The sequence below is a fragment of the Vipera berus genome (assembly GCF_964194415.1).
Source record: "Vipera berus genome assembly, chromosome: 8".
Lineage (NCBI taxonomy): Eukaryota > Metazoa > Chordata > Lepidosauria > Squamata > Viperidae > Vipera > Vipera berus.
In genome coordinates, this window is record NC_138211.1 from 23,992,982 (window position 1) to 24,114,877 (window position 121,896).

A 121,896-nucleotide genomic window follows, 5' to 3' on the forward strand; every position below is an offset into this window, starting at 1 on the left:
GCCACCGCATCAGGCAGTAGTGGGATTCAAATACGTGAACAACCGTTCTGTGTGTGGATGCCGCTTCCAGAAGTCCATTCTGGGCCTGGGCAACAAAAAATTAGCTACCAGTTCTGCCAAAGTGGTGCGAACTGGCTGAATCCCCCCACTGCTTTCAGGCCCCCCCACTGCACTCAGTTGAAGGAAGTCTTCATCAGGGTTCAGTCCAAGCCCAGAATAAACAATATGGCGACTGCTTTAGAAAGGTTGCAGTTTATTGAAGAGGAGAGGCAGACAGAAAGATGGCTCTGGAAGAAAAGAGCGAGCACATGTAGGGAGTGGGTTTTTATACCTTCTTGAGCCTTTTGTTTGGAGTTGTTCCTGTGGCATGAACTTTGACCTGAGTCTGTGTGGCTTTCTGGTATTCTGATGGTGGTGGGTTAACCCTATTATGTCCCAAAGGTCATATTCCCTGGGGCTGTGACCGATGACTCTTTAAGATTTTTGGTGTTGATTCTAGGAATCTTTCTTCCTAATCCGTTTCCTGACTCCAGTCGTTCTGACAAGATTATCACATCTGCAATTCTGCAGACTTGGTTTCTATTTGGGACAGAGAGACATGGGGGCGGGGTTGGTTCCTGCTTTTAAAATCCTTTAGGGAAATATATTCTGCCTTTTAAATATTTCCAAAAATATTTCTTTCGGGGGGGGGCTGACTTCCCAAACCCCCAGCCCAGCCCAATCTGCAGTCAAGGAGATGGGTTAGCACTGGGGAAGCCCTTTGCTTGCCCAGGCTTTACACTGGCAGGGTGGCACTGATGGCGGGCCTTGTGACTATGGCAAAATAGAGTGCAGTCCTTGGTGCAGGCGGCTGCAAGCCAGCAATCCATCCTTTCTGCCAGCTCAAGGGCAGAGGCTGGTGCTGAGCTGGCCTGAAAGGCCTAAACTCAAACCTTTCAAGGAAGGGGGGGCTGCAGCAAAACCCTTGGTTTGTTTTGTAACGAATAAATCAGAACTATAAACATTGAATACATATGATTTAAACAGTATTAGTAAAAGGAAGAAAACGATGACATGTTATTTCTTATTATAGGAAAATGTATTTCTTTAATAAGCTCCAGCTAACCCTTTCAACTCTCTGGGGGCCAGCTTTGTCCAACCATTATTTGTCTTACGGTTTCTACCTCCCAAACTTAACGGATCTTCTTAAACTGATGCTTGGCGTGACAGCCATTGTAGGCGACGGCCCTTCCGCGCTTGGGAGGGATCCCGAGGACGACGGGATCGCCTGGCAGCCGGGGGGGGGGGCAGGCTGCGCCTCGGGGCCAGCCTCAGGAAGGCGGCCGCCGGAGACGGGCAGGCAGAAGGCGACCAGCTTCCGCTGCTGCTACCGCCGCGTACGGGGAAGCCTCCTGCGCGTGTCGGGCGCCGGAGAGCGAGGCTGGCGGGGCCCCGCCCGTCTGGCAGAGGGCTGCGGGGGGCTCAGCCAGCGCGCCCGGCGGAGGCGGCCTCCAGGCGCTGCTGCAGGAAACGCGCGCCGGGCTGCTCTCGGGTCCCTCTGATGGCCATTCATTTTCCTCCAGCCCTGGCCGAGGAGCGGGCGGGAGAGGCTTCCTTCGGGCAGGCGCGAGCGGAGCCGCCGTCCTCGGGGGAGGAAGGCAGAAATCTCCCACCGCGGCTTCGGATGGCCTCCGGCTGGATTCCCGCCTGAAGCAGCAGGTTGAACGGAGCAGCCTAAATGCTCCCCCCGCCGTGTCCCCCCCCGCGCACGCCAGGAACGATGCGTGCTGTGAGCCGGGTCGCTGCCGTGAGCGAGCCTCGAAAGGGCTCCGAAGGCGGCCTGAAAACTCGCAAAAGGGAGCTTTGCAACAAGCGCCCCTTCGGTCGGAGGCCGCCCCCTCGCGAGCAGTCGGGCCCTCCGGGGCTCTTCCCGAAACAGCCGCTTAGGGCCCCGGGCGAAGCCGAAGGAGGCCGCGACGCGCCAGCCCGAAGCCGAGGCGGCTAAGAAGGGTGGCCGAAGAGGCCAAAGAGCGCGGGGGCCTTTTTCTTCCCCGCCTTTCTTGCCATTTTTCTCTCGAGCTCGATCGACGCAACCTCCTGGCGCCATTTTGCCTTCCAGGGTCGAGGCAAGGGGGGAGGTCCAGCTCCCCTCTGCATTTCTTTCGGGGGGGCAGCTGGGAATTCGGCTGCAGCATCTGTTGATCTAAAGGCGGGGCCCCTCCCCCACCAGGCCAGGCAAACGTGTCGGGGTCCAACCAGAGAGGCAGCCGCCCCCCCCAGCAAGCGCCGGCCCCGCCTGGGGAGGGGCTGCATTCGTCACCCCCGAGGCTTCGGGACGAATGTCGCGGCGCCGCTCCCTGAGGCTCGTGTGCTTCGCAGCTGCGAGGGTGGCGCCTGGGCCGGTGTGGGAAAGGAGGGAAGCCTAGTCTGACATGACAGCAAGGCAGGGAGGGCTACGCTCAGGCGAGAGGGGGGTCTTCCTCCCCCACATCTCCTCCTGCCTCCGTGTAGCATCGCCCGAGGGGAGGGGAGGCCCTGAGCCCCCCAGGAGCAGCACTTCTGAGAAGCCTCTCGAGCCCCTTTGCCCACGGGATTTTCACAGCCCCCCTTGTCCCCAGGGCAGGGCCACCCTTGGGCCAGCGGAACACTGGCGAGCGCATTCGTGCAAAGAGCAAGTGTGCAAGAGCTGGCGTCCAGCCCTGAAGTGGATGCAGCTTCCTTCTCCGGGTCCTGGCTGAATAAATAAGGGGAAACTAGGAATGTTAAAGACAAAGCTCGGGAAGAGAAATGACTATGGAGATTACCAATCATCCAGGTCATGGTTGTCCCAAAGGTGCTTTTTCAAAAGGCAACTGAACTGTCCTACTTTTTTTCTTGAACTTGTTTAGCTTCTCATCCAAGACGCTTCTTAAGTTCTAAAACCTGTCTGAAGTTCAGGGAGCCATGTCAGGTTTGTCAGCCAATCCAAACAAAGTCTTTTAACCAAGATTCACATGACCTGCCATAGCAGGTAATATATAAATATAATACAAATACACATTGTTTTCCTTTCCCCCCATTCTGTAGCAAGTGCTTCAGGCTGCAAATTGTCCACAGGAGCTGTGATCCTCCTTGTTCACCTACACTCGGGTGGCAAACCTATGGCATGCATGCCACAGGTGGCACGCAGAGCCCTCTGTGGACACATGTGCCATCACCCCAGTCCTAGGCCTTCAGCTGGGTTTTATAAAGCCTTTTCACTTTAGGCCTCTGCCACTGTGTGCAAAAAAAAAAGGTTCAATCAATTTCAACTTTAACGGGAAAAAAGATCTCGCAAAGTTGGAATTGATTGAACTTTTTAGTCCCACCCAGTTTGCTGGTACCACCGTAGCCACGCCTACCCAATGGGCCACGCCCACCCATCGTCCAACGACGCATAAGTGGGTTTTGGGTTGCAGTTTGGGCACTCAGTCTCTAAAAGTTTCACCATCACTGATCTACCCTTTCCTGGGGTTGCTTCCTTTTCCCAAGAAGCAGCTGTGCTGGATCTCTGTCCTGATTAGCCAAGCCCCAAATACATTACTCAGTATAACCCAATCAGGGCAGCTCAAATCTCTAATCAGATTACCTTTGTTTGCTGAGGGCAGCTGGTGTCTCTGTGGAGCTGTTTCATAGCCAGACGGCGCGTCTCCTTGGAGGCCTGCTCACCAGAAGTGGATGTAAAAGAGGCAAAATTGGGAAGGGAGGTTGCATTATGTCAAGTCTATGGAATTCTTCCTTCCCAGGAAGAACTTCCATTTCCTCTGCGAATGTAAGTGGAACATGGGCTCGTGGGAGAGTGGATCCCTTCAGCCACGCTGCTGTTTCTATGGTGTGGGAGGCACTCAAGGAAAACGGTAAGGGCCACCAATTAATAACAGCCCAGACTGATGGCTGCAAAAATCCTGGCAACTACACTTGGTATGAATTCAACATTCTAATGCCCGTCCTCTTCCCTACAGTCATGTGATTGCATTTTGGGGACTTGGCAACTGGTCTGTATTTACGGCCGTTTCCAGCTTCCCATGGTCACATGACTGCAATTTGCAATGTTTTTTGCTGGAACATTTCTGGTTGCTGGCAAAAAAATGCCCATTGTAGACAATGGGTTCTCTTAGCAACCATGGTGATTCACTTAACAACCGTCTGTCAGACCTGCCCCAATCTGATCCCTTAGGAAAGAAAGACCCTTGGCTCCATTTGGTCAAAGCGAAAGGTTCTTTTACTGAAAGAAGTTAGCTAGTCAGGCTAGTTCTGGGTTTCCCACGCTCAAAAGATACAGAAAAGTTTCCCCTCATCCCAGCCCCCCCACCCCCCACCAGTCTGTCTTCAGCCAATTGGAACTCCCTGAGGTGTTTTGAGAATGCTGAGGTGTTTGGGGGCAATTCACGTTCTTCCTCGGGATGTCTGTCCTTGGATGCTGGTGCCAACTGGTTCCCAGCCTCTGGCCTTTATTGCCTGTCATTCCCCCCTCCCTACTTCCCATCACATACACACACAGCCTTATTGCCCCTCTATTCTCCCCTCTTCCCCTTCTAGCCTTTGATGGCAGAATGTCTATGAGGCACCGAGCCGAGCCTGGCAGATCTGACACCACCACAAAAAATTTTCATAAAATCAGATCTGTCCTGTGATGATCTAACTGGCAAGATCTACAATCGTAATTTTGGTCTCAATTGTGGTTATAATTCAAGGATGACCTGCATTAGCAACCAGTTTTGGAGAGGAATCCTCTGCAATCTGTCTCGGGGTTACGTGAATTTTTGCACCCAGACCCAGATATTGTAACCGTGATGGGAGAAAACTCTAGATCAGGGTTTCTCAGCCAGGGTTCCACAGGCCTGTAGGGTTTCATGAGAAGTCTCTAGGGGCTCCCAAGAAGATGAGTCATTCTGAAAAAGCAGACTGAGTTGGCCCACCCAGAGCACATGTGGACTCCAGGCTGGGGGCTGCACACACAGGGCTGCGAGTGGAGCAGCAGGTGAGAGCGTGAGAGAGAGCACGCATGTATGTGAGGAAGGCACTGCAGTCTCCAGCTTCTTACATGTGCGAGCAAGCTTCTTCTTACTTCGCAAGCATCAGAACCAAAGACAGAAATCACAGCGATTCAGTTGAAGATGAAATCCATGTGTGCTTCTCTCAAATTCGTCTCAGGATTGAGTACTCGTGCAGCAAAAGACAAGCACCAGTTTCCCATTAAAGAGGTAATTTTCCTGCCTTATTTTTACTTCCAGAGCACTTAGCAGATATATGCAGGCCCTGACATGGAATAAATGTAATAATTTTGTAACTTCTGGCCTATATTTGTAGGGTTTTTCTGAGGCCTGAAAAATATTTCAAGGGGTCCTCGAGGGTCAGAGAAAGGCTGCCCTGGATGGTTATCTTCAGTTGGGCCTGTGGCTATTTTTACATAGTACCTTTTGGTTGGTTGATTGATTGATTGGTTGGGATTGTTTTTATTTTAATTGTTTAAATTGTGTTGAGTAATTTAAAAGGGTTAGAAGGTGATTGCTGTCATTACTGATTTAGTGTCAGAGTGTGGGTCACCCTCAACTAGGCTTTGATTTGCTTAATGAACTCAAAAGGCAGGAGAAACTATGCCCCTTTCTCCTTGTAGTAGCCTATTAACAAGGGATGCAGGCTTTCCTTTGGGTTGTCGGATCTGGGCTGAAAAAATCTGGGTGGTTCCTGATGGCAGCAAAGAGATGTTGCCTTCTTAGTCATGGTCTGCATTTTGGCCACCCAGATCTTATTTTTCCAGGCCTGACAAACCTCGAGCAGATCTTATTTACAGAGAGGTGCCAAATGCCTCTTGCCCTCTCCTCACCAGGCATTCCTGGAACCCAGAGGCAGTGGCCAGCACCTCTCAGCCCTAGCCTGTCAAAGAACCTGGGAGTTAGTTTGCATGGGTTATCCCTGTTGCTGTAGAAACATAATGATGGAAATGAAGCCCGGGACTTCCTTTCCAGGCACACAAATGGGGAAGCTTGGCCTGCAGGACTCACACTATTGCAAGGACTCTAAGTTTGGCTGCTGCGGGGATTTCAGGAATCTTGAAAGTCTCTCTTGTGCATCTGACGTCAATCAGCCAAAGTTAAGGCAGGGCTATTCCTTTCTCAGGTTTAAATAACCTTTTGCTCTCCTCCCTCTTCTCAATGGCAGGTCCACAATCTTTCACGCAACTTTTGCTCTCATCTTTGATCTGTCTCTCATGGTTCCGACAGACAGAGAAAAATAAAGCAGAACTCCGAGGCTTGCAAGTTCCTCAAAGAACATCTTTATTGATACAAAGTATCAGCACTTCAAAAGTCTGAAGAGATGCATAGCAATTCCCCAATACAAAGTTAAGAAATCCCACCCCTAAAGCTATGCAAGCAACTACGTTTCCCCACGCGTTGGCGGGCTTTTCATGAAACGCCCAACCTGCAGTTTCGGGAGCAGCCAATGACCTTGGTTCCCATGAGAGAAAGTTGAAGAAAGTCTGTTTTGTCTAGTGCAACACTTGGCAACCCCCCTCCCTCTGTGCTATGTGTCAATTAGAACTGAGAAGAAAAAAATGGCTGCAGCCATGCTCAGTCTAAAGTTGACACCGTCCTCCACTATCCCCATCCTGGGCTCCTCAGTGAGATACACTGGGAGGATTGAATCAAGGCACTTCTGAAAACAAAGATGGTGGGAAATTCAAGCCAGAAGAATGAGCAATTAAGGAAGAGGAGAGAAGTTCACGGTGTTTGCATATTACCTGCTTCTCTGTGTTAGTTGCTGGAGAACTCCAATTATTATGACAAGCGGGATGCCCTCCCAGGGATACCTGGTTGGAAAAGCTGTGAGAAACAGGTCCTGATTCAGCAGGAAAGGTCTTCAGGGACTCTGACAGAAATGATCCTGTTCAGGCCTATCTCACTGATTGGCAGAAACAGAATGTAAGGACCTACCTCAGCTAAGCCACCCAAGAAAGCAGAACTCTTGAAACAGGCAATGTCTCAAAAGGAAACTTTTATTAGGGGCTAGTGTCAGCAAGGAATCAAGGCGAGATCTGAGAGAAAAACCCACAAAGTGATATATTAAAAGTAGCATTCAATACTCCTCCCCCTGGTGTCCCAGTGTTCGTTTGAATCAGAGCCAATCCACAGGTGGTGTCGTGTTTTGGTAACCTGTCTTTTCGGTGGGATCCTCAAGGTGTCTCTCACTTTCAATTTCTCCTGGCCTCTCAGATAAGGGTGGGCCATTCCATCCCCTGGGGGAAGGCAGATGGTGCAAAGCATCCCCAAAGGCTCCCCCCTCCCAACAGAATGGCATGCAACAAAGAAAGCTACAAAGCTAAAATAACTGAGGATACATTACTTTGGGGCCTGACAAAGACCCAGTTTATTTTTTTTTTATTTATTAAATCTATTGGGCCACCCATGTTACCATGGCAGCATCAGTTGCTCTGGCTCTTCTTGTAAAAGACGGAAGTGGGCAGGGAGGGAGGTGAATTGCCCGTCCTTCCTAGGATTGGGGTTCTTGAGAAAGAGCTCAATGCAAAACAGCCCAATTCAGCCACCCTCTGGGTGGAGCCCAGGGCCAATGCAGCAATGGAAGCCGCTTCAGTGCCACATAATTCCACACAATAACCAAGCAGGTTTAGTATATATTCGTGGACTGCAAAATGAGAAGCCTCAACCATTCAGCAAGATTGAAATATTCTCCATATTTTTTAGGATTTCTGAAATATTTTCTGACTTCTTTTGAATTGCACCAGGTTCATGAGCAGTGGGGTGGCTTTTTCTCCATCTTGGTCTCCTGGATTTTGGTTTCCTACCGAGACTGTGACGGCCTTTATGGACTGAGAAGCTTAAGATACACATTAAATCAAACATTTGGTTTGTTATTAATCCTTTATCTTGTACAAATGTCCCATTGTGACAGTATCTCAGTCAACTTTGACTCAGAGTAATTTAGCATGTAAACTTGCATTTCTGTATGAAAAGCAGCAGTCCCATCACTGTAAGTCAGAATCAAGGCCACCTGTTCCCTTTGCTTCAGCTAACCTTAATTTTCAATGCAAGAGCTCTTCTCCTTTTTTATTTTCCCACGCTGGACCCTAATCAGTGTCTTGAGGACATTTTCCTTTTGCTCACTGCAGCCAAGGAGTATGAGTTGCAGTGACCTTGAAGGGAAAAGATCCCAGTGTTGCTCCTGAGGCGAGGCTGAGGAAGGGCAAGAGAGGATGGGGTTCAGCCCACAGCTGGGCAGGGTCCTTTGGTGCCCCATCTTGCCCCCGCAGAAGCCATTTAGAGGCCATCACTGTCAACTGGTCAATGAGCCACCAGTGACCCCAGCATTGTCTCCCGAGGAAAACTCAAATACTCAAATTCCTCTTTTTCATTTTAAGAAAAGAACCTTTTTAGTTTAGGTAAGTTAAACACTATTTCATCATGGCATCTATCTGTTCCATATTTGTTGAATATTTTTAATATGGTAAATCACATTCTCAGAAGAGAGTTAAGATTTAAAGATCCAAAACTCTGATTTCTTCTTAAAGGCTTTCAAAGGGAGGCTGGATGTCACCTGTCGGAGATGCTATACTGGCTCCTGCATTGAGCACGGGATTAAATTAGATGGTCTGTAAGGGTCCTTCTGTGGACTCTCCAGAAGATCCTTTCAGATCCTAGGATATAATCCATACAGCCTTGGAGACTTGTATTAAATTGAAGCAGTTCATTTAGTCTCTCCTAAGATGCAGTTCCCTCCTTTCATTAACGGTTACAGCCCAATTTTCCTTCTGAAATAAGGCAGACACACAATCAGAATTAAGAGGTTCTGTCTTCTGTCAAGCCTTATAGCAAACTCGGAAAGAACTACTTTATTGTTTTAATGTAACTAAATCTTGAAAGCTTGCTAAAGCAATTTTCCAGATCAACTTATACCTAGTATAACGAAGGTGGAATTGCTTAGCTTTAGCCTTTTATCAGAGTTCCTAGAGTTTCTGAAGACTGCTTGTATTCTTCTGGTGAAGAATTTCCTATACATCTACATGTTTACATTCAGCACTTTAAAGACTTTTTCCCAGAATGTATCAATTTTAGCACATTACAGAAACATGGTTGTAATGATGGTTTACTTATTGCATCTCACAAAATAATTTTGTGATGTTGGGATTGCAAAATTATTCTTTGCATTTTATACAGCAAAACGTAATAGGTTGCATGGAATTTCAAAATGTGTATAAAGAGAAAGAAATTGATAATGCTTTCAGAAATTCAGCAATTAACTCCATCCCCAGCTCTGCCTGCTCTTCTCTTTTCTTTCATCTGTTTTAGTTTGCTTGCATCTGTTCTCAGTTTGCAGATCTTATTTTCCAGCCTGATCTCCCATTTTGGTGGGGCACTGTTTGGCTTTTTTTTCTTTGTTGATTTTGCTTCCCAGATGTGCTGTTCATTGGTTGGTTGGTTGGTTTCTTGCAGTGAGCTGGTGCTTATATCTAATATTATAATATTGACATCTTTTAATAGTTGCTCTGTTTCTTTGGAACAAGATTCAGTGCCGCCTTCTTTATTCTATTAGTTTTGTGCTATTCTAGATGCTCTGTAATTCTTTGTTTCAATTCTTCTACTTCTTTAGTTTTGATCATTCTGAGGCAGAGGAGAAGGTTTCTGAATGAAGACTGTTCTGTCCTCACTACGTGTTACTCTGTGTGCAGCTTGACATGCACCTATCCTCGAATAAAACCGTGGATGCTTGATTAAAAGAACAGGGAAAAATAGAAAAATAGAAATACGTACAATAAGAACCCAAATACAAAATAAGCAGTGTTGAGTTGCTGGTGAGCATAACAATTAACAAATACAGATAAATACAGACAAATACAGATGTGGGTTTTGTCCTCTGATGAACGTGTGCCAGGCTAGATTCTTCTATTTCCTTCTGAATGCTAAAGGAAATGGAGTTTGGCTTCCCAGGATGCACTTGTTCTGGGAGTGAGGTTTCATGGGTAAACGACTTTCACAGGCTGGGTCTGCTTCCAAACAATACAGATTAGTATTTTTCCCCTCCCCCTATGCAGCCACTAGATGAAACTTTGTCCGGTGGCTATTTGAAAAGGAGTGTAGCCTGTGCCGCAGTGAACTGCATTATTGTAAGCAACTTCTGCAAAAGGGAGTAGGTCTGTCCAATTTGTTTTCTGGAAATTAATAAAGCATCTTAAGTATTGCTCGAGTACTGAGTTAGAGCCATTGCCTTGAGAATGATGACTAGATGACAGTCCCTGAGTGGTTCCTAAGAGGGATAAAAATTCCTTCCAAAATTTTGATGTAAATTGCACTCCCCTATCAGATATGATGTGTTGGGGTGCCCCATGCAGTCTGTAGATGTGCTGCACGAATAGTTTCGCTAAGGTTTTTGTGGTGGGAATCTTTTGGCAAGGGATAAAGTGCACTTCTTTGGAAAACAAGTCCGTAACTCCCCACATGACAGTGTTTCCATTGCTTTCTGGTAACTCCACTATAAAATCCATGGATATTTCTTTCCAGGGGGCTGAGGGGTTCGCCACTAGTTGTAACAGTCCGGGCGACTTACCTTGCAACCTCTTAGCCATTGCTGCCATTGGGCAGATGGCCACATAGCTTTCTATGTCCTTTTTCATGGATGGTCACCAAAATTGCCTTTTAATTAAATGTAAAGTTTTTACAAATCCAAAATGCCCTGCTGATTTTGTAACATGGCACAGCTGCATGAAATGGACCCTCTGGGTGGCTGGTATATATAACATCTCCCCCACCCAGGGCAGCCCGTCTTTGATCATGCACACATGCCTATTATTCTGGAACCATTCATCTGTTTCCAAGTCTTTTGGAATTCGATTCCAGTTTGGCTATCCACCTGCGGCTTTATTTTAGCTTGGGTCCTGGTGGTTACTGGTGCTGCCAGTTGTGGTTCTGGCATAAGTGGTTTAGAGGCAGTGGCTTATGTGCTGTTGTATTGGGGCATGCGAGACAGTGCATCTGGCAGGAAATTCTTTCCCCCCGGTAAGTGTTTAAGTGTGAAACGGAATTGGTGAAATTCCAGCAGGCTTGCTTAGGAGTGAGTTTTCTGGGTGTTTTCAGCGCTTCCAAGTTTTTGTGGTCCGTCCAGACCTGAAAGGGGATTTTACTTCCTTCAAGGAAATGACGCCACGTAAGTAATGACCACCTCACAGCGTAAGCCTCCTTTTCCCACACAGCCCAGCATTGTTCTGTCTCAGTGAGTTTCCTGGACTTATATGCACATGGTTTCAGTGCCCCATCATCATTTTCCTGTAACAATACAGCTCCCACCACCACATCGCTAGCGTCTGCCTGTATTTACAAAAGGTTTATCCGGGTCCGGGTGCCTCAGTATGGGTTCAGCAGAAAAAAGTCTCTTTAGCCTCTCAAATGCCGCTTGGCATTCCATGGTCCAATTTAGTGATTGGCTGGGTTTCAGTGAGGGCCCCCCTTCATTTTTAACAAGTTTGTGAGGGGCAGGGCTATTTGGGCAAATGAAGGGATGAATTGGCGGTAGAAGTTTGCGAAACCCAGAAAACTGTAATTGCTTCCTTGTGCAGGGTGGTGCCCATTCTAATACTGCCCTAACTTTCTCGGGGCCCATTTCGATGTCCTGCAGGGATATGTGATACCCAAGATAGTCTATTCTTTCCTGGTGGAATTCGCATTTCAATAACTTGACATATAGGTGGGCAGCTCACAATTTTTTAAAAACCGCTCTGACTAGGTTAATATGCTCCTCTTTGGTCTCAGTGAAGATAAGGATGTCATCTAGATAAACCAGGACCCCCTTATATAGATGCTGTCTTAGCACTTCATTGATTAATTGCATAAAAACTGTGGGGGGGGGCTTTTAGTCCAAACAGCAAAACTTTGAACTGGTAGCATCCCATTGGACAATTAAATGCGGTCTTCCATTCGTCCCCTTCCTTGATCCTAATGCTGTCCTCCAATTTACCCAGGGGTTCCATTTCTTTAACCATTCCAGCCTTAGGATCACTGGGCATTCCATGCCTGGGGTCACTACAAATGTTATATCGTCCTCATAGTTTCCCAGGGACAGGTGGACTGGTAAGGTGGCCAGGGTAGCTGGCACCCCCCTGCTATGAACCCATCAAACTGGCCAAATGAGATTGGTTGCTTTAGTCTCCTCACCGGAATGCCCAAATTCCCCACTAGAGTCGGGCTAATGAGGCAGTGGGTGCAGCCAGTCTATTAATGCTTTCACTTTGACAGTTTCGGGCATGGAGGGAGCTAATATAGTCACTGTCTTGAGGATGGGTGGAATGGATCCACTTATCAGGGGTTCGCCCTCTGAGCTGTCCTCCAAGGTGTCCACCGCCCCTGCAGTGTAGGCCGGAGTTCCCTCCCTTTCCTTGGTAGGGGTTGGGGACTCTACACCCTCTATCCCCCTCATGGTGGGTTCTTGTGGTTTGGCTGGGGACTTTCCTGATCTCCTGGCCGGTGATGGGTCTGATTTGTGCTGAGGGGCTTTTGAGCGGCATTCTATGATGCGGTGGTCCTCTCTCCTGCATTTGAAACAGCCCGTTGACCTCTTAACCATAGCCAGTGGTTTCGCTGACTTGCATGTCTGCTCGGGAGGCAGGCGGCCCCATGGTTTTCCTCAGTGGTGCCTCTTCAGTAGGTCTATCTCTGCCTCCTCTGCCAGGACGTACCAGTCATCGAGGTGGTGTGGGTCCCCTTGAGGCAGGTAAGCATCATACAGGTCATAATTTAGACCGTCTTTGAAATGGCTAAGGAGGATGTCTTCCGGCCAGTTCAGCTTGTTGGTAATGGCTCGGAATTCTTGGGTATATTCAGCCACTGGGCATCTGCTTTGCCTCGTCATTCAACACTGTATTTTTTGCAAAGTCCCCCAGTAAGGTTCTTCCTTCCAGGTTGACTATTAATGCAGATCCTGTCTAATGTCAGGACCTACTTCACCCACATCTTAAGAAAGCAGAACTCTTGCAGACAGTTTCTTCCAAGCAGGAACTTTTACTAAGAAATAGGAGATAGCAGGCATAATAGACAGGATTCCCTTACAGATCAATATTTTTAAAGTGTCCCTAAGCAAACCCCATCCCACAGTTCATCTAGGCAGTTCCAGACCAGCCAATCCCCAGGTGGTAAGTCCATCGTGGGAAAGGAAAGATAACATCAATCCGGTTCCGTTTGCAGCACAATCATTCTACTGCTCTTCACACCTCCTTTGGAGAAATAAACCAGATCCTGGAGGTTTGTGTCTCTTCCCCCCACCCCTTTTTCTAGTTGCCCGGTAAAGGAGGAAAGGTTCAGAGAGATGCATAGTACAGAAAGCAATTTGTTACATTGTAATGGATAGCAGACAGGCGAATAAACAAAAGGTTACATTTAATGGAGGAAGTGAAAGTAATAAAGCCTGCATGCCTATCCCCTCTCCCCTTGGGAATATAGCAGAATCCAAGGGAAGGTGAGATTTGGTTTTAGCTCAGAGGAGATAGTTAGAAATGAAATATGAATGGATTCTGGCAGTCTGGCTTCTCAGGATGCACTTGTTCTGGAAGTGAGGGTTCATGGGTAAACGACCCTCACAGGCTGGGTCCGCTTCCAAACAATACAGATTTGTATTTTTCCCCCCTCCCCCCATGCGTCCACTAGATGGGGCTTGAGAGCAAGAACAGTATATACACAAATTATATGCTGGGGCATGACAAGGACATTCTACAACTCTGCTGGCTTCCTCTACCAGATGGACCAACTCACCACGGCCAATTCATTGCGGGACAATTCAACCATTCAATTTAATAATTAATTTTTAAAAATATTTCATTTTCATTCACATTTCATTTTGTCCCTCCTTTAGCATCCTTTATTTAATTATTCTATTCTACTGTATCTTAGATATTAATGTAACTCTTGTCCTGTGGTGAGTAAGCTGCAGTGAGTTGTTGTAGACCCCTTTCAGGGCCGAGTACCCTCAAGTTAGAGCACCCAAAGACCACCACATCTTCCTAGCCAGGTCCCACAATCTCTGGGTGGGCCCACATGTAGAAGAGTGGTGGGAGGGTGAGGGGGTCCTTTGGGGTTTTTTTAAGAATGGGCTGTCAGCAATGAAGGAAGGATTGCCTGGCTGCTTTTGCCTTGTGGACTTTTCAGAGCTGTGTAGTCCCTCAGTCCATCCATCCATCTTTCTTTCTTTCTTTCTTTCTTTCTTTCTTTCTTTCTTTCTTTCTTTCTTTCTTTCTTTCTTTCTTTCTTTTTTCCTTTTGTTCTTCCTTCCTTCCTCTCCCTCTCCCTCCCTCCATCCCTTCCTTTTCTTTTTCTTTCCTGTGATGACCTTAAGAGCAGTGGTTCCCAAACTTTTCTATACCCCACGCCCCTAGAATGCTTCTGATATATTCTCGTACTTCTTACAAAAGTTTGAAATAACAGCAACAAATTATGCACATACACTATAATTTCTAAAAACCCAAGTTTTTTGCACCCCCTGGAATATCGTCTCGCACCCCTAAGGAGTGCAAGCATCCCAGGTTGGGAACTCCTGCCTTAGAGTATTCAATCAATCACAATAGAGCTGGAAGGGACCTTGGAGGTCTTCTAGTCCAACCCTAAGCAAAACCTATACAATTTCAGACAGGTGGCTGTCTGGTTTCTTCTTAAAACCTCCAGTGATGAAGCACCCACAACTTCTTAAGTCAAGCTGTTCCACTGGTTAATTATCCTCACTGTTAGGAAGTTTCTCCTTAATTCCAAGTTGCTTCTCTCTTTGATTAGTTTCTATCCTTTGTTTCATGTCCTGCCTTCTTGTGCTTTGGAGAATAAGTTGACTGCCTCTTCTTTGTGGCAGCCCCTCAGATCTGGAATACTATCATGACACCCATAGTCCTTCTTTTCTCTAGACTAGCCATACGTAGTTCCTGCAACTGTTCTACATATTTTTGGTCTCCAAGCCTTTAATCATCCTAGTTGCTCTTCTCTGCACTTTTTCCAAAGTCTCAACATCTTTTTTTGTTAAATGTGATGACCAAAACAGGACGCTGTTTTCTAAGTATGGTCTTATTAAGGTTTTATAAAGCAGTACTAATACTTCACGTGAGTTTGATTCTATACCTCTGTTTATACAACCAGGGATTGTATTAGCTTTTTTGGCTGCTGCCACACACTGCTGGCTCATGTTTAAGTGATTGTCCACTAGGACTACAAGGTCCCTCTCACAATTAGTTTTTGAGCCAGGTTTCACCTAATCTGTAATTGTACCTTTGCTTTTCCTACCTAGGTGTAAAACCTTGCTTTTCTCCACATTAAATTTCATTTTGTTGGATAGGGCCAATTGTTCAAATCTGTCAAGATCTTTTTGGATCCTGAGCTTGACCTCTGGGGTGTTAGCTATTCCTGCCAGTTTAGTTGCATCTGCAGATTTTTTTTTTATCCCATTTATATCCCGTCCTTCTCCGAAGACTCAGGGCGGCTTACAATCTAAGAAGCACAAATCAATGTGCTTAGCAATAGCCTTCATTCTATGTATATGCCTGCTTATTAGGGCTTTCGGGGGCCCCAAGTGGCATTTTTACAAAATCAGCTTATTGCCCCCAACAATCTGGGTCCTCATTTTACCTACCTCGGAAGGATGGAAGGCTGAGTCAACCTTGAGCCTGGTGGGACTCGAACCTGCACTAATTGCAGGCAGCTGGTGTTACTTAAGAAGGCATTAGCCCACTGCTCCACCAAGTCCCCTTCTATTCCCTCATCTAAGTCATTTATAAAAAAAATTGAAGAGTACTGGGCCTAAGTCAAGACCCCGTGGTACCTCACTGCTTACTTCCCTCCATTAGACATAATACCATTAAGAACTACTCATTGAGTATGGTTTGTCAGCCATCTGATGATGCTGTCTATCCCACATTTTTCTAGTTTACCAAGAAGTAGGTGTGGTCTAATTTGTCAAATGCCTTATTGAAGTCTAAGTATACTATGTCCACAGCATTTCATGGGTCTACTAATTTAGTCACTTTGTCAAAAAATGAAATAAGATTGGTTTGGCATGGTCTATTTTAACATACTTGTGCTGGCTTCTAGTTATTTGTTTCTAGATATGTTTTTTATTATCTTTTATTATCTTTTCCAGTATCTTCCCAGCTAGTTTCCTGGGTCTTTCCCCCCCTTTTTTAAAGATGGGAACCATATCAGCTCTTTTCCAATCCTCGGGTAGTTCCCAGGTGCTCCAGGATTTTTGAAAAATATGGTAATGTTTCTGAGATAGCATCTGCCAGTTCCTTCAGAACGTTGAGATATAATCTGTCAGGTCCTAGTGATTTATATTCATCAAGACCAAATAGATGTTGTCTTATCCTTTTCTTGCTTATTTAAATTTTTATTTCTAGTCTGTCTTTTATGGTTGTAATTTTGTAGGTTGGGCTATAGTTTCTTTTTACGTGAAGACCGATGCAAAGAATGAGTTAAGCAGCTCTGCTTTTTCCCTATTCCTTGCCATCTTTTCTCTTCAGTGGACTGTTTTCTTCACTTTTTTGTTGTTATTTATATGTTGAAAGAAACTTTTTAAAAATTATCTTTGACTTTTATTGCAAGTCTTTGTTCATTCTGGGCCTTTTCTTTCCTGATTTCATCTTTACAGAGTTTGGCTATTTGTTGATATTCTGCCTTAGTTATATGTCTCTCTTTCCATTTTTTTGTACTTGTCCTTTTTATCTTTCAGTTTATCAGAGAGTTCTTTGTGCAACCATGCTGGTTTCTTCTTGGATTTCTTGTTTTTCTTTTTGCAATGTCGCGTGGTCGCACAGAGAGATGGACACTTGAGCTGGGTAGTACTTCTTTATTTGATCCGGAACGAAGCTGAAGCTAAGGGGTTACCTGGCGTCTCTTTATACCTGCCCAGGTGAATCGCAGCCAATAGATTCAAACCTGGGCTTCCCGCCAGTGCAGGTGGCCAATGGATTTAAACCCTGGCTTCCCGCCAGAGCTGACCATGCCCTGGGGCTGTCAACGACTCGCTCTATTCAGGCTTTCCCACCAAAAGCGGTTATAGCCTGGAGCTGTCCAGCCCCCTGCTGTGCTGACATTCCGTGTATGCTTTAAGAGCATAGACTACACTTTTTCAATGGTATTGTGCTGGACTAGTAGTTCAAGTCTCCCATTACTACTGTGGTATGTTTCCTACATAATTTGTAGGAAACATAGTAGTTCATCTACTTGGTTGGGTGGCCTGTAGTATACGCCTATAGCAATGTCATTTTTCCCCCTTTTATATTGACCCATATGGATGGTAGGAGGTTTTCATCCTTGGTTTTGTGTATTTTTGTAGAGATATAATACTTCATTTACCCTGTTTGTTCCCTGAACATCTGAGTCTTTTATGAATCTTGGGTATGTTTCTTATATCTCTTACTTTGTAACTGAGATTCCATCCTTTTCTATCACTTATGGGTTTTTTCTTTCTTCTTTCTCTTTACTTTCTACCTCCTTATATGTTTGGTTATCTAATGGTTTTTGCCTGGAATTAGGTGCTAAAGGTCATGAAGATTGCCCCCCTTCCCACCTCAATTTTAGTTTAAAGCCCTTTTGATCCATTCAAATCAAATTTTGATTTCATTCCTGCTTTACTTAACTAGTTTTATTAAGATTGCATTACAGTTTTTCGGTTTTGATTTGTATTTTTGAACCTTGATTTGAAAGTCTTTTCCTGTATGGTGGCTAACAGTACGTTTTTAAAAGCGAGATGAAGAAGAGGCAAAGTAACATCAACCCTCATTCTACACTATTTGCAAAGTGAGAATGGGAGATGGAAATTCTCTGATATAATTTTTGCCCCCAGTGCAAATTCAAGAAAAGAACTTATGGTTTCTTTTTTAATTCATTTCATATCTTCCTGCTCAGATCAGCAGTTTGTCTCAGATACTTCACACCATTGCTTAGCAATTAAATCCATATTTGGCTCCAGCTGGTCCTTTTGCAGCCTTTCCTTCTTCTGAGAGGCTGCAGGAAACAAAATCCACCAAGTGTCAATCCAACAAGAATTTAATGGATTTGAGGAATGAGCCAGTTATGGAGGGACCCCAGGGTAGAAACTCTCCCTTTGAGCCAAAACTGACTCACCAGAAATATTTCATCCTTTCTAACATCCTTTGGGTCCCTCAAGACACTTGCTCCCCCTCCCTCATACCCAGCACCCCTCCATGCGCCCTGCAGAGGAGGGGGCCAGTCTTCTCAAGCTATATGTTCACTGGCAATCACCACCCCATTTGGGAAGTGTTTTGCCCCAGGGATCCTGGGGATGATCAAGGAAGAGCCTATTTGTCAGATCCCCAAAGAAATGTATTGCTTCTCTTTCTATCATATACATGCTTTTGTATCCATTTCTTGGAGCCTGCCATTCTGTTGGGAGGGGGGATGCTTTTGGGATGCTTTGCACTGTCTTGCCACTTTGCCGAATAACATCACCCTTATCTGGAAGACGGTTTGCGCTTGGAGCCAGAGGGAAACGAAAGTGAGAGAGACCTTGAAGAGCGTGCCAAAGGAGCCAGTTACTAAAACAATATGCCACCTGTGGATTGGCTAGGATTCAAATGGACACTAGAAACCTGGGGGAGGAGTAACGAATATTGCTTTTGATATATTGCTCATGTGGGATTTTTCCTCAGACCCTGCTTTGAATCCTTGCTATCACTAAAGGTAAAGGTAAAGGTTCCCCCGCACACGCATGCTAGTCGTTTCCAACTCTAGGGGCCGGTGCTCATCTCCGTTTCAAAGCCGAAGAGCCAGCGCTTGTCCGAGGACGTCTCCGCGGTCATGTGGCCGGCATGACTAGACGCCAAAGGCGCACGGAACGCTGTTACCTTCCCACCGTAGTGGTCCCTATTTTTCTACTTGCATTTTTACGTGCTTTCAAACTGCTAGGTTGGCAGAAGCTGGGATGAGTAACAGGGGCTCACTCTGTTACGCGGCACTCGGGATTTGACCCACCAAACTGCCGATCTTCTGATAGACAAGCTCAGCGTCCTAACCCACTGAGCCACCACGTCACTAGCCCCTAATAAAAGTTCCTTTCGAGAGAATGCCTGTTTCAAGAGTTCTGCTTTCTTGGGAGACCTAGCTGAGGCAGGTCCTTACACTATTGGGAAAAGTGATCGCACAGGTCATGTGAGACCTTTTGGATGCCGGCCTGCTTCACCATGGCAAAAATGTTTCCCCTTTGAAGTAGTCTAGACAAGAAGCATAACCAGAAATACTAACTTTATCTTTACTGACAGGTTCCTTAACAGAATCTCACAAGACGGAAAGTATTTCTCTCCTCTTTTCCTTTTACTCTCTGGAAAACCATGGAGGGTCCCTTCTGAGAAGCTTCCCTCGCCATCCTTCTTCTGTGGGTTGAGGCATATTTTATGTGCAGCAGTTCCATCCGTGACTCTTCCCCCAAGGCCATTCTCACAGTGTCAGAATCCATTTATATCATATTCATAAATGTATGTTTAAAACATTGTTCCATGGATCCTGCCATCTCCCGAGGAGGAGGGAACGGATGTGTATTGAACCTGTATTAGGCATTTCAAAGGAAAAGAAGCCTTTTGAACTGGGGGAACAAATGGGGGGGTTAGGGTAGGAGCATCTGGCTTGTGTTACAGAAGAGAGCAATAAACATAAAAGGTCCTAAGTTCCTTTTTCCCACAAGAGGGATGATACGAGGTAAATGATGGGGGACTGACCAAATGGGGTTAAGGGGGGGTTGAACCGGGAACTCTTTATAAGGGTTTAGTTTATGGAACAATATTAAGTCCTGTCTTGTATTCCTACAACCAAGCATGTCATAGTAAAGATTTCTTTTGGACTAAGATTTGGCTCCAAGAGTTTTGTCTTCCTAAGACGTGGTTTGGGGTGGGTCCTGACACACAGGCCATTACAAAGAGCCCCAATCCTGTTCTGGCACCAGCACCGTCCAGGAGGAACAAGAAGCTGGGCTGTTACTGCCTGAGACAAACATCTTCCCTCTGCAGATCAGTGCAGTGAGTCCTGCCTCTGCCAATACTTGCTCAGGCACAAGACCTCCACTGTGCAGCCCTGATAGGAAGTCAGTGACATCAGGATGACAATAAAGCAAAGTGGGCCATTAATAATTGAGAAGCAGCTGAAATGTTTTTTCAAAAATAGCTGAGGCTCTCAAAATGATGCCTCTCAACAAGAATAAGGCCATCCAGAAACAGGGCTTTGGCCCCAGTCCTCTGAAGTGCCTCCCAGGACACAGGCCACCCTGGTGTGCCAGACCTGAGGCTTGCCTGAGAAGCAACCAAAACGAAGGAGACATTTCCTAGCAGTGAGATCAATCAACCAGGGGAATGGCTTCCCTCCAGAAGTTGTGGGTGCTCCATCCCTGGAGGCTTTTAAGAAGAGATTGGGCAGCCGTTTGTCCAGAATGGTATAGGGTCTCTTGCTTGCGCAGGGGGTTGGACTAGAAGACCTCCAAGGTTCCCTCCAACCCTATTATTCTATGTTCTTTGAGCCTACTGGGAAATTATATGATAGTAAAAGTTGGGAATTCCATGAGAGAGTGTTTAATCATATATGATGGACATGCAAGAAAGAGTAGTAGAAAAAAATATGCACCACTATTAGAAATTTTAGAAGTCAATTTTTAAACAAAACCACTTTGTTTTTCTTAGCAGGCATAATAACATAACATATTAGTGCAACATATCACCATTAATTAAGAAACATGTTTACAGCCTAAAGAATATTTAGCATCACTTTGGAAAAGAGATAGGTTGCCAAAGATACAAAAGTAGGAAAGTAAACTATATGTTAAAATTAATAACATGTATTCACAACAGAAATGCAGCAAGGAAAATATAAGTATTTAGAGCATGGTTTTTAAGGTAAAGAACTAAACAACTGAGAAAAAATATGTAACAAGTTAAAAACTAGTATCTAAATGTTTAAGTATAATTTTGGCATAGCTCAGACATTCAAATCCTTTCTCACATTGTTAAAATAATTTAAAATAGTTTATTTGTGAAGAATTTCCCAACAACAATATGCTGATCAATAACTGCATAACATAGGCAACTCCTTTGTCCTTTTATTGACATTGTATTTCTGTATTAACTATTTTTTCTTTTCTCTCTTCACTTGCTTGTCCACTGTCTTTTAAAAACTATTAATATTTTTTAAAGGGACAGGAGTAGACACATGTGAAATGTTAACAAGACTTTTAAAATACAAACCCTTTAAGAACAAACACATTTTTTATTTATTTAACTTATGGTGTCTAAAGAGATCGTGCAATCACTAATATACAAATTTAGTTTAAATAAAGCATTAGACACACACACACACACACACACACACACACACACAATGTAATATAGGACATATATTAAATTAAGATAAGAACAACTTCTGGAGGAAAGCCATTCCACTTCCCTCTGTCCTTCCATCTTTGGGACCTGCCATTCTGTTGTGGGAGGGGGGAGCCCAGCGTTACTTGCATGTTTGTATTTGTTCGCCAGTTCTGTTTCCTTTTCCTGATTGCCATGGGGAGGGAAGCCAGGAAGTTGCGCGCCAAAAGCAGGGAGATGGGCCATCTGACGAAGGGGACCGAGCCAGATGGTCCCTTGGAGTCGGTAAATCCGAAGGTTGGGAGGTGGGAGACTCCAATGTTAACCTGAACTGAGGAGGGAGGAGAAAGAAGAAGGAGGGGTCCAGCCCTGCCCTCCGGGACAGAAGTGGGGGAAAGGAGGAACCAAAATCGGAAGTTATGGAGGCAGTAATGGAATATTACACCTCTCCTCCGTGAGCTGCACTGGCTCCCAGTTGCCTTCCGAGTGAAATTCAAGGTACTAGTGATGACATACAAAGCCCTACATGGCATGGGTCCGGATTACCTACGGGAGCACCTACTGCCAGCGACAACACCCCTCCGTCCTGTCCGCTCCCACAGAGAGGGCCTCCTCAGGGTGCCACCGGTCAGAGAATGCCGGCTGGTGGCCCCCAGGGGGAGAGCATTCTCAGTGGGTGCGCCAACCCTCTGGAACTGCTTGCCTACCGAAATCCGGATGGCCCCCGACCTTCGCACCTTCCGACGCGACTTAAAAACCTACCTGTTCCAGCCGTCCGGCCTGGCCTGATAGCTCTTGGGGTTTCATTTGTTTTTACTATTGTTTAACTGTATACCTACCTTGCTCTGTACACCGCCCCGAGTCCCTCGGGAGAAGGGCAGTATATAAAAATAAATAAATAAATAAATAAATAAATAAATAAATAAATAAATAAGGAGAGTCTTAGATGAATTCATATTACAACTGGAGGAGGGCCGGAAATCTGAGGCAGAATCGGGGAGAAGAGTCGGAGGTTGAGGAATTGGTGACCAGAGAAGGAGGGGCCACGGCAGCCCAGACCACAGCCCAGTCCTCGGGGTGTCCAATTCAGGCAACTAGAGGGCGACCGCTTCAGACAGCAGAAGCAAAACTGGTCCCAATTGGGGCGAAATTTGACAGGGACCCAAAGCAGCTGGGGTTCTTCCTTGCACAGGTGTTCATGTATATGCAGATTTATGGGAGAATGTTACCTACTGATGTGGAGACCAAATAGCTGATAAAAAAGCCCGGGAGCTTATAAAAACAGTAAAGCAGGGCAGACGACCAGTAGTTTAGAGAGTTAGCTAGCCGCCTCCATTGGCCAGAGGATATCCTGGTAAACTGCTTCCAGGAAGGACTTAATGAGGACCTCTACAATGCCTGTGTAGCCTGTGGGGCCCCAGGATGGTTATATGACTGGTGCCTGCTGGCGGAAAAGGTAGAAATTGATCAACGTAACCACTTACACTGCCCAGTGAAGTTAAATTTCACCCCACACTCAGAAAACTGAAGGGAACCCACACAAGCACCGCCTATCTCACCCCACAGCACTGCCTGTTTTAAATGTGGGAAAGAAGGGCATTGGGCCACAGTGTTGGGCAAAGATACCTACAAGGAGGGGAGATCATCTGTCAGCTGATAGACCCTCATGAACCCTGCTACACCCCAAAGAGACTACCATGAGGGCCGTCAAAGCCTCTAAGGTCCCTTGGGGCCGCAACTGAGAAAGTTGAGCTATGGCCCTGCGTTTTGAGGATCCCAGAGCTGTAGAAGATGAGGAAGAGGATGAGTGGGCCAATCAATCCAATAACAGTGCCCATAGAACTGTCTATCCCAGGTACGGGAAGGACCATGAAACTAGCCACCTTACTAGACTCAGGCTGCACTCAGTGCATGATTTGGGCCAATCTAGTTAGGAAAATGGGAGTGCCCCTTAGGAGACTAAAGACTCCGATCACATTTCGCCATTTAGATGGTTCAGTCGCAGGGGGGATGCCTGCCAGCTTTGCCATTAGTCCCTTACACATCAACCCAGGAAGCCACACAGAAACTCTAGCTTTTATTGTGGCCCCTGGAATCGAATGGCCATTAGTCTTGGGGCTAATGTGGTTAAGAAATTGGAACCCTATGGTGGACTGGAGGGAGGGGAAACTCAGATTCCAGAAAAAAGAGACTCTAAACCCCTGTAATGATCTTGACAAGGGGGGGGGTGAAATGGGAGTTTACCGCTGCCCTTACTGAGCCAGAGAGGCAGAGCCTACCAATGGAGTACAGAGATTTGGCTGAGGTGTTTAGTGAGCGGAGGGTGGACGAACTTCCCCCTCATTGACCCACAGACTGTGCGATTGAAATCATCCCAGGGACACAGTTACTATAGCCAAAAATATACTCCATGACCCCTAGGCAACTGAACAAACTAAAAAACTTTATAGATAAGAATTTAGAACGGGGGTTCGTTTGAGCCTACCAAACCACGAGTGGCAGCCCCTGTGTTATTCCAAGAGGGAAAAAAAGATGGCTTTCGTCTTTGCGTAGACTATAGGAGCCTCAATGCAGTCTGCATGGAAAATGTATATCCGTTACCATTGATGAAGGACATGTTAGCACACCAGTCGAAGGGCAGAATTTTCTCAAAGCTTAATTTAAGGGAGGCATACTACTGCATAAGAATTAGGGAAGGAGGACTTCCAGTTTGCTGCTGCCGCGGCCACTGGAAAACAAGCTTCATCTTCCACGTCCAATTTTCCACTGCTGGGGGACCCTGGAAAGGGTTGAAAGTAGCCCTGTAGGGGAAAACAGCAAGGAGGTGATCCCCACTTGATCACGGGAGGGCAGTAGCCCTTCTCTTGATCTGGAGCAGCCCTCTAAACTGGCGGACAAAAGACCGGCCGTAGAAATATGGCTCGTCACTAGGCTGCACACAGCCGAAGTCAAACTTACCACCAGGCACCTATAAAGCCACGCGGATGAGACTGGGTGAGATCTGAACCTCTCTTCAATCCTAACTATTTTTTCCACCTATATAAGCTGCCCAAAGTATTTTCCCCCGTGGAGAGAGTGAAGGGAAATTCTATCCCACCCTCTAAAAACAGCAGCGACTGACTATCCAGGGGAGTTTAAAACGTTGCAAGAATAACCTGATTCTAACTGGATCTTTATTTTTCTAAAATTTGAGGACTAAAAGACTTCTTATTCTTATTGAAGATTTGGGTTTTAACTTACAACAGGGGTGTCAAACTCAATTTCATTGAGGGCCGCATCAGCATTGCGGTTGCCCTCAGGGGGCCACGTGGATGTGGCCAAGGTGGGCGCGGCCTACTGGGTGGGCATGGCTGGAGTGTGTGAGGCCTACTGGGTGGGCATGGCCAGCTCTACATCATTCGTGTCAAGGGTACCTATGGGGGCCTGGGCAGGAGTGGGACAGATCTGAGGGTCTCTGGCAGAAGGAGATGGGACTGGGGCAAATGCCAAGGCATAGTCCACTGGAGGAGCCTCACTGTTCCTCTCAGGCCATGCGGGGGGGGGGGGGCTGGACGGTGGCATGGAGGTCAAATCCCCAGCCAAGCCCTCAAGCACTCGCGGCACTAAGCCCAGCCCCACTTCCCCAAGGGGGCGCCCAGCTGCACTTACCTCCTCAAGGCTGCTGCTGCTGCTGTGCTTGTTCTCCTTAGCCAGGTTGCCCATGATGGGTACAAGAACAAAGTCAAAAGGGAGGCCAACTCCCTCTCCATGTCAGGAGACCTGGCTTTGTATCCAAAGCTTCCTTAGCAATAGGATGGGAGACCCCCCAGGATAGGCCAGGAGGAGGGGGCAAGGGGGTGGTGAAAGGGCAGCAGGGAAGGACTAAGGCAGGACTTCCCTCAGTCCTTCCCTTTCCTTCCTTCCTTCCTTCCTTCCTTCCTTCCTTCCTTCCTTCCTTCCCTTCCTTCCCTCCTTCCTTCCTTCCCTTCCTTCCTTCCTTCCTTCCTCCCTCTCTCCCTCCCTCCCTTCCTTCCTTCCTTCCTTCCTTCCTTCCTGTCTGTGCTGGGAAAATATTTGAGATGAGGGAGGAAGAAAAACAGGCAAGAAACGCAACTGGGGAAGTGTCATCCTTTGTAAGGAATGAAGAAATGCACCATTGCCTGGAAGTGGCCAGCACATGGCCCTTGCCTACTTCACATATCCGGCTTGGTGGGCTCTTGGGGAGGGGATGCCATGAGCAGCATGAAAGTCGATGTTACCTGCACAATGCTGCCCAGCCCCCAGCCTGCCCAGTTTTGGTAGGCAGTGGGGTGCTTTCCTTACCATGCTGAGAGGCTGAGCCAGGTGGCATGAATCTGAAGAGAAGCACAATGCTGCCCAGCCCCTAGCCTGCCTGAAGTAGGCAGAGCCATGTGCTGGCCACTTCCAGGCAATGGTGCATTTCTTCATTCCTCACAAAGGGTGATACCACCCCAGTGCGTGCCCAGGGGGTGGGGCCGACGCAGCAGGGGCTGGTCCCTTGCTGTTTCCAGACAGCCTTGTGGAGCTAAGACTGAATGCGTTTCAGCATAGATGGCCACCATGAAATTGTACATTGGCTCCCAGTCGGCTTGGGCCAGGGCCAAGGCAGCGGGGGCCGTTCCCTCACTGTTTCCAGGATGGGTTCACGGGCAACATGAAACTACTTCACGGGCTGCATCTGGCCCCCCGGGCCTTGTGTTTGACATGTCTGACTTACAAAAAAGAAGTAAAATTGGAAAAAGGATTATAAAAATCTTGGACTTAAAAAAAAATCTAATTGGTATGGGTGACATCTTGTGGCTAAATCTGTTGGGCATCTGACAATCAGCCTTGCCCACTATGGGAGTGTGTCCCTTGCCAATAGATGGCAACAGCTCCATTCCCTGTGCCTATATAATTTCTCTTCCACAGGTTGCGGGCCCACCTGCCTGCAGTGTGACCTATCACTCTAGGCACCCCATCAGGAAGTGAATGGGTTGGGCTGGTTGGCTGTTCCTCTGCTCCATTACAATAGTACATGCTGTCCTGTGCCTGACCTGTGTTCTTTTTCTTTGCTTCTCTCTTGTAGACCAAAGAGATTGGAAAGAAAGGGATTGCAAGAGTTTAAACTATTTGCTCTTCTATGCATCAAACGCAATGTGACTACACCAGCAACCCAGAGCTGGGAGCATGTTACACAAACAGCTTTGAGTACTCTCTTGCAATCCCTTCAATCTCTCCATTCTGCAAGCACGGATAAATGATTTCATAATATCTTCATAAATGACTTAGATGGGGGAATTAAAGGGGAACTCATCAAATTTGCAGATGACACCAAACTGGCAGGAGTAGCCAATACCCTAGAAGACAAGCTTAGGATCCAAAAAGATCTTGACAAACTTGAACAATGGGCCCTATCCAACAAAATGAGTTTCAATGTGGAGAAAAGTTTTACATTTAGGCAGAAAAAATCAAAGGTACAAGTACAGATTAGGTGAGACCTGGCTTAAAAACAGTTAACTGTGAGAGGGACCTTGGAGTCCTAGTGGACGATCAGTTGACTATGAGCCAGCAGTGTGCAGCAGCAGCCAAAAAAAGCTAATACAGTCCTGGGTTGTATAAACAGAGGCATAAAATCAAGATCATGCGAAGTATTAGTACTGCTTTATAAAACCTTTATAAGACCACACATGGAATTCTGCAACCAATTTTGGTCACCGTATCACAAAAAAGATGTTGAGAGTCTGGAAACAATTCAGAAAAGAACAACTAAGATGATCAAAAGCCTGGACACTAAAACCTATGAAGAATGGCTGCGGCTAGTCTGAAGAAAAGAAGAAATAGGGATGACATGATAGCAGTATTCCAGTATTTGAGGGGCTGCCACAAAGAGGAGGAGGTCAAACTATTCTCCAAAGCACCAGAGGGCAGGACAAGAAACAATGGTTGGAAACTGATCAAAGAGAGAAGCAACCTGGAATTAAGGAGAAACATCCTGACAGTGAGGACAATTAACCAGTTTGCCTCCAGAAACCGTGGGTGCTCCATCACTGGAGGTTTTTAAGAAGAGACTGGACAGACACTTGTCTGAGATGGTATAGGTTCTCCTGCTTGAGCAGGGGACTGGACTAGAAGACCTCCAAGGTCCCTTCCAGCTGTATTCTATTTCTATTTCAGTTCAGTCGTGTCTAGACTAGTCTTTCAAAATTGCCTTGAACTACAAGATGGGTACAGCATATAAATTTAAGAAATAAATATATGAGTTTTGTAGGCAATCTTTACTTTGCCTGACTTTTTCAAGAGAGTACTATAAGCTGTCTGGGTAGCATGCCTGTGGTTCCCAGCCCCAGGCTGCCAACACAACATTATTTTTAACGTGTAGAACACAATTTACTTTCTTGCAATCCCTTCCCCTGCAAAAAAGAGATTACCTGCAGAAATGGCTTGTTTTCTTCCCCGGCTAACACCTCCCCCATCCGTCAGAGCAGAGAGACTGGAGAAGAGATTTCAAGAGAGGAAGCCATTTGCACTGTGTGCTTGCATTGCTGGCAAGCCAGTAAGCACCTGAGCCTTCCAAAGGGCAGGGGAGTGATTAGGAGACAACAAAAGCTGAAGATGTGAAAGTGGTCATATCTCTTTCCAGTTGGAAACCATCATCATAGTCATAAGGTTTCTCACTTAGCAACTGCTTTGTTTTGCAGCAGAAATGCCAGTCCCAATAAGGGTCATGAAGCAAGTAAAGAAAGTGGCCTACCCTGGGTATGCAACCAACTGGGTCCTGGAGATTATCAGGCTGAAGATGATGGGCAGGGATTCACTGCATTTTGAAGCTCCGTGTGCAGTCACCAAGCTTCAAGATGCAGAGAATCCCTGCGTTTTGAATAGCCCCAGAGGGGCGCAAATACTTTTTATCCAAAGGGAGACTTGAGAGAGATTGGAAGATCCATGTGACTGCCAAAGGGGGGCTTCAGAAACGGAGAGGAATGCATTTGCTAAGCTTGATTTTCTCCGTTCTGTCCGAGTAGAAAGAAGCGGAGATGCAGAGCAGGATTGCTCTCAATAAGGCCAGCACACACGAGCGAGTGGTGCACCCGCGTCTTCTTAAGAGCAATCTTGCTCTGTGCCTCTGCTTTCTTTTTTTTGGACGGAGTGGAGAAATTCAAGCAGCCCACCGCCGCTTGAGTTGGGAAAACGACAAGGAGCAGTTAGGATTTGTGCCACCAGCTGGTCAGGCAAGGAGGACTTGTCCCACAATGCCTCCCCACTTGATTGTGGGCTTCATTCCAGCTCTAAGGCCGGCGCACGCACCTGGGCCACAAACGGCATTGGTTCCTGCACTCGGCCGACTCCAATTTCACGCTTTGCCCCATAGGCATGCAAACAAAGCAAACACTCCTCTCTCCCTCAGAATGGAAGCTTCCGGGGGCCGTGATCTCTTTTGCAAAGAATTTGTTTTTGAACTCGTGCAATATTACGGAGGAGCTTCCATTGTCAGCATGAAAAGCATTTCCAAGCCGACTCTCCTCTCCCTCAAAGGGAAAGAAAGAGGAGATTTTGCAAGTTAAGCGAGTCTGGCATGGCAGGAAGGGAAGGGGAAGCAGTTGGGGGGGGGGGAATAGGGTGAATGTTGAAGAGCCTCTGTGGTTGTAAGGGGGAACGACTGCCGTGGTGCTGCAATATTCATAATTTTGGGACTAGCTTGTAAATACTAGGGGGTGCTGATCACATAACTTTGAACTTTTTAAGCATTAAGTGAACGCTCGTAACACAGGGATTACCTGTAATGGTTAATGAACTGTAACAGGTTAACACATCTTAATGGGAAACCATTGAGTTAATGCCAGTTTGAAACTACCCCACCCCTTCTTGAATCAAGAAAAGGTGCTGTGAGGACTAAGTACAAGAGGGCAGAAAGTCAAAGTCACAGGGCCAGGAGAAAAGGGACTGTAATACCTTCAGTGTTGATTAAAGCAATGTGATGAGCAAAATCATTTGTATGTATTTAATAATCACACAGCATTAAAATCACAAGGCTCTAAAATCTCTGCGGGCACCGGCAGCCCCAAGTCTACGGCTGAATAGCCCAAGGCAGAGCATCCCTTGGCTCAGTGCCTACTAAGGCTGGCCTCACTCTGGACATGGGAGCTAACTTCAGAGTGGGATGATCTGTCTTCCATCACTTGGAATAAATTTGTTTCCAATTAGCCAGTGTTGTATTCTAATGAGGGGCCTGGTTCCAAATGATTCATTAAACTCAAAAATGAAGACCCCACAGCAACACTAACAATGCTAGGCCCCCAGAGGTGCTCTTAGCTTCCGTTGAGCTAAACAATGATTGAATGCCATTAACACCCCCCCAAACCCTCCTTTCAAGACTCTGGTACTGAACACAGCCCACCCTTGATTCCTCAGATAAAAACAAAACTGGGCTAATCTAGTATCCAACTATTGGAGCCCAATGCCAAACTGAGAATTTGCAGTTGAGAGTTCTTCTAGTCCAGGGCTTTTCAACCAGTGGTACGGGTACCACCTGTGGTACATTGGCACCTGGCAGGTGGTACACAACCATCCTAGAAAAGTGGTAGCGGGGGAGGGGAATGAGCTGAACCGGTGGCAGCACCGCACAAGCCTGAGTGAGAGATGGCTGCAGGGCTGTCAGGGCTCAGTGAAAGCACCAGGATCAGCGCTTCTTCAGGGCTGTCAGGGCTCAGTGGAAGCACCACAATCAGCACCAGGCTCCAGCTGGAGCTCGGCGCTGATCCTGCCGCTTCTGAGCCCAGAAGAAGCGCCGATCAGCTGGAATGTTGTAGCATCTCCAGGGTCTTGTGATTTACATTCAGATGCTTGGCAACTGATTCATATTTATGATGGTCACAGTGTCCCAGGGTCATGTGAAGTGACCAAAACCTGCTGCAACCACCCAGCAGACGGGGGGAATAAAAACCAAACGCCCCCCACCCCACCCCCGCTGACAATCCTCAATAGAAATGCTCACAACAATGAAAACCTCGGACAGGAGCAAGAGCGCTGCTGGGCGGGCAGGCAGGTGTCTTGCTCGGCTGTGGCTTGGAGGGCACTTTTTTCAGTGCCATTGTAACTTCGAACAGTCACTAAGCAAACTGTTGTAAATTGAGGACTACCTGTACTTTATCACTTTTTTCTTTTTTTTCTTTTTTTGGTCATCAAGTTTTTGACACCTTGCTAGGCGACTGGTGGTACTCAGATGTTGGTTTTAGTGGGTTGTTATGTATTTATTACATTTGTTTAATTCTTTTTTAAATTTTGTATTTTATGTTTTTTTAATTTTTATTGTTGTGAGCCGCCCTGAGTCCTTAGGGAGAAGGGCGGCATATAAATTTAATAAATTCAATTCAATTCAATATCCTAAAAGTGGTACAATGGGTGAAAAGGTTGAAAAGCCTTGTTCTAGCCCACTCTCTCCAGATGTGTCCAGGGTGAAAAATATCCCAGGGCCACAGGAAAAACAGCAACTATCACTGGCTTGTGATGGAAGGCAACCTGTGCTCCATTATGAGAGTTTTCTTTTTTCCTGTTGGAGGTCCAGAATCAAAAATAACAAAACAGGCTAGCAAATTAACATCAATTTATAATCTAAAACAAAGAATCCACAGAAGCAGAATTGGAAAGAACTGCTAAGGTTTACCAAGGGCAACGAAATCAAAGCTCAAACTGTTAGAGGCAAACCAGATGGAGTCACCAGTAGAGGAGGCAAGCAAAGCTATTGCATCATTTTAATTTGATTCAAAACCAGTGATCCCTCTCTGCCTTTTTCTCAGAAAGAACAAAGCCTTCTAACTGAAAAAGAAGAAAAATCTAAATAAAAAATAATAGAGCACCCAGAACAGCACAAAACAAGGTTGTCTGTATTGAAGCTTGTTCCAAGAAGCAGTTAGCATAAATATTAAAAGATGCCAATAGTGTAATATCAAATATAAACACTAGCTCAGTGCAAAAAAAGAACTAATTAATGTACAGCACAACTGCATTACAACTGAATATTTGGGATGCAAAATTAACAAATATAAAAAAATCCCAAAAATGTGCCAACAAAATGGAAGATCAGGCTGGAAAATAAGATAAAGAGAAGATAACTATCCACTCCAGGTGAGTTCAAATTGATCAGGTGGATTAGAATCATAGAATCACAGGGCTGGAAAAGACTAGAAGGGGTCTTCTAATCCAACCCCCTGCTCAAGCAGGAGACCCTATGCCATTCCAGACAAAAGGTGGCCCAGTACCTTCTTGAAAACCTCCAATGGTGGGGACCCACAATTCCAGGTGGCAGGCTGTTCCGCTGATTAATTGTTCTCCCTTTCAGGAAATTCCTCCTTAGTTCCAGATTGGATCTCCCTCTGACGAGTTTCCATCCACTGCTTCTTGTCCTGCCTCAGGGGCTTTGGAGAATAAGTCAACATTTTCTTCGGTCAAGAATTAGAAGAGTGCTATCACATTTTTCTTGAACCCTTCTCTTCATTAGGCTAAACATAGTTCCCTTATGCCAGTTATGGCGAACCTTTTAGAGACTGAGTGCCCAAACTGCAACCCAAACCCCACTTATTTATCGGGTGCCAGATGGGTGTGGCCTACTGGGTGGGCGTGGCAAGCTCAACATCACTTGTGTCAGGGGCACTTGTATGGAGCTGGACAGGACTGGGGTGGATCTGAGGGTCTCCGGCAGACCGGGGTGAGCACCGGGTCATGGTCCACTGGAGTAGCCCCACTGATATTAAAGGGGGTGGGGGAAGAGATATTAAAGGGGGTGGGGAAGAGATTAAAGGGGATGGAGGAAGAGATGATATTAAAGGAAGAGATATTAAAGGGGGTGGGGGAGACAAGCAGCCGCGACGCGCCGAAACTGGCTCTCTGCCGCGACACACAAGGTGGCCATTCACCTCCGGAGGGAGGCAAGCGGCCGCAACATGCCAAAAACTGACCCTCTGCCACGACGCACCAGGCTGCAACACGCCAAAACCGGCCCTCTGTTGTGACACGCAAGGCAGCTGTTAGCCTCCGGAGGGAGGCGAGTGGCTGCGACATGCTCAAAACCAGCCCTCAGCTGCGACACAGCAGGCCGTGATGTGCCAAAACTGACCCTCTGCCGCGACACACCAGACCACGATGCACTGAAACTGACCCTCTGCCATGACGCACCAGGCAGCTGTTCGCCTCCGGAGCCAAGCAGCTGCTATGTGCCCGAAACCACCCTGCAGCTGCAATGCACCAGGTGGCGGTTCGCCTCTGGCTGGAGCCAAGCAGCCATGCTGTACTGGACATTTGCCATGACTGTCCAGTTTCAGTGTGGCACAGATCTTTGTCTCTGGCCAAAGGCAAACAGCCAGCAAGTGGGGCAGATCCTTGCCTCCAGCCATAGGCGAACAACTGGCAAGTGGCGTGGATGTTTGCCTCCTCTTGGCCCTAACCCTGGCAGCACGCTTGCCTTCCATGGCAGAGGGGCAGAGGCGGCAGCCGGGGGTGGCTCTGGGCAGGGCAGGCAGCACTTCAGCACTGACAGGGCAGGGCCACCAGGCAGGTTGCCAGCCAGGAGTTGGCGGCCTTTTGGGAGAGCAGAACCCCCGTCCACCCCCATAGCCAGGTCCTTATGACCGGGGACAAGGTGGCCACAGATGGCCTTTGACTCCCAGGGGCCAAAAGGGCAGCCCACAGAGCAGTGAGTAGCAGCCTGCCATGGTGGACAGAGGGAAGATTGGTGCCCCAATCAGTCCCCCGAGCCCTGGCCAAACCACCACACAGATTGCCGTGCCGCCACTGCCATTCCCCCCCCAGGTACGGATTGTCGTGCCACCGTTTCTCCCTCCCACACGGATTGCCCTGCTGCTGCCTTTCCCACCCCTACCCCCCACATGGATCACCCTGCCACCACCGCCACTTGGAAAAGGCCTTTCCCCAACAGATCTAGGGCTGCACAGTGATGTCAGGGGGCCCCTCCCCACGGCCGATCTAGGCAGCAGAGGCCTTTTTGAAGCCTCTGGAGTTCACATCCATGGCCATGGGGCGATTTTGCGGCACCTCAATGGCCTGGATTGGCAGTGGGGAGGGAACAAAATCACTGTGCAAGCCCTAGATCCGTGGGGCAGATCCTTTTGCAGACCTCTGGAGCCTGGATTGGGCCGCTGGCGCACTGCACAATTGCCCCGCGGCCAATGGATGTGAGCTCCAGGGGCTTTGAAAAGGCCTCTGCCACCTGGATCGGCTGGGGATGTGTGTGCAAAATTACTCCGAAGGCTTACCTGGACTCGTGCTGCAGCTGCCTACACCATCCATCTCGGATCTGCCCAGCTCTTGCAGCTGCTCCCTGACTCTCAGTGCAGAGAAAAAGAGAGCAAGAGTGCAGGAGCACGTGGAGAGGGGGCAGGGAGCAGCCTGGCCTCCATCTGGGGCAATGGCACTCATGCCCACAAGGACGGCTCCGCGTGCTGCCTATGGCATGTGTGCCATAGGTTCGCCACCATGGCCTTATGCTGTAGTCTCCAGACCCTTATCATTTTTATTGCTCTTTTCTGCACTCTTTCTAAGGCCTCAGCATCTTTTTGCATTGTGATTTTGATGTTATACTTCTGGTGATACAGCCTAGAACTGTTGTTGGTTTAATAAGGGGATAGAAAGGGAACTCATCAAATTTTCAGATGACACTAAGCTGGGGGGGGAGGAATAGCCAACACTTTAAAACAGGGGTGTCAAACTCAATTTCATTGAGGGCCACATCAGCATTGTGGTTGCCCTTGGGGGGGCGGGGTGGGTGTGGCCAGGGTGTGTGTGGCCTACTGGGTGGGCATGGCTGGAGTGCGTATGGCCTTCTGGGTGTTGTGATTCAGGGTCAGCCTGTGGGTTCGGCAGTTGGGTCGGACGATTCAGAGGAGGAGGAGGGGGGTGTTGGAGAGCCTCCAGAGGATAGGCCTGAGGCTCCGCAGAGCCCTCAGCCAGGCCCCTCCCATCTGGTTACGATGCAGACCCAGCTGTGTGAGCCTGACAGAGTGGATGATGATGACCCACAGCTGGCCCTCTTCAAGGACGCCCGACGCAGGAGGCAGTCAATCAGGAGTAAACAGAGGAAGGCAATGGGGCACCTCGGAAGGAGGCAGAGAGAAGCCACGCCTTGAACTGTTTAAAAGGGGAATGTGTGGGAGGGCTGGTTTGCTGAAGGCAACCGTTTGAATAGCTCCTGTTTCATGGTTCATGTTTCTGTTTGCTCTGTTTGCTCTGTTTTATGTTAATAAATTTGGCAGGCTTAGTTCCAGCCTCTTGCCGTTTTGTAAAGGGGTTGTCCCTGCCTTTTCTGCAGGGCCGGTAGTAGGCTGGTACAGAACACTGGGTGGGCATGGCCAGCTCTACATCATTTGTGTGAAGGGTACCTATGGGGGCCTGAGCAGGAGTGGGACAGATCTGAGGGTCTCTGGCAGAAGGAGATGGGACCAGGGAAGTGCCAAGGCATGGTCCACTGGAGGATTTTTATTTTATTTATTTTTTTATTTTAATTCCATTTATATCCCGCCCTTCTCCGAAGACTCAGGGCGGCTTACAAGCTTAGCAGTAGCCTTCATTCTATGTATATGCCTGCTTATTAGGGCTTTCGCCCCCCCCCCCAAGCGGCATTATTACAAAGTCAGCTTATTGCCCCCAACAATCTGGGTCCTCATTTTACCTACCTCGGAAGGACTGTTCCCCTCAGGCCATGGGGGGGGACTGGATGGTGGCACGGAGATCAAATGCCTAGCCCAGCCCTCAAGCACCCACAGCACTAAGCCCAGCCCCACTTCCCCAAGGGGGTGCCCAGCTGCATTTACCTCCTCCTCAAGGCTGCTGCTGCTGTGCTTGTTCTCCTTAGCCAGGTTGCTCATGATGGGTACAAGGGCAAAATCAAGAGGGAGGCCCATTCCCTCTCCATGTGATGAGAACTGGCTTTGTATCCAAAGCTTCCTTAGCAATAGGTAGACCCCCCCCCAGCATAGGCCAGGAGGAGGGGGCAAGGGGATGGTGAAAGGGCAGCAGGGCAGGACTAAGGTAGGACTTCTTCCCTCTCCTTCCGTCCTTTCAAAGAACAGAGTGGTGGGAAAATATTTGAGATGAGGGAGAAAAACAGGCAAGAAACACAGCTGGGGAAGTGTCATCCTTCCTGAGGAATGAAGAAATAGACCATTGCCTGGAAATGGCCAGCACATGGCCCTCGCCTACTTCACATATCTAGCTTGGTGGGCTCTATGGGAGGGGATGCCATGAGCAGCGTGAGAGTTGATGTTACCTGCGCAATGCTGCCCAGCCCCTAGCCTGCCCAGTTTTGGCAGGTAGTGGGGTGCTTTCCTTACCATGCCAAGAGGCTGAGCCGGGTGGCATGAATCTGAAGAGAAGCACAATGCTGCCCAAAGTAGACAGGGCCATATGCTGGCCACTTCCAAGCGATGGTGCATTTCTTTTTTTTCTTTTTTTATTGAAAAGTTTTACAATACATTTATTTATTTATTTATTTATTTATTTATTTATTTATTTATTTATTTATTTATTTATTTATTTATTTATTTGGTTTATATACCGCCCTATTCCCAAAGGACTCAGGGCAGTTTACAAGGCAAAATTTAAAAACAATCCAATATAAAATTAAAATAAATTACATTAAGTCTAGCTGCAAAAATTAAATCACAATTTAAAAACATTAAACCCCTCAGTCCAGACCAGATAGCTCAAAGAGCCAGGTTTTTAGGTCCCGGCGAAATGAACGAAGGTCGGGGGCAGTCCGGAGTTCCGTTGGCAGTTGATTCTATAGGGCAGGCGCGCCCACAGAGAACGCCCTCCCCCTGTGGATCGCCCGTCGGCAATCCTTGACCGGCAGTACCCTGAGGAGGCCCTTCCTGTGGGAGCGCACAGGACGATGGGAAATTGACGCTGGCAGCAGGTGCTCCCTTAGATAATCCGGGCCCATGCCATTTAGGGCTTTATAGGTCATCACCAGCACCTTGAATCTCACCCGGAGGGCAACTGGAAGCCAATGTAGCTCGCGGAGAAAAGGTGTTACATGGGAGTATCGGGAGACTCCCATCACAACTCGCGCGGCTGCATTCTGCACCAGCTGAAGCCTCCGAGTGGTCCTCAGGGGCAGCCCCATGTAGACAGCATTGCAGTAGTCTAGCCGGGAGGTCACGAGCGCATGGGTGACTGTGCGTAGGGCATCTCGGTCCAGATAGGGCCGTAACTGGCGCACCAGGCGAACCTAGGCAAAAGCCCCCCTGGCCACGGCTCCTATATGATCTTCCAAACTGAGCCGTGAATCCAGGAGGACACCCAAGTTGCGGGCCCTATCAACGGGGGGTAACACCTCACCCCCCATAGTTAATGATGGAAAAGATTAGTTAGTCTGAGATGCCGGTATGCACAGCCACTCAGTCTTGGCAGGATTGAGACGAAGCCTGTTTCTCCCCATCCAAACCTGGACCGCTTCCAGGCAACGGGACATCACGTTGAGGGCATCACTGGGTTGGTTCAGGGTGGAAAGAAAAAGCTGGGTATCATCAGTGTACTGATGATACCCCACCCCAAAACCACCCAGCGGCTTCATATAGATGTTGAACAAGAGGGGAGAGAGGACCGACCCCTAAGGAACTCCACAAATGAGAGGCCTCGGGGCGGACCTCTGCCCTCCCGTCAACACTGACTGCGAGCGGCCCAGGAGGTAGGAGGAGAACCACTGTAAAACAGTGCCCCCCACTCCCAACCCCCTGAGACGCCGCAGTAGGATACCATGGTCGATGGTATCAAAAGCCGCTGAGAGGTCTAATAGGACTAGGACAGAGGAACAACCCCTGTCCCGAGCCCGGCAGAGATCATTCACCAGCGCAACCAATGCCGTCTCCGTGCTGTACCCGGTCCTGAAGCCCGATTGGTATGGGTCCAGATAATCAGTTTCCTCCAGGAACAGAGGGAGCTGAAGTGCCATCACGCTCTCAACCACCTTCGCAAGAAAGCGAAGGTTGGAGACCGCATGATAGTTGTTCAAAATAGCTGGGTCCAGGGCAGGCTTCTTGAGGAGGGGCCTCACCACCACCTCCTTCAAGGCAGCAGGGAAGGAAGCAGTTATTACTGCCTGGAACCAGCCTCGTGTCTCCTCCCGGGCTGCATATACCAGCCAGGAGGGGCACAGGTCCAATAAACACGTGGCAGAACTCAGTCTCCTCATGATCCTGTCCACCTCATCTGGGGTCACAGGATCGAATTCACTCCAGGTAACATTCTCTAGACCGCTCGATTCCTCCCCGTCAGTCTCTGCCCAGTCAGAATCCAAACCGGCTCGAATCTGAGCGATTTTGTCCGTCAGATGATAGCTAAACTCCTTGGCTCGCCCCTGCAAGGGCTCCTCCTTCACCTCCTGATTAAGGAGGGAGTGAGTCACCCTAAACAGGGCGGCCGGGCGATTATCTGCGGATGCGATGAGGGCAGCGAAGTAATTAGACTTCGCTGTCCTCATTGCCACGAGATAAGACCTTGTAAAGGTTCTTAACTGCAACCGGTCAGACTCAGACCGGCTGGATCTGCAACAGCTCTCTAGACCTCGTCTCCGATGCTTCATCTCCCGGAGCTCCGCAGAAAACCATGGAGCCCACCGGTATCTTCACCGGGTCAGGGGTCGCAAGGGTACAACACGGTCGAGCACCTCGGTGGCAGCCCTTTCCCAGGCATCCACCAAGGCGTCGGCTGGGCTGTGAGCGAGGGGGATAGGTATAGACCCAAGCGCCATCTGGAACCGTTCCGGATCCATTAGGCGCCTGGGGCGGAACCACCTGGTCAGTTCCGCAGCCCAGCAGAGGGGGGGTGGCATAGCGGAAGACCAACCACAGGAGGTGATGATCGGACCATGACAGGGGGACAATAGTTGGCGAGCCCCCTCCCAGATCATCAAACCACTGCCCAGGTAAGAAAACTAGGTCAAGAGTGTGTCCTCCCCCATGAGTCAGACCCTGAATTACTTGGGTCAGGTCCATGGCTGTCATGGAGGCAATGAACTCCCGGGTCAACTCAGACGACCCTCCCAGAGAAGGCAGGTTAAAGTCGCCCAGAATTATAAGTCTGGCAAACTCAACCGTCAACCCTGAGAGGACGTCGAGAAGATCGGGCAGGGCCGTTGCTACACAGCTGGGCGCCAGGTATGTTAGCAACAAGCCCAACTGAGCCCCAGGGCCACACCTCAGGAGGAGGGATTCATTCCCGCCTATCTGTACAATAGTGGTCTCCCGCGGACATAAGGTCTCCCGTATAACTATCGCCACCCCACCGCCCCTGCCCTGAGCCCGTGGACGATGTAACACACAAAAAACTGGAGGGCAAAGCTCAGTCAGAGGGACACCTCCCTCTGAGCCCAACCAGGTTTCTGTAATGCATGCCAGATCTGCGTGTTCCTCCTCGATCAAATCACGGACGAGGGGAGCCTTGTTCACAACGGATCTGGCATTAAAGTACACCAGCCTGAGCTCAGGGGCCTGATCCCTCTCACCCCCGGATAAATGGGTACCAACTGGAGGGTCGGAGCACGCCACCGCTTGAAGACAGCGGGGGCGCGATCCCAGGTGTTGATATGGTCCTCCGTGTAGACAAAGCACAGAGAAGAGCAATGAAGATGATCAGGGGACTGGAAGCTAAAGCATTCAAGGAATAGTTGCAGAACTGGGTAGGTCTAGTTTAATGAAGACAAGTAGAGATAGCAGCCTTCCAGTGTTTGAGGGGCTGTCACAGAGATTTGGCCAACCTATTCTCCAAAGCACCAGAAGGCAAGACAAGGAGGAACATGGGAAAGATTATGAGAGAAAGATCCAACCTAAAACTAAGGAGAAATTTCCTGACAGTGAGAAAAATTAACCAGTGGAATGGCTTGCTTCCAGAAGCTGTGGGTGCTCCATCATTGGAGGTTTTAAAGAAAGGATTGAATAGTCCTTTGTCCAGAATGGTCTAGGGGCTTGGACTGGAAAACCTATATAGTCCCTTGTAATTTTGTAATTCTGAATTGTATAGCAAATTGGAATGTTAGAGAGGACACAAAATGTTAGATAGGGTGCAAAAGGGCACAGATCCTCTAAAAACTTGCCTTGCTGAAATAGGTTTTTCAACATTTAGTCTAATTTTTGAAGAGTTTGTCTCAAGAGAAGCCCATAGCTCCTCTGAGTAGCACTGGCAGTGATTCTGGATGGTGGAGGATTCTTGCAATCGTCAAGGAGTGGAAATAATCAGCTAGCATTGAGTAGACTATCAAAGCAAAGGGAAATCAGAAGTTGACCCAAGAGCAAGCATCCATTAGCAGGCATTGTGTCCGAGGGGCCAGAGGGAGGGATCAACTGGGCACTGTCAAATGGAGCCCTGGTGTCAGAACTGAAAGGACTGGGTCACAACCTGATCCTAGCCTTGCATTTCTTGTGATCCTGACCCCTGGCAGGATCATCCATTGTGGAGACGAGGGGGGGAGGCCACCTGTTAAGGCCACCCATTCCAGAATCCCAGTCCTGACAACAGCTCAGTCCTGCTGGCTCAGCAGTTTCTTCTGACCAACAGTGGGCAAAGGGCGCCATCTGGTGGCAGAGAGTGCCTGTGACTTCCTGGATCTTCCCTACTCTGCTCCTTCCAAGAATCCAAATGAGAAGCTCCTGCAGTTGTGGAGCTATGGCGGTCACAGCAAGAGACTCCGCATGCAGTCGGCTGGCTCACCCAGCTGAAATGTTGGCCTGAGTGGCAACTATGCACTCCACTGTGCAAGGGCTTGAGAAAAGGCCTGCCAGTGGGCGCTTCAGAAAGGACTGTCCCATGGAGCTTCAAAACGCAGCAAATCCCTGCATTTTGAATAGCCCCATAGGTGCTGAAACACTCTTTATCCAAATGGAGACCTGAGTCACACAGAGCTTCAAGCAGTCACACAGAGCACTCCTTTCGGTTTCTGCAGGCAGACGGGCCTTCCAATCTCTCTCAGGCCTGTGTTCAGATAAAAAGTGTTTGAGCGGCAGTGGGTTGACTTTCTCTGCTCTGTCCAAGTGGAAAGAAGCGGGGGTGCAGAGCAGGATTGCTTTCAATAAGGCCGGCGCACACCAGCGCACCCCCATTTTCTTGAGAGCACTCCTGCCCTGCACCTCCTCTTTCTTCCTTTTGGAATGGAGTGGAGAAATTGAAGCTGCTGCCGCCGCTTGAGTGAAGAGGAAGACAAAAAGAGCAGTCAGGATTTGTGCCACCGGCCGGTCAGGCAAGCAGTAGGTTGGGCAGGGTGGGTGGCTGGGGAGGAGAGATCGTGGCCACTCAGGTGGCTGTTGCTGCCACCGCCAGCAGCTTGAACGCAGGTGCAAGGGGACTTGCCCCGTGATGCCTCCCTGCTCAGTTGAAGGCTTTGTTCCTGCCCTCAAACAGCACACCTGGGCCCCAGCGGCATTGGTTCCTGCACTCGGCCAACTCCAATTCCACGCTTTGCCCCATAGGCATGCAAAGGAAGCAAACACTTCCCCCCCCCACCCAGAATGGAAGCTTCCGGGGGGGGGCATGATCTCTTTTGCAGAGAATTTGTGTTTGAACTCACATGATATTACAGCACCCAGGAGCTTCCATTGCCTGCGTGAAAAGCATTTCAAAGCTGAGTACTCTCCCCCAAAGGGAAAGAAACGGCAGCTGAGGAGACAGATTTTGCAAGGTGAGTCTGGTGCGGCAGGAAGGGAGGGGGAAGCATGAGGCATCTTAGTGGGTCCGGGACGCCTTCAGGGCCTGTTCCATCACTAGACCCCCCCATGGCCTTCCCCACCGAGATACCTCATGTGTACTTAATGAGCCGCCTGCGTCTTAACGAGCTGGGAGTCATCTCATTCGAGGTACGAGATTCACTCCCACGAATTCTCAAGTTATGAATGGAGTGGGCAGGCTCCATTACATTCGTAATTCAAGTACTACCTGTATGGTCATTACATGACTTACAACTGAGCCTTGCAATTTCCTTCCATTGTTAAGTAACCGAGCTGGTCATTAAGTGAAATAAGAGATGCAGTACTGGGGAACAAGGTTGAGGAGAACAATCTGTGTATATTTTCCTCCAAACAATTTAAATTAATGCCTTAAAAAAGATAAGATTTATGTAACAAAAGATAGAGCTTATTAAGAGGAAAAAAATAGTTAACAGATGTACCTCTGCTTTAAATTTCTTATAAAGATTCCACCAAAGACCTTAAATGTTTTTCATAGTTAACTGAAAATAACACTAGCCCCAAAGGCCTTTCTAATTTAACCTGGTTCTTTAAGGGTAAAATACAAGAAGTAATATGTGGAAGACCATTAGAGACCTAACCTAGGAGAAATTTCCCGACGGAGAGAATGATGAACCAGTAGAACAGTTTCCGTCTATGGGTGCTATGGGTGCTCCATCGCTGGAGGTTTTCAAGAAGAGACTGGACGGCCGTGTGTCAGGAATGGTAAAGGGCTTCCTGTTTGTGCGTGGAGTTGGACTAGAGCAGGGGTCCCCAACCCCCGGTCCATGGACCGCCACTGGTCCGCAACATGCCAGAAACTGGTCCATGCAAACAAGCGAAGCCCCATCCGCGGGATGCAGGCAGCATACAAAACCACACGCCCCCAGTCCACAAAAAAAACCCTCTCTCCACAGAACTGGTCCCTGGTGCCCAAAAGGTTGGGGACTTCCAAGGTCCCTTCCACGTCTGTTGTTCTGTGTTCTATGTTGTATATTTCAACAGGAAGATTGTCTTAAACAGGTAGTCCTCGACTTATAACCAAAATTGAGTCCAAAACTCTGTTGTTAAGTGAGACCTTTGTTGAGATTTGCCCCATTTTACGACTTTACCTGCCATGATTGTTAAGTGAATCTGGCTTTCCCGTTGACTTTGCTTATGAGAAGGTAGCAAGGTGATCACGTGACTTGAATTTCGATCACATGATCACAGGGATGCTGCAAAGGTTGTAACTGTGAAAAACATTACATCCATTTTTTCCAGTGCTGTTGTAACTTTGAACAGTCGCTAAACAACTGTCGAGGACTAACTGTGCTATGTATGGTGAGAAACTAAAATGGCAACTGTAAACAGCCTGTGCAGTTACTACTGCCAGGCTAGCTGAAAAAGGCCATCACGAGGCATTATGCTTAGACCTCTCAAACTCAGGAATCGGCCCTAACAATAGAAACTTGCTAGCTGTTGCTTTTTATTTGCAATATTATTTTTACAATAAGTTGTAATTGATATGTGCTACCTTGTGTTGCACAAAATCCCCTTTACCAGGTTAAGCTAGTATATCAAACATAAATTTACCTGGTTCCATGATCTGTTAATGTGTAATCTATATTACTGTATTCTAATTCAAAGGTTCCCAATTTTTCTTGATTCATTGCACTGCGTTCCGTGAACTCTATGATAAGTGCATGTAAATGAAACTATTCTGTTGATGTTATGTAAATATACATTGTGCTACTGTACTATGCCTTTTCAGAATGCATGTTTTTTCCTAGACCCTTATGTTTTTACAAGAGATTAATAAAACACTGTCACATCCAGAATGCTCCCAAGGAATCTTTTTCTCTCTTTGGTATACGAAAAAAATATTTTTTTGAGTCAATGTGAGGTCCAAATAGGACACAAACAGCACCTGCATGGACTTAGCCCACCCTTAAATTGAACAGGACTTGTGAGTCATTCATACAATATGGTGACGATGGTGCCTAATTACAGCAAGACTGCTGTGACACACAATACTAGGGATAATTCACTGAGCTCAAATCAGACATGCAGGTCAATTGACAGGTTTGGAAGTGCAAGTAATAAATTTATGATTTCCCTAGATGTAATGAACAGAAAAATGAACAGGTCCCTAAGGTAGATTGAAGAAGAAAGAAATTCAGATGAAGGGGAAAGAATTCAGATAAAGGGAAAGGAATTTATTTATTTATTTATTTATTCGGTTTATATACCGCCCTATTCCCAAAGGACTCAGGGTGGTTTACAAGGCAAAATTTAAAAACAATCCAATATAAAATTAAAATAAATTAAATTAAGTCCAGCCACAAAAATTAAATCACAATTTAAAAACATTAAACCCCTCAGTCCAGACCAGATAGCTCAAAGAGCCAGGTTTTTAGGTCCCGGCGAAATGAACGAAGGTCGGGGGCAGTCCGGAGTTCCATTGGCAGTTGATTCCATAGGGCAGGCGCGCCCACAGAGAACGCCCTCCCCCTGTGGATCGCCCGTCGGCAATCCTTGACCGGCAGTACCCTGAGGAGGCCCTCCCTGTGGGAGCGCACAGGACGATGGGAAATTGACGCTGGCAGCAGGTGCTCCCTTAGATAATCCGGGCCCATGCCATTTAGGGCTTTATAGGTCATCACCAGCACCTTGAATCTCACCCGGAGGGCAACTGGAAGCCAATGCAGCTCGCGGAGAAAAGGTGTTACATGGGAGTATCGGGAGATTCCCATCACAACTTGCGCAGCTGCATTCTGCACCAGCTGAAGCCTCCGAGTGGTCCTCAGGGGCAGCCCCATGTAGAGAGCATTGCAGTAGTCTAGCCGGGAGGTCACGAGCGCATGGGTGACTGTGCGTAGGGCATCTCGGTCCAGATAAGGCCGTAATGGCGCACCAGGCGAACCTGGGCAAAAGCGCCCGTGGCCACGGCTCCTATATGATCTTCCAAACTGAGCCGTGAATCCAGGAGGACACCCAAGTTGCGGGCCCTATCAACGGGGGGTAACACCTCACCCCCCATAGTTAACGATGGAAAAGATTGGTTAGTCTGAGATGCCGGTATGCACAGAATTCAGACCCGGGTCGATAGAGAGCTCTGAACCAGCCAGGCAGCCTCGTCTCCACAAAAAAGCCTCCTTGAGCACTGCCCGCTGAACTTTTATTCACCTCCAACATTACAAAAAAACTCCATCAGTCTCATACAACATAGGATACATAATTGGAACTTCTCAGGTGCCTATCAGATCATTACAAAAACAAGATACTATATGTGAAAGCTTTATCATAGCGTTTCCCAAACCTCCCACATGCCAGCCTGCCTGTGAGTCAGGAGAGTATGCTCTGCACTGTAACCCACGTGGAGGTCAATTAAGGGGGGGTTGGGAAAGCTGAAGGCTGAGAAACCAAATTCTTGGGAGGCCAAATTCTGGCCGTTCCCACAGTAGATGACTGGTCTCAAAAGTAAAACAGCAGAATTGTATTAAATTCTGTGGTTGCACTCCAGGCGTGGTCCAGTCCTGGGCCATGGCAAGGAGCAGAATCCGTCATGGCTGGAAATTCTAGGACACCTCTGACGGACAGCAGGATGGAGAAGGCTAACGATCCCCCCCCTTAAGCTGTCTTTAATTCAGTAATCAATTTCTTACCCTTCAAATGTACCCCTGTACATTTTTAACATTATAAAATCTCTTTATAATGGCATATTGCATTACAATATAGTTAGAAATGCAAAATCAGATCTTACAAGTACCTATAAAGATCAATACAGCAGGTTACTCTTTTTCTGTGTCTTGAGTAATATTGGATATGCTGGCTAGTCATTTGATAGTGAAATGGGCAACATGTACATTTAAGAAACAATACATAATGCAAGCAGCACGATGAAAGGTGAAGATGCTCACCTCCCACTTTGAAGCTTGAGAGTTCAATCCTAGGCCAAGACAGATGTTTATCAGGGCGCAAAGAGAAAATATCTGCTGTGAACTCCAAGTAGGCATCAGGAAGGGCATCTGGCCAGTAAACAGCTCCAGTTGCCCTGACCACACCCTGAAACAAGGGATTACAGGGTCATAAAAAGAAAAAATAGCTGGTTGATGGTTAAGAATTATCCATCTCCTGTTCCTGTGGATGGGGAGGGAAGAAGAGTTAAGGAAAGAGTAACTTTCCTAAATAACTCAGCAAGTGTATATTGCTTATTTTTTCTTCATATATTTTAAAATATTTCAAGATGTCATCTGTATCGCAACATACTTTTCCAAATATTGCATATTTGGATCCATGTTTTCCAACAGTTATGATGTCAATGCTATCCATTCAATCATGTCTAATTCTATGGGTCAGCTCTGTCCACATTTTTTTATCTTGTATGGCTTCAGGTGTTTTATGGCCTCACTGGTTGGCTGATAGTGTCTACGTTCTCAGCATCAACCTCTAAATTAAATCATTCTATAAATGTCAAGATGTCCTAATTTATTTCATGCAAATCTTTGTCATGGTCAAATCCTTCAAAGAGCAGCACATTTTTGAACAGTTTTTCAAAATTCCTTGCCTGAATTTTGCAGCAAACGTCTGCCATGCTGCTGCAAGATAAAATGAGGATCTTTCAGCCTTTCCAAAAGTCACACATAAGTGCTTCATTCTCCACTCCAACTGCGACTTCAGCAAATGTTGCAATATCTTCCTGGAACATAAGCTGACAGAAACAGGGGGCGGGAGGGGGGGAGTGTTTGGGGGTAAATAAATTACCTTTACATCTGGGTGGAGATTGCCTTTAATAGGAATTCTGTTGTCAAACCACTATTTCTTTACTTGAGATATGAAACAACCACTAAACCAATTCTCAGAGAGAACTTGTGTCATCCAAGCTTTTTGAATGGCTTGGTAATGAACACAGAGGGGTTTCTGTTTTGTGGACCAGAAATGCTTTATACCCAGGCGCTGCTTTGGCTCCCTTTGCAGGCAGATGTGCTCTAACATTTTCTTTTTCCAGAATGTCTATGGAGATTCTTAGACATCCAGGTATGGTTGTCCCAAAGGTGCTTTTTGCAGGAGGCAACTGGACTTTGTGTTTCTTTTGAAGACATTTTGCTTCTCATCCAAGAAGCTTCTTCAGCTCTGACTAGATATAGGGAGATGGACGGATTTATATTGCTTGCAGACAGATGGTCATTTGCATTCCTTTAGAGTGTCGTTGAAGCCATTTGGAGGTTTACCTGTGTCCTCCAGGTCAACTGAGCGGTGCAAATGTGTGTGGAGCCTTCTTGGCTGCAGGATGTTTTCTGCCCCGGGTCCTTCACGGTTGAAGACAGGTGCAGGCTGTTAGGGATAAGTCTGTGCTGTCTGAATCTCAAACTGAAGCACAAACGGTTCCTGTAGTCTGCAGTGTTTTCTGAAAATCTGTTCATGTTCTCTCACCATTCGATGGGGTTCATCCCAAAATGCATAGCTTAAATGTCTATGGAGATTCTTAGACATCCAGGTATGGTTGTCCCAAAGGTGCTTTTTTCAGGAGGCAACTGGATTTTCTTGTATTTCCTTTTTTCAGAATACCCCAAGCAGGCAAACAGTTCTTTCCTGTTATGGCTTTATCAAATTCATCCAGAAAAAGTTAAGCAGCTTCTTTCTCAGTGCTTGTGGCTTCACCTAATGTGTGTGTGCTTTGGTAATCACTTAAACCAGCCATAGCTGGCAATGAATATAAATCCAAATATTGACTTATGACTGGTCATTCAGTGTCAGTTTGAAGTTCCAACAGACCCCCACTCCCAAGACATTCAGAACCCTGCCTGTGGTCATGTGACAAAGTGGGTGCTTACTAACTGGCCTGCATTTACAACCATTTGCAGCATCTCAATAACATGACCACATTTATGAGTTTTGTCAAACCCAGCATTTACTTCTGGTTTTTGGCAAAACTAGCCCATAGCGAACCATTGGTACCTTAACGGCAGCACTCAATGAATGCCACAAAAAAGGTTGTAAAATCAAGTTGGTCATGTGGGTGACCCAATTATGACTGTTATAACTTACAACGAGTAGACTCCATTATGGTTGTAAGTTGAGGATCCCTGCACCCCTCATCTGCTCTATCCTTCAGTGTTGTAAAGATGGGGGATGCCTTTAGCCTGAATGAGGACTGCAATCCTCTTTTGTATCTGATCTTCAATCCGAGCTGCTTTTTTTCTGTTTTGTGGATGAGCCCTGTTCAGTATCTTGTTACAACAGGATCCATTCCTGGCGCTTTTAATCACCTCTCTGATCCTTCGGGATGGTGGAGATGGTGGAATGGGCCAGCCCTACTTCTTGTGCCAGAATGTTCTCCTTCTTCCATTCCTCGTGCATTTTGATGATCTTCTTCAAATCAAGATGGATGGTTTTCCTTTGATTCTTGCTTGCTTCCTTAGCTGAAGTTGGAGCTTTTGCTTTTCCCTTGAGGACATCCCCACTGAAAATAAGTACTGGGGAGAGAGAGAGAGAGCGTGTCAGAATAATCTATCTTCAGTGTTAGAGTGGGGGGGGATACAATACGGTAGTGCAAGTATGTTATTCTATTCATCTGATTCTTGACAACTGGGGAGAGTGAACTGTGAAAGCCATACTCTACATACACTCTAGTCATCAGGAAAATCAGGGTTCACAGGAAGGGATAAAAATTCACAAAAATAGTTTGCAGTTGAAAAACAGGAGTTCACAGAATAGAGAACAGATGCCATCTGGATGATCCAGTCACTCTCGCTTATACAGAGAAATCATAGGAAGGAAGGAAGGAAGGAAGGAAGGAAGGAAGGAAGGAAGGAAGGAAGGAAGGAAGGAAGGAAGGAAGGAAGGAAGGAAGGAAGGCAGGCCTATTCAAGCATTAAGAAGCAAATTATTTTTTTCTGGATTCAGCTATTTGAGGAAGATAGGATTTTTACAGTACTCTACAGCAGGGCTTTTCAACCTTTTCACCCCTTGTACCACTTTTAGGATAAGGCAATATCCAAGTACCACCAGTCGCCTAGCAAGTTGTCAAAAACTTGATGACCAAAAAAAAGGAAAAAAATTATAAAGTATAGGTAGTCCTTGACTTACAGCAATTCACTTAGTGACTGTTCGAAGTTACAGTGGCACTGAAAAAAGTGACATGACCATTTTTCACACTTATGACTGTTGCAGCATCCCCACGGTCATGTGATTTACATACAGATGCTTGGCAACTGATCCATACTTATGACGGTCACAGTGTCCCAGGGTCATGTGATCACCTTTTGCAACTTTTTGACAAGCAAAGTCAATGGCCGGGGGGAGCGTGGCCAGCTCATCACTCAGGCTGTGGGGTGCCTTTGGGAGGTGGGGGGGATGTGGGGGGATCCATGGTCTCTGGTGGAGGGGGGTGGAACTGGCGTGGGCGCCTTCCTTCCTTCCCTCCCTCCCATTGTCTGTCCATTACTTCCTTCCTTCCTTCCTTCCTTCCTTCCTTCCTTCCTTCCTTCCTTCCTTCCTTCTTTCCCTCCCCCAGTGCCCAGGAAGGGACAAGGGGAGGGGGACAGGCTGCCAGCGTGGTTGGTGGCTGTGCTGCCGGTGATCATGGCTTGAAAGTCCACTTTAAATTGCTGGACAAGAGCCGCACAGCGTTAAGAGCAGAGTGGCAGGAAGATATTTGTAATGAGGAAGGAAGAAAAACAGGCGTCCCCTGAAGGAGACCAGCAAATGGCCCTCGCCCTCTTCACACACCTGTGGACTCTGGGGGAGGGGACGCTGCAAGTGGCATGAGTCATTACCTGCGCTATGCCACCCATACCCCAGCCTGCACCACTGCCTGCCAAAACTAGGATTTTCCCCAAAATTAGACCTACCCCAAAAATAAGACCTACCCTGATTTTGGGGGGTGGGCCTACCCCCAAAATAAGCCCTAGTTAGGACCCTGCCCATTCCATCCACTTCGCTGCCGCAATGGGGCAAGAGAGCGGGTGTCATGCCACTGCCACCATGAAGCAAGGTGGGTGGGGGAGGGGTGGAGCTGCCCCCCACACCTGCTTACTTCAGGGCCCCCCCAGCCAGACCATTTCTTGCTTGGCGACCTTCCCTTTCACTCCCCTCCTGAGCCGGACTGCCATGCTACGGAGGATGGGCGGGATAGGCCCGGTCCCCCTCTGCCATTTTGGAGCCAGGGGGGAGTGAGAGCAAAAGGCTCTGCTGCCACAGTTTGTCACTGGAGGGGCTTTCTTTATGCTTTGCCCAACAGATCACCTGCCCGGCAGCAGCCGCCTCCTCCTACTCCACCAACTCTCCCGTGGCTTGCGCCGTGACTGGGCAACACAAGCCTCCCCTGCCACCTGCCTCCGCCACTGGAGAGAATGGAGAAGTGGGAGGGGAGCCGCTTCTCCTCCCGGTACTGCTGTATAGTTTGGCACATCACTGGCCAGCTCCTTTCTCTTCACGAAAGCATTTCTTCACTAATCTGCTTCCCAGCTCTGCTGCAGGGGAACAGAGTTTGTGGGACTAAAAAAAGTTCAGTCAGACCTTCTTGCGGGGAAAAAAAGATCTCGCCAGAAGTTGGAAGGTCTGACTGAACTTTTTTTAGTCCCACAAACTTCAGCGGAACCTTTCGCTGTCACTTCCGCCTGGCTCCAAAACGGTGGAGGGGGACTGGGCCCACCCCGCCCATTCTTCGTAGCATGGCAGTCTGGCTTGGGAGGGGAGTGAAAGGGAAGGTCACCGAGCAAGGAATGGCCTGGCTGGTGGGGCCCTGAAGTAAGTGGGTGCGGGGCGCATGGGGCAGCTCCACCCGCTCCACCTGCCATACCTCCTTGTGGCGGCAGCAGCATATGCCACGCGGCTCCTGCCACAAGTGGCCGCAGCACAAGTGGGTTGGCAGCCATGCAAGCGTCTGATGGACGGTGCTGTTGGTGCCGCCACCAAGAGGCGAGGCACAAAAACTATAAGACATACCCCCAAAATAAGACCTAATGCCTCTTTTGGAGGCAAAAATAATACAAGACCAGGTCTTACACGATAGTTGGAAAACTACTCAAATTCTTTTATTTAATTAAAACACTCAGAGCCTGGTATAGATGTCTTTTTCTTCAAACAATCATACAGTTTGTAGTGTATACAGATTTGCAAAACAATGAGATAAAAGAATATTCCTGAACTTTGCTTTATGATTTATCTCATGGTTACTGTGAAATTGTGTGAATGCATCAACGCAGTGCATGTTATCTCAGCTTATAAAGCTTGGATTTATTGAATACGTTTACCAAAAATGTAAATATTGCAGATTATACAGCCTCATGCTACATAACTAAGCTCCATTTCATGCTGAATAAAGTAAATTATTAATGTATCTTAAATGGAAACCATATTTAGATTTTTACTCCAAAAGCATTTTATTAAAATAAATTTGATTTTAAAAAATCCAATTTAAATTTTAAAAAATCTGATTATCCACCCCGGCATTTAAGCAAATGTGTGTTTTGGATAATGTACATCAATCTCAAAATCTCAAAAAGTTGAAATACAATAAAAATAAATTTCCTAGATGAAAAACAGCCACTAGGACTACGTAAAAGGTAAAGGTAAAGGTTCCCCCGCACACGCCTGCTAGTCGTTTCCAACTCTAGGGGCTCATCTCCGTTTCAATAGCAAGCTAATATCCTGTCTAAATAGTACCAGTCAGGATAGGATGCAGCGAGCTACGTCCACTGAAATAATACTACTACGTATTGTGGTTTTCTGCATTTGGTTATCTGTTCATAATGGAAAACACACAAAAAGCAGGCAAGAATGCATTATTTTGCACGTCACTATCGCTTTCAGAGAGAATGCAGAACCGCTGCTCGCTGCCTTGGAAAAGAAACACCAAATGCCTTACAGCAACGTGCACGGGCCGGTGCCGCACCGGCCGAGACGCCCCACGACGCCGCCTGCTTCCGGGCGACAGGGAAGCCAGGGTCGCCAAGCCTCCGCAGGGCCGATCCGGGGCGCCCAACCGGCCGTCGTTTCAGGGTCGCGCCGCCGCTGCTCCAGGCGGGCGGCGGGAGCGGCTCTCCCGGTGTTTTAACTCGCGCCCGACGAAGGCGGAGAACGGAAGCGTCGGCCTCAGCCGGGCCTCTCCTCCAACGGCGGCCGCGGCGCGGGGAGGGAAGCCGAGTCGTCCCTCCGTTCAAGCGGCTTCCCTCGGCGGAAAGCGCCGCTTCGCTCTCCGCCGCTTGTCCGTCACGAGGCCGCCCCGCAGCTCCGCCCGGGCCTGGCGAGCTGGGCTCTCGGGCCGCCCAACGGCCGGGGCGCCGGCCACCTTCCCCAGCCCCGCGGCCGCCGCGCCTGTGCCCCCTTCGGCCCGTTCCCCGCCCGCTCCGCGCGCCCGGCCTTCCTTCCCCCGCCTCGGCCGGCGCCCGCTCGGCTCCCTCGGAGGCTCCGCCGCGCTTCCACCCGGGCCGCGCAGGCGCGTTCCAGGCCCCAAGCGGCGCGCGGGCCCTTTAAGAAACAAGTAAACACAGCTCGGCTCCTCCCCTTCGCCTCCCCCTGCGCGTCAGGCGACGTCGCTGCCGCGCGACCGGCCCTCTTACGCCGCTGCACTGAGCCGCGCTATTCTCCAAACGCACGCGCCGCAGCGCGGCCTCTGGCGCTCGGGGATCCCTTACGCCGAATGCGTGGGGAGGCCGCCGGACGCGCGCACGCGCAGGAACCTTGCCTAGGTCGCCTGCGGGAGGGGGAGGCGGCGGCGGTGGCGGCGGCGGCGGAGCAGAACATGAATGGAGCAAAATGGCGGATCATGTGCAGGTGAGGCGGAGGGGCCCGCGGCGCGCTCGCCGCCGCCGCTTCGCAGGCCGCCACCCGGGGCCCGAGCGGGCGGATTTAAGGCCGGCGCGGCGCCCACTCGAGGGCCGGTGGCGCGCTGTCCTTTCCGAGCCCGGGGGCCGCGCGCGGTGCAGGCCCGGGTCGTCTCTGGCGGGCGCGGGAGCCGGTCTCGGGGGGCGCCGGGGGGCGGGGGGCGCCGGACGGGCCGCCCACGGCCGGGATCCGCAGCGAGAAGCGGAAGGAGCGCTGCCTGCGTCCCTCTGTCGGGTGAGGGGCCCCGCCGGCCCTCCCGCGTCCTCCGGAAAGGGGTCCCGCCTTTTAGCCCGCCAGCAGTCGGCGTGCGAACCGCTTCTCGCCGCACGTTTCGTCCCTGACGCGGCTGGTCGGGAAATTCCGCCTCGAGGTCGGTTTCGCCGGGAGCCCGAGCTCCGCTGTCCGATGGGGCTGCGAGGCGGCTCGGCGCTGGCTTTGGACCCGGGCAGGTGGGCCTGGCCGATGCCCGGGGTTCCTCTGCTCCCCACGTGGCCCCGGGTGGCGAGGCGAAAGAATGGAGGGGGGAGCAGAAGGCGGCCCTTCTCTCCTGGGTGGAAGCTGGCGGCCCCGAAGCGGAGCGATCTGGTGCAGAGGCCCTTCTCGGCTGCTTGGGGCTACCCCCTTGCCTTCCTCACCACCCCCCTCCAGTCGGTGCTGGAGAGGCGTCTCGTTGCTGTAAGTCTCCGCTTTCCTCCTGTCCCTGGGCCCCCAATATGAGGGCGGTCAGTTCCCCCTCGGATCAAGCTGAAAGTAAAGTCAGTAGGGAAGCCAGGTTCGCTTAACAACCACGTTACTAACTTAACAACTACAGTGATTCACTTAGCAACTGTGGCAAGAAAGGTCGTAAAAATGGAGCAAAACTCACTGAACAAATGTCTCGCTCAGCTACGTAAAGGTTGGACTCATTGTGGTCGTAAGTCGAGGACCACCTGTACTCATACCAGTTGCCTGTCCTACTGTCGGTCATTAAGAAGGATCTTCTCTCAGGCTTGCGAGCTTGGTCGGCGATTGTGCTTTGGTGCCAAAGGCCGTGGATGAAAAGTTTGCCACAGTCCCCCTTCTGGATATCAGTGCCAATGGCTCATCAGCATTTCTGCTATTCTCTGTAGGCAAGAGGCCTCATTGGAAGGCCACGGCTTCAGAGCTTTGAGGCTCTGAAAATTCTTATGTCAGATTTTTTCCTTAAAAATGTCTATGGAGATTCTCAGTCATCCAGGTTAAGGTTGTCCCAAAGGTGCTTTTTCAAATGGCAGTTGGACTTTTTTGGTTTTTTCCTTGAAAACATTTCGCAAATGTTTCACGAAATCTTTTTAAGGAAAAAAACAAGAAAGTCCAGTTGCCTTCCTTAAAAATAATGATGGGTTAGTGTAAGTTGCTTTAAATACTGTTGGACAAAACCTAGTTACAAAGATTAATAAATACATTGTTCCATCGCATAAAAGTTGGATGTGGGTTTGCAGGTTTTTGGCCAATAAGTTTAGGCTGCTGGGTTAGAAAGCTGTAGAGGATTCTCATCCACTATCAGCCTTCCTTTTTTAGGGAAGGTGGTGGAGAAGATGGTCACACAGCACCCTCAGCGGATCCTGAATGAAACAGTTTCAGACCCAGGCATGGATCTGAAACAGTATTTGTCACACTTTTCGATGGCTTCTGGCAGGAACATCGTTGTCCAGTCTCTTCTTGAAAACCTCCAGTGATGGAGCATCCACAGTTTCTGAAGGCAAGCTGTTCCATTGATTAATTGTTCTCACTGTGAGGAAATTTCTTCTTAGTTGTAGGTTGGATCTCTGCATGATAAGTTTCCATCTGTTTCTTCTTGTCCTACCCTCAGGTGCTTTGGAGAATAGGTTGACCCCCTGTTCTCTGTGGCAAACCCTCAAATATCTGCTATCATGGAAGACTGCTATCATGTCACCCCTAGTCCTTCTCTTCATTGGACTAGACATACCCAGTTCCTGCAACTGTTCATCATATGTTTTATCCTCCAGCATCCTAATCATCTTTGTTGCTCTTCTCTGCATTCTTTCAAGAGTCTCAACATCTTTTTCGTATTGTGATGACCAAAACTGGATGCAATATTCCAAGTATGGTCTTACTAAACATTAGAATGGAATAGGAATAGGATACTTCATCTGGCCAAGTGTGATTAGACACGCAAGGTATTTGTCTCTGGTGCAATAGCTTTCAATGTACATGCAAAGCAACAGAATCATCATCATCATCATAGTATCAGTAGTGAAGTAGTAAAGATAAGGATAAGTGATAATACTACAGCCATACTACATGGGGAAATATGCATAGACATTAGACAGCAGTGTGAGAATTAGGTGTTCAGTAGATAGATGGCATGAGGAGGAAAATCTTACACACACACACACACTCCGTTGCTGTTGTTGATAAATTTAATGAATACCTCTTCTATTCCCTTAGCTAAATCGTTTAGGAAGATGTTGAAGAATACCGGGCCTAAGGCAGAATCTTTAGATAGCCCACTGCATGCTTCCTTCCATTTAGATGTAGTTCCATTGATGACAACACATTGAGTGTACTTAGCCAGTTTTAAATCCATCTGGTGGTGATCCTGTCACACATTTTTCAATCTCACCAAGAGGTAGGTTGTGATCTACTTTGTCAAATGCCTTATGGAAGTCTAAATAAATTATATCCACAGAATTTTGCTGGTCCACTAATTTTGTCACTTTGTCAAAGAATGCAATAAGATTTGTCTGGCATGATCTGTTTTTGACAAACCCATGTTCATTCGTTGCTTGATTATCTTTTCCAGAATCTTTCCAGGTATAGATGTCAGGCTGATAGATCAGTAGTTTCCTGGATCCATTTTTCCCCCGTGTTTGAAGATGGGAATTACATCCACCATTTTCCAGTCCTCTGGTAGTTCCCTGATGCTCCAGGCTCTTTGAAAGATATGGTTCAGTGGTTCTAAGATCACGTCTGCCAGCTCCTCCAGAATTCTGGGATGCAGTCCCTCTGGTCCTGTTGTTTTAAACAGAATGAAGGCTACTGCTAAGCTTGTAAGCCGCCCTGAGTCTTCGGAGAAGGGCGGGATATAAATGGAATTTAAAAAAAAACTCATCTAGGATGGATGAGTGTTTTCTTATCATATGCTTGGCAACTTTGATTTGTATTCCTAATCTGTCTCCTACGGTGCTGTTTTTGATAAGTTGTATTATATTTTATTTTTGCATAAAGCAATACTTCTGCTTTCTCCCTGCTACAAGTCACCTCTTTGCCATCTTCTTCCATTAGTGAACCAATTGTTTCTAGACTTTTTGTTTTTTATATGCTGGAAAAACTTTTTATTATTATTTTTGACATTTGTTGCAAGTCTTGGTTTATTCTGAGCCTTACTTTCCCTGAATTTGTTCTTGCAGATTTGGGCTATTTGCTGATATTCTATTTTAGTTATGTATCTCTCTATTTTTTTGTACTTGTCCTTTTTGTCTCAGTTTATCAGAGCTCTTTATGCAACCATGCTGGTTTTGTCTGAGGTAACTTATTTTTCTTTCTCAGTGGTATTGTATTAGACTGGACTTTAATTATCTTATTTTTCAGAATTTCCCAAAGCTCTTGAGTTGCTATGCCCTTTAGAATTTTACCCATGGAATCCTTCCTAAGGTCTCTCTTAAGTTTATTGCAATCAGGTCTTCTAAAGTCCAAAATTCTAGTTTGACTTTGTTCTATTTCTTGAACTTGCATTATGTTGAATCCAATATAACATGGTCACTCTCCCCCTAAGTTCCCACAACTTCAACCCCTTCTATCATTTCATCTCTGTTAGTGAGAATTAAGTCCGATATAGCTGATCCTCTAGTTCCCTCCTCTACCTTTTTGGGAGACAAAATTGTCTGCTAGGTTCATCAGGAACCTGTTTGATCTCCCACTAGGTGCAGAGTTTGTCTCCCAGTTGATGTCAGGGTAGTTAAAATTCCCCATTACCCCTGTAGAGTGTTTCCTGCACACCTTAACTAACTGATTAGCAAATAGATAATCTATTTCCTCCTCTTGGTTGAGTGGTGTGTAATATATGCCTGTGGCAATGTTATTCCTTTTTCCTTTTATATTAGCCCACGTGCGTTCTCAGTATAGACTCCTGCCTGGACCCTGCAAGAATTTTCTTGGCGAGAATTCAGAAGTGGTTTGTCACGCCAGCTCCTTAGGACTGAGAAAGAATGACACAGAGAATAATAGAATCATAAGGCTAAAAAGGACATTTGAGGTCTTCTAGTCCAACCCCCTGCCCAAAGCAGGAGCCCTTATACCAGGGGTGTCAAACTGCTGGCCTGCAGGCCAGACACGTCACATGGAAGCCGTGCCCACCCCATTGCCGGCAATGGCAAAACATTCCCAATACGTTGTGCAATGTCAGGCTTCTGAGATTGGAAGGATGAAAATATTGCCAAAGAGATCAGAATTGACGATCAGGTTGGTAATGTAAAAGCAGAGAAAATACAATGGCTTATTCTTCTAATGATTGGTCTTCAAGTAAAAATCAACTGCAAAGCATGCAATATTTGAGGAGATCTCAGAGGACTCCAAAATAATGGGAAAAGGTCCTCAGGCCACTTATATTGTCCCATGTCAGTTGTTGAGTCTTCCTTAAGAAAAACACTGGACAAGTCATTTCTACATGCTAAGTAAAGGTAAAGGTTCCCCCCGCACATGCGTGCTAGTCATTTCTGACTCTAGGGGCTGGTGCTCATCTCCGTTTCAAAGCCGAAGAACCAGCGCTTGTCCGAGGACATCTCCGTGGTCATGTGGCCGGCGTGACTAGACGCCAAAGGCGCACGGAACGCTGTTACCTTCCCACTGTAGTGGTCCCTATTTTTCTACTTGCATTTTTATGTGCTTTCGAACTGCTAGGTTGGCAAAAGCTGGGACAAGTAACAGGCGCTCACTCTGTTACGCGGCACTCGGGATTCGACCCACCAAACTGCCGACCTGATCGACAGGCTCAGCGTCCTAACCCACTGAGCCACCGCGTCCCTGTTTCTACATGCTAATGATATCTAATTAAATATGCCCCAGGCCAGCCCAGGAATGCTGTTTAGGTGCTGCTCCAACTGGTTAAGAATATGCAGCACATGCAGCTTTGTGGCCCCACAGGTCACCTGAGTAACCCGAGTGCTGCATAAGCTGCGCTGGCTCACACTTGCTTTCTGGGTAGGATTCAGGATGCTGGTTAACGTGGCACAGGGCCACGTTACTTGCAGGACCACCTTTCCCTGAGAGCGTTTGCCTACTCTACTAGATAAGGTAGGGTGGGCATGCCCCGGGGCTCCTTCCGCAAGGGATGGGGCCCCAAAGGTGTGCCTTTTCAGTTCCCAACCCTTGGGGACAGCCGAGAGCCGAGGGATCCCTGCCCTTGTAGCCTTCCAGAGGACGATGTCCTGGGCCTTCCCTGGGCATTGGGCTACCGGGGGGGGTTAAGCTGGGGGCTGCTTTTAGCCATGTTTTCATGGGTTGTTGTAAGCCACCTGGAATCACACAGGATAAGCAGCCTATCAGTCCTGTTATAAGAGATTGTGAAAAAGAAAGCCACTCCCTTCCACAAAGCACATAAATACCCAACTCAAGTTTGCCAAAATGTACTAAGATGATCTAGTAGACCATTGGAACAGAACAAGTGAAATAAAACTGCTGGTATTAATGAGAAACATTTGCAGAAAAATCAAACGCTTCATCCGGATATTATGATATGAGGCTACTTTGCAGCTTTGGGACCTACTGGCTTGCTGTTTTTGAGTGAATAATACATTTTGAATTGTACCAGAGAATGCTAGAGAGTTGTATGGTATCCATCTTTAGATCAAAGCTTAAACATATGTGAATCAGCCAAATATCCTGAATGCATAAATAAACTACAACAGAAAGACTGAAACAGAATAAATTTTGCATTTGAGGATGGGCAAACTGAAACAATAACTGCATCAAAAGAGGAATAGCATCAAGATCATGAGAAGTGATAGTACCACTTAATGGAATGGAATACAAATTGAAAAAGAAATAGAATATTTTATTGGCCAAATGTGATTAGGCACGCAAGGAATTTGTCTCCAGAAAGTCAGGACAAGAAGCAATGGGTGGGAAGTAATTTATTTAATTTAATTTATTAATATTTGTATACCGCCCTTCTCCCGAAGGACTCAGGGCGGTGTACAGGGCAAGAATAAAACACAAAGCTACAAAAATTAAAAACTAATTAAATACATGCCCAACAATAAATACATTAATAAAACCCCAATAAAGTGATAGTAAAAACCCCACCAATCCCCCCTCAGGCCAGGCCGGCTTGTAATCAAGTAATCAAGGAGAGAACTGATCTAGAACTGAGGAGAAATGTCCTGACAGAACAGTTAATCAGTAGAACAGCTTCATTCAGACGTTGTATGGGTGCTCCATCACTAGAGGGTTTTAAGAAGAGATTGGACAATCATGAGGACCCAGATTGTTGGGGGCAATAAGCTGACTTTGTAATAATGCCGCTTGGGGGGGCCCAAAAGCCCTAATAAGCAGGCATATACATAGAATGAAGGCTATTGCTAAGCACATTGCTTTGTGCTTAAATTGTAAGCCGCCCTGAGTCTTCGGAGAAGGGCGGGATATAAATGGGATTAAAATAAATAAAATAAATAAATTTGTCTGGAATGGCATAAGGTCTCCTGCTTGAACAAGGGGCTAGACTAAAAAACCCCTGAGGTCCCTTCCAGCCCTATAATTTAAATGTTTATGAAATGTTGTGGCCTGATATGAAGCAAAACAACCCAAAATAGCAGCGTGTTAAAGCAATTCTGTAATGAGGAATGGGTCAAAATCTCCATGTCAATATATGGGATTGATTAGTAAATACAAAAGTATTTCATTGTCATTGCTGCTGAAGGAGGTGCCATCAGCTTTACATCTAAAACTTCACAAACATTTTCCAGCAGAGAGAGTATTAAACAGGGACCTGACACTTTATATGGCCTGGTGTTTGTTTAAAATCCATCTATTAATTGTATTTAGTTGAAGTTCAGCTCCCACTATAAATCCCAGCATTGTAGGATTATTAATAGTTTTAATGGCTTTGAAAACGTAATGTTTGTGTAGCAGTGTATTACCATATTCACTTACCTGTACAATAATCGTCCCATTAATGTGTCCTTTTGAAGTTTACCTTGAGTACCAGTTCATGTAATTTGAGTGTCTGCCTGGTTGATTTTGTAGGACCAATAACTTTCATAGCCAACATCACAAAATGGAGCTAGAATTAAGGCAGGGATTCTTAACTTTTTGTATCTTAAGTCCCACAAGTTATTCTTTTAAACAACAAGGGATCCACTATGATAGGAATGAAATGGAAGGGATCTTGGAGATCTTCTAGTCCTAACACCCTCCTCAAGCAGAAGCCCATATATCATTTTAGACAAGTGACTCTTCTTAAAAACTTCCAGGGATGGAGCACATACACAACTTCTGAAGGCAAGCTGTTCTACTGATTAATTGTTCTCTCAGGAAATTTCTCCTCAGTTCTAAATTGGTTCTCTCCTTGATTACTTTCCACCCATTGCTTCTTGACCTGCCTTCTGGTTCTTTGGAGTATCCCTTCAAAAATTGGAACATTGCTATCATGCCTATCATGCTATCATCTCTATATCTCTATATTGAGATTTCAATTCAGAAATGGGAAAAATGGAAGACAGAGATCACAGGCAAGTTCAGCCTTGGTGAACTAAATGAGGCAGGAGAACATCTGATTCAGCTACGCTACAGACAACAACTAAGTGTAATGAACACATGGTTTGAACAACCCAAGCGGCTACTATATACTTGGGCTTCACCAAACGGAGAACATCGAAACCAAACTGACTACATATACCAATTGAAGTGGAAAAGTTCCATCCTTGCCGTGAAAATGTTCCCAGGTGCAGATTGTGGATCAGACCACGAACTGTTAGCTGCCAAGCGCTGCGGTTCCAAACAGCCACCCATGATTTGGAAATTTAATCTATTAAGAAGTTTCCCCAGGCATACGCAGTTGAAGTTGTGATCAATATCACAGAAAGACAACCAATTTAATTTTTTTAATTTTATTAGATTTATATACCGCCCTTTCCCGAAGGACTCAGATGAGCTATGGGAGGAAATAAAAACAACTGTCACCCAAGGATATATTTACATAAAAGAAACCAATGAAACTGGCCAGATGGATATCAGAAGCTACGATAGAGACGGCAGAAGAGAGAAGGAAAGCAAAAGCCATGAGGGACAGGGAAGAAATGCGAAGACTAAATGCAAGGCTCCAGAAAAGATAAAGAAGAGCACAGGGCTGAGCAAGGTAAGAATGGAGGAAGGAGCCACGAGAGTCATACAAGAGAGCATTTCACTTATGAGGAGAAGGCCAGAAAGCCCTCCGAGGATGTGATGGGCAGGAACTGCATGACCAACAAGCAATCGGAAGAATCTCAAAAGGTTAAATTATCAAAGTTTGGTTCAGTTGCCATGACTTAACTTTTTGAGATACTTTTGGCCTTGATGACTGAATCTTCATCTACATGAAGCAGTCAGAGAAAGATGGCAGGAATATGTAGAACAACTTTACACGAACGAAAAACAAGGCCAAGCCGTAAGAGGAGAAGCTGACCTACCAGAAATGGAGGAGGAGGTAGGGTGGGCGCTCAACCGGTGGCCTAACTGCAAAGCCCCAGCAATTCCTGCAGAGCTGCGGAAACTACCGCCAACAAAAGCATTGACAAGGCTTTGCCAAAGTGTATGGAAGATGGCCAGTGGCCAAAAGGATGGGAAAGGCCGATATTTATCCCAATCCCAAAGAAAGGTGGTACGAAAGACTGCTCCAACCACCGAACCACAGCCTTGGTGCCACATGTGAGAAAAATTCTCTTGAAGATAATCCAGCCACGTTTGAATCCAACCACCCACAGGGAAGTCTTGTACAAGCAGGATTTCAGAAAGGAAGAAGAGCGCGCGATGATATTGCCATTCTCGGTTGGATGATGGAAAAAGCAAAGGAATACCAAAAAGACTTCTACGTGTGCTTCACTGACTACACAAAAGCCTTTGACTGTGTTGACCATGACAAGCTCTGGAGCTGCCTCAAAGAACTGGGAATATTCGCACGCCGCATCCAGCTCATTCACTCACTGTACTCTGATCAGGCAGCCACTGTAAGAACAGCATGGGGACACAAAATGGCTCAGAACTGGAAAAGGCTCTCGGCAAGGCTGCATCCTGTCACTTATACTATTCAACGTGTACATAGAAATAGTTATGAGAAATGCACATTTGGAGGAATCTGCCATTGGGGTTAAAAAATCGGTGGTGGGAATATCAACAACCTCCTATATGCAGATGACACAACGTTACTCGGAGAAATCAAGGAAGATCTGGAGCGGTTACTCCTGAGAAAACATGAAAGTGAAAAATTTGGACCGCACCGTAACATCAAGAAAAGAAAGATAATGACCACTGCAGAGAACACCCAGGTCAGAGTGCAAACTGGCAGTGAGGCCATCGAAACAGCAAAGCAATTCATCTTTAAAAATCGACTCAGGTGGTGACTGCAGCCCTGAGATCAGAAGGCATATAACACTTGGAAGAACTGCAAAGTCTGGCATGAATAACATCTGGAAGAATAAAGGCATCAGCCTCACAACCAAATGCAGATTGGTTAAGGCCATATTTTTTCCAATTGCTACTAATGGCTGTCAAATATGGACTCTGAAAAAGGCAGATAGGAGAAGAGTGGACTCCTTTGAGCTGTTACGCATCCCATGGACTGCAGAAATCACAAAGAAAGACCGAACCTCACCAAAAATATCACCTGAAGCCAAAATTGCCAGAGAGAAACCGTCATACTTTGGGCATGTCATGAGAGCTGACTCACTCAAAAAGCCAATCGTTCTGGGCATGATCAGTGGAAAAAGGAGAAGGGGCTGCCTTAGTATCTGCTGGCTGGACGCTATAAAGGATGACACCTGGATGACCATGGTGGATCTGAAGGACGCAGTGCGAGACACGAGAGGCATGGAGAGTGCTGATCCATAGAACGGCCGAGGATCGGACGTGACTGAATGGCTGGCAATGATGCTATCGTGTCACCCCTAGTTCTTCTCACTAGCCCCCTCATCATCTTTGTCGCTCATCTCTGCACTCCTTCTAGAGTCTCAACATCTTTTTATATCATGGTGACCAAAACTGGATGCAGTATTGCAAGTGTGGCCTTACCAAGGCATTGTAAAGTATTAACACTTCTTGATTCTAGCCCTAGGATTACATTGGGGTTTTTGGCTGCTTGCCGCCGCACACGGCTGGTTCGTACTCAAGTGATTGTGCAATAGGACGCCAAGGTCCCTCTCATTTGCTGCTATTGAACCAGGTATAGTTTTCTAGCAGGGCATCTATCTGTTTTCCTGCATCCTGATGTATTTATTATTTACAGTGTGTTTGAAGATGTTATTAAAGTTTAATGATTTGCCCTGGGGTGGAGCTCATTTATGTTTGGTCTATGTGTCATTAGTTGAGAATCGCTGGGCTAATACAGAGTGTTATAACCTTGAAAATGATTGCTTAATCCAGTTGCCGTAGAGCTACACTGAAGAGGTACAGTGTTTGGTACAAGTGCGTTCGTTGAAGTGTAAGTTCAGTGCTGCAAAATGTTTATTTTCCTCACAGCTGTATAATTGCAACATGTGGAGATCAATGTGGTTACAGAGAAAATGAGTATTTCCAATAGAAATAGCTCACAATTGTTGAGTTCCTGGTTTTATTACCAGGTTAAGTACTATCATCAACATGAGGGGGAGTGGGGTTTGCTGGCTCTTTATACATAGAATCCCAGGGTTGTGTAAAGGGATGTGTGGATGAAGTTGTGGGACAAGGAGAAGAGAAGCTGCGTAAAGTAACAAGTCAGACAAGATGCAGGAGTCCTGAATGGAGTAATGGGCAGAGGAAGGAACTTATGAAGGACCTGCCCTAATGGATCAAGCAGTAAAAAGTGGAGGTGGGAAGTTTATACTTTCACACTTGCAAGATTTTTTTGATACAGCCTTATGATAAAATAGAATTAGTTCATCCAGTTGTGTTTCCTGATTAAACTGGGAGAGCCACCAGGCTGGAAGGGACCTCACAGGTTTCCTGGCCCAGTATAGGAATCTTTATCTGTCCAGTTCTCTGGGCATCATAGTGTGTGTGTGTGTGAGAGAGAGAGAGAGAAAGAGAGAGAGAGAGAGAGACCCCTATGATGCTTGGACAACTTGATTGATAGATGATATTACTATATGAGTCTGTATTTTTTTAAAAAAATTACTGCATATAGAAATGATAAATCTCAGTAAGGTCAAAGATCTGGATAGGGGCACTAGGGGCACACTGAAGTGGCATTTTCATTTATCCTTCAGCTCAAAGAAAATAGAACCAAAAAGAAAAATACTTTAGGTCCATTACAATTTAATACAGTTGGACAGATTTATATACAAACATTTTAGATATCATAGATGATAAACTGCTGATATTAGATACATTGCAAATCACAAGGATAATAAAATTGTGTTTGGCCAAAGCATTGGGCAGGCTTGAGTAGGAAATTTTTAACCAAATTGTTAAAGAGCTTAGTTACAGACTAATGGACTAGAAAATGAGATGCTAAAATAAAGCCTCTTAAGCAGCCCAGAGAGAACATTATCTTTTAAGTTCATGACTTTTATTTTCTACACCACTGATGTTGAACCTGTGACACGGGTGTCAAATCTGACCTACCACAATGTTTTGGGTGACATGACAGCATTTACACTTGCATTCACCAGTGCCTGGCAACTATTCCTGAAAGCTTGCCCCATTCTTTTTGATTTTTGGAGGCTGCACAAGAAGGGGGTATGCTCTTGGGTGGCCTCTGGACCTCCTGGAAATCACACAAGAGAGCCGTGCTCTTGTGTTGCCTCAAAAATATCACACAAGAACAGCTTTTGCGTGGTTTTTGGAGTCGCGGAAGCTGCTTCAGGAAAGAAGGCCTCCTGCGAGCCGTGGTGGACTTGTCCCAGGAAAAGAGTTGCTCCTGAAGCGCCCCTGGGGAGACCGGGGCCCTGGGGGCCATCGTGCCCTTCTCTGACGGTGCCCAGCGGCCTTTGCAGCCATGGTGCCGGCCTTGAGGCGAGGCCCAAACCTCCCCTTCAGGCCCAGCCTCAGCACAGCCACCAAATCTCACGATTTATGCCGGGGAGGGAGGAATTATTTTCCTTTTGTTTGGGGCATGAAATAATAAAAATGGAAAACTTCAATACCCTTAAATTTGGGGGAGATAATTTTTTCAGAACAAAATTGGCCAGACTAATTTTGTCTTAGCTTGTAGTTAACAGGTAGTCCTCAGCTTATTCATTTAGTGACCATTCTAAGTTACAACGGCGCTGAAAGAAGTAACTTAGGAGTGTTTTTCATACTTACGCTTGTTGTAGCATCCCCCTGGTCACGTGATCCAAATTCGAAAGCTTGGCAACTGGTTCATATTTATGACCATCTCAGTGTCCTGAGGATCACGTGATCCCCTTTTGCGACCTTCTGACAAGCAAAGTCAAGGGGAAAACCGGATTCACTTAACAGCTGTGGCAAGAAAGTATTGCTAACTTAACAACTGCAGTGATTCATTTAACAACTATGGCAAGAAGGGTCTATGGACAAACATCTCGCTCAGCTACATAAATGTTGGGCTTATTTGTGGTCACGAGTCGAGGACCGCCTTCAGTTTGGCAGAGAGGAGCATGAGGAGGAAGAGCTGAGGAGGGGACCGACAGCCGAATGGTTTGTGCTGCTGGTTGTCCAGTTTTGTGTGACTGGAGCACTTGCTCCCAGCTTTTGTGGCAACTCCCAGAGAATGAACTCAGTGAAGAAGTGAACAGGGAACCCAAACAGGAATTTTTTTCTCTGTTTAGGCTGAACGTAAACTCTCCTTCCCAGCTTATCAGGGTGGATGAGGAATTCTTCAGTGAGATACAGGAAGCTCTTGTGGAGAAACAACAGTATCGGAAAACTTCCTAGGAGATAAACCCTTTGTGCAACTTGGCATCGTGCACTAGTTGTAGCTCTAATGGACCAAGAGGTTGTAATGGTCATTCTTGCCTTGGTCACTGCCCAGTCGGACTACAGCAGTGTACTCTACACGGGGCTATTCTTGAAGAGCACCGGAAGCTGCAGATGGGGCAGATGGGCCCACATGGACAGTTACAGAAGCTCCTTCCTTGCCCAGCACACCAGGAAAAGCCGAGCTAAGATGGGGAGCAGCAGCAGCACGTGTCACGTGGATCTGGGTCTCTTGGTGGAGGCAACAGGCCCTAGACTGGGACGTTTCCATTGATCCATATGTTATAACCAAAATTCTTAGCCCGTTCTATCATGTAGTTTTTTAACTTACTTTTCTGTTTCAAATTTAAGCAAACGTTTATACATTTTAGCAATTACATATTCATCATTTGTACATTTGTTCCAAGTGTCCTGTTATGTACCTTAAATCTTTCTTTTAACTGTGCGTATAAAAATTGAAAATTAAACCCCTGTGCGGTCAGTTGATCTCTTGATATCACCTTATATCTTCTCTGTGCTTTTCTTCAATATGTGAACCATCTTTCTTGGCCTGTTTTTTCGCAGTGCTGCTTCTGAAGCCAACAAAAGTACTTTGTGTCACAGCCCGGGCCTTGTATCGCTTCTGTATTTTTAATATGGCACCTCACATAATGATTTTTAAAATCTACATTAACTTTATCGTACCATAATAAGCCATGCCAAGCAAACCTCGGGTTTTATTCTTTTAATTCTAGCATTTTCTTGTTTCTTTCATCCAAACGGGCTGCAGGATACCGTCACATAAATCTACATACCGTATATCTTTGTCATTGCTTAAAAGGTGAATCATTTTTTAAAACTGATTGTTTCAAATAAAAACCATTTTTGCCACAGAATTTCTTCTACACAATGAGAATTGTAACTTTTCTTAATTTAGTAATCTTTCATAACTTCATTCCATACCTTGACGTTGTTAATTTGAAATAACATACAATTCATATTAGTCATAACAACATCCAAATATTTTAACTTTTTTCAATCTGAAAACAGGTCTTTTTACATTTGTTTTAATTCTCCATCCTCACATTTTGTTAATATCTTCATTTTCCCTTAAATTTTAAATCCAGCTAATGCACCAAATTCCTGAACTTCTCCATTAATATATCTATTCCTTTTTTAGGGTTTTCCAGAATTAAAGCCAAATCGTCTGCAAATGCCCTTGATTTGCATAGCTCTCATTTCACCTTTTCCTCAACTATTCCTCCATCTTGTCTTATGACTGTTCAAAACTTCCAGACCCCATAGCAAAGTGAGGATCCTTGATGTCTCTCTTTTTGTATTCCATCTGCTTTTTTATTCATTATCTTTGGTAAATTTTCTTTCTTTAAATATTTTTCTACTTTTATCAGGGGAATCTCATATCTTTTATATACTTTTCTGTGATACTGGTGAAATATACTTTACTCATTGGCATCATCTGTTACCATAACATTTCCACTTAGTAAAGTACAGTGTCACTTTCTTGCTGTTTTGTTTATCTGCTAACCATTTTCCTCACTTATTTGCTGATTCATTGTTTCACAAAATTCAGTTTTCATTTCTTTGTTATTGTAGAAAGTTTGCTGTAGGAGAAGGAATGGAAGGGCCTGGCGGGGTGGGGGGGAGGAGTGAGTTTAGAGTCATACTAGGCTGACAGGAGAAGAGGCAGAGCCAAGAGGGGACGCAGCCCATATGCCCACAAATACTCCAAGCCCCCCACACACACCCCAACTCTGTCGACTCTTATCTAGCAATTTAGTGCTGACCGTTAGTTGACTAGACTCTTGTGTCGAGGCTTAAGCAAAAAATCATCCTAAGTGGAACTTAACCTGCCGTCCGGATTGCGCCAGACCCCACAGAGTCCAACCCCCCCTTGAATGCCGTTGACCCGTATCTGACTAACCAGGTGCTGACCGTTAGATGGAAAATTCCCTTGCACGGGCTTTTAGCAATAAATCAGTTACGTTGAACCTTCACGTGTGGACCTGGTCTTTTGCGCCTCACCTTAGCATTATAAAAGTGTCATTTACTGTGGGATACCTTTTCTTCTTCTGCCATTTTAACTCTTTTAAGAAATGCATCTTTTTTGTCCTTTTTTGTCATGTTGCTATATAACCCTCGTAAAGTCTTTACTGGCATCCCATACTGTTCTTGTATCTTCTTACGGTCCTCAATTATTGATTTTTTTTGTAACAAAGTTTCAGTCAGCTTCCATCTGTAGGTTCTACCTTTGCCCATAAACAGACCATCTTGCCCCACCCCCATGTGAGGTTCCTTATTTTTAGCAACCAATCTTTTTCCAATATGTTGTTATGAAGCTGATGTTATATTTGTTTTTTATATTCTAGGGTATAGAATATTCCAGGATGAAGTTTTAAGCTTTCTCTCCACCTCTTCATTCAAATTTTTAATTGAAATTTTGAAGAATTCAGAGCTTAGTAATCTCCATTCAATGCTATACAATGCTCAACATTATAATTGTTTTTTATTCAATTTCTGTAGCCGCCCATCTCAACTGACTTTTTATGTCAGTTTTATGATTTTTCACCAGTTTCAGCTCCACAAAGCAGAGTGACCATTGGGGGATTTGGTGGCCTAACTCAGCCTTGAAATTGTTTTTGTTTTAAGAACTGTCTGGGCCCGCAGTTGATAAAGATGGGTTGTTCTGTTATTTTGAGGTGGGAGATGCTCAAAGGTGTTAATGAAAGATATAAAACAGACTTAAAAGTAGCTATTCTTAGAATCCTAAGAAGCCCATTTCAGAAAAATCCCAGCCCATAGCCATCATCAAAAAGTTGCCTGCCTGCATTTGTTTGTATTTTTTAACATACAGATGTTTTTTAAAAATAATAAAATCCTGAACAAAGCGAGACAGTACTTGGTACATTTTGTTGAGAGATGCACCAAGTACATTCAGGCTGTTTCATGCTTGCACCCTTATCTCATATGTACAGGACTCCTTTGCTAGAAAGTCAGTATGCCCAATACTGTCATTATCATGGCTCCAAGAATTGCTGTTGTCCAACTATATTGAAGTATAATTCCAAGCCTTTGCTAGTCCTAGCCCTTCTCTTCATTAGTTGGTAATTGGGAAATAAGCATACAAACTAACTTGGTGTTTGTTCAAAATTATCTGCATTACTCTGTGGCTGAGAGGAAGATGTAGCATCGAGTACAACAAATATTTTCATATTTGGATATCCCTTGCAATCTCTCAAAGCCATCTTAAAAAAAATTGAATTGTTGAAGTTAAAAAATGTTTGAACTAAGTCTCTGCATATCCATACATTGAATCTAGCTCACATGATCTAATGGAATTTCATATGAACATATTCATAGTAACATATCAACATATTTTGCTGTTTACCTTTATTCATTTGATCAACTTACATTCCCCCTTTCCTTCAGGACTTAGGGATTAAATACTTGACACTCCTCCATGTAGACTTAAATAGTGTCCAGATTTGTTTGCTCCTTGGCTTTTGTGGTGTGGCTTCATTAAACTGTTCCACTGTGGAATAGCTCTCTTACATTGTCAAAGAGCTTGCAAATTTCACATAAAAGTTACTGTTTGTTAAACTTCATAGTATAGGCTGTCCTTGGATTAAGAATGACCAATTTAAAGACAACCTTACGTAAGACACGAACAGGCTACTTAGTGCTAGAGAGGGCCAACCACACGGAAGCCAGGCATTTTTAAAGTACCACCTGTTTTCAGCGCTTCCTGAAAATGTGCAGCTTCAGTGCTTCATCAGCTGAAGGAAAGACAATGCTCTCCACCCTTTTCACTGATGAGCAGCCTGCTTGTAAGTCCATGTTTTGACTGAAATACAAATTTGGGTTAAAGACACAGGGAATGGAACTAAATTTTAACTCAGGATTAAAGCCCGTATCAGATGTTACCAGAATACGTAAAACTAGATACTGTATATTAGGCTATTTTTAAGTGTCTGCTGGAGCTCTGTTTTTTCTATCATGATATTGTATTCCAAAATGGCAAAACCAACCAAATCTTAACTCAGTTCTCTTTGCTTTGTTCCAGAGTCTAGCCCAGCTAGAGAATTTGTGCAAGCAACTCTATGAGACAACGGACACCACTACACGGCTCCAGGCAGAGAAAGCCCTGGTTGAATTTACCAATAGCCCAGATTGCTTGAACAAGTGCCAGCTTCTCCTTGAAAGAGGGAGTGTATGTAGACAAATAATGCACAACACTACTTTTGAAGTGGCTGGATATTTTCTGCAGGTTTAGGGATGTATCTTGATGATCTGATATAGGAAGGCATCTGCAATGGACAGATACAGTCATTTTTTAAAATGTGGCTGTGCCAAATATGTCTGTGGAGACCCAATTATTGGGCCATCTAACCTAGAATTTAAAGTATTCAGTGAAAGATACTTTTATTATTTTATTTATTTATTAAATTTATGTGCCACCCATCTCATGGGTCAAGGTGATTATTAAATATTGGTACATTGCCATCTTGCCAATATGAGGATCGCTAAGAGCCGTCAGCAGAAACACAGAATTTATCCATCCATATGAATGATTTATTTTCTTTGTGTTTGTTTTACAGTCATCATATTCCCAATTATTGGCAGCTACATGCCTTACAAAACTGGTGTCACGCACAAACAACCCTTTGCCCTTGGAACAGCGCATAGACATACGTGAGTATAGCAAAGCTGGATGGCTCAGTCCCAAGGTCTGGCTTGCCTAGGGTCAGATTGGCTATTTGAAAAGTTTAAGAACATATGCTGGGATAGAAAGGGAACATACACAGAATCTTCTCTTTTAAGTTACCTATAGTGTGAGGAAAAAGAATGAATTTGCCTTGCTTATCTTCCTTATATGTGCATGCTTCCCTTTTCCTTGACACATGTTAAATAATATACTGTAATATACCGTACCATAAAGTGCCCTTTAAAAAGTCTCTGAAGTATGAAGCAGCTGTTTGGCTGTTCTTTGAACAGTGTGAGGGAGTGTCAGACACGGAAGGAAATGCTTAGGCCGTTCTCTCAAAACCTCCTCCCTCCTGGGTCTGCCTGGGCTTTCAAGGCAGCTTTGCTCTAGGTGGGAAGGAGCAGCTGGCCTTTCCGAGGTCACCCCGAGGGCTTCGGCTGATCAGTAGCAGCAGCAGCAGCTCTGGGGCAGAAAGTACAGCTCTGCGGAACCTGGCTTTAGCTATGCTGTTGTCTGCAGGTCAGGCAGTCTGGATAGGGCACAATGAAAGCACTTTGGCCAGATCTTGCCTGATGATGCCGAGCTGAACGGTGTGTGCTCATTACAAAGCCATTCCTCTGCCTCCGCTCATTGTTTTCTTTTTTCCCACGCAGGGCATGCGGTGGGTCTTCCATGCAATAAGCAGCCGGTGCTGTTGGCAGCCTAGGCCCAGTTGCATGTATTTGCTTCAGTGGTGGTTAACCTTTCCCAGCTAAATGTTTCCTAAACTCTTCTTTATTTGATGCATCTGTTTCAGGGAATTATGTGCTCAATTATCTTGCTACCAGACCTAAGCTAGCCACATTTGTTACACAAGCACTAATTCAGCTCTATGCCAGGATCACAAAGCTGGGCTGGTTTGACTGCCAGAAGGATGAATATGTTTTCAGAAATGTCATCACTGATGTCACAAGATTTTTGCAGGTCAGTGTTTTATCTCTTCTACTTTCATTTGCATATAATGGTTTTGGCTGGTGATTTCTGTCCTTTTTCCTTAATAGTAGGCTTGTTTCACACAACCAGTGTTCATCAATACTGTTGTGGGTATCAGGCCAACAAGAAGAAAACTGCAAAGCCAAATGCTAAAATTCTTATCTGCCCCAATCACTAGATCAAAGGCTTCCACTATCTAGCTTCCTGTTTCTCAGAGTGCCCAACCAAAAGCTTCCAGGAAGAGGAACTAGAATGTGCTAAAGTTTAGGTGAGGACTGGTAGCTGTTGATTTACTCCAAAGCCATCTAATTCAATAACAACAAACCACCCCCGGTGCTTTCTTAAACAGCCGCCTTCTGTGACTGGAATATTTTTTCTGATGCTTAGCTAAAATTTGTTCACTCGACTTGTCATTCCTTTTGCCTGCCTATTGGAGTGACAGTATTGAAGAGCAGAGATTAAGATGAAAGGGCATGGCGGCATCCTGTTCTGTCTTGAATTGTATAACAAGCTTTTAGCATATTTCATACATATAAGAATAATAAAAATAAAAAGACAGTGCAGCACCTACTGGGCACATAGCTGGATTTTGTTAAAGATCTATCAGACCATTATAGGAAAACCAGTCCTACAAGGGACACATAATTAGCGACAATTGCAAGTAAATCTCAGTTGCTTGCAAAATGTGATTGGAGGCCCTCCTCAAGCCCAGTAAAGAAAATTCTACCTGTATCCCACTTCGGAGAAGGGACACACTTGTGACTTGTGGGGCGGACTGCCAGACAGCTTTATATAAGTAATAAATTTAAGCCATAAACTACAACAATAGAGACCTTTTTTTCCTTTTTCCTTCTTTAGGACAGTGTTGAGCACTGCATCATAGGAGTGACAATCTTGTCTCAGCTAACAAATGAAATTAATCAAGTAAGTGCTTCAGCCTTCCTCAGTGAAGTAAGTGTCAACTTTATTCATTCATTTTTCCTTGTGCTGCTTTGTGCCTGTGCGCTGATTTGTTTGTACAAACATGTGTTGCTTTGGTAAGAAATACTGGCACTCCACTGGGGTTTAAAGTTTACCATTTTTGGCACAATTCTTGTGGAATAGAAGCAGGGCTTTGGATGGAACAGTGATCTCGAAAGAGATAACCCTCTATTCAATAATATTGTGTTGGTTCACAATGAGCGTTCCATTTTTATAGCTCCACCTTTGGAAAAGTCTTTCCTAATATCTACTTACTTCCGTCGTGCATGGAAGCCGTCAGAGTTCTGGGAAAACTCAAAAGCTAGCATGTTCCCCATGCCAGGGTGTGGTCTTCTTCTGAAGTACAGATGGCAACCCCTGTCCTCCAAATTTTGATGTGTCTGCAGAAGGCCACTCCTTCAGCAGTCCTAGCCTCCCACTGTGCTATCTCTATAGAGAAGCTTGAAGAATCTTGACTGACAAATCATCAAGAAGAACCGGGGATATTGGTTTGGACTCTCAACTCTCTGTTTGATGTGCTTGGGAGGCTGCTTGGACTCTGAAACTGCAGTTCTGTAGTTATGCCAAGGAACACAGAGAGCCTCTCCTTCAAAGGCCAGCCCAATTGGAAGTCAGCTTATCCACTGTATTGCTGGAAAGTACAGTGTAGTAAAGACAGCTTAAGAATTACACTCTTCATTTTTTTCATCCTTAATGGGACAAGAATCTGGCTTTGCCGAAACCTGGCTGTATCTTTTTTTCCTAATCCCAAGGCAGGCTTGCTGGCTTCTACTAACACGCCTGCAGATATTTGAAAACTCTGGCCTGAAAACTGTAAAATGTAATGGAGGTTTAGGTGAGACCTTTGATGGTCTCTGTTGTTGGTTGAAATCAACAGGAGGCCAATCGCTCAGCACGTGGTAGCAAGCGCTTGCAGAGCATGTGGCAGCAGACTGTCCAACGTGATACAATCGGGTCAAGGTCCCTAGTGCTCTCTCTCAGCGAGGTGGGGGTGGGGGGTTCAGAAGTGAGGGAAAAGGATGCCTCGCAAAGGCCGGCCCATCTCCTCTTTCCAGGGAAAGCGCACGTTGCTCCTCCGCTGCTGATTCTCAGCAGTCATTGTAGCTTCAGCAGACATGGACAGCGGCTTCCAGGGCTGAAAAGGGTGATGGACGGGTGTAGTCCAGGGAGATGATGGACCCCCAACTCGTATAGCAAAGAGATACAGTTCAGGCACCAACCCTGGTGTAATCTGTTGATTGGATGGGTTGATTTGAAAGGTTTTGTGTGCCCCTCAATTCCCAGCTACTACGGTGGTTGGCTCATAAGTAAAAGTACCGTCAAAAATACAGCAAGAAAAAAGATGGCCAACATGACAAGAATCAGACAGAAATGCAAAGAAAGAAAGAAATCCTCACAATCCAGGAGGGTTTTGCTCACTCTCACCAAATGCCTGGGAGAAGAGCTAGAACCTGAACGCCTCTCGGAAGCCCCATTTCAGTGGGCAGGCCCTGCTGCAGAGAAGGAAGGGGCAGTTCCCGGATGCTGGCAGATGACACTGTTCAGCTGAAGGAAACTGGAGCGCACCAACCTGGCCAGATTCGGCCCAGCAGATACTGTCTGTGCTGAAAAAACAACAGATTTTGTACTTTCTATTTAGCATATTTCAATCTTGAATGATCCTTGCTATATCTGTATAGACTGTTATACCATGATTATATACACTACAGTACTGAGTAATTCTTTGGTGTTATGGGGGATTTTAGATTTTGCCAGTGTACAGGTAAAATAATTCATGTCATTTATCCTTTTCTTCAAAAGAGAAATGGAAGCAAATGCTGATAGTTGAATGGGAAATACGATGTTCTCAGGCAGTGGATAATATGTTCTATAATCAACCCATGGCAGTTCTACTTTGCTGAGATCTCCATTTTATCAGCATGTTTATCTTAAAATTATAGGGATTCTCTAGTGGACAACCTGTAGAAAGGCAGCTAGGGGATGCTCTACTATCCCAGTCTTACTCTTACTAGCGTCCTTCTTTTGTATATATAATTTTTACTGAAGATTCTACTTACAGTAGTAGAAGCAAATACAAACATAGGGAGAGGAGAGGAGAGGAGAGGGAAGGATTAAAAAGTGCCTAGAAAAAAAAGAAGGCAGATAAAATCAGATTTAATAACTTTTCACCCCTAAAAGATTTTTCTATAAACCCATCCTTTATCTGTATGCAAATTCTTAAATCATCAAGCTTTTAATCCTGGTATTGGTAAAGGGTTATCGGAGCTTTATAGAAACGTTTCTTACAGGTGGTCCTCGAGTTATTAATGTAATGGAGCCTGCCAGTTGCATTCGTAACCTGAGGATTCGTTGAAGTGATTAATGTAAAATGAATGTGAAAACTCCCTGCTTTCGTCCACACATTTGCTAATCGAATGAGCAGGTTGTTAAGTGCCCATGAGGTATCTCAGGGTGGGGAGGGCCTTGGGGGCCTAGTGATGGAACAGGCCACCTGCTTAAGACCACCCAAGACCTCCCCCGACCCACTGAGATACCTCATGCTCCTCACAATTGCTCCCCCCTCCTCCATCCTGCCACACCGGGTCACTTATCTTGCGAAGATCTAGCAAGCTGTCTCCTCTCCAGCCTCTCTGTCGCGCAAGATCATGGCCCCCAGAAGCTTCCAGTCTTGTTTGCACGCCGATGGGAGGCTTTGGGGCAACAAAATCGCACTGCCTCAAAGCATCCCATTGGCTTGCAGGCACTTTGTACACAGAGACTGGAAGCTTTGGGGGGCTGTGATCTCGCACAACTTCAATCACCCAATCTCTGCAAAAAATGGATGGGTGCCTGAAGTCAGGCAAGATCACGGCCCCCAGAAGCTTCCAGTCTCGGCACGCAAAATATTTGCGCGCCAATGGCAGGCTTTGGGGCAGTGAAATCGGCAAGACTGCTGGTAAGAACAGAGCCCAGGAGGGACACACCGGCCCCTCCTGGGCTCCATTCTTGCCAGCAAAGGCTTTTTACAAAGGCTTGTGTCAAGATGGGAAGGCCTGGGGAAAAAAACTGGAAAAATTGGGAACAAAACAGGGTTTTCTTCCATTTGGAAAAGCCATTTGGAAAAAAACTGTTTTTTTCACAATTTTTTCAATTTTTTTCCAGGCCTTCCCATCTCTAGGCTTGCCAAAGCCTACAGAGAGAGTGTGTCCTTGTAGGCTCTGGACGCCTTTGCTAGGAAGAGTGGAGGCTGGAAGGAACACGCCAGCCCCTCCCAGGCTCTGTTCTTGCTAGCAAAGTTTTTTTTTTTTTGCAAAGATGACCGGAGCCTACAGGGATGCAATCTCCCTGCAGGCTTTAACAAGGAAACAGCAAATGGAGGGAAGGCCTGAAGCACCAAAGCCTTACCTCTGTTTGCAAAGCCTTTTGCTGCAGATCTCGTCCAGCCCTCAATTCGCAGAGAACAGAGGCCTAAAGTAGTGCAAGATCACGCAAAATCAATAGAACGAGATCTTGCACTACTGATCTCAAAATCAGTAGAACGAGATCTTGCACTAGTGATCTCACGGTACTTTAGGCCTCTGTTCTCTGCGAATGCACCAAAGGCCTGAAGCAACAAAGCAGGCAAAGAAACCACGGCAGAGAGAAGACAGCTCTCTACATTTTTGCCAGGTAAGTGAGTGCACAGGCCAGTGCTGGTGGAGATCCAGTGGGGAGATGGGGAATAGGCAGGGGAAATGTTGCAGTGCCTCTGCGGTTGTTCGTAAGAGCAAATGGCTGCAATGGTGCTGCAGCATTCGTAATCTCGGGACTGTGTCGCAACTTTAAATGGTTGCTAAGTAAACTGTTGTAACTCGAGGATTACCTGTATTTCAATCTTCATCAAAAAAACCACCCTACTTTATATCCCTTACATTTACTTCTGATAATCTTGACTCTAATCCATTCAGATGTTGTAGGATGTGTTCTCTCTTTGGTTTTTCTTTTCCCATCCCAAAGGCTTCTTAGAGGCTTTAGCATACATCTTTTGTAAAACCTGTAAAATGTCATTATCCAGATTATATTCTTGGTCTGTCATTTGTATCTCCATTTTGATTTTCAAAACTTTTTGTATATACTTTTTGTATATCCAATTGAATGTCCTTATCTCAGTCATTCTCTTTGCTTGTCATTTGTGTTTCCATTTTAACTGTCTTCCCTGTCTTACAATCTACACTTTTTATTATCCAATATTTCTGGTTCTAATATTTCTGCAGTAGGCAAAATTTGTTGCACATCTGCCATTCCTTCATTAACATCTTTTGGAAATAGTCTATCCATAAAAGCAGGCATCACTACTGACATTGACCTTATAGCTACTAATTTCTATCCTCATTTGAAAATCTCTGCAAGTATTTCAAATTTCAAATGTTGTAACGTTATTTTGTAAATCTCCATACTAACAAAAAAACCAAAGGCAAAGACACTGCCTGGAGTTTTTAGTCCCCTCTAGTGTCCAGCTTCGGATATCAAGTTCAAATATCTCAAATTTCTATTATGACTAAAGTGAGACAAAACAATTTGTTTCTCTTGAAAAGCTGTTTATTTAAATAATTCTTTCCAAAATTCTTTCCCAAATCTTATAGTAAAAGCCTCAATATTCCAAATTTGTCAGCCCCCTTAATTTGTTTATAATTTTCTTAGAGCAAACTCTTATTTACCTTTTTGCCAGTTGTTTACAATTCTTTACATTCTTAAACCTGTTTTATTTTTTTAAGTACACAAATGAAGGTAAACTCACCAAATGGCTCTTCAGACTTGTTGTTCCAAAAGTCTCTAATAGCCTTAAGATAGTTAAATAGGCTATTTCCAAAAGTGAGGTTAGTCAAATGCTCCGCCACAGTTGTGAGCATGAAGGCTGTTGAAGGGTACACCTTCCTAGGAGGAGCAGCCATCTGGGGCACATCTGGAAAGAGTCAGGGCCATCATGACTCCCCCACAAATCCTTCTTGTTTTCTTCATGAGCATTTAAGATCTAATGATAACCTGCTTTCTTTTTCTCCCTTTCTCAATCTCCAGGCAGACACTACACATCCTTTGACCAAGCACAGGAAAATTGCTTCCTCATTCCGCGATTCATCTTTGTTTGATATTTTCACGCTGTCCTGCAATTTACTGAAACAGGTAAGGAAACCCAAGAACTTAGTGCTCAGTCTTAACTGAGTAAAATGATTAAGGTAAAAATGATTAAGTCCAATGTTACTGTAGATTTAGAGCTCTGAAAACCTCTAACTTCAGCCTGGTATGGCAACTTCTGTATATGATAAAGTAGGATTGTTAGGCTCTGCTGGCAAGAAGACCAGCTAATGTCCCAAAACCATAGCAGTAATGTGGAGGTGGAGCTCAGGGGCTTCTGTGGGAGCGAGTTTTTCAGCACTTCCCAGTCTGGAGGCAAATGTTAAGTGTTAAGAGGCCTGATTTTCATACTGGTAAGAGGGCTACTAGCGCTTTTTCAGACGAATAACAGGTACAAACTGCCCCACCTTCACAAACGAGGCAAACCTAATTGCTTCTGCATGGAAAATGAACCAGAATCTTGCCTTCTTTACTTGTCTATGTATAGGTTTCTCACTTGAAGACTTGCTGGAATTTTAGGTTGTAGTCTGAATTCTTTTTCCAGTTGAAACTCTGAGAAACTTGATTGCAGTAGTTTCTAGTCCAGATTGCTACAAGAGATCTCTTGTCAAAAGCTCTGCAGTGTCTATAGTGATAAGCAGCTCTTTTTGAAGTCTGCATTTATTTTCTGATGGTTTGGCCTAAGGGAGGGGTCCTCAGCCAATGGGACTGGTCCACGGCCTGTTAGGAACCATGCTGGACAGCTGGGGGGGCGAGTGGTGGGCAACTGAGAAAGTGAAGCTTCATCTTGTATTTGCAACCTACTGTAAACTGCACGTGTGAGGGATGTAGAGGGATCTAGGTTACGTACTCCTCCCCTGGCCCCAGTCCGTGGAAAAATTGTCTTCCATGAAACCAGTCCCTGCTGCCAAAAAGTTTGGGGACCCTGGTGTAGGGTACGTGTTCAAGGTATACAAAGCAACTTTAAAAACAGCTTGTAGTTATTTGGCTTGTTATTTGATGTGCCATATATTTATTTATTTACAGTCTAAGACCAAGTCATAAAACTTAAAATACAGCTCACCATTAATACACACATAACAATACATACGTATATATAAAAAAGAAACCCTTTAACACTAACAATTCATTGAAGGCACCAAACCATACAAGCCAAGGTTATGAATAAATATGTTGCTACTGTCTTCCAAATGAGGCATGCTTACTAAACTAAATACCTAGGTGTTTCCGTATTTGGCTTGAAGATTTAAAGGGGAATAATATAGGATAGACAGAGTCCTGGTTCCTTAGGAAATCAGGTTCTACCAGAAACCTGAAATAAAATATTTTTTTCATATCCAACTGATGTCTTAAAAATTGTGTCCATTTTGGTTTTCTTTTTTTTAGGCGTCAGGAAAAAACCTGAATTTGAATGACGAAAGTCAACATGGTCTTCTTATGCAGCTTCTCAAGCTCACATACAATTGTTTGAACTTTGACTTCATTGGTACATCAACAGATGAGTCATCTGACGACCTCTGCACAGTGCAGATCCCTACCAGCTGGAGATCAGGTAGAGTTGCATTAAAGGGTTGTAGTTGGATGCTTCTCTCGATCTTTGTAGACATAGCTCGAGTCAGCTTTCTAGTGCACAGGAAAAACAATAAGAGTCCCTTTTTGCAGTAGAAAGCGGTATAATTCAGTCAGCAGAGAAAATAATTGGCTGCATATATGTTTAGTCATACATAATGGCTGTGCAGAATTTTCAGATAAAATATACCATTTTTCATTGATTTGTCCTGGAATGACCCAGGTGTAATTATGCTCACCTACAGTTCAGACCATAAATGCGTTTAAAAAGGTTTCTGCTGATTGAAAATACAACATATTTGCAAGCATACTCTTTAATATCTGTATGCAGTTAATGGATGTAGGTACCTCTGGGCTTCTAAAATGCCTCTTGAAAGTGACTTCTCTTCAGCATCTCATTTCCCCTCCTCTTTTCAGCATAATTGCCTTGGGGTTTAAACCCAGCACTTCAGAAAGCTTTCTTCCCCTGGTTTAGAGCCAAACTCATGGGCATTCAACAGGTGGCAGTTGGGATTTATACACTTAACTTTTAGGAAAATAAAGGGCGTAGCGTAGAAGTTCCAAGAAATACATAGAATCCGTGGTTTTAAAAGCAATCTGGGGAGGACTGGGGGCAATGAGGTGGTCCAGATGAGCACTGAACATTGCAGGCAGACAGGATAAGGATAAGCACGGAACATAGGAAGGCAGGGAAGAAGGGGATAAATAAGAATCAAAAGGAGGCAGGGAGGAAAGGGATAATTGCAGAGCGCTTCAAGACAGGATAGGCATGATCTTCCAAGGCAGGAAATAGGGCTAAGAGCAAAGCCTGAGATTTCCTGCAAAAGGAGGTGTAATTCCTCTTACCGCAAATCTTTGCAGAATCTTCTTTCTGTAAAATCTCCTTCCTGCAAAAGGTGCAATCCTCTTTTCTGCAAATCTCAGGTTCGTGTTTAGCATTCCTCCTTGGGGAGAAAGAGGCCCTTCTTTTTCTTAAGCAGCCCTCTCCTTTGTACTGCTGAAGAGAGAGAAGATGAACCACAGCACAACTGAACTCTAGCTTTTCAATAAAAACTACAAAAAAATTCCCTCTTTTTCTTTTCCTTACATTTCCATTAAAATAAAAGTGCACACTTGCCATACTCTTGCAGTAACTGCAAGGAATCATTTTTATACTACTGCGAATTACTATCTATAGTAAAAGAGCCCTGGTGGCGCAGTGGTTAGAATTCAGTATTGTAGGCTAATTCTGCCGATTGCCAGCAGTTTGGCAGTTCAAATCTCACCAGCCTCAAGGTTGACTCAGCCTTAGTAAGGCCACACCTGGAATGCTGCATCCATGTTTGGTCACCACATTATAAAAAAAAGCTGTTGAGACTTTGGGAAAAGTGCAGAGAAGAGCAACAAAGATGGAAGTTAAAACATGAATGGTTAACAGGAATTGAGTATAGCTAATCTATTGAAAAGAAGGACCAGGGGTGACGTGATAGCAGCGTTCCAATATTTGAAGAGCTGCTACGAAGAAGAGGGGCTCAACCTATTTTCCAAAGCACTGGAGTCGAGACAAGAAACAATGGATGGAAACTAATCAAGGAGGGAAGCAACCTGGAATTAAGGAAAAACTTCCTAACAGTGAGAAAAATTAACCAGTTGAATGGCTTGCCTTCAGAAGTTGTGGGTGCTCCATCAGTAAAGGCTTTTAAGAAGAGAATGGACAGCCATTTGTCTGAAATGGTGTAGGATCTCCTGCTTGAGCTGTGGGTTGGACTAGAAGACCTCCAAGGTCCCTTTGAACTCTGATATTCTATGAGGAAGAATGGCTCATGCTCCTTTAAGTGGAGAGAGCAAAGAGGAGGACCTTCATTTTCTTGGCTAGAGAATCCTCAGTAGGGCAGCTGATTGTTGCCCTAGGACTGCTGTGCATTAGTGTTGGCCTGAAGGATGAATGCAATGTGCTGTTTCAGGTCTGGCCTGAAATTATACTTGTCTCTCTTTCAGCCTTTCTAGATTCCTCAACCCTGCAGTTGTTTTTTGATCTGTACCATTCCATACCTCCCACTTTTTCACCCCTGGTAAGTATCTCTGTCTCATAGATTTCCCCTGGAAAATGATCAGAGGGTGGGTGGGACCCCAGTAGTACTACACATCTGGGCCTAGCTACATTCAAAGTCAAGAAAAAATACTTTGCTCTTTCTGCCTGACCCACCTCCCACTGTGTTTTTACAGTGTTCAGGTGCCTTTGCACACAGTTTTTGCTTAGGCGCTAACTCATTCAAACAATTCATGTTTTTATTTTGCTCCCCTGGCTTAGGTCTTGTCATGTCTAGTGCAAATTGCTTCAGTCCGGCGGTCCCTATTTAATAATGCAGAAAGAGCCAAGTTCCTGTCACACCTTGTTGATGGTGTCAAGCGCATACTGGAAAATCCCCAAGTAAGTCAGAATGTGAACATGAACAAATTTATATGAACATTTTCATAAATTATCCTTCGAAGCTTCAAATAGATGTCCAGAAACTCATCCTGGGTGTCTGCTTCCAGCTGAGGCTGGTGCGTGTGCAGTTGCCATTTGCAATCATGTGCGAAATGGAGAAAGTGAAGGTTCCCTTTGAGGAAAGCTCAGAAAAAGAAAATATTATTTTTGAAGAACTATAGCAGAATATCCTCCAGCTTGTCCTTTGTTCACTTCATTTATTTATTTTAAATCTTTAGATCTATCCAGGAGCGTGGTGGCCTAGTGGCTAAGATGCTTGTTGACTGGAGAATTCTTGTTGACAGGAGAATTGTCAGTTCAAGACCCAAGCATTGCATGATTGCCTGAGCTCCTGTTCTTGCCTCAGCTCCTGCCCACCTAGCAGTTTGAAAGCATGCAAATGTGATTAGATAAATAGGTACCACTTCAGTGGGAAGGTGACAGTGTTCTGTGTGCCTTGCTGTATAGTTATGCTGGCTTTATGACCATGGAAGCATCTGCAGACAACACTGACTCCCTTGGGTCAGAAACGGAGATGAGTACCGCCCCCTAGAGTTGGACACGACTGGACAGGGGAAAACCTTATCTTTTTAAAGATCTCTAGCAGATCTTATAGCAAGTTATAATCCATTTCTGTTTAAAGCACAAAAAGTCCACATAAAAAATAACTAAAGGGTGGTCTAAGTAACAATCTTGCTAACATGTCCTGTATTACAAAGATGTTTCTGTCCTCTAGTGCATGGCTTTTCAACCGGTGGTACGCGTACCACTAGTGGTACGCGAGCACCTGGCTGGTGGTACGCGGCGTCGCCTGCCTCCTCCCCACCCCCACGCTCCGCTCCTTTCCAGCTCACTTGCTGCTGGAAAGCATGCTGCTTGGCAGCGGCCTGCAGGAACCCTACAGAGGGCGCACGCAGGCGCAGAGCGAGACCCCGCCCTCCCCAGGGACTTGTTGTACAGCAACCGGATTGACTTCTGATCGACATTTCTTCGGGGCACACATGGCCGGGAAGGCGCGTCGGAGTCCCAGGTACCGGTAAGGCGATCGGTCCGCTCCTATCCCATCGCCTGCCAGCCCTGGGAGAGCCCCACGCGAGCGCCTCACCAGCCACCGAACCCTGCCTTTCGAGCAGGAGCAGCCTTGCCCTGCTTGCCCTTGGCCACCTCCACGGGTGCTGCAAGGCCAGTCCCCGTTCAGCCCGCCATCCCCGGGAGAGCCCCTTACGAGCGCCTCGCTGACCGCTGAACCCTGCCTTTTGAGCAGGAGCGGCTGTCGAGCCCTGGGCTCAACAATCAACTGGGTTTGGGGGGGGGAATCCGTGAAGCAACCCAGCTACCTGGCCTGCCAGCCGCTCATTGCTCTGCCGATCAGCTGGGAGGCTGAAACTCCAGATTTGAGCTGCTGACAGAGCGCAGTGCAGGGAAGACACATCAGAGCCAGCCGCTCATTGCTCTGCCGATCAGCTGGTTTGCTGCGCGGATTCCTCCCCCCACACCCACCGAGTTGATTGTCAAGCCCGGGGCTTGATAGTGGCCTTGCCCTGCTTGCTTTTGGCCAGCGCTGTGAGTAGCTACTGCCGCCCATCCCACTTTTTGCAAGCCCCGTTATGCCACCGTTGCAGGCTTCCGACAGCGGAGGCTCCGGGACAAGCGAGATTGCCAGAACCGCGAATCGGCGTTTGCTCAGAAACGCCGATCTCGCCTCCTGCGCATCCCGCTTGCTTGCAGAAAGCAAGTGAGCGAGATTGCCAGAACCACGAATTGGTGTTTCCTCAGAAACGCCGATCTCTTGCTCCTGCAATCTTCCTCGTTTTCAACTTGCTTTCTGCAAGAGAAAGCTGGCCGCAGGGGCGAGTGCCGCTCTAGCACGGAGAGGGGGAGGCCGGTCCCCGTTCGGCCCGCCAGCCCCGGGAGAGTTAAGTGGGCATCAGGTTTCTTGGTAAAAATGGATTTGGAAGGAAAGAAGTGGGAGGAAGGGAGGGAAGGAGGAAAGGACAAAGGGAGGGAAGGAAGAAAGGAAGGAAAGAAGGAAGGGACAATGGGAGAGAGGGAGGGAGAGAGAAATAGAGAGAGAAAGGGGGAGAGAGAAGGAGAAAGAAATAGGGAGGGAGAGAAAAAGAAATGGGAGAGAGGGAGAGAAAGAGGGAGGGAAATAGAGGGAAAGGGAGAAAGGGAAAGAGGGAGAGGAGAAAGGGAGGGAAAGAGAAATAGAGAGGGAGAAAGAGAAAGAGGGAGAGAGAGGGAGGGAGAGAGAGAAAGAGAGGGGAAGAGAGAGAAATTAAATTAGTAACGGTTGTTAAGTGAATCTGGTTTCCCCACTAACTTTGCTTGTCAGAAGGTTGCAAAAGGCAATCACATGACCCTGGAACAATGTGACATTATAAATATGAATCGGTTGCCAAGTATCGAAATGTAAATCACATGACCCTGGGGATGCTGCAGCGGTCATAAGTGTGAAAAATAGTCATAAGTCACTTTTTTCAGTGCCATCGTAACTTTGAACAGTCACTAAGCGAATTGTTGTAAGTCGAGGACTTGTACTTTATCATTTTTTTCCTTTTTTTTTGTCATGCTTTTGACACCTTGCTGGGTGACTGGTGGTACTCGGACATTGCCTTATCCTAAAAGTGGTACAATGGGTGAAAAGGTAGAAAAGCCCTGCTCTAGTGCTTTGCAAGCAACTGGCCATGTAGTTTGCAATGACTTCACCCACTCAGTTAGTGATGTGGTTTGGGTTGAATGTTGGGGGAGTTCAGGCATAGAGACAAAGTCCCAGCCAGTGGCCACAGAAATGGTGCAAACCTGGTGCTACTGTGAAGAAGGTCTGACCCAGACATGTCAAACTCGTGACGTCACGTGATGTCGTGCAACGTCTCGGGAGAACTTTTGCCATTGCCAGCAATGGGGTGGGCGCAGCTTTGCATCCGGCTCACGGGCCGGCAGTTTGACACCCCTGGACTGACCAATTGTCCTATTGGTAATTAATGTAACATTGGAGATACTGCACTAAGATGTTGTTCACGTATTCACAGGCTCTGTTAGTCTGAGGGTGATGAGAGGAACTGAGTCCCGGGGAAGTCCTTAAGAGCTTTATAAATTCTTCCCAAAATTAAGACGTCAATTGCATCAGTCCATCAGAGACAATCCTCTCAGAGGCCCACGGAGATTATAAACATGTTGCACAGAGAGTTTGCAAGAGTTCATGCAGAAGGGATTTTGGGACAAGCCACAAAGTGCACCTGTTTAGAAAATAGTTAGGTGATAACCTGTATTACAGTATTTCCAGAGCTTTCTGGCAGTTCAACAATAAAGTCCATGGATATCTCCTTCCAAGGAGCTGTAGGGCTGGCCACAGGTTGCGGTAGCCCTGATGGTTTTCCAGGGTGTCTTTTCACTGATGCGCCTACAGGGCAACTGGCAACATAGCTTTCAATGTCCTCTTTCGTGCTCAGCCACCAGAATTGGTGCCTCACAAGGTCTTGGTCTTTCTTGACAAAACCAAAGTGTCTAGCAGTCTTAGAATTGTGGCTCCACTGCAAGACTACAGAGTCCTCAGGCTTGTGGGTACATAGAGTTTGGTCCTGATTCAGGCACGGCCATCATGTACAGTGACATCATTTTTGTGGTGTGTGAACCAGTCGTCTCCTGCCAGGGCCACTTTCAGAGCATAAGTGAGATCGTCAGTTACTTTAGGTTCCAATTTTCCCTGCATTCTGGTGAAAGCTGGGGCTGCTACTTCATTGGAAGGGATGATGGAATTCACATCCTCTCTGACGCTGTTATATTGAGGCAGTCTGGAGAGTGCCTCACCTGGAAAGTTTTTTCCCCCTGGCAAGTAATGTAGGGAGAAAGTACTAGTGAGCCATCTACTTGGGTGAACACTTTCAGGGTTTTGAGCTCCCAAGATGCAAACGTCTCTACTACAGCGGGGCTAACTAGACATCTGGTGCAGCCTCTCTTTGATAGGCCACTTCCCTCAACCCTTCATCCTACATTTTAGCCCCCAGACCGATAATCATCTTTGTTGCTCTTCTCTACATTCTTTCTAGGGCTCCAGCATCTTTTTTGTGTTGTGGTCCAGAACTGGACCCAGCAGTCCCAAGCTAGCCTAATGCTGGAGGCTTTGTGTTTGGTGTAATGGGATGATCTCAGTCAATCTCAAGGTGTCCAAATGCTTCATGTGACCACTCCAGTACTCTCATTGAGGGGTTTGTGCAGAACTGATGATTCTCCTCCTTCTCTTTTTCTTTCTCAGAGTTTGTCAGACCCAAACAACTATCATGAATTCTGTCGGCTTTTAGCTCGTCTGAAAAGCAATTATCAGCTCGGGGAGCTGGTAAAAGTGGAAAACTATCCTGAGGTCATCCGACTCATTGCCAACTTCACTGTCACCAGCTTGCAGGTGGGACACTGTGGGGTTTCCTTTTGTTGGAGCGAGTCTGTGGGCGGGAGGTGGAGCACAAATGCGGCAGCTGTCACTTCAGTCCTCCCGGCTCCTGCTTCTTCACCATAGGAGGCCTTTTGAACTTGGATGGGCAGGGAAAGGCACGGCTTCCCTTTGGACACCAGCCTTTAGAATACACATTTTCTGGGGCTAGAACTGGTCGCTTTACTTGCAAATGGCTGGAACAGGCCTCTTCCTCTGAGTAGGAAGGTTTCACAGGCAGGCTGATTGCATTCACCACCTTCCTTCCTTTCGGCAGCACTGGGAGTTTGCTCCGAACAGCGTGCACTATCTCCTCAGCCTGTGGCAGCGTCTGGCAGCATCTGTTCCCTACGTTAAAGCCACCGAGCCACACATGCTGGAGACGTACACCCCAGAGGTTACCAAAGCATACATCACCTCCAGGCTGGAGTCCGTCCACATCATACTGAGGTAAGATGTTCTGGCAGTGGCTGGTCCTCACAGTCTTTGTCTGGGAATGTCTGAAAGCTATACAGCCGCAAGAGAAGAACGCTGCCGTAACACCGGCTGCAAATGGGAGGGAAGCGGGCCTTGCTGCTTTCATGTTTTCCCTGTAAATCTACAGGCCTCCTCAGCGGAGCTCCCAGGGTCCGTCTGCCTTTGCAAAGGGAGCACCTGGCAGAGGCTCCTTCTCTCTCCAATTGGCTGCTTTGTTTACCCACAGAGATGGCCTAGAAGATCCACTGGATGACACAGGTTTGGTGCAGCAGCAGCTCGACCAGCTGTCCACTATTGGGCGCTGCGAATATGAGAAGACCTGTGCCCTCCTAGTGCAGCTGTTTGACCAGTCCGCTCAGTCCTACCAGGAACTGCTGCAAAGCGCCACAGCCATCCCCGTGGATGTGGCCGTGCAAGAAGGTGAGCGAGCAGAAGGCTCCTGTCTTGGCTTGGCTGGTTTCAGAAGGGAAGCCTTGGGGTGCCGGAGCTTAATCGGGTAGACCAGCCTCCTTTGCGAGTGAGATTTCTCTTGCAGCGTTTCTCCAGCACAGCTGCACCTGATTGGGGATTGTGATTCTTGGAAACAATGCAGGACAGATTGGAAGTGTTTTAATGCAGGATGAAGTTAATTAACAGTTGAGAGTCAGCATTAGTTCCTATCTAATGAAAAGGAGAGCCACATAAACCCCAGAAGTGTTATACCTTTGAAACTCTGCTTCTAAGCATCGGAGTGCTTTTGCCCAACCACACACACTGGCCAGGAAAGCCACGGAATCTTCTTCCCTTCAGTTTAACAAAGAGCCAGAGTTTTGACTACATCACCAGTCGGCTTTTCAAGTCTGAAAAGCTTAAAATTTTCCTGGCTAAGACTTTGGGCGAGAATAAAAAATAAATGTATTGTTCATAATAAAACTTATTTCAAGTGGCACCAATCAAGTGGTCCCAGATAAACAACTGCAGGGATTGGCAAAGAACAATTAATAGATTTATGTGAAATGCAGTGGGGAAAAACAAGACTAACATTCAAAATTTTGCAAGATTTCAGAGAGGTGGACTAGTTTTTTCCAGTCTCAGACCATAGGCAGTCCTCAGCTTAAGGCCACAATTCAGCGACCCTTTGAAATTGCAACAGTGCTGAAGGAAGGGACTTATCACCTGCACCCAAAGTTATGGCTGCTGCAGCACCCCCTGCAGTCGCAGGATCACAGTTCAGGTGCTTGACGCTCTGGCTGCCCATATGACCAACTGCAGGGATGCTGCAACTGCATCTTCATCTTCATCTTCTCCACCAGCTGAGCTTCTGAAGTGGATGACTGCAGTGTGCTTTAGTGGAGCTGTCCTTGAAGAACCTCCAGAGGCTTTGGTGGCCCAAGGCATTGTGATCACACTTGGTTTGCCCTGGTTGCATCTTTGCTTCGCAAACTTCACTAGCCCTCAGTACGATTCCTGGTGCAGTTTGAGTTTTATCGCTCATCAAGCCCTTTGTGGCTTCAGGCTGCATTCTTTGAGGATCTGACTCTGTGCAGAGATGTGCACCTGGCACATTCAGTCTGGCAGGAGAGGCCTGCTCCAGCTCCCGTCTGTTACAGAACGTCATTGGAGGGGAGGCCCAGTGCCCCAGTGCCTGCCCTCTGGAACAGCATTCAAATTAGGAGTTGGCCCTGCTGGCCTTTCCTAAACCCCTTGAGATCTAGATCTTCTCCCAGGCTTGAGGTATTTGAGCTCATGAGTTGTGTGTATTTCTGTTGCTGGGTTTTCCCTTGCTTGCCTTTTTTGTTATTTGGATGTGTTTATGTGAGGGCTGATGTGGGAAGTGTGTGTATGACATGGATGGTTTTGCCTGCTGGCTGCCCAGGGTAAGAGGGGCAACCTTCTCAGTCTAAATAAAGGAAAGGTGTGTGGGGAGAAGACAGGTTTATGGATTAGCTCTGTTACTTTTTCTGGCTTCAGGACGCCTCACCTGGCTGGTCTATATCATTGGGGCCGTGATTGGCGGGCGGGTGTCATTTGCCAGCACAGACGAGCAAGATGCCATGGATGGCGAACTGGTTTGTCGGTAAGAACCTAGCACTAATAATAAGAATCCTGCCACAATCCCTTTAACACCATCAAAGCGAGTAATCCAACATTTGTTTATTATTCTGTTATCAACCTCTGCCTGTCCCGGGTCTTTGGGAAACACTCAACACGTGGATTAAAATGCCAAATCCAGTCTGAACATCTGGCTGACTGCAATAAGCGATTAATAAAAATAGTCATAATTGAGCATTCCTGAGATATGCTGCACTGGCTGTTCACCTTGTCAGCACTCACAACCCGAATACGTGTTTTATAAATCAGCTGGGTGTGTATGTGCACTTCATTGCTACCTCTGCAGAACAAACTTTGCAGTTTTGGATACAGAACACAGAACTAAATATTGAAAATTGGTGGGTTGCTGGGCTTTGAAATGGGAAAATTCAAAGTTTGTGGTCAAAGCACAGCAGTTATTTTCAAGAGAAAGTGACACCTCATCCATTGCTAAAAGAAAAGATAGGGCAGGGTAGCCATTAATTGAGTTAAGCTTTCCTTCTGCTGATTGTTTTTAACATTCTCCAAAATGTAATCTTGTCAATGTTAATGTTATGAAAACAAAAAGTTTTCCATCAGCCAGATATTTCTGAGTCTTTAAGGTCTCCTTGAGAAACCTGCATGAAATTCTGGATGGGGCAAAATTAGCAGAGTGGTTTTCAATGTACCAGAAGCGCCCACTTTGGGCACTTAGCTGTGTGACAATCCTTGTCTCTGGAGGGGCGTCTGACTTCCCAAGCCAAAAGGTGGTTTCAGAGGAACCAGTGTGACTTGTCCTCCTCATACTGGCAAATTGGGCTACCAATTCAACCAGACATGAAAAGTCGGCAGCCTGCCATTTTAAAATAAAAAAATGCCCTTTTGAATAAATGGGTGGAGGACCGATTTGGACTTGTGCCCTCAGCACTGCCATGTTCTTCATTCCTTCCCTTCCTGCCTTTCCAGGGTTCTTCAGCTCATGAACTTGACCGATTCACGTCTTGCTCAGGCAGGCAATGAGAAGCTAGAGCTGGCCATGCTGAGCTTCTTTGAGCAGTTCCGGAAAATTTACATAGGAGACCAGGTGCAGAAATCCTCTAAGGTAAAAAATACTTGTAGTGGATCTCTTCTCATTACAGAATTTTTCATAATGTTTGCACAATAAGCTTTATGAAAACTCTTCATCTGCAGATTATTCTTGGTCAGTGTGGGGCTTCAGGGTTTAGTGACCGTGGTCTGCAGAACAGGTTTCCTAACATTTTGCCAGCCACCGTGGCTGCCCACTTCAGAAGCCAAGTGGGATACCCTACAGGCTGCAGGGGACGGAGCAGGGGCAGGCTGGGCTCCTGTCTTGAGGGCCAGGCGTCTCGATTGGCCTTTAGGTTTCTAGTTGGTGAGGTCTTGGCTTTGGTTACTTCTTGGTTTGTGCCCAATGCTGATTAGTTATTTTGGTGATGTCGGTTCCTGATTGGTCCTTTGTTCATTCTGATTAGTCATTTTTGGAGTTCTGGTTCCTGATTGGTTCTTACACCATGTTGGGTTCATTCTGATTGGTCATTTTTGGAGTTCTGGTTTCTGATTGGTTCTTACTTTATGTTGGGTCCAGGCAAGTTTCTGTTCCTGGTTGTTTCTGCTTTAACATTGTGTTTTTCTAATAATTTTCTTATTTGGTCAATGACCTTCTCAGTGTAGGACATAAATGCCCTCCCTATTGGGGTGGTTTGTCTTTATTATTATTTGCCTGCTTTGTAATGCTCATCTAATCTCACTCATGGAGCACCCATCAGCTTATAGAGCTTGATTAAGATGTCTTAATGCATAGAAATAGAACCATGTCAGGAAGGGATGTCGGAAGTCTTCTGGTGCAATCCTGCTCAATTCAGGAGACCTTATGCCATCCTAAACGAATGGTTGTCCAGTCTGTTTTTGAAAATCTCCAGTGATGGAGCACCCACAACTTCAACTGTCCCACTGATTAATTGTTCTCACTGTCAGAAAATTTCTCCTTTTGGTTTGGATTTCTCTTAAATAAGCTTCCATCCATTGCTTCTTGTCCTGCCCTCAGGTACTAGGAGAATAAACTGACCTGCCTGTTGCCTAGCCCCTCAAATACTGGAAGACTTGTTACCATGTCCCCCCTAATCTAGGATAGGCTAGATAAAGCTCGTTCCCTCAAGCGTTCATCATATGCTTTAGCCTGCAAACCCCTAATAATTTTTGTTGCTCTTCTCTTTTTATTGTCTCAACATCTTTGTATTGTGGTGATCAGAACTGGATGCAGTATTCCAATTGTGGCCTCACTAATGCAGTATAAAGCAATATTATCCCTTTTCATGATCTTGATGCTATCACTGTGTTGATGCAGCCCACTATGGCATTGGCATTTTTGGTAACTGCAGCACATTGTTCGTTCATATTTAAGTCATCTGCAAGTTTGATGAGTTCCCCTTCTATCCTCTCATCTGCACTGTGGGCACAATTATTAGGCAAGTTGTATTTTGGAGGATTAATTTTCTTATTGAACAACTGCAGTGCTCTCAGTCAATCCAAAATGCTAATAAACCTCAAACCTGAATAAGAAAGAAAACATGAGGTTTGGGCTTTCTTAGGAGAATATCTATGTGTGCACAATTATTGGGCAACTATTGGTGTGCAGAATTATCATGCAGCTAAATGAAAAACAAAACTTTGCCCATCTCACTGGTTTATTTGCATCGGTTAAAGTGAGAATAATAACTAAAAATGTACAAATAAACATTTCTGACATTTCAGGAAAAAAAATTAGTGACCAATCCATCCATCCTTCTTTTTAACAACAGTCATAAGCCTTCCATTCAGAGTCAATTTCTTGATCTGTTGACGATCAACATTTTGTGCAGCAGCAAGCACAGCCTCCCAGACACTGTTCAGAGAGGTGTGCTGTTTTCCTTCACTGTAATCTCCTCTTTAAGAAGGGCCCATAAGTAATCAATAGGGTTTAGGTCAGGTGAGGAAGCGGGCCCATGTCATATTTTCAACTTTAAGGCCTTCACTGGCTAGCCACGCAGTGGATACTTCGATGCATGCGACGGAACATTGTCCTGCATAAAAATCATGGTCTCCTTGAAAAATGCAGACTTTTTCCTGTACCACTGCTTGAAGAAAGTGTCTTCTAAAAACTGGCAGTAGGTTTGGGAGTTGATTTTGAGTCCATCTTCAATCAGAAAAGGTCCAACTAGCGCAGACATGTCAAACTTGCAACATCATGTGACGTCATGCAACGTATTGGGACAGTTTTGCCATTGCCGGCAATGGGCTGGGCGCGGCTTCCGAACAACACATCCAGCCTGCGGGCCAGCAGTTTGACACTCCTGAACTAGTGCATCTTTAATAATACCAACCCAACCACTACCCCCCCACACCTTGCTGGCGTCTGAGTCGAAGTGGAGCTCTGTGCCCGTTACTGATCCAGCCATGGGCCCATCCATCTGGCCCATCAAGAGTCACTCTCCTCGGTCCATAAAACCTTTGAAAAATCTGTCTTTAGAAATTTCCTGGCCCAGTCTTCCCTTTTCAACTTACGTGTCTTGTTCAGTGGTAGTGGGCTTTCATCCTTCCTTACCTTGGCCATGTCTCTGAGCACTGAACACCTTGTACTTCTGGGCACTCCAGGCAGGTTGCAGTTCTGGAATAAGTGGGTTGACTCACTTTAGAGCCACAGCGTTCATTTAACGACTGTCCAATATCATAAAATCAGTCAGTCATGTGGATGATTTGACTTACAACTTTCATGACAGAAATTCCAGGCAGCATCACAGTTGAGGACTATTTGTATATGATTGTGGGAGGGTTGCAAGGCATTTGGCAATGTGGCACGTGGGGATGGGACCAGTGAAGGCTTGATAAGGTAGTTAGGTTTCTGCAGCATTCAGGATCGCACTTGAGTGTTTTGTAGGTTGGTGACTCTAACACCTCCTGAATCAACTTCTTTGGAAACCAGTTCAGCTAAGGCCAGTCAGGAGTCAGGACACTCAGCTATAAAGACAGGAACCCAGTCAGCCCCTGCTCAGTTTCCTGTGAAGGTGTCAGCCAGAGTTGCTGGCAAAGTGTCAGGTAATCTGTTCTCTGGACCATGGTCACTAAATCCTGAAGCCCAACAGATACCAGGCATGAAAGCCTCGGCCAGTATATGATTCTCGAGATGGTGGCTTTCGGAATTTGCTGGCCGACCATTAAAAAAAGTTTGCACAAAGCAATTTCATATCTTAAGCCCATTTCCTGGGCAACTGCCGTATCCGAGGTGATCTCTGTTCAGAGCAGCTCTTGGCATATCCCGCCAGAAGGGGAGAAGCTGCCAGAGGGCAAATTGCAGGCCATCCAAACTGGAGGCAGGGGAGGCTTCAGTCAAGTCCCCAGTGGGCTGCTTGATTCTGAGGCATCCAGACCTGCTTTTGCTGGGGAGGAGGGCAGCTGATCTATTAGAGGAACCGGGCTCAAGGAAAGTGAATTCGTAAGAGCCACCTGAGCTGAAATCGGTTTTCCACTCCTAGCTGTATCGCCGGCTCTCGGAAGTCCTGGGACTGAATGACGAGACCATGGTCCTGAGCGTCTTCATAGGAAAAATGTAAGTCCTTCGGCTGTCACCTCAGCATTGGCTGCACCCTGGGTCTGTGCGAAAGGTTCTGCTCATGGTGGGCTGGCAGTCTGACTGCAGGTAGTGGTCCTAGAGGCAGCCCCCCCTCCTCCAAACATTGGACCATGCAGCTTTGGGACAGCAGAGACGAGTGAACGGTTGAGTGATTCCACCCCAGCATCTCTGAGCTTTCTTGTTGACTGGGACTTTGGGAGGATGAAAGGCCTGAGGCGAAAGAAGCAGCCGCTGGACGGTGTGCATTTCCTCCCTACAGAATCACTAACCTGAAGTACTGGGGACGGTGCGAACCAATCACCTCCAAGACGTTGCAGCTTCTCAATGACCTCTCCATTGGATATCCTTTTCTGTCTGTGGGCTCAACAAGGGTGCTCTAGGCATCGTGGGGAGGCTTCCCTCGAAAGCTCCTCAGCGTCTGCTGCCCTGTTTCTCACAGAATTCCTTTCAAGACTAGAACAGGATAAGCAGCAGATATATTGCAAGAGTAAATAATTGTATGATAACGTTTAATACATTAACTATGTATTCATAAGATGAAGATTAAATTGGGGTGGAATGGGGGAATGTGGTTCAAATATGTCAGTATGTTGAAGATAGAGAAGCAGATAATTAAGCATTATTTTACTACTATCTCATTTGTTTACCAAACTATTATATGGTCCTCTCCAGTGGTCTCAGCAGTCATGACCATAATTGGGGAACCACTCATTCAGCAATCATTTCCAGGCACTGTAATAGCATGTGGGAATGGCCTGGGAGACAGCAGGAAAAACCACAGCAAGGGAGCAGTCGGAGAAAAGCTGGCCGCTTAGCCCTTCCCAGTTTCTTGGGCTGTAAAAGTGACAGGGAAGAAATAGACTTTCAGATCTGCAAGAATCTGTTCATGTAACCTTACAGTAAAATAGAATTATTTCAACCCTGGCTACTTCCTGCTGGACCATCTCACAAGGTGGACGGTAGCAATGGTGCTGCAGGAGGGGACTTGAGATGGTTCTCAGAGTTGCGACCATGGCAGTGTCCCCAGAAACTGGCTTGCAATGACTAGGGTTGCAGCATCTCACAGTCACTTGATTGCCACTTGCGGCCTTCACTGCTGGCTTCGGCAAGCCAAGTCAATGGGGAAAACAGGAGGAGGCCACCAACGGTGATCGTGACCCCTGGGATGCTGCAACCACGTGGGATTCGCCTAATGACAGCAGCTAGAACTATTGCAACTGCCATCGTGAACCAGCGCAGTCACTTGGCCCAACGCTTGATGGGCGCATGGCTTAGTAGTGGATTTCCCGGTCCTGATTGCCATTGCTAAATGGAGACACCTGTCCAAGCAGAGAGCTGCAGACAAGCCCTGTTGCGTATGCAAGTTTAGCCCTCTCTGGTCAAACTGTTTCAGTGAATTCCTCAGTAAACAGAAAGTTAAAAGTGTCCTCCATCTGCCAATTTGCAGGTATATGTATTGTTTATGTGCCAAGTGTTTACAGATTCAGAATTAAGAGTGGATGCAATTCTACCAGGGATGCCTAAACTTCTTAATACACCTATACTTAGAGGAAGGGAGAAATCAGGTGAGATCCTCCTGACGTTTTGGACTTTGGCTCCCCGCAACACCATTCAACAGATCCGGTGCCGACCGTTGCATGCTAGATTTCTTAGCTGGCATGGAGGGGGATACAGGATTTCGTGTGAGAACTACTTTCATGTTATGCCTATGAAATTTTCTAATTAGGCTGATCTCTTCTTGTTTCCTTAACCTCATTTCTACCTACAGCAGCGTTAGGAAACTGGTGAAACTGAGCGCTGTGCAATTCATGCTGAACAATCACACGGTTAGTTATCAACTCCTTTGGCAAAGCTTATTGGAGGCGTTGCCTTCCAAATACTGTCAGCTGGGGTGTCTTTTGTTGTAGAGGAAAGAAGGACTGAAGCTGCAGATCCATGGGGAAGCAGGTTAAGATTCAGACATTGCCATACAAATTATCCTAGTCCTGTCAATCCTGCCCTTCTTGGGCAAAAAAAGTGTTGTGTCTCCTAGCAGCAATTTGACTTTGACCACCATCGATTGAAAGCTCTCCTGATGGACCTTGGCAGGAAGGACACATGCTGCTAGTCTCTTGCCATTTTAACCACTTTGTCTGCCCATTCCTCTTGTAGTTGGCTGTGCACTATTCATGTTCTAGCTGATAAAAACTTTCCAACATGGTTGCCCACAGAACATCTCTCCATGCTTTGACTATTCAGGGGCATCTGAACTCTTAACTCTTCAGAAAGCCTCCCTCTTCCTGTGCTCTGCTGCCCATTAGCGTACACACACACACACACACACACACACACACACACACACACACCAGTCTGAGGTCAAAATTGTCCATATTTGGCCTAAGTGTAGCAGAGCATTTATGTGGACTAGTTCAGTGTGTTATATAAACACAAGCTTGATTCTAGAACAGCACTAGAACAACACAAATCAGTTGCAAATCACAGTCGTGTAATCTCAGGCACTGCAACCGGATTTAAATACAAGCCATTTGCCAAATGCCCAAAATGGGATCATGTGAGCGGGAGGGGAAGTTGAAATGCGGCTATTATAACTTTGGGGAAGGTTGTAAGTAGCATTTTTGAAGTCTATTGTAATTTTGATTGGTCATTAAGCAAGGACTACCTGTATTAGACTCAGTTTAAAACTCTGCTCTAGGAGTTGGCTGCCTAAAATAGCATGTCAGACAAAGGAACGCTGCTTGTCAAGTACCATAAATAATGCAAGTTGATTTAAGCATATTTGAAATATAGAACGCAGAGTAAGAGTTGGAAGGGACCTTGGAGGTCTTCTAGTCCAACTCCCTGCTCGAGCAGGAGACTATATCATTTCAGGCAAATGGCTGTCCAGTCTCTTTTTGAAAGCCTCCAGTGATGGAGCACTCAGAACTTCGGAAGGCAAGCTATTCCATTGCTTGATTGCTCTAACCGTTAGTTGATTGTTCTAACTCCTTAGTTCTAGATTGCTTCTCTCCTTGGTTACTTTACATCCATTGTGAAATATAAAAGTACTTAGTTGTTTTAGGCCAGATTCAATGACCGGCACTGGATTGGATTCTACCAGAAGGAGGGGGAAAGCCCCAGGTTTGCAATTATGCTAGTTCCTTGGCAAATACAAGGGCAAGGAAGGCAGGCACTTGTGGCCTGACTTTCCACGGTGCCCATATGCCAAGGACTCATCTTGTTTCTGTTACAGAACAGAATAGAGTTAGAAGGGACCATGGAGGTCTTCTAGTCCTACCCCTGCTTAGGCAGGAACCCTATACCATTTCAGACAAATGGCTGTCCACTCTCTTAAAAACTTCCAGGGTTGGAACATTCACAACTTCTGGAGACAAATTGTTCCATTGATTAATTGTTCTGTCAGGAAATTTCTTCTTAGTTCTCGATTGCTTTTCTCCTTGATTAGTTTCCATCCGTTGCTTCTTTTCCTGCCTTCCAGTGCTTTGGAGAATAGCTTGACTCCCTCTTCTTTAGGGCAGCCCCTCAGATACTGGAAGACTGCTAACATGTCACCCTTGGTCCTTCTTGTCATTAAACTAGACATACCCAATTTCAGCAACTATTCCTTATATGTTTTAGCCCCCAGTCCCCTGATCATCTTTCTTGCTCTTCTCTGCACTCTTTCTAGAGTCAACATCTTTTTGACATCGTGGCGATCAAACACTGGATGCAGTATTCCAAGTGTGGTCTTACCAAGGCATTGTAAAGGGGTATTAACATTTCACGTGATCTTAGAAACAGAATCCGAATAGAGCTGGAAGGGACCTTGGAGGTCTTCTAGTCCAGCCCCATGCTCAAGCAGGAGTCCCTATATCATTTCAGACAAGTGGCTGTCCTGTCTCTTCTTAAAAACCTTGAGTGATGAAGCAACCACAACATCTGGAGGCAAGCTGTTCCACTGGTTAATTGTCCTCTTGATTCCATCCCTCTGTTAATGCAGCTTAGCACTGTGTTGGCTTTTTTTGGCAGGTGCAGCGCACTGCTGCCTCATACTTAAGTGATTGTTCACTAGGACTCTGAAATCCCTCTCACAGTTACTACTGTTGAGCGAGGTACCACCTCCACTGTACCTGTGCATTTGGTTTTTCTTTCCTAAATGTAGAAACTTACTTTTTTCACCATTGAATTTCACCTCATTAATATGATTTTTATTCTTCAACAGAGTGAGCACTTTTCCTTCTTGGGTATTAACAATCAATCCAACCTGAGTGATATGAGATGTCGGACTACTTTCTACACGGCACTTGGGCGCCTCCTCATGGTGGACCTCGGTACTGCAACCCATTCCCATGCTACCAAATGCATGCTGCTAAATTCTTGTCATTCTAATTATAACTAATTAGACAGGAACAGTTTAATCTGTCAACTTTCTATAAAGCTTGGTTATTCAGTGTGAAAAGAGTTCATCTGGTTACCTTGCTTCAGGTATTGCCCACTGCAAGCATAGATCTGAATTCCCTGGAGGATCAAAGTCCCCAAGGTTTACCAGACAGATCTAAGAATTACTTAGATTTTTAGCCCAGATTACAAAGCAGAGGACTGTTAAAGATCATTGTTTTTCATATCTCTTCCAGGAGAGGATGAAGATCAGTATGAGCAATTCATGTTACCCCTCACTGCTGCTTTTGAAACTGTGGCACAAATGTTCAGCACCAACACCTTCAATGAGCAGGAGGCAAAGGTAGGGAAGGGGCAGAAAGCTTCACCTTTGGAGTGTGTGGAACCCTTTGTGGGCTAGAGGAAGGCCATCTGAACCTTTCAGACTCTCGAGAGTACAGTTCCCCTCTTCCATTAGGGTGGAAGTCCAAAATGTTTGGGTGGTCTGGATTGCCCATCTTGGTCTGGAGCTGCCTGTTTGGCATGTTTGGACAGTGGGCGTGCGGTCCTCCAAAAGTCCAAGGCTTGGGATTCTCTGCTTGCGGACAGGGATGTTGCCTCCTCCAGCCTGGGCTCAGATACCTGCCCTTCAGGTTTTCTCCTTACAGGATTTTGATTTTGGTTCTTTTCCATCCAGTAAGTATGTTTTTATACATCATTTGGGAGGAAGCCCATATATTGAACCCTATTCCACATATGGCCACACCGTCCATCCCTAAAAAAGCAGATGTGATTTACAAGAACAATAATGTCAGATCAGTAGTGGAAATATACTTAATTTTCCTGATTTATCTATTTCTGGGTTTATTTTAATTTTCTTTTAATGTCCAAAGAAAACTATCTGTATTCACTCTCCACTGTCCTCAAATGCCTTTAAATAATGACCAGCTCTCAGTCTGTGCGAAGCACTGGCCTGGCACTAGTTCCAGGTTCCTTCAGCCTCTTGGGGGGCCCTTGCATTACCCTCTTTCCTTTTCCTTGAGGGGCTTTTCTGGGATTGCTCCTGCCAGGAGCCAGAGAGGCCAAATATTCAGAAGGTGAGAAGCAGTTTCGTGGCCTCCATTCCCAAGAGGCACGTGAGGCTTTTACGTTCTGGGGGAGATTTCAACAGAGTCTCCTCCTGGAGGGCTGACCCATTGGGTCAGAAGGGCCCTCAAGTCCATCTCTTCTGACACAAGGAGTTTTCCTGGGTGCCATTACAGAAGCCATTGGTCCACCCAGGAAGGGCAACTGGGGCTTGATTTGGATTCCCATTTGAAACACAGTATCATAGGCTTGGAAGGGACCCTGGAGGTCTTCTAGTCCAACCCGCTGCTCAAGACAAGCTATTCTATTGATTAATTGCCCTCACTGACAGAAAATTTCTTTCGTCTATATTGGATCTCATTTTTAGCAAGCTTCCACCCATAACTGCTTTTCCCAAACTTCCACCCATTCTTGTCCTGCCCTCAGGTACCCTAGAGAATAAGTCAATCCCCTCTACTTGGTGACAGCCCCTCAAGTACTGGAAGACAGCTATCATGTCCCTCCTAATGATTCCCTTTGATACCCTAGATCATAAGGTATATTTCCAGCATTTCCCATTTCTGACATTGCTGCTTGGCTGAGGAGTGGGCTGCAGACTCTGGACCGCTGAGCCCAAGCGCCTGCTGAGCTCCTGGCCCCTCTGGGCAAGCATTTGTGTCCTAACCCCGCCAGGGTTTGGTTTTGTCTGCCTCCTCTGAATTTCATTTTTTTCTACCTCAAAGTATTGCTCTTGTTAGAATGGGGAGGGGGCTTTATATCCCTGATTTTATGTGCTTTTGAGGCTGATAATCTGGCTCCAAAGCTTTACTTACTGACACCAATCATGGTCCATTGATGAGAGAGGACTGTTGAGGGAGTTTACAATCTTTTTTAATTAGACATTTTAGAGAAAGAACATAAAACTAAAAGACAAGTAAAGGAACTAACAGTGAAATATAAATGGGTAAACAAAGTATCAAAAATTCATGGAGGATATATTTCTCCAATTTAAATTACTTATGAATAATTGAATATATTATTTTACTTTAGAAATTACTATTAAGCTTTATGGTGAGAATATCAGGGAGCCTGATCAACAAAGCATGCAGGATTTAAGAGATAATGTGCTTGGATATTGCTTTTTAATTACTGGGTAAATATAATATTTTTCTCATAGTTCTTATGCCGAGTGGTTCCTTTCACTTGCAATAGAGAAAAATGCTAATACAAGAATCTTAATGATTTGCAGTTTTTTACCTCAGTTTATAATTCCTCTGGGTGGGACAGAGCTAAAGGCATCCTAAAGCAAAGGGCAGCCCTTTGGAATTTTAAATTGGGTGCCTTTGTTTTCACCACAGTTAGGCAGATACGCAAGCTTCATTCCAATATTTGAGGAAGGGCCTGTCACAGAGAAGAGTGGGTTGACTATTTTCCAAAGGACAAGAAGTAACTAATGGAAGATTATTAAAGAGATTATTATTCCAACCTAAAATTAAGAAAATTAATCAGCGGAATGGCTTGCCTCCAGAAGTGGGTGCTTCCTCACTGGAGGTTGGATAGCCATGTATCCAGAGTGGTATAAGGACTCCTACCTTGAGCTGGGGTTGGACTAGAAGACCTTAAAGTTCCCTTCCAACTCTTATCTGTTCATTTATTCTGACAGCAAAGGGCATTCATTAATGACCCTAGCAGAACTTTTAAATCTGCATTATTAAAGGGCAATTCTATATTGACCCATTTAGGAGCCATTTTTATCTGTCTTGCATGGAGTCTGTTGGACGTGGAGTGCGAAGATGGGCCGGAGTTCAGCCATTTTTTGAGGAGAAGTTACCAATGTTTAATGGTATCTAGTTGCCGATGACTGAAAACTTGCATATCTGACCTCTAAATCAAGTTTTAAAACAACAACAAATGTGTGTGTTTACATACACTTAACAGTATATCTATCTACGATCCGTCTATATCTGTGCATAAAACGTAAGCGCCAGGTGCATTGATTACATTAGAAAACTATCCCAAAGCCAGTAAAAAGAGTTTTAAAATGTCCCAAAGCTCAAGGCCTGCTAATGGGCTAAGTTTCAATGGTCTTCCTAAAACACCCCAGGGCAGGAGCAGCCTGGATAGCGGGAAGGAGGGTCCTCCACCCAGTGCAGGCAGTTCAGAAGGCCTCCTCCATGATCCCTGACGGAAGCATTCTCTGAAATGGGGGAGGGGTCTTCCTTATGGGACCAGCAAATACAGTTGGCTTGGAGGGTGATTGTGATATGGAGGACATGAAGCAATGCATCTTTCCTCTTAATCTGTGTCTTTCCCCTCATCCAGAGGACGCTGGTTGGCCTTGTGAGAGACCTGAGGGGGATTGCCTTTGCCTTCAACGCCAAGACTAGTTTTATGATGCTCTTCGAGTGGATGTATCCTTGACTCTTGTGCCTGTCTGCCTCCTGGAATGGGGACCAGGCTGACGACTGAATTCTGGAATCTCCAGTTCTCTCCGATGGCTCAAGGGAAAACGGTGCTTCACCTGCCGTGCTATGCTTAAATTTCCCAGGGCTGGTCAAAAAGCCAGCCTGGACAACATAGCACATGATCTGTAGGTGGCTGAAATAATGTAGATTTGGGCAGACAGCCGGAGGAGGAGAAGACTTAACACTTACTAACTCTTGCCTGAAGTGATCCAATAGATTCATTTGTCTTTTCTTCAAGTCCTTTATTTGCCAACTGAGTCTGTGGTGGTCATCTTTGCAGTAATCTGGCCATCTTGGCTATTCTGACCTGAAGGATGAATGTCTGAGTTGCTTCTGGAAGTAGTCAGGTGGTCCTTAGCTTCAGCCTTACAGCTACCCAGCCTACATGCCAATCTTGCAGCGGGCAGTTGAGCTCTGGTACCATGACCCAGCCTGCACCACCCCTGTGCTCAAGCTGATGGCTGAGCTGGTGCACAATAGGTAAGTGGACTCTTAAGTGGCCTCCTTGGGTACCTGAAGTAAGGCTGTCCTACAGGGACAGACAGGCAGAGGAGAGAGGTGGTATGAGGAGAGAACACTGTAATTATTAGCTCTAGGAAACATAAATATTGATGAGATCTTTGTTGAAAGTGCTGGGATGAATTTCCAGTACCTTCAGACAGCTCCTAAAGAACTACCGTATTTTTCGGACCATAAGATGCACTTTTTTTCCCAAAAGTGGGGGGGAAAACGAGGGTGCGTCTTATGGTCCGAAGGTGATCCGTATGGCCATCCCCATCCTCCGCAAGTGGAAAGCAAGGGAGATTGCCAGGAGCACGAATCGGCACGTGCTGAGAAAGGCCGATCTCACGCTCCTGCACTCTCCCTCGCTCGGTTTCAGCTTCCCTTGCTACAAGAGAAAGCAGGCTGAAACGGAGTGAGGGAGATTGCCTGGAATGCGAATCGGCTGATCTCGCGCTGCTGCCATCTGCCTCGTTTCAGCCTGCTTTCTCTTGTAGCAAGGGAAGCTGAAAGCGAGCGAGGGAGTTTGCAGGAGCGCGAGATCGGCGGATTCGCATTTCTGGCAATCTCCCTCACTCCGTTTCAGCTTGCTTTCTGCAAGAGAAAGCCGGGCTGCAGGGCCGCCTCCGCGGGTACTGCTCTAATGCAGAGAGGGAAGGACAAAGAGGGAGGGAGGGAAGGAAGGAAGGAAGGAAGGAAGGGAGGGAGGGAGGGAGGGACAATGGGAGAGGGAGGGAGAGGGAGAGAGAGAGAAGGAGAAAGAATTTTTTTCCTTCTTTTCCTGCTCTAAAAACTGGGTGCGTCTTATGGTCCGGTGCGTCTTATGGTCCGAAAAATACGGTACTTGGTAGTAAAACAACTTTGGAGCCCATAAAAGATAGGAGTGCAGACAGGAACAACCCAAACAAGAAGAGGCCTGGTGTTTGCAAGTCCTTGGCCTCAGGCAGGTTCCATGACCAGAATCCATGGCAGTGACCTTTCCTGGACCCACCCACCCTTTCTTTGCGAGGGGAAGGCAGCCAGAGACTGTCCTCTCAGATGTTATGGCATTCAGTAAGTGAAGTGGAAACAGCCACTAAATACTGTATAATGCTTTTCAAAAGAATGCTAAAAATCCATAGAAGGTAGCTTTATGCCTGAAGCTTACCCACACGGCATCCTTGTTTAGAACCCAGGGCCACCTCTCTGGCTGCTCTGGGCTTGGGCTGTCCACTCAGATAGCGTGTCTCAGCCAAGGCACAACTAGGGCTTTATAAAGCCCTAGTAAGACCACACCTGGAATACTGCAACTAATTTTGGTCACCATATCTCAAAAAAGATGTTGAGAGTTAGGAAAAAAATCAGAGAAGAGCAACTAAGATAATCAAAGACCTGGAGACCAAAACATACAAAGAATAGCTGCAGGACTTGGGTTTGGCCAGTCTAAAGAAAAGAAGAAATAGGGGAGACATGACAGCAGTATTCCAGTATCTGAGGGGCTGCCATAAGACAGAGGGGGGTCAGGTTGTTCACCAGAGCACCAGAGGGCAGGACAAGAAACTGGTTGGAAACTGACCAAAGAGAGAAGCAACCTGGAATTAAGGAGAAGCTTCCTGACAGTGAGGACAATCAACCATTGGAACAGCTTGCCACCAGAAATCGTGGGCGCTCCATCACTGGAGGTTTTTAAGAAGAGACTGGACAGTCACCTTTTTGAGATGGTATAGGTTCTCCTGCTTGAGCAGGGGGTTGGACTAGAAGACCTCCAAGGCCCCTTTCAGCTCTATTCTATTCTCACTTGCTTTCAGGTCCCAGAGGCTGCAGTTCGATGTCTCCTCCCCAAATGGCATCCTGCTCTTCCGGGAGACCAGTAAAATGATAACGACCTACGGTGGGTACCTTCTCCTTCACAGCCGTTGAACTGGGTCAGATTGGAAGGGAGCTTTGCCCAGGACTGCCTGGCCCACTTGCTGCTGTGGCTCTGAATTGGCAGGGGGACAGCCAAAGAGCATCTCCTTTGGAAAGGTCTTCAACGGGAAAGGGGAAAGAAAGCTAGGCCGAGAGCTGCTCTCCCTTGAAGCCTTGTCCAGTTTAACAGAACTTGGCCTTTGCTTTGCTTTGCTTTGCTGAGGAACCCTGGTGGTGCAGGGGTTAGAATGCAGCATTGCAGGCTGACTCTGCCCACTGCCAGGAGTTCGATCCTGATGGGCTCAAGGTTGACTCAGCCTTCCATCCTTCCCAGGGTGGTAAAATGAGGACCCAGATTGTTGGGGCCCATCGACTGACATTTGTAAACCACTTAGGGAGGGCTGTAAAGTCTAAGCGCTGTTGCTATTGCCATTTGCACCTGTGCCAAGGCGATGCGGCTTTGAGTAGACTTGACCAAATGCAACTCTTTTGTGGTTCCAGTAAGATTCTCTGAAGACTGTCTCTTGGCTTTTTCATCTTCCATTTTTCCAGGAGCCACACAGGTAAACTATCCTTTGAAGGAATGTTTTTGAGATATCTGCCTTGTTTTATGCAGGAAACCGTATCCTCACTTTGGGGGAAGTTCCAAAAGATCAAGTTTATGCCTTGAAGCTAAAGGGGGTTTCCATCTGCTTCTCCATGCTAAAAGCCGCCCTGAGCGGCAGCTACGTCAACTTTGGTGTCTTCCGCCTCTACGGGGACGATGCCCTCGACAACGCCTTGCAAACTTTCATCAAGCTCCTGCTCTCCATCCCACACAGTGACCTGCTGGTGAGAATGCACAGTGACTCCGGTCCCCGCCATCCTCCCCTCCCGCTTGACTTTTCTGGAATTGTTCCCCTCTGCTGCTAGCCTTACATAATGGTGGCGTCCTAACTTGGCCTCCCTCATAATGGCAGCTGGGCTACAAATTAATCTTTGCCCATTCTGGCACTGGGTTGCTTCTTGAGAAAGTGGCAGCAGCTGCCGTTGCCCTGGCTGAGGGACCGGGGCATGATTGCACCCCACAGCAGTTTGCCCTGGGGAGGAGGGACTGCTTGAGGTGTAAGATGAGGGCTGCTGCTGTACTTTCACTTTTGCCAAATGCAGCACTGCCAGGCTCAGATGCAGTGCTGAAAGTGAGGGTCAAAAGTCCGTCTCTTCCCTGCCGTGTCCCAGCAGTGGATGAGCTGATGCCAGATTGGCCTGTGATCCTAGGAAGAGGCAGGCAGGTGGTCCTCGAATTACCACCATTCGTTTAGTGACCATTTGAAGTTACAACGATACTGAACAAAGTGACTTATGACCTTTTATCACTTAAAACTGTTGCAGCATTCTCATGGTCACGTGATCAGAAGCCACCTGCTCAGCAACTGGTCTGTTGTGTGATCCCCTTTTGTGACCTTCTGACAAGCTAAGTCAGTGGGGAAGCCAGATTGTTACTAACTCAGCAACTGCATTGATTCATTTCACAATGACAAGGTCATAAGATGGGGCAAAACTTACTTAACAACTGTCTTGCTTAGTAAAAGAAATTTTGGGCTCAATTGTGGTCGTAAGTTGAGGACTGCCTGTATTTGATTTAGGGTATTCCTAGTGATTGCTATGTGGGACAAGTTGTATTGTGCTTTTCATACTTACTGCATAATTTTATTTATTATGCCGCCGATCTTATCAGGTGACTTTAGGCAGCTTACAGCAAGATAAAAAGAACATTATAAAATATTAAAGAAATAAATATTAACATTAAAATCAACAAGACTTTGCTAAGGAAGGTACAAAGGTAGGAGCGGTTAGAGGTGGAGTCTTTTAATCCAGCATGGAATGCCCCATCAGGGCTCCAGGCCAATCAGATTTTCAGGCCCTTCTCCTGGGACCAGCCAGTTGGAGTCCCTGGGTTGACGGTCCAGCGCATCCTCCTCCTGCAGGGGTGAGTGAGGTGGGCCAGTCCTGCTAGGGTGAGGTGGTCCCCCAGGTACCCTGGCCCTGTGCCATAAAGGCGATGACCCACAGCTTGTATTGGGCCGAGGAGCAAACCAGCAACCAGTGTGTCTTGCTCAGGAGTGGTCCCATGCAGTCCAGAAGCGAGATGATTGGGCCTGAGTGACTGAGCACAGGAACCTCTGATCCGGGAAGGGGCACAACTGGCACACAACACAAAATTGCACAAAGGTTCACCTAGCCACGACCGCAACCGGCTCTCCAAGCAATTTCAGTTGTCAAAATCTTTAATAATGAGATTGAAAGAATTCTGAGTTAAACAGTCACATGATATAAAACCCCAAGGATATATATAAAATAGCACTGGATGGTCAGGTCGTGAAACCTATGAGATGGGGGCCTGGCATGATAACAGCTCTACCTCTCTGGTCTAGGAATTCAAGAACGGTTACACTACATGCAGATAATTTGTCAATAAATTGGAAGCTGTACCTTCAGTGGTTATAAAAGTAAAGATGTTTGGAAAATCACTGCTTCTGATATTGGGATTGCCGGGGGGAGGGAGGAGTAATACGTCTGAATGCTCCCCAACCTCAGCATGTCTGAATTTGTCACACATTCTGGGCCCACAAAACTCGTCTGAAAGTTCTCCTAATCCCTTTCTTTATCTTTTTTCAGGATTATCCTAAACTCAGCCAGTCCTACTATTCTTTACTGGAAGTTCTTACTCAAGATCACATGAATTTTATAGCTAGCCTGGAGCCACATGTAATCATGTATATTCTATCTTCCATTTCAGAAGGTCTCACAGCACTAGGTGAGTGCAACAATCGTTATTTGGAAGTTTGAGGGCTCTTCTTGAGAGCTGAGGAAGGGCTACGAAAGTCTTAACCGTCAGGGCCAACAGGCGCCCTGGGGTTTTGTTCTCCAGCAGCAGCAAAGGAATGTAGACACCAACATTACCTGGCTTAGACATAATGCACAGTAGAACATCTAAATCTTTCCTTAATTCCCTCGCAGTTCCTGGTTTGGTGTCTTCATTTTGATATAAGGATTAGCCTTACATTTACTTAATCTCTTGTGGCAAAGTGAGTGACAGAGCAATCCCAAGCAATTGGATCTTTATCCCTCCATTAGCTTTCTCAGGAAGATTTGGCAGCCTCAACTGACTAGCCATCAGCCCTTGAGGAGGACAAAGGTTTGTGAAGGAGGGGTTCACACTGATCATTTTGGTGGGTTTTCAGCTGTTATAGCCACTGCTGATACTGCATGATAGCCTTGCAAGGTTTGATCATAGAACCCTTTTAATGAGAATTCCACAACACCTGAGACCTATTCACTTCTGGGTTGCTCTCAAAGAATCGTATGGCTTAGCAAAATTATCTGTACGTACAATGAAACGTAAGACAAGTAATGCTTTGTCTTAAGATATGAACAAGGCATACAACCTGTCCAAGGACCTGAAGGGTTTAAGAAATCATGCCAGGAGAATAAGAGTGCACAATGGTCACAGCGGGCTTGGTTGGCCTGAGGCTGCTACTGCTCATCCAGGTTTTTTGGCCAAGGAAATGATCCAGCTAATGAAATAGGCATTTTTGACCTGGCATAACTCTGGCCTCATTCCTCTTTTCCTGGCAGATACCATGGTTTGCACTGGATGCTGCTCCTGCTTAGACCACATTGTCACTTATCTCTTCAAGCAGCTCTCCCGCAGCACCAAAAAGAGGTCTGCCCCCTTGACCCAGGAGAGCGATCGGTTCCTCCACATCATGCAACAGCACCCAGAGATGATTCAACAGGTCAGGACAAGGAGGGCAGGACTCGGGGGGTGTTTCTGAAAGCAGCTCCACATCATTGCCCTTGAGTTAGAATTAAAATGAGAATCACAGGTCGGAAGGGACCTTGTAGGTCATCTAGTCCAACCCCCCGCCCATTTCTGATAGATGTCAGTCCAGTCTCTTCTTGAAAGCTTCCAGGGATGAAGTACCCCCAACATCTGAAGGCAATCTGTTCCCTTGGTTGATTGTTCTCACTGTCAGAAAATTTCTCCTTATATTTAGTTTGAATCCTTGCCTGGCCTTCAGGCCCTTTGGAGAATAGCTTGACCCCCCTCCTGTCTGTGAAAGCCCCTCAAATATTGGAAGACTGCTGTCATGTCTCCCCTGGTCCTTCTCTTCACTAGACTAGCCATGCCCAGTTCCTTTAACCGTTCCTCATATGCTTTAGCCTCCAGTCCCCTGATCATCTTTGTTGCTCTTCTCTGCACTTTTTCTAGAGTCTCAACATCTTTTTTATAGTGTGGAGACCAAAACTGGTTGCAGTATTCCAGGTGTGATCTTATTAAGGCTTTATAGAGTGATATTAGTACCTCACGTGATCTAGATTGAATCCCTCTGTTAATGCAACTTAAGATTGCGTTGGTTTTTGGCTGCCGCCGCACACTATTCACTCATATTTGATTGTCTACTAAGGCTCCAAGATCCCTCTCACAGTTTCTGCTATTAAGCCTGGTTTCACCCAATCTATATATGTATTTTTGGTTTTTCTTGCCTAAGTGTAAGACTTTACTTTTCTCTACACTGAATTTTATTTTGTTGGATTTTGACAGATGTGAACACTGGGCCCTATCTATCTGGATCTGGAGCCTATCATCTAGGGCACAGGTCTGCAACCTGCGGCTCCGGAGCCGCATGCGGCTCTTTCAGCCGTCTCCTGCGGCTCCCAGTCCTCTGCCATGTGCAGTCCCCCCCAAAAAAAGTGGGACTAAAATAGTTCAACCAATCAATTCAAATATGCAGGGTAGGTGCATATCTCGCCTTGGCTCCACTCTTCAGTCAAACCCTGTTCTGCGCATGCGCGCATGTACGCACATGCGCACACATTTTTTGCAGCTCCCAGTTTTTCCTTTTGTGAGGGAACCGGTTCCGAGTGGCTCTTTCACTGTTTCAGGTTGCTGACCCCTGATCTAGGGTGTTGGCTATTCCTGCCAGCTTAGTGTCATATGCAGATTTGATAAGCTCCCCTTCTATTCCCTCATCTAAATCTTTTATGAAGATATTGAAGAGTACCGGGCCTAAGACGTAACCTTGGGGTACCCCACTGCTTACTTCCCTCCATTAGACATAGTACCATTAAGGACTACTTGTTGAGTACCGTTTGTCAGCCAGTTACAAATCTGTCTAATGGTGGTGTTGTCTATCCCACTTTTTCTTAGCTTTGCAAGAAGTGGTTGTGGTCTACTTTGTTGAATGTATTGCCAGAGTCTAAGTATACTATGTCCACAGCATTTTGCTGGTCTACTAATTTAGTCACTTGGTCAAAGAATGAAATGAGATTGGTTTGGCATGATCTGTTTTTAACAAATCCGTGCTGGCTTCTAATTATTACTTGTTTGTAGATGTTCGCAGATCTTTTTTTTTAATCTTTTCCAGGATCTTCCCAGGTATTGATGTTAGACTGATTGATCTGTAGTTTCCTGAGTCTGTTTTCCCCCCCTTTTTTTGAAGATGGGAACCACGTCAGCTCTTTTCCAGTCCTCTGGTAGTTCTCCAATGCTCCAGGATTTTTGAAAGATATGGTTCAGATGTCTCTGAGATGACAGCTGCCAGCTCTTTCAGAACTCTGGGATGAAATCCATCAGGTCCTGGGGATTTATATTCATCAAGATCAGACAGGTGTTCTCTTGCTATTTTCTTGCTTATTTTTCTAGTCTGTCTTTTTCAGTTATGTTTTTGGTAGGTTAGGATATAATTTCTTTTTGCATTAAGACCGATGCAAAGAATGAGTTAAGCAGCTCTGCTTTTTGTCTGCTGCCTGTTATTTCCTTGCCGTTGCCTGATATACGTAAGGCTAAAACCCTTGCCTGGAATATTTACACACAGGTTGCAAGAAGCGATTTTTGTCCCCAGGAAATTATTGTAGAACTTTTCATCTCCTCACTCTCAATATTGTTTGAGGATGAAGGGACTATTCTGCTGAAAATGCTTAGCTGCCTTTTACTCTTCCTAGCCCAGAGGCCAGCAGTTTGCCAGGATCGTCTCGTCAGTAACTGCTTGCAAGCACACATGCCTGGTCGCGATGAGTGCCTTGCAGTCAGTATCTCGCGTCAGGATGGTCTTCCTCCAAGGCGCTTGCTTCCAATTTCCAAGATATTTAAGCTTTAGCTTGGTTTCTAATGCTTCCAGTGAGTTGTGTGGCTTTGCTCCAACTATTTGTTCTTCTGGCAATTCAAGACACTCCCCATCCCTTTCTTCAATTCAAAGGGCTGTTTTTCTTTATTCATCCTATCAATTGCCCAACTTTCACAGCCATATGCTGTGACCGGGAGAGTCCTTGCATCTCGCAATATTCCTCAGAATATTTCTTCCAACAAACTTAATTTCAATTTCTTTTTTTCTTTCAATCTAGCTTTTCTCAAAATGTTTCACATATCCGTGTAATAGGTAGTATGCAATCTTGATATACTTCATTTGAAGCAGTTAGTTACTCTATATTTTGTTCTAGCTGTTGCTTTCTGATCAGCAAATTCTTTAGCTTGCAAATGAGGTAGTCCAGTATGCCCATGTTTTTAAGAACTGTAGTCCGTGTGCACTACAGCCAAAAGTCATAGAATAATCAATAATTGATACTCTTACTATTTACTAAGTACTTACCAAGATTGACCCAGCCTTCCATCCTTTCGAGGTCAGTAAAATGAGGACCCAGATGTTGGGGGCCATAGGCTGACTCTGTGGTATGTAAGTCTAAGGGCTATTGCTATTTTCTCATCTGTTGGGGCTTGTGGAGAGCGTGATCCCAGTGCTTTTCTCTTTGGAAACCAGCTCCAGGTATTCTGGAAACCTGGATTGAGAAAGTCAGGATCGTTGTCTTGTGGGAACACGAGGAATGCAGCTGCTTGGTAGACTGAGCATCCCTTCGCTTTCCCCACTGGATTATAAACTGTGGGCATCGACTTTCGGTGTTGTGAAACAGTTCCCACAGCTTTCTTAGCCTGATTTCCCAGGCTTGTTAACTTCATTTCCCAAACCCTCTGGCTTTAGCTCAGCGATGGTACTTGAGTACCAAGCAGATAGGAAATCTTTCTAGTTGTTCTATACATTGATCACCTTTTCTTCTTCATATGCTTCTCCAGCCAATCTTTGTGTTTGCCTTATCATTCCTGTCTAAGAGATTCCCTTCATTTTTCTACTTTTCTAAAATCCTGTTTGATTTTTGTCCTTGTTCAGATATACAGTATCTCATACCTTCTGTGATATTTGGTAGTTAGGTAACGTTTCCTCTGAGGCTTTGATATTTTGCATTTTGTTTTGATGGAATCTGCTACTCCCTGGGCATGAAGCACCCCCCACTTCAGGCTGCTGGAACACCGTCTCTTCCCTTGTCTGTCAGCCTTTTTAAACAGATATAAAACATTCCTGTCAGGACTCAGGCAGCTGGGCAAGGTCAAGGAAACAAATGCTTAAATGGATTCCTGGAAAACCTCTGTAAATGCTGGTCTGTGATAAATACAGAATTCTGAAAAGTGTAGTAGGAATTTACAGAGTTGGAAGCGAGCTGAAGGTCTTCTACCCCAACCCCCTGCTCAGACAGGAGACCGTATACCATTTCAGACAAACGGCTGTCCAGTCTCTTCTTGAAAACCCCCAGTGATGGAGCACCCACAACTTCTGGAGGCAAGCCGTCCCATCGATTGTTCTGTCAGGAATCTTCTCCTTAATTCTAGGTTGGATCTTTCCTTGATTAGCTTCCACCTGTTATTTCTCATCCAACCCCCTCAGGTGCTTTAGAAAATGTGTTGACCCTGTCTTCTTTGTGATAGCCACTCAGATATTGCAAGACTGCTATTGTGTCCCCCCTAGTTCTTTTGTTAGACTAGACGTTCTCACTCCCAATTTCTCCCACTCATTTGTAGTGACTAAATGCTTCTTGGAATACTTTGAATTGCTTCCCTCCAAAACATCTGACTAAATTGCTCTTTATTACATAAGCTGTTCTGTGAGTTGCCCACTATGTCTACCTTTCCTTCCCAGTTTCCCCATAATCCCCAGCAGTGCCCCAGTGTGAGCTCGGTAGACCTGTACAGTTGACTGGATTGTGCTTGATCCTTCCAGATGCTCTCCACAGTGTTGAATATCATCATATTTGAAGACTGCAGGAACCAGTGGTCTATGTCACGGCCTTTGCTTGGCTTGATCCTACTCAATGAAAAGGTAAGGCCACCGATTTAGGGTAGTGTGTCATTGTGTGCTGGCACATTATCCTGGATAGCTTACAGCGTGAACTTTTCCTTTGCAGTATTTTTCAGATTTAAGGAACAGCATAGTAAACAGCCAGCCCCCTGAGAAACAACAAGCTATGCATCTCTGCTTTGAAAATCTCATGGAAGGCATTGAGCGCAACCTGCTGACAAAGAATCGCGATAGGTCAGTAACTTCATAAAACGCAGCCAGCAGAACAGCCAAAGTCCTCTGTTCTTATTCATTTCGTTCTGAAGAAGCAGCACCCCTGCCAGATCGCTGAACACCTGAGCTCTTGGGCAGGAGGATTGCCCACTAGCCCAGGACCGCATGCAGCCTGCAAGGGTGGCTCCACCATCTCTTGTGACCCACGCTGCCAAAAACTATTGTGCCAACAAAATAACTCACTGTGCCGAGGCTGCAAATCCTGTCTTAAATTTAACGGAATCAAAAAGACGAACCACCACCACCCATAGTTCTCTGGCTCAAAGGCTCGCCCACCCCTATGAGTAGTTAAACCAGCCTGGTGCAGCCGTCCCTCTTTACATTTCCCTCTCAGAGGAACACCAGAAATGTCATCGCCCCCAGTTAAATTCTGTAGGACAGTTATCCTTTCAGAAGCATTTTGGTCCCTGTCGTGAAGGAACCTGCTTGGCTCCTTTCCAAAGTTATAAAGTAGTTACACTTTGCTTGTGTTCAAAATCCAAATCTCCAGTGTCCAGTGAAGAAAATGGAAGGAAAATTGGGAGGAGCTGAAGGGATATTGGGTTTGCCCCTCACTTGCGGCCATGTTTTCAAAGCTGAAATTCAGAGCATTAAAAAACTGAGCTTTGGCCAGAAGTTGGATTTGGCTGATTCTCATGATTCCCTAAGAACCCAACTCTCGTCTGATGCCATCCAGCTGTTGGGCAAAAAGACAGGTCCGTTTGCCCCCATCCTAACGTCTGTTTCTTTGACAGGTTTACACAGAATCTTTCTGCATTTCGTCGAGAAGTAAACGATTCCATGAAAAATTCCACCTACGGGGTAAACAGCAACGACATGATGAGCTGACGTCTCGCCAGGAGCTGCTCTCTGGGCTGGGGAGGTTAACTTTTCCGATGGAAAGACACAAGGGTGTTTCCGATCCCTGCTGGTCCTCCTTGGGGCTAGGCTGCAGGAGGGGGGTGTAAAAGGTTCACTCAGAGGGGGTCTTTCATTGGGGAGGCACCATTGGCGCCTCCCTGCGTGAATGTCAGAGGAACCCTGTGTCCTGCCACAGCCTGCCTTGTATAAACATGTACATTTTTTCATAACATTTTGAACAAGGTTTATATTGACTCAAGTTTAAAAAAAAGTGTGAGTGAAATTTTTACATAGTGCACCAATGCTAGAGCGAGGGTGGTATGCAAGTGAAGAGTCTCCTGGCTACCTGCCACATTACTGGGCAAGGGGGTGTGAGTACAGAATTATATTTAGTACTAGTCTAGAGGCACAAGTGTAAAATTCCAAATGTATATTTTTCTTATCTATCCCTTCAGCTTAGGCCATCCCTCCCCACCTTCCCTCATTAGGAGCTCAAAGCCATGCCACATTCCTGCCATGCACACGCACACACACACATACACATTTTTGGAAGATGGGAGGACTTGGCTATCTGGCAGCAGTTGTGAGCAACTCCACATTGCACCCATGTTCATGGAGCATCTTGGAGCTCTGGAAACAGCAGCTTCTCCCCAAGGCCATCCCACCACCAAGAAAGTGCACTGTAAATCCTTCAGACAAATCTCTTTTCCCACTAAAGCTGTTGGAACATTTGTTAAATGTTAAATTTAGTGAAAACAACAGGGACCGATTTCCCTTGGCCCTGCCCCACCCTCTTGCTGCTAGTTTTCTGTCCCAGGAGCCCAGATCTAATTGTAACCCTGGTTTCTCTCCCCAACTAGCATCTCCTTGATGGGGGGAGAATTATTTCCTCTGGCGATTGTGTGCTGGGTCCTTTTTCCGTGACCAGGTTGCTGAATGATTTGTACGGATGTTTGCTGCATACAGTGTAAGCATTGTGGCTGCAAATAAAGTGGTTTCTACTGAACTGCGTGCAATGAGGCCAGAGCGTTAATCTTCGGGGTACAAATGGCAGGGAACCCGACAGAGGGGCCCCCGCCTGGCAAACGAGGGTCCATCTTTAGAAAAAAAACAAGCCACACAACGTTAATCTCGGAACTCACTGTTTACAAGCCAAGATGGAGACGGACCTTCTGCTGAAGTCCCGCATACAAAGCGGAAGGCAAACGTCGATCGCTGGGCCAGGAGACGGCGCAGGGGCAGCTCCCCAAAGCGGCCCACGCCTCGCCCTCCGAGGGCCGCCCAGCCTCTCCCCCCCGCGGGTCTCCTCGCTTGCGCGACTCGCGTCCGGTCCGGCCAGGCTCTCAGCGGGCGCCGGCCGGGTCGGGCTCGGCCTCTGGAGCGCCCGCGCGGCGGTAGACGGCGCCGTTGCAGCCCTCGCGGTTGCGCGCGATCTCGACGGCCAAGAACTGGATGCGCGGCGCTGCGGGGAGGAGAGGCAGGCGAGGAGGGGCCGTCACGAGGCCGGCCCAGGCCCAGCCCGCCGCCCGGCGCTTACCCAGCACGGAGTTCTCCTCCGAGTAGCCGCGGCGGCAGTCGAGGCGCAGGAGAGTCCCGAGGTTGAAGTCCTCCACCGCCCCCTCGAACTGCAGGCAGAAGGGGCGCCACTTCTGCGGGGGGAGAGCGAGCCGTGAGCCCGCGTCCCCCCCCCGGCCCCGCCGCCCCTCCCCGGGCGCCGCCCCACCTCTTTGGCCGGCTCCGACTTGAGCGACTCCACGTCCAGCAGGTCGACGCGCAGGTCGGGGAAGCTCCGCCGGAAGGCCGCGTAGATCCGGTCGTCGGCCGGGGTGAGCCTCAGCCCCGCGGGGTCAGCGGCCGAGAGCAGCTGCGGGCGAACCGGGCGGGTCAGCGGCGCCGAGACCCCCGCCCGCCCGCCCGCCGCCGCTCCCCCGCCCCCGCCCGGGACTCACGTGGAAGTAGACGTGGGCGTGCTGGAGGGCGCGCTCGGCCCAGGCCGCCTCCAGCCGCGGCTGCCGGAGAGAGGGAGGGAGGGAGAGCCGTCAGCGCCCCGAGGCCCCGAGCCCCGCCGCCCGCCGGCCCGCCGCCCCGCACTCACGTCGTTCCCGAAGGCCTCGGCCGGCAGTGAGAGCACGTGGGCCGCCTCGGCCGCTTCCCGGGCGCCCTGCGGGGGGAGAAGAGGAGGAGGAGGAGAAGAGGCGGTGAGGGGGCCGCCGGTCGGCGCCGCCCCAGCCCCGCGGCCCTCGCTCACCAGCGCGCCCGGCCCCGCCGCCGTCGCCGCCATGCCGGAGCCGCGCTTCAGGGAGGAGGCGGCGCCGGGCGGGCCCGAAGGCGGAAGGGGAGCGCCGGGCCCGCTCGCGGAGGCGGCGCCGGGAGGAGGCGTCTCTGCCGGGGCGGTCCCCCCGGCCCTCCCCCGGGGCAAAGCTCTCCGCCTCGCCTCTGCCGGCGGGAGTCGCCCGTGCGGGGCTCGAAGGAAGCGGGGCCTCGGCGCCGGGATCCGGGCTGCGGGGCAGAAGCGGCGTCGCTTGCCTCTGCCCCAGGGGCCGAAGATGATGCTGTCCAGGGCCCCTCAGGCCTTGGGGGGGCGTCAACCAGAGAGAGAGCTGCCTGCCTGCACAGAGGGAATACAGAGTCCGGCAGAGGCCCTGTGAGAGGCGAATTCTATTTAGCAGGGCTTTTCAATCTTTTCACCAATTGTACCACTTTTAGGATACTGCAATATTCAAGTACACCCCCCCCCCGTCGCCTAGCAAGATGTCTAAAACTTAAAAACAAACAAGGAAAAAAGTGTTAAAGTACAGGTAGTCCTAGACTTACAACAGTTTACTTAGTGACTGTTCAAAGTTACAACAGCACTGAAGAAGGTGACTTATGACCATTTTTCACACTTATGACCGTTGCAGCATCCGCAGGGTCATGTGATTTACATTTGGATACTTGGCAACTGACGGTCACGGTGTCCCAAGGTCATGTGATCCCCTTTTGCAACTTTTTGACAAGCAAAGTCAATGGCCGGAGGGGGCGAGGCCAACTCAACGTCTCTCCCTGTGGGACGTGCGGGCGGGGTTGGGAACTGGGGGTCTTTGGTGGAGAGGGGTGGGACCGGGGTGGGTGTAAGGACCTGCTTCAAATCCTCTTCCCAAGAAAGCAGGACTCTTGGAACGAAGTCATCCTAAAAGGAACTTTTATTAGGAGAAGTTGACAGCAGGCATAGAAAGCAGGATTTGAGGGTTTCCTGCCCAAATCAATAGGTTAGAAGAGCAAAAAGCAAACCCCGCCCCAATATTTCATCCGGTCAGTTCAAATAGGCCAATCCCCAGGTGTTAAAAGTCTGCTGTGGGAACAGAGCTGATAAGGCATAGTTCCCAAGGCTGTGAAAACGTTGCTAGGTCTTTGCACCTTTTCTTCCACAGCAAGAGATAAGCCAGACGGCTGGAGGCATATTCCTTTTTCACCCCAGCTTGCTATCAAGGGGAGACAGTTCAAAGAGCAAGCAGATAGAGGAAGTGGAGAGAATACGTTGTAGCAGCTATGTGAAGGGAAGAAGATACACTGCAGTTCCGCAAAGCCTCCCCCATCCCCCCAGGAGTATGGCAGAACCCGTAGAAGGGAAAAAGAAAAGAGTTAATTACCAAAAGACCCCTACAGCAAAGGAACGGATTCTGACATGCCGCCCCCTCCCTTTAAAAAATGAGAAATCCACCTGTAAAGACACAAAAAGGGAGATAAACATAGGGATTAGCCTGGTTTACCAAGATACATAGCGTGGGATTTACTAAGTAACCTAGGGGCTTTGATGTGGCTTTTATAGATCCATTCGTTTTGGGAGGGAGGGAGGTGTTTCCAGTCTACTAAATATTGTGTGGAACCATGGTATTTCCTAGAGTCTAAAATGTCCTTGATTTCAAAATGCTGCCCTCCCTCTACCATGATAGGAGGGGGAGGAGGAGCTGCAGCTGGCCTTAAGGGCGAATTCAATTCACGCTTTTAACAGGCTGCATTGAGATACCAGGTGAACCTGTCTGAGTGTCTTAGGAAGTTCCATTTCTACTGTAACCAGATTGATTATTCTTTTAATGGGGAAAGGTCCTACAAATTTAAATCCAAGTTTCTTTGAGGGTTGCAAGGATTTCAGGTATTTTGTGGACAGGTATATTTTCTCCCCCACTTGGAATGGCTTGTACTCTGTTCGTTTCTTATCTGCCTGGATCTTATATGCTTCCCTAGCCTGTCTAAAGCCTTTCTCACAACCGTCCATGTGTTTTGTTGTTGCGCAATCCACTCCTTCAGGGAGGGGATGGTTGGCTCGGTGGTAGGCAGTTCAGGCATCAGATTGAAGCTTTGCCTTCCGAGGAGAACTGCACCCCACTATCGAATATAATCCATTGTGGGGCCTCATGCAGTTGATAAATGTGTTGCATGAATAATTTTGCTAATGTTTTGGCCATGGCGATTTTGGAGCATGGGATAAAATGTACCTGTTTTGAAAATAAATCTGTTATGACCCAAATTACTGTATTTCCCCCATTTTCTGGTAATTCTACAATAAAATCCATAGAAATCTCCCTCCAGGGTGCTGACAGGCTGACTACCATTTGTAACAATTCTGGGGTCTTCTTTTGGCTGCTGTGCATGTTGGGCAGCTAGCTACATAGCTTTCAATGTCCTTTTTTATCAATGGCCACCAAAATTGTCATTTTACCAAGTGGAGGGTTTTCACGGACCCAAAGTGTCCGGCTGACTTGGAGTCATGGCAGAGCTGCATAAAGGTCAGTCTTTGGCTTTTTGGAATGTAGAGCTTTCCTCCCACCCATGTTAGCCCATCATTCATTGTGCATAAGTTCTTATGTGTCAAGTTTCTGACATTATGGCTTAAAAACCATTCATCCTTTTCTAGTGCTTTTCTGAATTCCACCCCAGCTTGGCTTACTAGAGATTTTGGGGTCCTTGCTTGTGCTCGAGTGGTGACCAGCATTGCTAACTGCTTAGATGGCATGAGTGGGTCCCTTATCTGTGTTTTGGTGTTATTGTATTGCGGCAATCGTGACAGTGTGTCTTGCTTGGAAATTCTTTCCACCCGGCAAATGCTTTATGGTGAAATTGAACTGGTGGAAATGCCCACTTTATCATACAATCTTTAACTAATTCCGTTTCCGAATCCAATTCAATTAAAACATTATATATCCTCTTTATATGTGTACAATTTAAATCTCTAATTTGTTTTACTAAATTTTCATCTGTAAGGGCATAATCACAGAATTCCTTCACACCATTGGCTATTCCATATAAGGCAAATTCTGACGCCTCCTGCAGATGATTGGTCATTACTGTATTTGAATCTACCATTTACACCAATGTCCGTTCAGGATAGTTTAGAAGAACACATGTGTAATCATGATTGGTCTATTTGAACAATAATAAAATATGATTGGTTGCTTTTACTATAAATAAACAAGGTCTACTGCTCCTCGTGGTTGAGAGTGCATCCCAAGTTCAGTGTGCATCCCAGGAGCAGCGGGGCCCTTCCCCTGAGAGATCTCTGTGTCCTTCTTTCATGGGCGCCAACCCTGGGCAGGAGCAGCCTCTGCCCAGCTTCACCAGCAGCTAATTTCTCAACCCGGCTGCAGAAGCAGCAGCATCCCAGCAACAGCAGCTTCCCAGCAACCCAGCACCAACCTTCTGATCCAACTTCCACCTAGCTTTCAATTGGGTATATTGAAACCAAGAGTAACTTATGTTTTCTTGTCTTAACTCATCTAATGATTTAAGTTGCCAATCATTCCCTTCCAATCTAAGTAATTCCTTATAGGAAAACATATCCAAACTCACTCCCATAGAGTCTATCGCGTGTCCAGGAATTCCCCAAATCGGTATTTTATAATTTAACTTATAATAATACTTTTTCCAGACACGTAACAAGGCACTTCTAAGAATATGAGATTTAAAAGCCCTATCCACCTTTTTATCATAAAGCAAATATGCATGCCATCCATATACCAAATCCCAACCCTCAAGGTGAAGTATTCTCTTATTAGTTAAATTAAGCCAATTGCTACCCCATGTCAAGACCACCGCATCATAATACAGTTTCAAATTCGGCGCCTTGAGTCCCCCTCTTTCCCTAGCATCTTGTAAAATCTTAAATTTAACTCTTGGTTTTTTCCCCGCCCAAATAAATTTATTAATACCCTTCTGCCATTCATCAAGGTTGGCATCCTTTTTCAATATAGGTATCATTTGAAACAAAAAGAGAAACTTCGGCAGAACATTCATTTTAACAACTGCAATTCTTCCCAGTAAAGATAATTGTAATTTTTTCCAATTATTTAAATCCCTTTGTAAAATAGAACATAAGGGTAAGGTTGTGTATCAACAGGATCTTATTAAGGAAGCTTTTGTGGACTTTTATTCTAAATTATATGCTAAAGATAAGATCAACGAAGCAGATATTGATGTATATTTGAGGAATGCCAACATCCCGGTTCTTACACAAGAACAAAAGGAAGAGATTAATCAATTGATAACAGAAGAAGAAATTCTTTTAGCAATTAAACAATTGAAGGTGGATAAAGCGCCAGGCACGGATGGACTGACGGCGGTGTATTATAAAAATTTACAATTGGAGATGATAAAGCCATTAAGGGAATTGTTTCAGACAATTCAAAGGGGAGGAGGGGTGCCTCCGTCTTGGAGAACTGCTTTTATTTCTCTGATACCGAAGGAAGATCAGGATGTCACTCAAGAAATTACAGACCAATATCACTTTTGAACACGGACTACAAGATATTTGCTAAGGTTTTAGCTAATAGATTGATGAGGGTTTTGCAACAGATAATTCATGGGGACCAAACTGGGTTTATTAGTGGCAGACAAATGAAAAATAATGTGAGGCATATAGTAGACTTGTTGGAATTTTTGGAAAGGAACAACCAGATCCCTGCGGCGCTGATCTTTTTAGATGCCGAAAAAGCCTTTGATCAACTGGATTGGCAATTTTTGATGAAAGTATTAGATAAAATGAATTTTGGGGATAAATTCCTACAACCAATTAAGGCATTATATCAAAAACAAACAGCCCGAATAATAGTAAATAATAGTTTGACTGAAGTATGTAATATTGAAAAGGGCACAAGACAAGGGTGTCCGTTATCACCTTTATTATTTGTTTTAACATTGGAGATATTATTGATTAAAATACGGAATTCGGAAAAAATTAAGGGAATTCAAATTAGAGATCAGGATTATAGATTGAGGGCGTTTGCAGACGATCTGGTTGTTACGGTGACTCAGCCAAAGAATTCTGTTTTGGACCTGATGGAGATAATAATGCAATATGGGAAGGTTTCTGGATTTAAGGTTAATATACAAAAAACTAAAATATTGGCTAAAAATATGACAGTATTGCAAAAGGCCCTTCTAGAAGGGTTAACTGGATTTGAGATTGTTAAAAGGGTTAAATATTTGGGGGTGTATTTGTCACCCTCAAATGCAAAGTTATATAAAAATAATTATGAAAAATTATGGGGAAAAATTCAAAAAGAATTGGAAAGTTGGAAAAAATTACAATTGTCTTTATTGGGAAGAATTGCAGCAGTGAAAATGAATGTTTTGCCTAAATTAGTATTCTTATTTCAAATGATACCTATTCTTAAAAAGGATTCAAATTTGGAGGAATGGCAAAAAGGTATCAATAAATTTGTATGGGCAGGGAAAAGGCCACGAGTTAAATTTAAGATTATGCAGGACACGCGTGAAAGAGGTGGTCTCAAAATGCCCAACTTTAAATTATACTCTGAAGCTGCTGCTTTGTCAGCGATAAGTGATTGGATTAATTTAACACAAGGGAGATTATTAAATCTTGAAGGCCACGACTTGTTATTTGGCTGGCATGCATATTTATTGTTTGATAAGAAGGTAGATAATGTGTTTAAGGTGCATATTCTTAGATATGCTTTGTTGAGAGTTTGGAAAAAGTATAGACATAAGTTAAATTACAAGATACCTTTGTGGGCAATACCGAAACGCAATAGAAAATATAAATGTTGGGTTCAAACATGATGTGACTACATATAAGGAAATCCTAAGTTTGAAGAGGAACATCTGGTGTTTGAAGCCGTATAATTTTCTACGAGAAGAGAAGATTGTTCAAACCTGGTTTCAATATGGTCAATTACGGGCCAGGTGGAAAGAAGATCAGAAAATTGGTTTTTCAATGACTGATGAAAATCTGGTAAAGCAAATTAGAAATCAGGGTCCAGCACATATCAAACGGATATATCTTGCATTGATAGAAATTGACTCAGAAACAGAACTTGTTAAAGATTGTATGATAAAATGGGCTCAGAATATTCAAGAAGTTATTACAATGGATACTTGGGAAAAGATTTGGGTGAGGAACGTAAAATTTACGCAAGCCCAAAATTTAAGAGAGAACTTATAAAATGTTTTATAGGTGGCATTTAGATCCTAAAAAGCTCGCAAGTATGTATCCGAACTATCAACCTAAATGTTGGAGGTGTGGTGGCGAAGACGCAACGTACTTTCATATATGGTGGACCTGTAAAAAGGTTAAAGCTTTTTGGATTAAAATCTGGTGGAATATGCAGAAGATATTTAAGCAAAGGATAAAGTTTTGTCTGCAATTGTTTTTATTGGGCATAATTACGGATACTACTGTTGTGGACACTAAGTTGATGTTGAACTTAATTACGGCAGCAAGACTTTTAGTACGTCAATATTGGAAGGAGGAACTGCCGACTCTAGAAGAATGGACTTTAAAAGTTTCTGACCTGGCGGAAATGGCAAAGATATCGGCTTATTTGAAAGACCATTCGCAACAACGTTATATTATGGAGTGGAAAAAGTGGATTGATTACATCCAGAACAAATATGGGACCAAAAAGTTTCATTTAGCATTTGTATAAGTTTTGATGTGATATTAGTATTGCTTGTAGTCATTTTATATGAGCTAGAGTGCGATAGACTTAATAGTTTATTGTTGTTAGCATATGGTTGTTTATGATTGTTTTTACTTTTATACCTTGTATTTAGCTCTAGGAAGTCAGGGATGGGGGAGGGGGGAAGGAGAGGGGGGAGGGCTAGGAAGGGTTGGGTGGGGGTGGGGGGGAGGGATTGTTAAAGATAAAATGTATTGAAAAACTTTTCAATAAAAAAAATCCCTTTGTATCTTCAACCATAATGTTTCATAGTTATTCTTATATAATTTTACATTTGAAGCTGCAATATACACTCCCAAATACTTAACCTTTTTTACTATTTCAAAACCTGTTAATTTAATTAACATTTCCCTTTCACTCATAAATATATTCTTAGATAATATCTTAGTCTTATTACTATTCACCTTAAACCCAGAAACCTTACCATACTGAGTTATAATTTCCATCAAATCTATAACCGATTGTATCGGTTGAGATACTGTCACAACCAAGTCATCAGCAAAAGCGCTCAATCTATAATCATTCTGTTTTATTTTAATTCCCTTTATCATAGAGGACTCTCGAATTTTAATTAATAAAGTCTCTAATGTTAAAACAAACAATAATGGTAATAGGGGGCATCCCTGTCTTGTACCTTTTTCAATTTTAAACATCTCTGTTAGCCCCCCATTAATTATAATTTGTACAGTTTGTTGTTGATAGTTTGTTGCTTTAATAGAATGTAGGAATCCTTCTCCAAAATTCATTTCCTCAACAACTCTCAATAAGAATTGCCAATTCAATTGATCAAAAGTTTTTTCTGCATCCAAAAATATCAATGCTGCAAGGACTTGGTTGTTCTTATCCAAATATTCAAGCAAATTTACAATTTGTCTTACATTATATTTCATATACCTTCCAGATATAAATCCCGATTGATCGCTATGAATCTTTTGTTTGAAAACTTGCATTAATCTATTAGCCAATACTTTAGCAAAAATCTTATAATCTGTATTCAAAAGCGATATAGGTCTATAATTTTTAGGTTGAGTAAGGTCTTGATCCTCCTTTGGAATCAATGATACAAAAGCTGTCCTCCAAGATGGAGGAACTGCTCCTCCAGTCTGAATTTCATTAAA

At 46.0% G+C, this 121,896-nt stretch overlaps 2 protein-coding genes and 4 long non-coding RNA genes across 14 annotated transcripts; 2 read left to right on the top strand and 4 right to left on the bottom strand.

The window, feature by feature from the left end:
* Positions 1–44,121: 44,121 nt before the first annotated feature.
* Positions 44,122–51,122, bottom strand: LOC308671540. Its single transcript, XR_014027228.1, has 2 exons — positions 50,885–51,122; positions 44,122–47,489 (listed from the first exon to the last, which is right to left on the bottom strand). It is a non-coding gene; the product is annotated as an uncharacterized lncRNA (long non-coding RNA).
* LOC308671539 lies at positions 45,946–51,006 on the top strand. The gene is made up of 3 exons (XR_014027227.1): positions 45,946–46,050; positions 46,511–47,486; positions 50,867–51,006. It is a non-coding gene; the product is annotated as an uncharacterized lncRNA (long non-coding RNA).
* A 547-nt stretch (positions 51,123–51,669) lies between the features above and the next one.
* XPO7 (exportin 7) lies at positions 51,670–112,830 on the top strand. Of its 4 annotated transcripts, none has more exons than XM_081333921.1 (29): positions 51,670–51,792; positions 53,383–53,563; positions 68,990–69,136; positions 69,525–69,618; positions 70,428–70,594; positions 71,462–71,554; positions 76,619–76,723; positions 78,062–78,227; positions 80,222–80,295; positions 80,535–80,654; positions 84,949–85,095; positions 85,397–85,569; positions 85,823–86,016; positions 87,547–87,652; positions 88,612–88,747; positions 92,175–92,248; positions 92,532–92,612; positions 94,035–94,098; positions 96,471–96,579; positions 96,883–96,989; positions 100,013–100,101; positions 100,528–100,635; positions 102,444–102,526; positions 103,160–103,374; positions 105,202–105,340; positions 106,162–106,322; positions 110,634–110,732; positions 110,818–110,945; positions 111,719–112,830. In XM_081333921.1, the coding sequence occupies exons 2-29, from the start codon at positions 53,540–53,542 to the stop codon at positions 111,810–111,812; spliced, it is 3,297 nt and encodes a 1,098-aa protein (XP_081190047.1). In that variant the 5' UTR covers positions 51,670–51,792; positions 53,383–53,539; the 3' UTR covers positions 111,813–112,830. The 4 variants fall into 4 exon arrangements, with proteins under 4 accessions (XP_081190047.1, XP_081190050.1, XP_081190049.1 ...); XM_081333924.1 differs by having other exon boundaries at positions 71,462–71,527; XM_081333922.1 differs by having other exon boundaries at positions 51,762–51,792; positions 53,388–53,563.
* Positions 79,223–100,003, bottom strand: LOC308671609. The gene is made up of 3 exons (XR_014027248.1): positions 97,015–100,003; positions 92,542–92,725; positions 79,223–79,241 (listed from the first exon to the last, which is right to left on the bottom strand). It is a non-coding gene; the product is annotated as an uncharacterized lncRNA (long non-coding RNA).
* Positions 100,646–110,709, bottom strand: LOC308671610. Of its 2 annotated transcripts, XR_014027249.1 has the most exons (4): positions 110,598–110,709; positions 109,767–109,912; positions 104,224–104,274; positions 100,646–100,684 (listed from the first exon to the last, which is right to left on the bottom strand). It is a non-coding gene; the product is annotated as an uncharacterized lncRNA (long non-coding RNA). The 2 variants fall into 2 exon arrangements; XR_014027250.1 differs by lacking the exon at positions 110,598–110,709 and having other exon boundaries at positions 109,767–110,190.
* A 119-nt stretch (positions 112,831–112,949) lies between the features above and the next one.
* On the bottom strand, positions 112,950–114,175 carry PBDC1 (polysaccharide biosynthesis domain containing 1). Of its 5 annotated transcripts, XM_081333929.1 has the most exons (6): positions 114,073–114,168; positions 113,920–113,985; positions 113,774–113,833; positions 113,548–113,688; positions 113,362–113,473; positions 112,950–113,286 (listed from the first exon to the last, which is right to left on the bottom strand). In XM_081333929.1, the coding sequence occupies exons 1-6, from the start codon at positions 114,103–114,105 to the stop codon at positions 113,168–113,170; spliced, it is 531 nt and encodes a 176-aa protein (XP_081190055.1). In that variant the 5' UTR covers positions 114,106–114,168; the 3' UTR covers positions 112,950–113,167. The 5 variants fall into 5 exon arrangements, with proteins under 5 accessions (XP_081190055.1, XP_081190053.1, XP_081190054.1 ...); XM_081333927.1 differs by lacking the exon at positions 113,362–113,473 and having other exon boundaries at positions 114,073–114,170; XM_081333928.1 differs by having other exon boundaries at positions 113,920–114,165.
* Positions 114,176–121,896: the final 7,721 nt, after the last annotated feature.

What these genes read in the sequence shown, in the direction of transcription:
- XPO7 (XM_081333921.1), top strand. Translation starts at nt 53,540, where the DNA reads ATGGAGCATCCACAGTTTCTGAAG. An exon ending in ATGTCACAAGATTTTTGCAG is followed by an intron (nt 70,595 to 71,461) that starts GTCAGTGTTTTA and finishes TTCCTTCTTTAG; the next exon opens with GACAGTGTTGAGCACTGCAT. An exon ending in AGAAGGTCTCACAGCACTAG is followed by an intron (nt 105,341 to 106,161) that starts GTGAGTGCAACA and finishes TTTTCCTGGCAG; the next exon opens with ATACCATGGTTTGCACTGGA.
- PBDC1 (XM_081333925.1), bottom strand. Translation starts at nt 114,105, where the DNA reads ATGGCGGCGACGGCGGCGGGGCCGGGCGCGCTGGTGAGCGAGGGCCGC. An exon ending in CCGAGGCCTTCGGGAACGAC is followed by an intron (nt 113,834 to 113,919) that starts GTGAGTGCGGGG and finishes TCTCTCCGGCAG; the next exon opens with CCGCGGCTGGAGGCGGCCTG. An exon ending in ACGCCCACGTCTACTTCCAC is followed by an intron (nt 113,689 to 113,773) that starts GTGAGTCCCGGG and finishes GTTCGCCCGCAG; the next exon opens with CTGCTCTCGGCCGCTGACCC.